At 44.9% G+C, this 140,854-nt stretch overlaps 2 protein-coding genes across 2 annotated transcripts; one reads left to right on the top strand and one right to left on the bottom strand.

The window, feature by feature from the left end:
* Positions 1-1,093: 1,093 nt before the first annotated feature.
* On the bottom strand, positions 1,094-38,932 carry GTF2H3 (general transcription factor IIH subunit 3). Its single transcript, XM_082251589.1, has 13 exons — positions 38,861-38,932; positions 33,960-34,039; positions 33,766-33,872; positions 31,037-31,197; positions 23,131-23,196; positions 10,965-10,994; positions 10,843-10,871; positions 10,673-10,747; positions 10,539-10,592; positions 7,791-7,859; positions 7,516-7,651; positions 1,463-1,499; positions 1,094-1,373 (listed from the first exon to the last, which is right to left on the bottom strand). Exons 1-13 carry the CDS (start codon positions 38,868-38,870, stop codon positions 1,304-1,306), a joined length of 924 nt encoding a protein of 307 aa, XP_082107715.1. The 5' UTR covers positions 38,871-38,932; the 3' UTR covers positions 1,094-1,303.
* Positions 38,933-38,970: 38 nt separating this feature from the next.
* On the top strand, positions 38,971-86,232 carry EIF2B1 (eukaryotic translation initiation factor 2B subunit alpha). The gene is made up of 9 exons (XM_082251536.1): positions 38,971-39,043; positions 41,342-41,443; positions 50,369-50,508; positions 51,453-51,569; positions 54,847-54,959; positions 55,509-55,577; positions 55,661-55,736; positions 81,238-81,363; positions 86,044-86,232. Exons 1-9 carry the CDS (start codon positions 39,031-39,033, stop codon positions 86,197-86,199), a joined length of 912 nt encoding a protein of 303 aa, XP_082107662.1. The 5' UTR covers positions 38,971-39,030; the 3' UTR covers positions 86,200-86,232.
* Positions 86,233-140,854: the final 54,622 nt, after the last annotated feature.

Consider the following 140,854-nt stretch of genomic DNA (forward strand, 5'->3'; position numbering starts at 1 on the left):
TGAAGTCTAACTTAAAGATCTGTACAGGGAAATCAGGACCTCCTTTCTCCTGGTGGTGATCCCCCTCCAGTAATGAATAAAGATCTATATAATGGAATCAGTACCTCCTTCTTCCTACTGGTGATCCTTCTAATGATGCATTCCAAAATTCTAGTCCCCTTTCTCACAGCCAGGCCACACACTGTTTGCTTATTCTGCAATATGTGAAATAAGTACCCCCCAAATATTTTTCATCTGTAGTTCTGGTCAACAATGTAACTCCAATATTGTACTCTATTAAGGAATTATCTTTCCCCAAGTGCATTATTTTGCATTTAAAAATGTTGAACTGCAGTTTCCACTGATTAACCAAACTTCCAGCAATGCCAAATCATGTTCCAGGTTACAGACAAATACAGGAATAATAACCATAATGAACACCTTTGTGTCATTACCAAAAAGACATACCTTACCCACCAACCATTCCGTTTTTTTTCACTTACGAAGAACCTAAATAGAACAGGACATATTACACCCCTAGTGGCTGATCCCTGTTCTGAATGAACCCTATGTTCTAAATGTGAAAAAATTTACAATGGACCTAAAACAGATATGTAATCTGATGAAGAGGTAATGTTGATTTATATCAAACCTAGGGACTGTAATTTGCTTGTTGAGAGTTTGTGGTTCAAGAGATCCATTTAATTGTATTCCTTATGTATTTAAAACCTCTGAATAACTGCTATTTTGTAGTGTTAACTATTTCACAACAAAACATTTTAAGAAAATAACAGCTGTACTTACTAGACTTACATTAATATCTGGTTTTTATTTTTACAAAACATATACATATAAATAGCTGCAGTAAATAAAAGTATCAAGAGCAATATTTTTCAGTTAGTTAATTATTTTCATATATAGGCAGAAGTCCTTTCTGCTATTTATGGTACGAGTGTTGTCAGTCTCTCAGAAGTGTTATTTCTCAGGATCTCGTCTATTAAAAAATTGTCTGTACTGCCAAAAGCAGCCAAACAAATTCAAGTTGTAATACTTTAATGCAGATAAAATGAAAAATTGCAGATTGTGGATAGTTGCTATGGCAACAAACAAGATTTTCTTGTGAATGGCAAAAATATCACATAATGCATGTGCACCTCCCATTGCAGATTTTCAGTTGCCACGTTGTCCTTCTGTCACTGGAATGAAAGCCTGTCAGCTGTATGATGCTTTTCTTCTAATTTATGATATGGTGTTAATTATTGATGATCACTGAGAAGTCTGTGTAAAACCTTGCAGGTCATCTGTATAGTAGCTGTTCCTGCCTCTAAAACATAGGTTTTAATTTCTTCTTTTTTGCCTTCATAACAGGAGGTAAAGAGATCTTAAATGCTGTCCTGTTCAGAGAGAAATTTATTAGTGTAAGAGACCAGAAATTGTTCATTTTGATATACTTTATATATGGGTAGACGTAAGTAATACTTACTCGCATGTGGTACAGATTGGACTAAAGTTGCAAAATACTAAAAAGAAACAATAAAGACTGTGGTCACTGGAAAATGTTCAACAGTGGATTATAAGATGGATGCATAAAAGTTCTCTACATCAACTTTATCTACAGTCAGCCATATGTTTAATAGTGCATTTTAAAAAAGCAGTAAACATAAGTTCAAGTTCTGAAACCTGATAAGTAGGAAAAAGATACTGTAAATGCAAGCAACATATCGGATGTTAATAGTTTTCAAGTAACATAAGCATCTCAAGATTTAATTTTTCATTTTGACCAGGGTGTTTCATGAGGGTAAATACAATAATCATCAATGCATAATATTATATATATATATATATATACATATACACACACACACAAAAGTTAGGTCCATATATATTTGGACACAGGCACAATTATAGTATTTTTTCAGATATTTACTAAAACATATTCAAGCTATAGTTATATAATGGGTATGAGCTGAAAGTGCACACTCTCAGGTTTAATTTGAGGGTATGTTTAATTTGGTCCTTCCAAATCAGAGGAAGGGTTTAGGAATTACAGGTCTTAAGAATAGCCATTCCTCCTTTTTCGAGGGACCAAAAGTAATCGGAAAATTGAATCAAAAGCGGTTTCATGGCCAGGTGTGAGCTACTCCATTATTTCTTCATCATTTGAGTAAAAGGTCTGGAGTTGATTCTAAGTGTGGTATTTGCATTTGGAATCTTTTGCTGTGAACCTACATCATGCGTTCAAAGGAGCTGTCCGTGCAAGTGAAACAGGCCGTTGTAAGGCTTCAAAAACTAAACAAATCCATCAGAGAGATAGCAGCAACAATAAAATTGGCCTAATCAACAGTTTGGTACATTCTGAGGAAAGAAAAATGCACTGGTGAACTCAGTGACATAAAAAGGCCTGGACATCCACGGAGGACAACAGTGGTGGATGATCGCAGGATCCTCTCTATGGTAAAGAAAAACCCATTCACAACATCCAGACAAGTGAAGGACACTCTCCAGGACGTGGGCGTATCATTGTCAATATCTACAATCAAGAGAAGACTTCACTAGAGCAAATACAGAAGGTTCACCACAAGGTGCAAGCCATTCATAAACCTAAAAGAACAGAAAAGCCAGATTAGACTTTGCCAAAAAACATCTAAAAAACCCAGACCAGTTCTGGAAAAGCATTCTTTGGATGGATGAAACTAAGAATTATGTGTACCAGAATGATGGGAAGCGAAAAGTGTGGAGAAGGCTTGGAACAGCGCATGATCCAAAGTACACAATGTCCTCTGTAAAACATGGGGGATGCTGTGTGATGGCATGGGCATGCATGGCTTCCAGTGGCACTGGGTCATTGGCGTTTAGTGATGATGTGACAGAAGACAGAAGCAGACGGATGAATTCTGGAGTGTTTAGAGATATACTGTCAACCCAGATTTAACCAAATGCATAAAAGTTGATTGGATGGCGCTGCACAGTAAAGATGGACAAAGATCCAAAACATACTGCAAAATCAACCCAGGAGCTTTTTAAGGAAAAGAAGTGTAATATTCTGCAATGGCCGAGTCAATCACCTGTTCTCAACCCAACTGAGCATGTATTTAACTTGCTGAAAGCAAAACTAAAGGCAGAAAGACCCACAAAGAAAAACTGAAGACAGCTGCAGTTAGAGCCTGGTAAAGCATCAAAAAGAGGAAAGTCAGTCTTTGGTAATGTCCATGGGGTCCAGACTTTAGGCAATCATTGCCAGTAAAAGATTCTCAACAAAATATTAAAAATTGACATTTTATCCATGATTATATTAATTTGTCCAATTACATTTGAGCCCCTGAAAATGGGTGGACTGTGTATAAAAATGGTTGCAGTTCCTACTATTTGTACTTGATATTTATGTTCAACTCCTTGAATTAAAGCTGAAAGTCTGCACTTCAAATCCATTGTTTCCTTTTAATTTTATTCTGAAAATTGTGCCAGGGTCCAAATATACACTGAACGCAACACTTGTTTTTGCCCCCATTTTATTGAGCTGAACTCAAAGATCTAAAACTTTTTTTATGTACACAAAAGGCTTTTCTCAAATATTGTTCAAAAATCTGGCTAAATCTGTGTTAGTGAGCACTTCTCCTTTGCTGAGATAATCCACCTACCTCCCAGGTGTGGCATAGCAAGATGCTCATTAGACAGCATGTTTATTGCATAGGCTGGCCACAATAAAGGACACTCTAAAATGTGCCATTTTATTGTATTGCAGGGGGGGGGGGGGGTCCGAAAATTAGTCAGTATCTGGTGTGACCACCATTTACCTCACACAGTGCAACACATCTCCTTTGCATAGAGTCAATCAGTTTGTCGATTCTGGCCTGTGGAATGTTGGTCCACACCTCTTCAATGACTGTGCGTATTGCTGGATATTGGCAGGACCTGGAAAGCGCTGTCGTATACGCCGATCCAGAGCATCCCAAAAATGCTCAATGGATGACATGTCCAGTAAGTATCCTGGCCATGCAAGAACTGGGATGTTTTCAGCTTCCAGGAATTGTGTACAGATCCTTGCAACATGGGGCCGTGCATTATCATTCTGCAACATGAGGTGATAATCATGGATGAAAGGCACAACAATGGGTCTCAGGATCTCGTCACAGTATCTCTGTGCATACAAAATGCCATCAATAAAATGCACCTGTGTTCATTGTCCATAACATACGCCTGCCCATACAATATCCTCACTGCCACCATGGGCCACTTTATCCACAATGTTGAAATCAGCAAACCGCTCACCCACAAGACGCCATACACGCTGTCTGCCATCTGCCCTGTACAGTGAAAACCGGGATTCATCAGTGAAGAGAACACCTCTCCAAAGTGCCAGACGCCATCATATGTGAGCATTTGCTCACTCAAGTCGGCTACGACGACAAACTGCAGTCAGGTCGAGACCCCAAAGAGGACGACGAGCATGCAGAGGAACTTTCTTGAGATGGTTTCTGACAGTTTGTGCAGAGATTCTTTGGTTATGCAAACCGATTGTTGCAGCAGCTGTCCAGGAGCTGGTCTCAGACGATCTTGATGGTGAAGATGCTGGATGTGGAGATCCTGGGCTGGTGTGGTTACACGTGGTCTGCGGTTGTGAGGCCGATTGGATGTACTGCCAAATTCTGAAATGCTTTTGCAGGCGGCTTATGGTAGAGAAATTAACATTCAATTCACGGGCAACAGCTCTGGTGGACATTCCTGCAGTCAGCATGCCAATTGCACGCTCCCTCAAAACTTGCGACATCTGTGGCATTGTGATGTGTGATAAAACTGCACATTTTAGAGTGGCCTTTTATTGTGGCCAGCCTAAGGCACACCTGTGCAATAATCATGATGTCTAATCGGCATCTTGATGTGCCACACCTGTGAGGTGGATGGATTATCTCGAAAAAGGGGAAGTGCTCTCTAACACAGATTTAGACAGATTTGTGAACAATATTTGAGAGAAATAGGCCATTTGTGTACATAGAAAAGTCATAGATCTTTGAGTTCAGCTCATGAAAAACGAGGGCAAAAACAAAAGTTCTGCGTTTATAGTTTTATTCAGTGTATATGGACATATATATATATATATATACACACACACACACGCATATACACAGGGCTCACAATTTCAAGTCCTTAGCTACTAGCCAGGCTTTAAGGGTTACACGCCACCAGTTGCCCCACCCAACCTCTACCCTGCCCCTAATTCCATCCCTAAACATGCCCTCACTCAAAGAAGTTGAGTGCAGGTGCTTAGCATCATATCCAGAGGTTGCCTTTGGGAAATAGACGTATGAGTACTGCCAGCATTGCTGCAGAGTTTGAAGGGGTGGGGGGGTCAGCCTGTCAGTGCTCCGACCATATGCCGCAACCCTGCATCAAATTGGTCTGCATGACCGTCGTCCCTGAAGGAAGCCTCTTCTAAAGATGATGCACAAGAAAGCCCGCAAACAGTTTGCTGAAGACAAGCAGACTAAGGACTTGGATTACTGGAACCATGTCCTGTGGTCTGATAAAATCAAGATAAACTTATTTGGTTCAGATGGTGTCAAGCATGTGTGGCAGCAACAAGGTGAGGAGTACAAAGACAAGTGTGTCTTGCCTACAGTCAAGCATGGTGGTGGAAGTATCATGGTCTGGGGCTGCATTAGTGCTGCTGGCACTGGGGAGCTACAGTTCATTGAGGGAACCATGAATGTCAACATGTACTGTGACATACTGAAGCAGAGCATGATCCCCTTCCCTTCTGAGACTGGACCGCAGGGCAGTATTCCAACATGATAAGAACCCCAAACACACATCTACTGTCTTGCTAAAGAAGCTAAGGGTAAAGGTGATGGACTGGCCAAGCATGTCTCCAGACCTAAACCCTATTGATCCTGCATCATAGAAGCCTATGAGGCTCCCCTAGCCGTCCTTTCCCATCTGCCGGCCTCTACGGCGGTGTTTCTGTTGACGTGGTGACGTCAGTTGCCACGCCCCCTCCAGCTCCCCAGGTTTGACTTGCGGCATTACGGCGGGTTGCCGTGGTAGCGGTTTTCTGCGCTGCACGCCCAGAGGGTCGGCCTATCCAATGGACCTGTGGGTGATGGCTTGTGCCACGCCCCTCCCAGCCTTTCACGCTTACTTCCGGCATCTCGTCTCGTTGCTGTGGTAACGGTTCTCCACACCTTATGTCCTGACAACAGAGCATATAGCAGGTTCTATTCCCAGGTGCAGGTCTCCCAGGATCCAATCAGAGCTGCATCCTGAAACCCCAACCACCTACTTTTTCCTTTATTAAGAGATTGTTTCCTCCTGGGGCAGGCATATCCCTTCTGAGCCCAGGAGTTGATCTGACATATCACAAGTGAAATGGTAAGAATATAATGGATTGCTTGTCTTTCATGGGGGGTTTTGCTGGTTAGATTGAGCCTGCACTCACTCCCTTTTATGGCTGTTACTGCATTGAGGATTAACTACCAGCCTCACTCCCTTGTGTCGCAATTGCGCTATTTGGAGTATTAATATATGCCTACAACCTGATATCCCCTCCATATTGCTAAAATGTATTATATAAAGCCTATGGGTTCTAGATTTCTAAATTGGGTGCCGCATATTCCCTTTCTAGGTTAGCGGCACACAAATGGGATTGCTATATCTTTCTTCTCCCATTTAGGAGTTACTGAGTCCTAAAAAACTTAAAAACCTAATTATATTTCATCAATTGTATTTTATATCTAGTATATACTCTTCATTGTAGCATATTCTCAGGCTCTATACATTAAATCCATATATGTATTGACTCCTCGCAGGCTTCTATGATGCAGGATCTGTTCCAGTGATCTTGCTTCTCTGGTCTGCATATTGGCCGACCTTGTGTGTCGGACTCCGGTTGACCCCTGGCCTATGGTGGTGGGTGCTTTCTTGGCTTCCCCCTTGGGGGACATGCAACAAGATCCACTAGATCATCATTTTTATCTTCGGTTGTGTGTTCCCTGCATACAGTGTATGAGGTCAGTCTTTATTTGATTGATCCACTATAATTGTTACTAAAAACCATGTATAAAGTGCTATTGTACTTATTGTCTTATATGTATACTCACAGAATATGTTATAATCACCTGTGCCCCTGAAGATGATTGAATTATCCTCCTGATATTTTAAAAGCGTCGGGCCTTACCAACCCCCCCCCCCCCCCCCCATCTCAAGGGGTTGGGTTTTATGTGATTATTGTCCCTTGGGACATTGCATTGTATGTACTTTCACTGTCACAACCATGGTTTCATTATGCAATATTTTGGATGTGCTATTACTATTTTTGTGTAAAATAAAATGTATTTTTTTTAGCAATTTGAGACTGTCTATAGATGTCACTACACCAGAGCCCTTAAAGTCCCACAGAGAGTTTTTCTCCTTGTTCCTTCCATTATTTTAAACCATGCCTACTCACAAAAGGTATTACAGTAAATGAATAATAAGCAATAAAGTGTAAAAAATTGATTGCAAGGGTGTTAATAGCTATGTTGGTTGACAAGCCATACTCACTAGATAAACAGACAGAACAAACATAGCCAATTTCAATCAGGTTCCGATGGCAGAAACATGCTGCACGGTAATCCACATGAACTGGAGGGGGCAGGTTTAGCTGAGTCCTTTGATCTGGATCTGGAAGGAAAACCCACTGTTCCACAGAGAATACAATGTTTATGTAAAGAACAGCAAAAATTAAAAAAAAAACATTCTGAATAAAAAAAATATCTACTATCTGCAACAGCCAGTTGTAAGCAATGGGCTACATTTTAAATATATACACATCTTACCAACAGGTACTGCAACAGTGAGTTAACTTGCGGTATCTTCAGATATATTCCCCCCGTTATGTCACAAGCCTGTGAATATGTAAAACAACATGCAAACATTCAGAATTTCTCAGTCAAAATGGGCTGTGAGAATTTTATCCTCATATAGAGCAAATATATCTCCCAACATCGAAAATGCTGAACCACTCACCTCAGTCCTTGTCTCCAAAGAATCTTATACTCTATCTACGATTAATGACCAACAGACTCATATGTGCTTATGACATTTTAATCACCAGTCATAGTAAAACTGTTATGGTTACGCCAAAGGCAATTATAAATATATATTATGTATATGTCCTATGCAACAAAAGGCTGCTTGTTATAGGTAAGGTATGGGGAATAAGAAAAGTAATAACAAGTGCTTTGGAACAGAAATTTCTAAGAGGTTAATAAAAGATGATTTTGAAAAATAGCGCTAGCAACAAGCTGAGTGGCTCATTTTGCATCAAAATCATCTTACTGTTAAAAAGTTAGCTGTAAAGAGAAATTCTGGTCACTTCAGATTAGGTTAGTGAATGTTAGAAGACTGCACAAATATCTTACGTTTTTAGTTCTTACACTAGCCAAGTGTTCCTCAAAGTGGTCAATATTAACCCCCAAGAGTCGACAGGACTATCCAAGGTGTGAATAAAATGTGTGGGGGGTCAAAAGAAGGCAAAGTAATTCTCTGGAGGTCAATAGATGATTCCTTATAGATATAAGGTTGACTGGAGTCAACTAATATCTTTAGAGGTCTCTGTAGAGCTCAATTATAGTCGCTAGTCCTGAAGGTGAGGTGGCTAGCGGAGAGGGTTACCAGGTTTGGATAGTCAGCCAACAGCGAGAGTGCCCTTGGGTATGTCTGTGATCTCCCACCCTGCGACTTGCAGAAAGGATATACATACATGTACTATTATGGCACAGGAATGCTGCACATGAAATGCAAAATAATAGTCTTTCTTTATTATAATAGCCAGAAGGGACAGGTTCTATTCTGACAAATTTTGCTTTAGGCAAATCTCTTTCTTTGTGCAAGTGCTGTGTCTAACTCAGATTTTATTGTGATTCCCTATTAACTCACTATTTCCACATACGGTATATATTTTTTCTTCCTCCTTTATAATTCAGTCACTTTTTTTTACAGTTTCCTTTCTCCTACATCTACTGGGCTGCACTATTTTTTTTTTTTTTACTTTTTACTCTCTCTCACATGTGGGCTTGATCTTCCCCTTGTCTTCCCATTTTTTCTTTGCTATACTGCAACATTATATACATATATATGGATACATTTTACTTGCTGCTATCACTACTATGTGATGCAGTCCTTTCTACTCTACATGAATTATACATTATATATTTTGTTCCAGCAAGGGATATGGTTTGTCAAGGGTTACCCTTATTCACACATCAGTTACACCTGCCCCTCATGTATGACCTGTTACAGCGTGTTTGGCCCGCTTCCTTCAGCTCCCGGGTCAGATGTTTGCTTTGTCCTCTTGTACACTGGATCAGCCAATTTGTAAGTATGTTTTTTCCCTACATAGGGCTCTCCACAAGTTTCCATTCTTTATTGGTCATTATTTTTCATATAATTAAAAACTGATAGTATGTATTTTTTATGTATTTTTTAAATATACTTGTACGCATCTACTCCTGAAGAGTGAGCGACTGACTCACGAAACGCGTCGAGTTAGAAAGATCCATCCAGTTCACCATTGAATGTTATTACTACTATGCGCTTGAATGTTATTACTACTATCCGCAAGCATGTATACAAACCATCATGTCCTTTATCATGTACTGTAATTATGTCTGTATTGACACATACATTTGCACATTTGTTCATGTTTTTTATACTTAAATACATTTGCTACTATATCTACCCCATTACAATTGACCATTTGTGTACACCTCATTTAAAGTCACAGGGCTATATCCTTTTTTCTTTGCATGTAAATTTAGGGATGGAGGTGTGTCACTGGCAGTACTAAACCTGTTTTTATAATTTTAACTCAGAATTGAACCTGTTCCTGATGGCTATTTTAATAAAGAATATCATTTTGCATCTTTCTGTGTGGCTTTCCTGTTGCTGGTAAAATTGATTGCTTCAGTGGAGACAAGCTGAGCCAGCGCCTAAGATGTGATTGTTTTGCCTGGAGTGGCGAGGGAAATGTTTGACACTTTAGCATTCCTGTCCACTTCCAGTACTGAGCATACTACCCCACCTCAAACTCTTTCAGAGAGCCAGTAAGTACACCCATAGTCACAGGGGTGGTGCCGAAGAACTGACTGCAGTGAATTTCCTAAAAATTCAATATGTACCCATAATGGCATCCACTGATAACAAGAGGAAGTGTCAACAGTATTCTCAAGAATATTATAATTATTCGCAGCACTTTTTTAAAGTAGTATTTATTGAGCTATATAATTTAACTATTAATGAACAATCTGAAACTTCATGAACGGGTTGATGAGCTGAAGAGTTTGGGGACCCCTGCTGTAGCCCACAAGTATGTTGTAACACAATGACCTCAGGCTTGAACAAGAAATTCCAAAGGGCCAGACAATTAGCAGACTGACAAAATTATGTCAAGGAACAGAAGACGAAAGTGTTATGAAGTTCTTCTGTCATGTAGTCACAGGCCCCAGCCCCACTGTCTGCTCTGAAAAGCTGTGACACCTGCTCTAACCACATAAAAAGAGGACACGTTTGAATTACTCCCCTACCTGCTGCAAGAGTCCCGAGTCTGTGTCCAATACACAAGCATCAATGAGAATATTCTAAAGGAAAAGGAAGAAGGCATTCATTTAATCAGCTTTATCCAAACAATTAGAGACTTATAATCACTAAGTAGAATTACCTGTTTTTGAGCAGCAAATATGACATTCATAAAGTTCATGTACTGTAGAGCACTATCTTCTGCTGCCTTAATGACCTACAATAAATGACCAAAAAACAGAAAGAACTGTCCTGTTAGAGGATGCTCTGGAAACCAGCAATAGACAAACTCGGTCAAGCCCATTTTCTCACCAGTATCCTGGATTTCACTTCTTGTCCAGCTGGGCATAATATAGGAGTAAACAGATATTAGACACTGAGAAGCTGTGGCAACCTTATATTAACTTAGAACAAATGTGTTTAAAAATATGTACCTTTAGTTTCTTTATTTATTCGGTTAATATCTGGACATTAATGATCAGGAAAAGGATTAGGAATTAGAAAAATAATAATACAAATCTAAATAAATGAGTATAGCATGACTGAAAATAAATGCAGAAAGCGTGCAACTAGTTTAGATAGGATGGGTTTACAAGCTCTATTTTCCTTTAATGCCTTTGCCCCCATTGAGGAGATTTTCCCTCTCTTTCTGTATACCAGAACAAGGCTGCCTTCACTAATTCATGTAGTTACCTCCTACATATATGTTCACGGGCTTTGAGCTTGTGGCTGTATGAGCTCTCGCTCACATTGGAGGCGGGTTTGAAATTGTGCGAGTTCAGCTGAATTCGCACGATTTCAAACCCGCATTTCATTGCGAGTTTGGGGGGCGATTTGAAAGACATCTGTCGTGGCTTATGCACAGATGTCTATTAAAATCGCCCCCAAAGTCACCAAAACTACTTTTGGAAATCGGTGAGGTGCCGCAAAGTCGGCTGCGCAGCGATTCGGACAGTGCCGTTGCCAGCAATAGGCTGTGATTTGACCGAGACTCCTCTGGGATCCTTATGTATTCATTGACTGGTGGATCTGACCTGCAGTTGACCTCTTTCTGACATGCATTTCACCTGCTTCAAGCAGGTTTTTGCATTCTTATTGACCTGTATGGAAATGCCAAACCCATCTAATGCAAACAAAAATCTATTGTCATAGGCTTAAAGCATAGGTCAAGACAAAAAAATTCATAAAATTGCACTACATCTCTGCAATATATGCACATTTCCCCATGCTTTATCCATTTAGGAACCCTTCAAGTCCAGAAAAGCTGAGTTAGACTTACCAGTAACTCCTTTTCTGAGAGTCTTCCAGGACAGCTCATGAGACCTAAGGCTCCTCCTACTAGAACAGGAAACACGTTAAACCCACCAGATAAAAGGCGGTCCTCCAATCCTACCCCTTCAGTATTTCTCGAGAACCGTAGGACGGTCTTGTAAAACATATACATAATACATCACCGGGTGGGAATCCAGCTGTTCTGGAAGACTCTCAGAGAAGGAGTTACCGGTAAGTCTAACTCAGCTTTTTTCAAGTCATCTTCCAGGACAGTCCATGAGACGATGAGCCAGAACTTACCAGTCTAGGGAGGGACTACTGCCTGAAGCACCTTTTCGACCAAACGCCTGCTCCTAGGAATAGAGGAGGTCCAGGCGATAATGTCTAACAAGGGTAGAAAAATTAGACCAGGTGGCTGCCTTACATATTTGTTTAGGTGAGGCGCCAGCCCTTTCAGCCCAGGACGCGGACAAGGCTCTTGTTGAATGCATGTTGACAAAGGGCGGAGTAACGTTCCTAACTCTGTAGGCCTCAGTATTTGCCTGCTTTATCCATCTGGCTATGGTGGTCATAGAGGCTCCATTACCTTTGTGTGTCTCAGAAAAAATAATAAATAAGGCTTTTGAATCCCTAATGGTCTTGGTAACCTCTAGGAATGCGAGAAGAACCCTTCTGACATCCAAAAAATGTAAATGCCTTTCTTTGTCATTTTTTGGAGAATTACAAAAGGTTGGTAGCACAATATCCTGTAATCTATGAAAGGAAGTGGCTAGCTTTGGCAAAAACCCTTTTAACACTACTCTATCATCAAAAATTGTGAGGAAAGGCTCCTTTTTTTTTTTTTTTTTTTTTTTAAAAGAAATATTTATTGAATTTTAAAACATTAACAAGGTATTCGAATAAGCCACAAAAACCAATGTTACATAGCAATGACCATAGAATCATACAACTGTGAAACTGTGGAAAGGGGCCCAAGGTGCCGGACCAATTGTACCAGGGTGGCAGCACCTAGGGGCCAGGATCAGGTTCAGGGTGGATAAGGGAAGGGGGGGGTTGGGGGGGAGGAGAAAACAAAAAGGGGGGGGGGTCGGGTGGGGAAGGCAGGAGAGGGTAACTGGGAAATGTGGGAGAGGAGGGGCAAGGAGAGGGGGGGGAAAGGGGGGGGTGTGAGGGAGGAAGGACCAGGTTAAGGACCTTCAAGGCACATCCTGTGGGGTTAAGGAACACTTGTCAGCCAGATAGGGGGGGGGTGGGGGGTAAGACGATAAAAGGGCACTTGCAAGCGGAATCGACATAAGGCTAGAAAGTCACGGGTGTATACCAGGAGGGAGAAGGGGGAGAGGGAACGTCAAAGTGGGGAGTTACTGTACTGTGTCATCCTTCAGGTGTCCATTGTGGGCCAGGAGAATTCCGGGTGAAACTGTGTGACGTATGGCTGCCATTTGCGCAGGAATTTGGATGGGTTGGACTTGAATACAGACACTTCCAAGCGCTCTTTGGTGAGTAGGTTGTCCAAATCTGATCGAACTTCCCCCACTGTAGGAGGGGAGGGGGAGATCCAATGCCTAAGGATTGTCCTGCGAGCAATCATGAGACACGTGGAGATCCAAGCTTTATGGGCTGTCAGAAGTGATGACTGAGGTTTAGACCGGGCGATGAGGACATTAGGTGGTCTATTATCCAGTAGGCCAAAGATGAGCGGGAAAGGGCTTTTAGTTGGTAGGAGGCCCATAACCCTAGTAATCATATGCTCTACTTCGTCCCAAAAAGATGAAACAGTTTGGCAGTTCCAGAGCCGGTGGAATAGCGTGGGGCGATGAGAGGAGCACCACGAGCATCCCTGTAAAGGCACATGGAGAGGTGAGGAGGAGAATGGAGAATAGGCATGGTGCAAAATTTTCAGTTGTTGTTCTCTCTAGAATTCGTTGGTGATGAAAGCACACGTGGAGTTGAAGCCTGCCAGTAGGAGCTGTTTGGAGCCCGAAATTTTAAGGTCCCAGGAAGATTTGGAGAAGTCCGCTCGGGCACCCAAAAGTTCGGCTTGAAGAGGGCGGTAGATGTTGGCGAGTTTTGGGTTATCCACAGAGAGGAGGGTGTCCAAAATAGAGGGCAGAAATCTTTTCGACCCATCCCTGCAGAGTGCCATGGCATGAGAGGTGAGTTGATGCAGATATAGAAAATGGTGTGCCGGTAGGTTGAACTGGCGCTGTATAGTAGTAAAAGGGAGAGGAGCTCCCGTCGAGGAATCAAACAGTTGAGCAAAAGTCTTCAATCCTATCCGAGCCCATGAAGAGTAAATCCGCTCCAAGCCCATGTCGTATAGAGAAGGGTTGCCCGCAATGGGAAGGTGGCTAGAGATGTGCTGAGGCAGGCCCAGTTTTTTCCTAATTTCCCTCCAAGCAACAAGAGTATCCCGAAAGAGGACGTTCTGCTTGAGACTCGGGGGGAGACTGCTAAGTTTGCTATGCAGGAGGCCCGACAATGAGAAGGGGCCCGGAATTTGAGACTCCAGTGAGTAATTTGAGAACCTGGAAGATCCATTTAGCCAATCCATACCCACTCTCAACAAGCAAGATAAATTATAAAGTCTGATGTCTGGTAGGTTGGCGCCCCCAAGCGGCTTGGGGGGGCACAATTTGGGGATGGAAATCCTAGACCTTTTGTTCTTCCACAAGAATTTCGTAAGGGATTTGTGCATAGTTTTAATATCAGCGTGCCGAATGAGTAGAGGCAGCGTTTGCATCAAATACAGCAGTTTGGGAAAAGTGACCATTTTAAAGAGATGACACCTGCCTAGGAGGGACAGGGGGAGGGAGACCCAATTTTCCAGTTCTTTGGATATTTTGGAGATCAGCGGCGTATAGTTCAGGTGGTACAGGGAGGAAGGAGATTTGCCTATCTGTATACCCAGATATTTTATGCTAGTCTTGGCAATAGTAAAGGGAGATGTTGATGTCCAATCTAAGGAGCGCGGGTGGCCGAGAGGAAGTATTTCACTCTTCGCATAGTTGATGCGCAAACCTGAGCAGAGTCTGAACCTGTCGAATATGTCCTTGACATGGTGCATGTCGCGGGCTGGATCCGCGGTAAAGAGCAGGATATCGTCTGCAAACAGGGTGGACTTTAGTTCCTCTCGGCCTATCCGTATGCCCGTCAGGGGAGATGTAAAGGAAAGATGTCTGGACAGGGGCTCTAAGGCTAAGTTGAAGAGGAGAGGGGATAGAGGACAGCCCTGTCTAGTACCCTTGTGCAGGGGAATGGGGTCCGATATAATATTGGAGGTGACTACGTTAGCAGTAGGGGAAGCATACATCGCCGAAATGAGGTGTAGAAAGGGACCCGAAAAGCCAAATTTAAGGAGGGCCAGACGGAGCCATTGGAAGTTGACATTATCAAATGCCTTCTCGGCATCCAATGTGATAATGGCAAAGTTGTTGGCGGGATCAGCTGTTGCTTGTGACAACACAGCCAGGACCTTGCGGATGTTGGCGGTAGCGGAGCGCCCCTTGGTGAAGCCTGCCTGGGATGGGTGGAGGAGAGATGGCATGATCACGGCCAGTCTGGAGGCAACAATTTTTGAGAGGAGTTTAGCATCAAGATTTATCAAGGATATGGGCCGGTAGGAACCAGGCTCCGTGGTGTCTTTGCCGGGCTTCGGGATGAGCTTGATGAAAGCCTGGGAACCCGTGGGCATGTATCTCCCTCCATCCATAATGTGTTGAAAGACTTTGGTTAGCGTGGGGGTGAGTAAGTCCTTGGATAATTTGTAAAATTCGGAAGTGTACCCGTCTGGCCCGGGGGCCTTGCCAGGAGCAAGAGACGCCACGGCCGAGGCAATGTCTGCATGTGTGATGGGGGCGTTCAATAGGGCCAATTGGTCCGCAGTGATCGTATGGAGGTGGACCTCATCAAGAAATTTATTAGCTTCCGTTACATTTATCGGATCAGGGCCGTAAAGTTTCGCATAAAACTGTTGCATGACAGAATTGACCCCTTTCGGGGTGTCAATCAGGCTGCCTGGCTGGTCCTTGAGGGAAGTAATGTGGGTAGGGGTGAAGGGTCCCCTGCACAAGCGGGCTAAAAGCTTACCTGACTTATTGCCATATTTGTGGTATTTTAAGTCCTGAAGGGATACATGGAATTGCTCGTGGGCCATAGCCCACTCGTCAAAGCGGTGCTTGGCCTCCTTCCACTGGGTCCTGTGGGCGGGAGAGTTTTGCTGGAGGAGATTGGAATGTGCCACTTGCAGAAGGGCGCTAGCGCTACGGTAATTTGCCTCCGCTTTCTTTTTGTACGCCAAGGCGAACGCTATGATCCTGCCCCTAAGGACAGCCTTGCCAGTCTCCCACAGCAAAATCGGGTCAGAGGAGTGAGACTCGTTGTCACGCAAAAAGTCATCCCAGGTGCGGGTCAGGATCGACAGGAGATCTACATTGTTGGCAAGGTAGGATGGGAATCGCCAGGGTTTACGAGTAGATACGGAGTCCGTAAGAGACAACTCTATCGACAAAGGGGAGTGGTCCGAAATAACCAAATCAGAGATCGTGGGTCTGTGTAGTGTAGGGAGTAGGGATGAATTGCAGAGAAAATAGTCTATGCGGGAGAATGTGCCATGGGGGGGGAATAAAAGGTGTATTCCCTGTCTGTGGGATGGGCCAACCGCCAAACATCGGTAAGTTGCAGCCTGCCAGCGAAAACCGACAGAGCAGATACTGTGGTGGAGGGGTGGGAAGCGGCAGCAGGCAACTTCAATGATCTGTCTACGGTACAGTCCATGACAGCATTGAAATCGCCCCCTACCAACAGGGGAAGGTGAATATAAGGAGCCAGCATGCCCGTGAGCGTGTTAAAGAAGGACTGCGTCTGAGGTGTGGGAGCATAGACATTTGATAGGATAACTTCCTTAGGGCCATGGGACAACTGTAGAATTTGGAGCCTCCCCTGATCATCGGTGAATAAGGAGGAACAGTCAAGTGTGAGGCGTTTGTGCACTAAAATCATAACACCTGCTTTCCCTTTGGATGCGGCCGAACCGAAGACTCGGCCCACCCAAAGTTTGCGCATGCGCTCGAAGTCAGCTGAGGAAAGGTGAGTTTACTGGAGCATAGCGATGTCAGTGTTAAGTCTTTTCAGCTGCCTGAGAATGGCCATATGTTTATTAGGAGAACGTAACCCCTTGACATTCCAAGAGACTATCCGGAGATCAAGGAGGGTCGAAGGGGGGGGATCCTGTAGTAAGGACTAAAAGAGTACTAAGTGGAAGTTGGGAAGGTCGGTGGCTGAAGCTATCAGTGCGAAGAAGGACAGGGGGGATATGCCAGGAGCAAGTGGAGATGGGTATGGATATGGTGCTAACCCGACCAAGAAGGTCATTAACCATAGAAAGCAAAAAACATTGAAGATCATGGTATAACAGCAAAACACATAGTGTAGGAAGTGTGGACTTCACTTTTTTCCACATAAAACTCACATTTCCAACAGCGTTACCGGCGTTCAAGCTGAGACCGCTCGCCATCGGAAGGGTGGTACAGTCGCTCACAGGAGGGAAGAATCTCGGAGGACATGCAATATACTAGCCGATTACCTATAGCGAGAGGGTCAGTACTCCGATAAGGCTGTGGGGGTGAAAAGGGTCATAAGCAGCGTCATAACAGGAGCAAAACAAGACAACATGTCACAGGAAATATCAAAATGCAGCAGGCATCCAAGAGGTGAATAACATAAGAGACAAGTTATTCGCCCTAGACGGCAAGCAATAAAGTAACCTGAGTATGGTGTCACTACGCCCCTGATAGCAAACTTAGCCTGAAAGAAGCCGTTGTTGGCGACCCTCAGCAAAGTCCGTCCTGTCGGCGGTTGTAGGAGACACGGGCTCTCTTGGACGAATCTCTCCTGGGGTTCATGGGATCCCTGGTCGAGGGGGAAAAGGAAGGTGCAGCAGGGGAGTCCATACTGATATGCAGGCGAGATTTGATATATTCAGCTGCCTCATCCGGATGGGAGAACGACAGGGCTTCTCCATGCTGGTCTGTAAAACGCAAAACTGCAGGGTATGCCAGTGTAAATTTGATACCTTTATGGAACAAGGCATTACAGGAAGGTTGGAAAGCTTTACGCCGGCTGGCAACTTCTTGCGAGTAGTCAGCAAACAATAAAAGCTTGTGGCTGTCCAGGACCAGCGATTTTGCATTCTTGAAGAACTTGAGGATAGCCAGTCTGTCAGAATAATTAAGGTAGCGTACAATGACAGGACGAGGTGTCTTGCGATCATTGGAGGGGGCTCCCAGATGGTGAGCCCGTTCAATCGTGCAGGGAGTGGCAATGCCAAGGATCTGTGGAATCTGCGTGGTACACACCTCCACGAGCATGCTGACATTGAAGGATTCAGGCAGCCCGATAATACGCAGGTTATTCCTTCGTGACCTATTCTCAAGGTCATCCAGCTTTTCAAGGATGTAGTGTTGTGTCTGAGCAAACTTGGCATCTTTAGTAAAAGATGATTGGAGTTCATCTTCTATATCAGAGATTCTGTGCTCCACCTCAGATAGGCGTTTGGCCTGTTCAGCAATGTCTTTTCTGAGTTGAGCCACCCCTGCCGCAACCGCCTTCTCCACAGCCTCTGCAATGGTGGGAGAGAGGATTGCAGCAACAGCCTGGGCCATCTTCTGATACTGTGCATCTTCCGGCGTAGCAGGCTGTATAGCCGACATGTGGGGAGAAGCCGCGCCATCCATGGGCTCAGCAGCGGCCATGATGCCTGCGGGGGAGGGCGCTCCCTGCTGCTGTGAGTCCTGGCGGGGCAACGTGGTGGATCCGGTCCCGTTGTGGACCACAAAGCGGTCCATCAGAACGGATATATGCAGCGGTACCTCGAGGGGTAATGTGGCCGGGATCCGAAGCTTCCGGAGCGGTGTGAAGGAGGCTTTGTATGCCGATTATGCCGGAGCCGCCGTCTCTCACTCCTGTTTCATGTGGCGCCGGAACCGGAAGTGGAAAGGCTCCTTAATTGAGAGGGCCTGCAATTCGCTGACCCTGCGAGCTGACGTAATTGCAACCAGAAACGCAGTTTTCAGTCTGAGTAATTTTACTGACAAATCCTTTAGGGACTCGAAAAGGAACAGTCACTAAGGCCTGAAGGACTAGAGATAGGTCCCAAGTATAACATGATCTGACAACAACTGGTTTGACCTGGAAATAGCCCTGAAAAACCTTGCTATAACAGGCTTTTACAAAAGGGAGTACTGGAGGAAACACTAATGGCCGCAGCCTGCACCTTTAAAGTACCAAGGGATAGACCCTTCTTGGCACCCTCCTGAAAAAATTCCAGAATTCCAGAATAGATGGAACATTGGGAGACAATCTTTGATTTTCAGACAACCAGGAGTTAAATTTCTTCCAAATCTTGGAGTATATAGCTCTTGTGACAGGCTTCTGAGAACTAACTAGGGTCTTAACAATTTTGTCTGAGAACCCTTAGGAGGTTAGTATCTGCTCTTCAGATACCAAGCTGTCAAGCTTAAGGATGCCACTTGATTATGAGATACCAGACATTTAACAGGTCCTGTCTCAAAGGGAGAGCCACTGGAGGTTATGAGGCTAGTGTCTGCAGGCATGAAAATTAAGGCCTTTTGGGCCAAGAGGGGGCTATCAGACTCAAATTGGTGTCTTCCAGGAGAAATTTCCTGAATTAGTCTGAGAGGAAAAGCATACCAGAGGCTGAATGACCAGGAATTCGCAAAATGTGTAGATCCCAGAGACTGGTCCCTTGGATTCAGGGAAAATAATCTCTCTGTTTTGCTGTTTGTTTGGGCTGCAAAAAGTCCACCTCTGGGAGATCCTACCTGGCGGTAATTTCCAGGTTAAGGGACCAATTGTCCCGACACACCTGGTAGCAGCTGAGGTAATCTGGCAAAAAATTCGAACTCCCTATCAGATGAAGTGCTGAAATGGAGGCTAGATTCTCCTCGGCCCAAGATAGAATATTTTGGGCTGTAAACTGCAACAGACTTTATGTTCCCCCGTTTGTTGAGGTACGCTACAGTTGCAATGTTGTTGGATCAAATCTTCAAATGGCGTCCTCTGACCTCTGCCTGAAAAACCTCTGATGCTCTCTGCACTGCCAGGAGCTCCCTTTGATTTGATGCTCTTGCTTCCCGCGGGGACTATTCTCCCTGCGCTATCTTGTTTTGAAGATGGGCTCCCCATCCAAAAGAACTTGCATCCGTGATTATTCTCTGTGATTTTTGAATGACCCATTCCAGCCCTTTGGCGAGGTGAAATGGCGACCTCCATTATCACAGGGTTTTCTTTACTTTGGAGGGAATTCGTACCTTCAATTCCAAATAACTTGGAGACCCGTCCCAGTTTCCTAGAAGGAATAACTGAAGAGGACGTTCGCGAAAACACACCCAAGGCACAGCTGGAAAGCAAGAGGTCATAACATCTCTGAGTGAGACCCACTGGTTGGTTTGCAAGGATACCATCATTTGAGCTGTTTTTAAAACCTTTCCCCCACCCCCAGAAGAAAAATATTTTGATCTAGTGAGGAAATCTCGTACCCGAGATATGTTACTCTTTGGGAAGGTTTCAGAGAAGACTTCTCTTTGTTGACTATCCAGCCTAGCAACTGAAGGAACTCCTGAACCATCTGGAAATCCCTCTCTAGTTTTTGACAGGAATCTGCTACTACTAGGAGGTCGTCCAGGTAGGGGATGATTAGAGTTGATTTTTGTCTAAACGGGGCCAACACTTCCGCCAGGACCTTTGTAAAGATGCGTGGGGCTGATGACAACCCGAAGGGCAGCGCTCTGATCCTATCTTTATTGCTAGTCGTAGAAACTGTTAGTATGCTGGATAAATAGGGATGTAATAGTAGGCATCCTTGAAGTCCAGCATTGCCATGAAGCATCCTGGGTAAAGCAGATTTCTTATGGAATATACTGATTCCATTCGAAAGTGCTTGTATCTGGTCGAATGGTTTCGAGAACGCAGGTTCAATATCAGTCGATAATTTCCCAAGGGTTTCTTTACCACAAAGATGTGGGAGTAAAAACCCCTGCCCTGCTCTGCCCTTGGAACCGGGATCTACCAGGTTTCCTATCTGGAGACTCAGGGCAGTTGCCTTTACTTGATCTCTGGGCAGACTGGTGATTAACAATCTTTCCGGCGCCCGGGAATCAAATTCCAGTCTGTGCCCCCTGGAGACCAGATCTAAAATAAAGGGCTTGAAGTGATCCCCTTCCACTGTGGGAGGAAGGCCCTTAATCTTCTTCCCACTCTGCAGAAGGAGTCAATGTAGTTTACCGGTGTTGAGAAGGGCTAAACAAGACCCCCTCCCCACCGCTGCCTTTTTTGGCCAGTCCACGGTTTCTTGGGTCTGGCCTACTTCTCACGCGGACCCTACTGTCTGCCCCCCTGCTCTCGAAAAAACTTCTGAGGAGTTTTTTCTTTTCTGGAAATTACTTCTTTTTGTCAGCAGTACGTTCCAGAGCTTCTTGTAATCTGGAGCCAAAGAGATAGTCGCCTGTAAGGGGAAGGCTACACAAGCGCACTTTGGAAGAAGAGTCTCCTGACCACGTTTTAAGCCAGAGACTTCTTCTGGCCGAATTAACCAACGTCGAGGTCTTAGCTGCCATCCTGACCGACTCAGCAGAGGAATCAGCCCAAAAACCTACTGCCCGGAAAAGAAGAGGGAAAGATTTAATAATCTGGTCCTTTGGTGTCTCCTTCAATTTCAAGTGTAACATAGACAGCTTTTAACAAATCATCCACATCCTCTAGTGACAATTTGTACCTAGAGCCCCTGGCGGATTCCCTATCCTTAGGTTCTTCCCCCGATCCTGATTCCTCCTGTGAGGAATGGGGAGATGCAGACTCCTGTTTGGATCCTTACGACCCGCACTCTGCAGCGGAGCTCCAGCCACGGGCCTATCAGAGGCTTTACTCTGAGTGGGAGTCTGCATTTTGTCAATAAAGTTTTTAAAGAACTAAAGGTAGAGGAGAGCTCATCTCTAACTAAAGTGAGCCTCTTTTGAAAGGAAACAGTTGGATCATCCTTTACTAAACTGTCTATGCATGAGTGGCAGACCACTTTACTCCACGATGAGCTCAGCTTTGTCCCACAAACTGCACACTTCTTTTTTAGGTGGTTGCCCTTGGACCTTGTCCAGAAGCTTTGTCTGTAAACAGAAACATAAAAAACTAGTTTGAGAATCAGACCACCCCAGTCTCCAAACACACCCAGTGTGGGAGAGAGAAAAAAGGTGCCCCTCACCAAGCCCCATACAACTATGCTGGAGAAGAGAAAGCCCCACAGGCTATTGCAAGAGGGAAGAGTCCTCAGGCTTACCTGAGAGGTGCTGGTGCCAGAGCCTGCATCCACTGCCTGGGAAGTTACTGCAGAGAAATCCATCCTGCCTCTCCTGGATGTAAGTGACACCAGCTGCCCAGCCATCTCCTGCCTGCACTTTAAGGAGACTGGAACCAGCGTCTCCGGCACCCGCTGATAACATCACCTGCGACCGGAAGGGACCTATGCCACTTCCATGGGCACGGGAGGAATGCAGAAGCTCCACCTCTTCTGCCCTAAATGCCAGAGCTGTGCCAGGAAATCCCCTTTTAAAAAACGGCCAGCGCTCTCCTTCCCCTGCACAGCCAGCGACACTGCCTGCAAGTATGCCGCCATTGGGATGGGACAGAGGTTCCCTCCTGACTTCCCGGATGCCACCAACTGTCTTGGTCTTCCCCAGGCACTGAGGATAGGAGAGAAGCAACCACCACTAACCTTAAGGTATGAGGTATTGCGCCTGGGCAGGAGAAGTCAGATAGAAGATTCTTTCCCAAGTCTCCAAAAGACAGACCATGAGACCCAAAGAACCAGGTTCCCGGAAACATGTTACCCCCTGTCCGGAGGAAATACTGGAGGGGTGGGACTGGAGGACCGCCTTTTATCTGGTGGGGTAAATGTGTTTCCTGTCCTGGTAGGAGGAGCCCTAGGTCTCACGGGCTGTCCTGGAAGACAACTTGAGAAAAATACCTGTTGATCTGCCAAAAATGCATTCTGTTACCAGGTCTTTTTGTGGACTAACAACACACAGCCACTCAGCTACTCCCACTCTCAGATCTCCACACATGAAGAGTAAAAATTATGCAGTCCCAGATAAGTGTCAACACCACTTGGTATAACCAACTGCATGACACCAATGAACTTTAAGTTATCTGTAGGGGTGGCATTCATATCTCCTCTGTAAGGGGGGATTCCTCCCACTGGTCATCAATGTAAATTACACGTTCTATTGACCCTCAATGAATTCATAATGAAAAGGATACAGCAAAGAGCTTTTGCTAAGGATCCTGCCAACATCGTATCTGTCCGCTGTCCTTTCATTTCAGTGCCTGCAAAGACGAATCAGATTTCAGACACAGGTTAGAACGATGCCTGTGAATATGTTTGGTGCTGCTGCCCTTCCAAATTACCTTCCTTTTCAAAGGACTATGTGGAGTGCCAGGAAAAAAACTGAATTTTTGTAAAATCTTACCATAAAATTCCTTTCTCTGAGTCCTCCGACAGTCGCCGCCCCCTCACAAGTCTTCACCAATGGGTATTGACCTTTGCTCCGTAGGAGTAGCTAGGCAACAAGAATTGTTAATACAAAGCTTTTAAAATAGACACACCCCTAGGGGCTGTCCCCTCAGTCAATACCTCCCTGCACCAGCATTCCCAACTCAGTTTGGTAGCATAGCAGTAAGAGTACACAAAAACCCCAAAAGAGGGGCGGGGGGCGGCGACTGGCGGAGGACTCAGAGAAAGGAATTTTACGGTAAGATTTTACAAAAATTCAGTTTTCTCTTACGTCCTCCGACAGTCGCAGCCCCCTCACAAGTCTTCACCAATGGGATGTCCCAAAGCAGTGTAGACATGAGGGGTGGAAGACGCAACCGTAGAAAGGCAACGCAGTACCCACATCAGAGAAAGGAACCTTACCACAGTAAGAGAACCAACTGGGCAACAGGAAAAAACGTGCTCAACAGGAGCAACAACCCAGGAAAAACAAGTAACCCAGGGGTAAAAACACCCCAACAACCAAGGGCCCATGAAAACAAGGGTCCCTAGGAAACTGCCGCACTGAGAACTTTACGGCCAAAGGAGGCATCAGCCGATGCCTGAACATCCACCTTATAGAATTTTGAGAAGGTGTGAACGGACGACCAAGTCGCTGCCTTACACACCTGGGCCACAGAAGCCTGATGCCGGAAAGCCCAAGACGTACTCAAAGACCTGGTAGAGTGCGCCTTCACAGGGAAGGGAGGAACCTTCCCCTTCAAGGCATAGGCTTGTTCAATGATCTGTCTGATCCATTTGGCGATGGTCGCAGCCGATGCCGCTATGCCATTCCGTTGGTCCCTCAGGAAGGACAAAGAGGGAATCCGACTTGCGAAAAGATTTAGTGGACGACAGGTAAACTCTGATCGCCCGGACAACAACCAAGGAATGTAAGGCAACCTCCTTCGGATGCTTAGGCTTCGCGCAGAGCGAAGGCAAGACAATGTCTTCATTTAGGTGAAATTCCGATATCCTTTTCGGAAGAAAAGATGGGTTAGGCCGCAGGACCACCTTATCCTTGTGGACCATCAGGTAGGGAGAATTGCAGGACAAAGCTGCCAGCTCCGACACCCTGCGAGCCGAAGTGATCGCCACCAAAAAGGCAACCTTCTTGGACAATAGAGACAACGAGATCTCCCTGATCTTTTCAAAGGGAGCCTGTTGCAACACGGACAGAACCAAGTTCAAGTCCCATGGAGGTAAAGGGTCCCTCCTAGGAGGGGCCAAGTGTCGCACCCCCTGAACAAAGGTGCTAACCAATGAATTAGACGCCACAGGGCGTTGAAAAAGAACGGCCAGCGCAGAAATCTGACCCTTAATCGTGGCCAACGCCAAACGCTGGTCCACCCCAGTTTGGAGGAAAGCCAACACTCTCGACACCGAGTACGAGCGAGGGGAATACCCCCTGGACTCACACCAGGCAAAGTATGCTTTCCAAGTATGGTAGTAAATTTTACCCGAAGAGGCTTTCCTAGCCTTGATCAAAGTGGGAATGACCTCAGGGGAGAGACCCCTATCCTTCAGGACCTGGCTTTCAACAGCCAGGCCGTTAAAGCCAGCGACTGTAAAGCAGGATGGAATATCGGCCCTTGAGACAGGAGATCTTCTCGAAGTGGCAGACGCCACGGAGCGTCGACCGCCAGATTTACGAGGTCTGCGTACCAGGACCGGCGAGGCCAGTCCGGCGCTACCAGAATCACCGTGTGCGGTTCCGAGGCTAACCTGCGAAGAAGCCTGGACAGCAGCTGAATCGGTGGAAAGGCATACATCCGACGATACTGATGCCAGGGCGCCACTAACGCGTCTGAGGCGTCTGCCCGAGGATCGCGCGTCCTTGCCACGAACCTTTCCACCTTGTTGTTCAGATGAGACGCGAACAGGTCCACATCTGGGGAACCCCACTTCGCGCACAGCATCTGGAAGACATCCGGGTGAAGGGACCATTCTCCTTGGTCCAGGGTCTGCCGCCTGCCAGTTCTCCACCCCCGGAATGTGAACTGCCGTTATCGCCGGGACGTGTGTCTTGGCCCAAGACAGAATGTCGGCTACTTCCCGAGCCGCTCGGGCACTCCTGGTGCCCCCTTGGTGGTTGATGTAAGCCACCGCGGTGGCATTGTCCGTCTGAACCCGAACCGGACGGCCCCGAAGCCGGTCCGTCCATCTCAGAAGGCAAAGCTTTATCGCTCTCAATTCCAGAATGTTGATCGGAAGGGAGGACTCCTCCCCGACCAATTTCCCTGGGCGGACAGAACGCCCAGAACACCACCCCAGCCCGAAAGGCTGGCATCCGTGGTGAGCACCGTCCACGACAATGGACGAAAAGACTTGCCCCCCGACACCGCCGGGGACTGGAGCCACCACAGAAGATCCCTTCTGGTGCCTTGGCTCAACGAGATCCGCAGATCCAGGGATTGCGGCCGCCCATCCCACTCGGTCAGAATCTCCGCCTGGAGACCCCGCGTGTGAAACTGGGCAAAGGGGATCGCCTCGAAAGACGAGACCATTAGACCTAGACATCTCATGCATGTCCAGAGAGACGAGTGCCGGTTGTCCCTGAGGGACCTGACCTCGTCCTGAAGAGTCCGAAGCTTGTCTTCTGGTAGGAAAACCTTCGCTTGGACAGAGTCCAGAATCATTCCCAGGTAGGGAAGGCGAACAGAAGGACACAGAGTCGACTTCGGAATGTTTAAGGTCCAACCGAACTCCTGCAGAGTCCGCATCGTTGTGGACAGGTCGGTCACCAGGCTCTGACTGGCGTTTGACCGTATCAGGATATCGTCCAGATACCCCAAGACAGCAATGCCCTGTGCTCGCAACAGGGCCAGAACCGGCGCCAGCACCTCGGTAAAACCCCGCGGAGCCGAAGCGAGACCGAAAGGTAACGCCACGAATTGGTAATGATCCTCCGCAATGGCGAATCGAAGGTACCTCTGGTGACCCTCGAAAATGGGGATGTGTAGGTACGCATTCTTCAGATCGATGGAGGCCATGAATTCCCCCGGACTCAGGGCAGCCACCACTGAGCGCAGGGATTCCATGCGAAACTTGCGAACCTGCACAAAGCGGTTCAGAGCTTTCAAGTCCAGAATCGGATGCACTTTGCCCTCCTTTCTGGGCACAGTGAACAGATTGGAGTAAAACCCCCGAAACCTGTCCCGATGAGGCACCGGGACCACCACCCCCTGGGCCCGCAGGTCCCGCACCGCCAGGTGCAAATCCTGCAAGCGCTCCGGAGACAGCTGAAGATTTGAGGGAAAAAATCTGCCCGCCGGCTGAGAGAGAAATTCGATCTTGTAACCAGATCGAACGATTTCCTGAACCCACCTGTCCCGAATGCGGGCCAGCCAAGGTTGTAGGAAACCGCGCAGACGTCCCCCCACCCCAGAAACGGGTGAGGGCGCCCCTTCAGGCGGAAGTGGTATGGGAAGTCGAACCGGACTGGCCGGACTTCTGCTTCCCTGCCCACGGCTTCTTCTGGGAGCCTTGGCCTTTGAAGGGCTTGCCCTTGGACTGTGACCGAAAGGCACGAAAGGACCCCTGAGAGGGCCTAGAGGAGGAATTCCGCTCTCCACGGAAAGACTTATGCTTGAAAGACTGGGGCAGGAGAGTACTCTTGCCCCCCGTAACCCCTTTTATCAGGGTATCCAAAGCCTCGCCAAAAAGGCGAGACCCCGCGTAGGGAAAATCCGCCAGCGTCTTGCGAGAGGATTGGTCGACCGACCAATTCTTCAGCCAAATCAGACGACGGTTCAGTAACGCCACGCTGGACAGGCGTGCAGCCAAGGGAGCTAAATTCAAGTCCGCATCACACAAGTACATGACACCCTGATGGATCTGGTCCACCATAGCCAACGTGGTAGGCGGAGCGGAATCAGCCGCCAAGGTGCGCCTGAGCATCTTGGTCCAATCAGCAACAGCCTATGCCGCCATAATGGAAGCAAAAATAGGCTTCAGCATAGAACCAGCCACCATATAGGCATGACGGGCAAGAGACTCTATTCTCCTGTCCGTAGGGTCCCGGAAAACCGGGGTATCCTCTGAGGGTACCGCAGTAGCCTTGTTCAGAACGGCCACCGCGTGATCCACCGGAGGCGCCACACACCAACGCTCGTCGGTGGCAGGCGCAAACGGATAAAGTAATTTAAACTTATTTGGCACAGTAAAAGGCTTCTTCAAATTGAGCCACTGTTCATTAACCGTATGGTGAAATTCAGCAGGGCAGGGAAAAACCTGTGTTGATTTGCGAGCCCTCTGTGTTCCGAAAGCAGACATCCTAGCAGGAGGAGTAGGCTCATCCTCCAGGTGCAAGGTGTCCTTTATGGAAGCAATCAGCTCATTCATGAGTGCAAGCTCTTCAGGCGAGCCAGGGGGAGAAACATCAACCCCCTCTACCTCAGGCTCTCCCTCAGACCCCACAAGGTCCAAAGATGAGCGGGACCCTGAGAAGGGTACGCCAGCCACAGCAGCCACATCGCCCTCTGAATCAGAGGAAATGGATAACCTGGCCCTTTTTGCGGATCGTTCAGCCAGCAGCATCTGCACCTGAGACACCAAGGAAGCCACTACAGTGGTCAGATCGGCCCCCTCGGGGGGTGCAGCAGTCCCCTGGGCCCCCACCAGGGCGGGGGGAAACTTGCTATCCTGAGAATCCATGCCCCAGTACAGAAAAGTATTAAAGGTACTGGCCCTTTAAAACTACGGCGAGCGCAGCCCACCGCACACTGCCGTATGCACTGACCCCGCAGGGATAGACAAATACTGAGTAAGGATGACAGGACAGAAAGGTAAAAACCTGGAGAGAGCACACCAGACCGCTGCCACCGATCGCTGTTCCCGGGGAAAGAGGAAGTGATGCAATGCTGACTGATTGATATAGCCTATGGAAGGCTCCAGCAAAATGGCCGCTCGGCAGAGGAAAAAAGGCTACAATAAAATAGCGTCGCCATGTTTATGAGTAGTATCGCCCGCCAAGATGGCGGCGAATGGCGCCAAAACACGGCGCTGCATAGAGACAGGGCCGGTCACAGTATACAGGCAAATAAAATGGCGGATCGCCGCACACACACGTCTGCAAACAAAACTGCACCCAGAGCATATTAAACAGCAGAGCAGAATGGCCCCCCCTCGCAGCCCACAGGCATGCAGCCACACAGGGAACTGACAGGGAGCCCGCAGTTACACAGACATGGAGGGTAATACACAGCCACAGACTAACACCCACACAGAAAAGGTCCCCACACAGAAGGTGCTTACCGTACCAGATGGCGTGGGGAGCCGTCTCCAGCGACAAACCGCTATCAGGGCAGACAGGGAGTGCCGCGGCCAGGACGCTTGTGGACCGCAGTCATGGTGTCCAGTGAGGTAGCCACCTCACAGGCAGCATCCCTGCAGCGAACAGGGATGGGTCGTTCAATGTGCCAGGGTAAAACCTAAGCTGAACGCTCGATAGCAGGCTGGGGATCCATCTGGCTATCAGCCCTGGGATGCAGGGCGGCCAGTCCGAGACCCAGCTCCGCATGATGATTCTTCATCAGAAGATCCCTAAACTAAGGCTGACAAAATAACAGCTAGCAAGGAAAAGAGAAAAATACTTGAAATAAAATCAAAGAAGGGTAGAAGGCTGAGACTGAGCCCCAGCACAGGATAGCCAGCTACTCCTAAGCTAGGCAAAGTCAAACTGAGTTGGGAATGCTGGTGCAGGGAGGTATTGACTGAGGGGACAGAGACCCCTAGGGGTGTGTCTATGTTAAAAGCTTTGTATTAACAATTCTTGTTGCCTAGCTACTCCTACGGAGAAAAGGTCAATACCCATTGGTGAAGACTTGTGAGGGGGCGGCGACTGTCGGAGGACGTAAGAGAAAAAACGTTTTCTTTTTTTTTTTTTTTTTTTTTTTTTTTTAGATACAACAAAGAAGGTTTAGAACCATTATTCATTACTACTATTCCAAGATGAATACTTCAACTTCACTATGGTCCAAGGAATAGAAGCGACTGGAAATCTTTCCTAGACGCAACAATAGGCAAAAAAATGTTGATAAAGTTTCCAAACTTTCCCCCTGTATAAAAAATCTAATGAAGGTCTATTTGTCCTAATTTTTTCAATGTCTAACCATTTGCCCCTAAATCAAGCAATATCCACTATTTGCCACATTGGAGAAGGCAATCTTACATATTCCACCACCTGTAGTAAACTTTTTAGAGTCCCTCAACATCTACGTGTTGCACATCAAATGCCTTAGTGTGTTACCCTGCCATTCATTTTTAATGGCACCCTAACACAGTAAGGCAATGCACATGGGTTGCCGCACGCCACAATGCTTGGTAAAGCATTACAAGTGTGATGCAATAGAAAAAAGGCGGAGATGTGTTTTTTACTTTTGTATGTTCAACTGCATTTACAGTCCATTCAAATGAATGGTCTACCCTAACACAAAGCATGTTAATGCAAGTGTGGTAATGCAACTCACCAGAACAGAAAGGTATGAATAGAGCCTATTTAGTCTATTGAATTTTAATTCCAAGTAAACCCCTTATCACATATCCTGCTATCATAGTAACAACATGACCTGACGTCAGTTCATTTTTGCTATGGCTCCTTTTTATCATCTTTGGCCCATTTCTCAGGTTTATTAAAGGATAAGTTCACCTTTTGTAACATCTTACATGGTACACCTATATTCAGGGTGTAACATGTTACATATGCACTGGCCCCCACTCTACCCTGTCTGATAGCTACTGGGCAATCTTCTCCGCCAGGCTAGCTGTCACAATCTAAAAAAGACATGGCCGTGCGGGGCACCGGCTGCACCATCCATTCACAATGTTCTGTGAATGGGAAAACTACAAGGTCTGACAGCCTTTGAGTTTAATTGCACAAAGTTTATTTGCTTGCTTGTATCGGAGGTAAACAAACAGTCTGCAGGACTATGGCATTACACCCATGACCTGCTGATAGTGGGTGCAATGCTTTACAGGTCCCCAACTAAAAAAAAAAAAAAAAATGCATATTTTTTTTTAACTGCAAAAAAATGTGCATTTATTATTTATTTTTTGTAAAGGTGAACTGCGGTAATCCTTTAAACATTTATGAAAAGCAAAATGCAAGCACTCACGCTTATTTAATATAGGCACTTATATAACGCCGACAATTTACACAGTGCTTTACACACATGTTGTATATTCATATCAGTCCCTGCCCACAAGAATCTTACAATCTAAGGTCCCCAACTACATTCATATACTAGGGCCAATGTTAGTCAGGAACCAATTAACCTACCAGCATGTCTATGGAGTGTGGGAAGAAAAAAAAAAAAAAAAAAATGGGGAAAAAAAACCCACACAGGCACAGGGAGAACATGCAAATTCCAGGCAGGTTGGCATTTGAACTAAAGACCCAAGTGCTGCCAGGCAGAAGTGCTAATTACGTAGCAACTGTGCCACTACACAGAGTATTCTGGTAAAATGTATGCTTTAAAACCCAGGGAAAACCTTGAAAAAAAATCCAGATTTTTTCCAGGGGATTGAAAGACTTAGAAATACAGGTTTTCCTCTTGATGAATTAGTAGTTATAGAGTACTAGACACTTTAATTTCAAAGCAATGTTTTAAGATATTTTCTTTTGGTACTTCTTACTTTTGGTCATAAGATCTCTGATATCTTCAGCGATCAGGTCATTAGCTGCTGTCAGTAATTCATATTTGCCATCCTTACTTCCAGATACATTTGATTCAAACATGGAGGACTCCCCAGACAAGTCACCACTCTTCCACTGTTTGCCTGGGAAAAGGAGGCGACTGTAAAATAAGGAGAAAAACTTTGTAAATAACACAACAGCACTTCCTAAGCCTTGTGTTTTCATGTCTTTTAATATCTTGGAGTTTACGAAAGAATATAAGTCTTCCCCCTGTCTCTGTGTACCAGTGCTCAAACCAAGCCAATTGCTGCTTAGATGCCAAGTACTTCATCATGGAAGAAAGGGGAAAAAGTCACAAGCTCCCCTTTACCTGGAAGTACCAGGCATCTCAAAGAGATCAGGGGGTGTTCTGCCTGGAAAAGAGGTAAAGTGACAGGTTTACATAAAGTGATATTAAACGCTCAGTGTCCTTAAGCACATTCAGCAGCTCATTTGACCACTTTCCCAATATGTAGCTTCATCTTTTCATCCTAGTCTATATTCCAGTTTAAGCTGGTGCAATGACTGCTGCCCCAGGTTTCCTGCATCAAGGTGGCTCTTTTCTCTTGTAGTATCCTATAGAACAGTGATGGCGAACCTTGGCACCCCAGATGATTTGGAACTACATTTCCAGTAATGCTCATGCACTCTTCAGTGTAGTTGAGCATCATGGGAAATGTAGTTCCAAAACATCTGGGGTGCTAAGGTTTGCCATCCCTTGCATGCAGTGACTAGAGTTGTATCTCCCTACAGTGTGTACAGTACATCAATAGAAAGCACACAGCCCTGAAGCTAGGATGGCATGGCATTCTCCTGCTCCCACCCCCTTTCTCCATGTCAACAGACAGATTTAGACTGCACTTTCCACCTTTAACTCTTTGCTTCAGGAAAGCAGCACCGAGAAAGCAGGTGCCAGTGGCAATGAAAGTTATAAACTGCAGATGCTAGGGTACGCATTTTAACAAATACTTTACTGGGGAAAGTTTATTTTTATTTGTTCAATGTGTTAAAATTAAAAAACACTGAGGATTTATTACTACTCTAATTAAAGTTGAATTCCAGCTACACACCTAACCCCCCCACCACTCAACACACCTATGCTAACTAACCTGTGTAAGAAAGATGTACAGTGGCTGTAAAAAATATATATGTATCCCTTGGAATTATTTGGTTTCCTGCAGTAATTTGCCATAAAATGTGATCGGTTTCTCATTGAAGTCACAACAATAGACAAACACAATGTGCTTAAGCTGATAACACACAAACAATTTCTAATTGAACACACCCATTAAACATTAACAGCGCTGGAGGGAAAAAAAGTAAGTGAACCCATAGACTAATTACTTCAACAAAAGATTATTGGGGTCAATAATTTGCACACTTGGAATCCAATTAATTTAATGAGCTTGGAGGTGTAGTTTAAAGTTTTGATTGATAAAAGACATTTAAACACTTTAAGATTGCTGTTCATAGAAAGTATCGCTGATGCCACCCGTGCCTTGCAAAAAGGGGCTCTCTGAAGACACACAGTATGATCAATAGTAGAAAGCGATACAAAGCAATCTCAAAGTGTTTAGGTATCCATCATTTGACATTTAGACAAATTGTCCACACATGGAGAGGGTTTAGTACTGTCGCTACTCTTCCTAGAAGTGAGCACCCAGCCAAGATGACTCTCAAGGCAAAACGCAGAATCCACTAAGAGGTAAAGAACAAAACACGAGAAACAGATAAAGGCTTGAAGTCATCACTGGACCGGGCAAACATCCCCGTTCATGAGTCTACCATTTGTAAGTCTTTGAACAGGCAAGGTTTCCTTGTCAGAACACTACAGAGGAAGCCGCTGCTCTCAAAATAAAAATTGCTGCGCGTCTGAAGTTTTTTTTTCAGCAGGAACGTGGGGGGAACGCAGCTCTGGCACCTCCAGCACTGAATATGTAATAGCAAGGGGTGTGGGGTGTGCTGGAAGGTCTATTGATGCTGGCTGTTGTGGCATCTAATGTCACTGGTGGGGATCTGTTTTTGTGCGAGGGTCTATTGTTGCTGGGAGGTCTTATGTTGCTGGTAGGGATCTACTGTTTAGGGAGAGGTCTTTTGTTGCTGGCTGCTGGAGGGTCTATTGATGCCGGCTACTGGGAGATCTGTTGTTGCTCCTGGGGGGGGGGCTCTAATGTTGCTGAGGTGGATCTTTTGTTTATGGGTGTGGTATTTTGTTGTAGGTGGTCCATTATTGCTGTGTGGGAGGTCGATTATTGTTGGGGGAGGGCCTTTTTTGTGTGAGGTCTATTGTTGCTGGGGTGGAGTCCATTGTTTTGTGGGGGGATCTATTGTTGTTTGGGGTCTATTGGTCCAGGCTGCAGTGGATCTATTTTTCTGATTTTCTTGTTATCAATAAGAGATTACATATGAATGATTTAACACTACAAAATTATATTTAGTTCTGTATTTTCTAAAAGGGGTGGTACAGGGAGGTGGGTAGCGGGTGGAACCAAGGGACATTGCTCAAAAGGTGGGTAGGGGTGGAGACAAGGGGTGACTCAGAAGGGGGGAGTCCCTGCACATATTCTCTGAGAAAAAGAGCCATGAACTGCAGTATTCTCTATTAACAAGCAGCCATTCATCATTCCGATATCTCTGAAGTGAAGACAGGTAAAATCTGAACATGTGTGATTAAATTAAACTTTCATACCTTTCTTGTAAATGACTGGCAATTACAGCAAGTTTGTTGTTACGACCCATAAATAAATGTGAATTGCCCATCACCATGACTGCATCCATGCATTTTGGAAGTGTTACCTATTGAACCAAAGATGTAAATGCTGGATTAGAATACTCGCAGGTTTAGATTTCAGGACTTCTTACCATAAATCCCAACATACTTACAGCTGACTGATTGAGTGTTTGCTTTCCCCACCATATAGGGTTCACATCCACCACAATTACTAAAAGATTAACGTCATCATCTATAAAGAATATGAACACAATGGTTAACATTTACACATGTAAAAAATAGATAATTAGTATAGTAATTATCAGTATAGTAATAGTCAGATCATTTCTTTTTAGCACAATTCATTCCTATTTAAAGCAGAACTCCAGGCAAAACACATATTCAACAGAATAGAGAAGAGGTAGAACCTCCGTATTAAATTATATAAATGCCCCCAATGTGGAAATTTCCCGTAACTTCCCCTGGTGTCACTGTGAGGACATACCTTTAAATGTGGACTGGAAATTGGGATTTACATTTAGGACATTTCCCATCACATCCGGTCATCTCACTGGAACACGTAGTGAGGAGAAATCACCCCATTGGGGACACTGACAGTAGTTAAAGGCTGACAGAAGCACTAATACTTCTTGGTTGTAAAACCAGAACAAATACACGGTAGTTCAGTTCAAACATCACATCCCAATTTTACCAAGCTTGCTGAAATTCTTGCTAAATGGTGCCATCTAGAGGATACTGAGAAGTAGGCTGTCCTCAAACAGCTACCATTTATTTCTTACAGAAGCCATTGCAAAGCATATATTTATTTGTATAAATATATAACCAGCTATTAGAAACTGCAAAAATTCTCATTCACTGGAAAAAAAAAACCATGAAAAAAACTTGTATTTAGCTGTACATCAAAGAAGATCGAGATAATACATCACGTGAGAATTCTTTAAAAATGTGAGACATTAAAGTGATTGTAAACTTTTTTTTACAAACATGTCATACTTACCTGTTCTGTGCCATGGTTTTGGCTCCTGGCTCCACCTCTTCAGTTAATGTCCCCATAAGAAGCTGCTTCATAAGGGGACACTTGTGCGGGTTCGATCTCAAGCTTTATCGCCTGCATCTATAGATGAAGACAGTGCAGCTTGTCCCTGCCCTGTCACAGGTGCTGCTATTAATCTGCCTTATGAGGAGGGAAAGAGCAGAGTGAGCCACTGCTCTCAGGCACAGAGCTGGATTGAGATCGGGCTCAAGTAAGTATAAGGCCCCTTTTTACACAGACGGACCGTTCAGATCCGCCTGTTTGTTTTTTTGGCGGATTTGAATGGTCACCCCATGCATGTCTATGGGGCATCGGATGTCAGCGGAGACATGTCCGCTGATATCCGATCCGATAAATCTGGACAGATGGAAACCCCATCCGATTACCTCATAGAGATGCATGGGGACCTGAGATTCACAGGGACGGTGGGCGCGATTGCAGCAAGTAAAAAAATATTGTTTTTTTTTTTTGTTCAGACTTGTCGCTATTTTTTTGTTTATAGCGCAAAAAATAAAAACCAATCAGAGGTGATTAAATACCACCAAAAGAAAGCTCTATTTGTGGGGAAAAAAAAGGACATTCATTTTATTTGGGTGCAGTGTCGCACGACCACGCAATTGTCAGTTGAAGTAACGCAGTGCCAGATCGCAAAAAATGGTGCGGTCAATAAGGGGGTAAAACTTTCCGATCCTCAAGTGGTTAATATTCCGTCTCTATCATTTAACATACACTTATGATAAAAAAATTATAGACCCTTCATTTCTGTTTAAGTTACAAAATCTGCAGGGATCAGATAATTATTTTCCCCACTGTATATCAAGTTTTAATTTTTAGTTTTAGATAGAGTAGAAAAGTCTTAGAACCCCCGCCTGATTTTTACTGCTATCCAAAACTCTATTACAGAGAATTCCCCTCAATTTCTGTCTCGGTGACAATGGTTTTACCAGACAGGAAAATAAGGAAATCTGCAACAGAGACACAGACAGAAACATGGTACAGTTCTAGCTTTCCTCTACTTTAAAGGTGTGTTTATTTAAAAAATTAATAAAAAAAAAAAACACAGAGCTATTTGTCCTGTAATACTAACAAAACTGTTGAATGTGGGAATCAGACAAATGCAGAATTATGGCCTTTAGTTGTTGCTGATGGTCATAGAAAATATGTATTTATTTCCTATTATTCACCAGCTCCATCTAGTGTCCATAGCGTGGTATTTTCCTGATGTATGCTATTCTTATGAATGAAGGACATCCAACATGAGAGAAAATAGCCTAGCAACATTTGATTTTGCCAGCATTTACATGAACGACACATACATGCAGTTTTGCAGGACAAAGGATTTTTTTTTATCATTCAATCTTTTTTATTGATTTTTCATAAAGTAATTACAATGTGTTGCAAAGGTCACAAAGTATAACATTGTTACACATAAAGCGAAATGATTCAGAATTATAACGTCACAAATAGTAGGCTGAAGTTTTTACAATTAAATCCATACAATATCTGGGTAATAGTCATAACTATTGACATATCTGTGTAGTATTTGAAAAAAGTGTTATTTTTCAAAATGTTCTCGGTTTTTCATATGACATAACCGTAGATTTGACATTTGTGATGTATAAAAAAGAACAAAAATAAACGATTTTGTGTTAAAGCGAAGTACCACCCAAAAGTGGAACTTCTGCTCATTTGCTTCCCTCCCTCCGGTGCCACATTTGGCACCTTTCAGGGGGGAGGGGGGGGGGGAACGGATACCTGTTTACCCGGTATCCTTTCCCACTTCTGGAAAAACAGCGCCGTCCCTCGGAAGTTTGGACCTCCTCCTTCCCCCACCGCCGAGCCAATCCGAATGCGCAGAGGGCTTGACGCATGCGCAGTAGGGACCCGCCGTGAAGCCGCAAGGCTTCACTGCCAGGTTCCCTTACCGACAATGGCAGCGGTAGAACCCAACAGCCGATTGAAACATTGGCTGCGGTGCCGACATCGCTGGACTCCAGGACAGGTAAGTGTCCTAATATTAAAAGTCAGCAGCTACAGTATGTATAGCTGCTGACTTTTAATTTTTGGAGGGGGAGGCTGGAACACCACTTTAAGTACAAAGCAGTGAATAGGTTATTAGTAGTTGAATTAAAATGGATTGTACAGAGAGTTCTTAAAGCAAAACGAAACCCTTCTAATCTTTTCAGCCAAGGAACCTGACATCTTAGCCTCGGTTTGATCTGCAACTGCCATGGTACTGCCTGTAACCTGCCTGCTCAGCGGGGATCGGCAGGATTGATCCCCCGCTGAGCAGCACGGAGTCCGCCGACGGAGGCGGACCGTGTGAAAAAGCCCTAACTGTTTTTTTTAAACTGTTAAATTGATGGGTTTAATTCTGCTTTAACTGCTTCCCTACCAGCCACAGTACATATACGTTGCGGCAGGTGGTATTACCGGGATCATGGCTGAGGCTACAACTATGATTCCAGGGTCATTTTTACAGCCAGCAATTCTCCTTCAGGTAAAAGTAATCCGAGAGGTTGGGCAGCCACTAGATTACTTTTAAAGGTGGCGTAAGGGTTTTTTTTTTTTAATTCATTAAAGTGTATTTTTTCCAAAAAAAAACTGCTGCACAAAAACAGTTTGACATAAAAAATTGCAATACTCGCCATTTTTTTGTCTGGGGACTCTGCTTAAAAAAATGATAATATTTGGGGATTCTAAGTCATTTTATGGCCAAAAAAAAAAAAGGAGATTTTATTTATACCCATGTGAGAAGTGTAAGAATTGGCCAGGTATTGAGGTGGTTAAAGGACATTGTGCAGGCCTTAAGGTGAGCATACACTACACAATCTGATTGTATAATCTCCTTGAGGCTGGGTTCACACTTGATTCACATGTGGCTCACAGCAGGGGTCCGGTGCATCCCTGTTAGGCCTGAATTTTTAGCTGAATTCGGATCTGGAATGGAGCCAAAGAAGTCCAGGACTCCTGTGCAATCCACTCTGCAGCCACCCCAGAGATGTGTGAACCGTCTCCAATGAGAGCCAGGCACACTCTCCCGTCATGTTAATTGGATGCTGGGAAACCTGCATCCAATTTGCATAAGTTTGAACCCAGCCTCAGATACTCTATCTGCTATGAAGTGCAAGGGCCTGCCTGATTTGATACAATTTGAATGTATTGTTTAGGTCTGTCCTCAGTGTACATAGTTTAGGTAAATCTGAAGCTCACCACACAAGTTATAATCGGGTTATACAATCTCTTTTGGATCTACCAACTATTATGTAGTGCAAGGGCCTGTCTGGATACAAATTGGATAATTTAGGCAGGTCCTCTCAGTTTTGGTAATTCTAAAGTTGATTGTACATAAATGATACAATCAAATTGTAACGTGTATATGGACCCCTAGGCTCATTATAATCTCATTGTAAGACATTTGTTAAATCTACCAACAAGTATTTAGTGCAAGAGCCTGCCGTGATAGGTTTGAATAGTTTAAGTATGTCCTCATATGACATCATTTAGGTCGATCTAAAGCGGATTGTGCAGACATTGTATGGTCACATTGTAACATACGTGCTGTGCCTTATGGGCCATACACACTATAAGATTTTCTGAAGACTTTTTCCTTTAGACTTACCAAAATCATATAATATGAGGTCAAACCTAAACACTTTCAATTTGTATGCAATCTGGCAGGCCCTTGCACTACATAGAAAAGGTAAATCTGAAGGAAATCTACCAACAAAAGTTGGATAGTGTGTATCCAGCTTTAGGGTTCAATGGAAACTTGGTGGTAGTGTGACATGACATGACTATGGTTGAATCTGCCAGAACATTGTCCTGTGTGTGGTCAGCAGTCCCTCCATGTTTACATCATTAGCACCAGAAATGTGCTGATCCTCCCAGACTGTCAGTGTGTGTTCTCCCCTGTGTGTGCAATGTGCACAGATCAGACCCCTTCCTCCTTCTATGTACATGTCAGCCCCCCCCCCCGTGTCATTACTAACATGTACCCTACACGATGATGACTCTCACCTGAAGCCATAATAAGTCACCACTGCCAAACAATAAGCATTGCATACTTCCGTCCCTCACTGATGACGTCAGAGGAAGCGGGCGAGCCATGCTGCTGTTAACCCTTTCTAGTGCCTGGTGCAGGGATAGCCTCCTCCCAGCTCTCTCTCTGAGGGAAACACACAGCCGTCATGAACGAGAACGGTAAGGGGAGTGTGCTGGAAGGGGGGACTCTTCCCTGTACCCCACATTTCTCCTGTCTGGAGGACTCCACATTGTCATTAGAGCTGACAGCTTTCTAGGAGTGTGACAGGAGATTTCAGTCACAACTCTACTACATAAGGGTCGTAGCAGGATGTGTGGTCAGACAGGGGGGACTGGAGCTTGAAGAAGTGGTGTAAAGTCAGATGGGATCATAATGTACAGCAGGTTCATGAGGGCACACAAATACAAATCAGATGATGGAAGCTGCACACACGTGGGGGAGGGGTTGATGCAGCTGTACATAGTAAGCTTCTAGCTTTGTCAGAGCCTAATGCCTCATACACATGATCTGATAATCGTACGAAAAAAATTGCTTTGGAATTGATCGCACGATAATGTGATCGTTAGTACACAGCTTTCCACAGCCGATCACCACATTTCGTCCAACAAAATCCAAAGGGACAAACACGAAAACTTTTGTTGTACGATAGCCTAGCGAACGGCAATCGTTTAATCAGTACAGTATGTGTCCGCTAAAAATCGATAGACAAAGACCGCGCATGAGTAGAAACTCAAAGATAACCCGGAAAAAGCCTGACTGGCATTGTTTTTGTTTACTGTTTACTAAGCTTTTCCAGAATCGTACGAAAAAATCATACGGTTAGTACGCATTGTTGAATTCGGTACTAGTATCATGCAATAAAATGCAAACGATAAGTTGTCTCATTGTTTGATCATGTGTACGAGGCATATTTCAACAGACGAAGTTAGAAGCTGATTGGTTACTATGCACAGCTGCACCGGTATCTGTGTGCACCAGTTTTAGTTAGGCTGGTCATCCATTATACAATTTCTTATTCAATTTTCTTTAGGCCCCTTTCACACATACGGGCCATTCGTCTGTATTTCATCCATCCCTTGACGGATGAAAAACGGACATCAATGCATTGGTATGGAAAAAAGGATGACAACGGATGATCATTCTTTTACATCCTCTTCCGTCAACATCTGCTTTTTTGAACGGATAAAAGCCTTGTTTTCATCCCTTTTAAAACAAATTGGATGAAAAAAATGGATGACAACAGATGTAAATCCGAAGGGACAAACAGGAAAATTTCTGTCTTACGATAGCCTAACGAACGACAATCATTTCATCAGTACAGTATGCGTCCGCTAAAAACCGATCGACAAAGACCGCGCATGATCAGAAACACTAAGATAGCACGGAAAAAGCCTGACTGCCATTGTTTTTGTTTTGCACCATCTGATACGTAGCTAATCAACCAGGAAGCTTTTCCAGAATTGTACAGAAAAAAAAATCCTACGTTTATATGCATTGTTGAATTCGATATTAGTATCGTGCAACAAAATGCGAACTATAAGTCGTCCGATTATCTGAACCTGTGTACGAGGCATTGATCTCCCCATAGACTTCTCACAGCAATGTCTCTGTGCCTCTATCAGGGTGATGTGGCTGCAAAGCATACTCTCTATATTAGTGGTCCCCAACCTTTTTGGCACAGGGACCGGTTTTATGGCAGCCAATTTTTCCAGGGACCAGGGGGAGTTTTGGTGGTCTGGAGATGGGATATTCATGGAGTTTGTCCTCTGCCCTCCTTCACACCAAAGCCCCCCTTTATATTAGTGTCCCCCTTTAAAGCAGTCCCACAGTGTACCCAGTTCCCTTTCACATCACAGCCCCCTTTTCACAGTGCAGTCTCCTTTACGTCACAGTACCCCTCTACATTAATGTAAGGGGGCTGTGAAGGGGAACTGGGTACACTATAGGACTGCTTTAAAAGGGGCACTGTGACATAAAGGGGACTGCACAGTAAAAAGGGCACTGTGACATAAAGGGGACTGCACTGTAAAAAGGGCACTGTGTCATAAAGGGGAGTGCACTGTAAAAGGGGGCACTGTGATATAAAGGGGACTGCACTGTAAAACGGGCGCTGTGACATAAAGGGGAGTGCACTGTAAAAGGGGGCACTGTGATATAAAGGTGACTGCACTGTAAAAGGGGCACTGTGATATAAAGGGGACTGCACTGTAAAAGGGGGCACTGTGATATAAAGGGGACTGCACTGTAAAGGGGAGGGGGCACTGTAACGATTACAGTGCCCCTAGCAATCACAGCCTCCTCCATCACAGTGCCCTGTGTCTACCCCCCTTGCTATAGGTGTAGATCATTTACCTACCTCCTGAAGCCTCACTGAAAAACTCCCAGAGGTCTCATGTGATGTAAATATATTTGTGTACTCATTTATTGTTTTCTAAGATTTTTGTTATTCCTTACAGAAGTAATTGAGTATTTTAAATGTCAGCTACGTGAAGACCCTAATGTTGCAACCGCTGTGGCTGCAATCAGAACTTTGCTGGAGTTTCTGAAGAAAGATAAAGGTATGACTGTGTCCTGCAGCAAATTACTATTGCTCTCTTTCCATTATAGAAGTGCCTAAATATTTTTTTAATCCAAAGGAGTTTTTATTAGTATTTTAATGGGCATAAAGTATCAACATCAATGCTGACAAAGAGATGCTCCTATGATGTACATTTTCAAGTAATAGATAAGATAAAGGGGTTGATTTATCAAAGGCAAGTAGGCTTTTCACATTGCAAGGGAACTGTGCCCAAAGCTTAGTAAATGTGGAGAAATGTCATTTTGCAAGAAATACCCAATCAAATGCAAGGGGAAATAAAAACAGCATTTTTTTTTCTTGCACATGATTGGATGAGCCAGCAGAGCTTCACTTCATTCATTAAGTTTTGGGGAAAATTCTCTTGCAAAGTGCAACTTCGATTGCAAAGTGTGCAGCCTCTTTGCCTTTAGCAGATCAGCCCTACAGTCTCCGCAATATAGCATACACAGAAGGATAATAGTGCTTTTATTAAAATTTGATAAATCCAGATATAATAATTTTGTGTATCGTAAATTCCGCCTCTTCCTTTAAGAATGTTGCAATTCCTCCCAAATACATAGTGATCCTCTTCTCTCTTTTTCATTCAGACCATGCCAAGCAAGGCCGTAGATCCGTGCTGGTGTAGTCAGTTTCAGTTCTCTTTGGAGATGCAGGATGCTGTGCCTGTATCTCCTATAGCAGTGATGGCGAACCTTTTTGAGCCCGAGTGCCCAAACTTCATCACAAAACCAACTTATTTTTTGCAAAGTACCTACAATGCAATTAAACTGCAGACACCCAGATGAGGATCGCACACTCCAAAAGGGATTGTAGTCAATTCGGCACTCACCGGACTCCGGCGTCCAGTGTCGGTGTGCCTGGCAGCAGCTTCTCCTTTTGTTGGTGCCTTTGATCTCCCTCCTCACTCTTGATCGTGTCCTCTCAGCACCGTCCTCTTGCTTCTCTTTGGCTGGTTCAACTCCAGGGGCTGTTGTGGCTTGGGCTCTCTCTTCCTCCTGAACCACCTCAGCCCCCTCTCACTTTTGTCTCCACACTCCTCTTACCCCTTGCTCTTCCTTCTCTCTCAGTCCTTTTTTTTTCTCAGGCTCCAGGCTGTCCCTCCTCTATTTTCTCAGGGCATGCTGGGGCTGTAGTTTTTCTTTAATTGATTAAAAAGGAGCCATGGTCTTCTGGGACTAAATGTCCCATGGTGCACTTGTCCTGGCTCCTCATTGGTCCCTGGCTTCAACCAATGGGGAGGCAGGAGGAATCAGAGTGGGTGGTGATCCCTGCAAGCACCGCATTGTCCCTGTTCCGCGCTGCTTGACAGAAGAAGGGGGACGAGTGGGGGAAATACACTTACAGCCTGCGCTCGCTTCTCCCCTTTTCACAGTGCAGGCAGTGGCAGGGGCTCTCGTGTGCCCACAGAGAGAGCTCTGCGTGCCAGCTGTGGCACACGTGCCATAGGTTCGCCATCACTGTCCTATAGTCATATTACCTGCCACATCCCCCCCCCCCCCTCCCTCTAGGACCTGTTGGCTTGATTGGATTGTACAAAGTCTCACTCTGTGGTAAATATTTAGAAAAACCCAAATCCTGCTCCTCCAATCAGGAATAGGCAATCAGGAATAGGCACTAGGCAGGAAAGAAAATGGGGCCTTTCCCTGCAGGCATAACCCCACACACTCTGCTTCAGATTGCAGTTTGTTTCTGCCTAGTTTTAGGAATAGGACCTAACTCCCTGCTGGGACTTCAGTCTTAGCTGTAAATAGGGAATTTTTATTATTTGGTGATTTTTTTATTTTCACTAGTTAGTTATTCCTGGAGAACTACAAGCAACAGCCGGCTGTGGTTTCGGACTGGATAATCTAGATCCTTAAGGTCTCCCAGCCCGGCCAGCAAGCATGAACAGCTTATATTCCAGAACTAGGCCTCGCCGCAACAGTGCCCCATCGGATGGGGACGAGCCTGCGAGTGAACCATCTCATGGGGACGGGATCAACCTGGAACGCCCTGAGTCGTGGCGTACTCCTTGGCTGACAGCACCCCCATCTCGGGTGGGAGGTGATCTGTTTGGGAGTGGCGCCCACCTGGTATCGTGGTATGGTGAGTAATTGTCCCCCTAAAACCTCTAGTGGTCTCAGGGCGGATGTGGGCCCTATCCTTGCAATGGTCTTACCCTCGGGGCTCCCTCGGTTCCCCTGGCCTCTCGGGAGGACTAGGCCCAAACACCTCGGTTTTTTCCCCTACCCTTTGCATTTTCCTGTGGTCCACGATCGCTGGACAGGCTAGCGGCATGGAACTTTAATTCTAGCAAAGACACAGGCTGTTCTTTCCTGTTCCTGTGCAGATTATTTTCACTTTCGTTTTTCACAGAGCATGCTGGCAACTCCTGAGGTAATGTTTTTCTGGGGTTCCCTGTGGGTTTTCCTTGTACACTCTAGTGTTAGATTGTATTAGCCTGGGGTTTGATAGCCTGCTGAGATATCGGTGAGATCGCGATTTGGCCACTCTTAAAGGGACAATGCACTTTTTTTCTTACCAGTGTAAAATGGAATCCCAGGATAAAATTTCACCTACAGACCCCTTGGGTGCTGCTGCGGAACCTTCTGGGTCACAGTCACAGCCCAATATGACAGAACTTTTACTAAGCCTGATGTCAAAAGTAGATTTTGTAATTACAAGTGTTGCCAGCCACAAACGCCACAAACGCCCTCTGCCTTCGCCTCCATCGGCAGTGTCTTCAGACTCTGAGGCAGATATGGCCGCCACAGACGCACTCCACCCTGCAGGGTTGGTGTCTTCACATTCTGTCGTTGAAGAGGACCTGTCCTCATCAGCCACAGCGTGGGAACGCGCCTCGTGGAAGCCCTTATAGTTTCAGTGCGGGAAACTTTAAAATTGGCTGATGAATCTACAGCATTGGGTATGCAGGTGTCTTTTCAAGAAATCCGCCCTTATACCTTCCTCGAGACTGGATTATCTGGGCCTGACTCTGGACTCTGCCTTGGCGAAGGTCTTTCTTCCACCGGACCGAAATTGCAGGAGGCGATTCGGATGCTGTTGGGAACCGATCTACCCTCTCTGAGAACCTGCATGTGGGTATTGGGTCAGATGGTATCAACCTTCGAGGTGGTTCCGTTGCTCAGTTCCATACAAAACCTTTGCAAAAGGAGATTCTTGTCAATTGGAACAAGGATCCAAAAGTCCTTGGACACTGTGATTTGGTTGAGCCACAACACACAGTCTGCTCTGTTGTAGTGGCTTTAGTCACCAGCATTATGCCAGGGCAAGTCCTTCCTTCCTGTTGTTTTGGATGGTGGTAACCACGGACGCCAGCCTGTCAGGCTGGAGCGGCGTGCTGGGGAAGCTCTGTGCCCAGGGAACCTGGACAGCAATGGAGTCCAAACTGTCAAATGTTTTGGAGCTCAGCGTGATAAAGCTTTGTCTGCGACAATGGACAACTTGCCTGCAAGATTGTCCATTTTGGATTCATTCGGACAATGCCACGGCTGTGGCTTGCATCAATCACCAAGGGGGCACCAAGAGTGTCTTGGCAGCCAAGGAGGTGGCCGAGATTCCAGCCTGGGCGGAACAATTTGTTCCAACTCTTTCTGCGGTGCACATCCCAGGGGTGAAAAACTGGCAAGCAGATTACCTGAGGAGTCAGGTGTTAGACCAAGGGTAGTGGTCCCTACACCCGGTGGTGTTTCATCTCCTGTGTGTTCGGTGGGGGGCGCCCGAGGTCGATCTGTTTGCTTCTTGTCTCAACAAGAAGCTGCAGAGGTTTGTATTCAGGTCTCGAGACACTGTTGGCTCCTTGGGGTCAGTATCAGCTGATTTACGCCTTCCCTCTGTTAACACTTCTGCCAAGGCTTCTGCACAGGGTAGAGGGGAAAAGAATTCTGGTCATTCTGGTGGCCCCAAACTGGTCTTGGTACGCAGACTTGGTAAGGTTGGTCGCGGATGCTCCTTGGAGACTTCCTCTCAGGGAAGATCTGCTGTCTCATGGTTTTGGGCACTATCAATGACCAAATGTCGGCTTTGGCTATATATTTCCAACGCCCGTTAGCCACGCATACCTTGATTCATGCTTTTCTTAAGGGAGTACGCCATGTGGCTCCCCTGAGATGGCTCCCGCTACCTCCGTGAGATCTCAATTTGGTATTATCTGTTCTTCAAAAGCCTATTTTTGAGAACATTTGGGAGATTTCTCTGCTTTCGTTGTCTCAGAAGGTGTCCTTTTTGGTGGCTATCACTTCTGCTTGCAGATTATCTGAAATTGTGGCGTTGCCGTTCACATTATCTGGTGGTCCACAGAGATAAAGTGGTACTTCGACCTAAGCAGTCTTTTCTTCCTAAGGTGGTTTCTGATTTTCATTTGAATGCAGACATTGTGTTGCTGACTCTGTCCCAAGCCTAAGAATTCTAATGACATTGCTTTGCATTTTTTGCATGTGGTTTGGGCGATCAGGGTTTACCTGGAGGCCACTGAGTCTTTTAGAAAATTAGACGCTCTTTTTGTCCTACCGGAGGGACCTCGTAAAGGATTGGTTGCATCTGCTGCGACCATGTCCATATGGATCAGGCAGATGGTGGTTCAGACTTATTCACTGAGGGGTGAGGTTCCTCCTTTCCCTGTGAAGGCGCGTTCTCCTAGGGCGCTGAGTGCCTCTTGGGCTTTTCGCCATCAGGCGTCTGTGAGACAAATTTGCAAGGCGGCAACTTGTTGTCCATGCATACTTTTACAAAGTTCTACAATGTAGATGTGTTGACACCTTCGGCTGCCTCTTTTTGGCCGCAAGGTTTTGCAGGCTGCTGTTTACAGCGAATCTTTTTTGTTCTCTTTGAGGATGTATGTTTTCTGGGTGAGCTCCAGTTTTTCCTGATTGAGCTCCTTTTTACCTGGTTGGCTAAGGTTAGCCTTTGGGCAGGGGTGGCGAACAAGTTCGACAAAAGGAGCCAAAATTTTAAACTGTGAGAGTCAGAGAGCCACACCACGCAGTGACATATCTGCAATAGAGAATAAGGCACACACCTTGAGGGGGAATAGGGGGATGCCAGTTAACCTACCAGGGATTACTCTGGAGCCAGCAAAAAAAAAAAAAAAAACCTATGCAACAGGGAGAACAAAAGGATAGTTGCTGCGGAGCCTCGGCGGGGAATATGCAGCTGAGGCGGGAGGGAGACACACGGCATGGCACAGGTGATGGAATAGGCATGGCACAGGTGATGGAATAGGCATGGCACAGGTGATGGAATAGGCATGGCACAAGTGATGGAATAGGCATGGCACAAGTGATGGAATAGGCATGGCACAAGTGATGGAACAGGCATGGCACAGGTGATGGAACAGGCATGGCACAGGTGATGGAACAGGCATGGCACAGGTGATGGAATAGGCATGGCACAAGTGATGGAATAGGCATGGCACAAGTGATGGAATAGGCATGGCACAAGTGATGGAACAGGCATGGCACAAGTGATGGAACAGGCATGGCACAGGTGATGGAACAGGCATGGCACAGGTGATGGAACAGGCATGGCACAGGTGATGGAATAGGCATGGCACAAGTGATGGAACAGGCATGGCACAGGTGATGGAATAGGCATGGCACAGGTGATGGAATAGGCATGGCACAGGTGATGGTACAGGCATGGCACAAGTGATGGAATAGGCATGGCACAGGTGATGGTACAGGCATGGCACAAGTGATGGTATAGGCATGGCACAGGTGATGGAAAAGCATTGCACAGGTGATGGTATAGGCATGGCACAGGTGATGGAATAGGCATGGCACAGGTGATGGAATAGGCATGGCACAGGTGATGGAATAGGCATGGCACAAGTGTTGGAATAGGCATGGCACAAGTGAGGGAATAGGCATGGCACAAGTGATGGTACAGGCATGGCACAGATGGTATAGGCATGGCACAGATGGTACAGGCATGGCACAGATGGTATGGCATGGCACAGATGGTACAGGCATGGCACAGATGGTACAGGCATGGCACAGATGGTACGGCATGGCACAGATGGTATGGCATGGCACAGATGGTACAGGCATGGCACAGATGGTATGGCATGGCACAGATGGTATGGCATGGGACAGATGGTATAATAATGGCACAGGTGATGGAATAGGCATGAGGAGGAGGAGGACTCACTTACCGGGCTGCTGACTGACTGGTTCCAGATGACCTCCTCACGCTGCGGCCTGGTCTGGATCCGGATGCGGTCTCTCTGCAGTGCCGACTCCCGCCGAGTCCTGGTCTCCGTCCGCTCCGGTCCTCCTGGTGACTCGCGACGTCTTCTTCTCTCCGCTGCTGCGCACACTGTGCTCGGGCGGGAAGGAAGGCGGAAGGCGGAAGATGATGTCCTACTGTGATTGGTCCAGGCTGGAGTCTGGACCAATCACAGCCCGGACATCATAAAAGTGGGAGTGTCCCGCTGAAGAGCGCCAATCGGCGCCCCTGCTGGTTTTTGACTCCACCCCCCCATACCCAGGACACAGTACGGCGCCCGCCAATGGGCGAAAATTTTACATTTTTTTTTTGAACAGTGGTTGAAAAACACTGCGCTAGACGAGCCACAGTATACCATAAGAGGCAAAGAGCCAAAGAGCCGCATTCAGTTCGGCCGGGAGCCGCATGCGGCTCGAGAGCCGCGTGTTCGCCACCCCTGCCTTTGGGGAATTACATTCTTCTTTGCGTTGTTCTCCCACCCCTCATGACAATACTGCTGTCTGAAGTTCGACAGACGCAGCATCCACCCCTCTACTTTTGCGTGTATGGGATTTTTGTCTTCTAAACACTGCTTGCAATGAATCTGCAATCTGAAGCAGAGTGTGTGGGGTTATACCTGCAGGGACAGCCCCTATGGGCATGGTAAAGTTTTTTTTCCTGCCTAGTGCCTATTCCTGATTGGAGGAGCATAACTCAATGGTAATGATGTTATGGAGCTGCGTCTGTCGATGAACTTCAGTGAAAAGGATTTTATGGTAAGTTCTTACAAAAATCCATTTTTTTTTCCGCAAAAAAATTGCGCAAATATGGTGTGACATAAAGTATTGCAACGATCTCCAGTTTTTATTCTCTAGGGTCTCTGCTAAAAAATATATATAATAATGTTTAGGGGGTTCTAAGTAATTTTCTAGCAAAAAATACTGATTTTAACTTGTAAACAAGTGTCATAAATATGCCTTGGTCTTAAGTGCTTAAAAAAACCAAAACACTATAGTTACCCAATTTTTCTTTATTTATTTTCTTTGTTTTATAATGTGAAAGATGATGATCTGCTGAGTAAATATGTCATGTCATGCTTTAAAATTGTGCATGCTTGTGGAATGGCGACCTACTACGTTACCTTAAAATCTCCGTAGGTGATGGAGGTCTTGCACTAGAATTATTGCTCTCGCTCTAACGATCGTGGCGATACCTCACATGTGTGGTTTGAACACTGTTTACATACGTGAGAGCTGCTTAAGTATGCATTCGCTTGCAAGCACGGAGGGACGGGGGCGCTTTTTTAAAATAATTTTTTAATAATTCGTTTTTTATAAGGATGACCGGTCCTCTTTATTGAGAGATCTTATTAATAAGAGAACCAAGATCTCTTATTTACCTTTTAAAAGCAAAAGAGAAAAACAAATTTAGCAAATTTTTACTTTTTTAATTTATTTGTTTTGGCCCGCAAACTGGAAGTGACATTAGACGTCTCTTCAGTCCTCCAAGGACACAGAGACTCCATCCTGGCCTCGCTTAACTTCCTTCCTAGCAAACGGCCACATCAGATCGTTCCCGGGCTTTAACAATGGCTCCGCCCTCCCACCGCTTTAAAAAGTGATCCTGTGGCGAATCCGCCCATGGGACCACTTTTATCTGACGCAGAACCGGCCATAGATAAAAATGATACTGGGTTATGGAAGCTAGCTATGGGCCGGTCGGCAACTGAATAAGTTTTTACTTATTTACTTAGTAAATCTACTAAGATTATTTCACATTCCACAACTACAGGCACCAAAAATTCAGGCCTATTATGTTCTGACTCCAAGATTTTGGCTCAAGTAAAGCAGTGGCTACAGAGGCCCTCAAGGGTGGATCTGGAGATGTCTAAAGGGCCAAACAATAGAAATTGTACTTAAGTTCCAGCTAGACAGCAGATATATATATCGTTTTAATTAAAGAAACCGATAAACATGCATTGTGGCAAGGTGCACTGCCAAAAATGATGCATTCACCAATTTAGGTGTGTTGGTAGCCCAACAAACAAAGTGCTTTTGTTTACATTTCAAATGAGCTGCCATGCATCTGGCTCGGATATGTGGCACTTTTGTTTACATTTCAACTGCACTGCCTCTGGCTCTTGGGCTCCATTCACACTACCGCGACTTGTCAGCCTGACAAGTCGCGGTCCGTTGCGGTCCATGCAGTGCTACAGGACCCGTTCTAATAGGAGCGACACAAGTCGCTCCGACTTAGAAAAAGGGTCCTGTACTACTTCGGGGCGACCTCGGAGCGACTTGCATAGACATTCATTATATGAAGTCCGTGCAAGTTGCGCAGAAGTCGCGGTGCACGCAACTTCACAGGTCGCCCCCCGAAGTCGTGCCGCTTCAGTGTGAACCGGCACTTAAATGTATCTGGTGCAGGGAGCAGAGGTTGTTGTTTAGCTGGTGCCTAACACTAGGCAGTCCGCATATTTGGTATCAAGGGTCTATTCTAGAGTAATAATCTGACAACATTTTATACTGGGTCTTGTGAGCTTTTAAACAGGGGATAGATAACCAGATATTATTACAGAGCAATAGTTACCAGTAATGCATCAAAATGCATGTTTCTGTAAACAGTAATAACAGCAATACAAATAAACATGACCATAAATAGTTTGCATTATTTAACACTGGATGATATTCAACTATTTCAGGGGAAACTATTCAAGGTCTGATTGGTAGTCTGAAAAATGCAATCGAAACCCTCTCTAAAGCAGATTCATCTGTCGCTGTTTCTTCTGGAGGAGAACTCTTCTTGAGGTTTATCACTCTCACTTCGGAGCTGGAGCATTCAGTAAGAGCCCACAACTGTGCACTAAACTTTGACTGATTGGTTTTGAAAGTTACTGCCCCAATAATTACATCCATTTACATCACGACTAGTTCTGTAAAGCTTGTTTTTTGTGTGTAGTAGTGGATGGAGTTAAGAGGTTTTCTTCTCAACTTTGCTCTACCTTTTGAGAAAGCTTAGATAAACCGGTGTGCTTAATGGAGACACACTGAAAGTTCCATGTTCTGCTAGGTCATAATTTATATCATACTAAAGTAACCAAGAGCTTACTATGGAGGCACTTGTGCATGCTCACTCCCAAGTCCCACTCTGCCCCCCACTCCCTCCTCACTGCCTGTAAAAGACAGCTGCTCTCAGCCAGTGAGTAGAGAGATGGCCAAGAGAGCTTCTGCTCTCATGCACACCACTGTATCGAGATCGGGCTCAGGTAAGTATAAGTGGGGGCCGGAGTGAAGCTGTTTCAACTGGGGGGGAGCACACGTAAGAGGTGTTTGTGTTTTTTTATTTATTTTTTTTTTATATTTTATTTAATTCAGAGAAAGAATTAAGGTAATAAACCTTCAGGCTTTAGAACCACTTTAATAGAATTATGTTTAACCCCTTCTTGCCCACTATCTGTATATAAATGTCCCCCTGCACAGAACATTCATGCTGGGGATACACTTTTTAAAATGTTCTCCCATTTGGGTGGCACTAATCGACACTTAGAGCAGCTGATGGCTCTCATTCCTAACTGTCATTGATTGCTGGGGCCCACATTAGGAACCAGTCACTGTGGTTCGCGATCATGTAATTACTATGTCAGCTTAAACCGGTACTTGCTAAAATGACATGATAATTTTCCTTCTGTCTTCTATGTATTGGCAATCTTTTGTGTCATACAAATTAATAAGTGGTAGATTGATACGATTTGCAATAAAATGAAGTTATACTTTTTCCCTCTTTAGACTTATGCTTTATGCAAACAAATGATGAGTGAGCGTGGGGAACTCTTCCTAAAGAGAATCTCTCTGTCCAGAGATAAAATCACCAAACTCTGCTGTCCATTCATAAAAGATGGAGCTGTAAGTACCATGACAGAGATGGAATACATAGTATTGAAAGCTTGTCTATTTTTGTGTAGGCATGACTACAAAAAAAAGAAGAAGGTGACCAAGCATATTGGAAAAACAAAAACAATATGCCTCCCATTTCTTAAGCCTCATACACACGATCAGATTATCAGGGCGAATTTTCGTCCGTTTTTTTGTTGCATGCTAGTTTCATATGGAAAGTGAAGAGGTTACTTTTCATAGGAAAATTTGCCTACGACAGAATTCAACTCTAGAAGTGATGTCATGTGTTGAATTGTTTTGTATGTATTCTTTCATTGCCGAGCATGCGTAGTCTTGCTCTTAAGATTTTTTTTCGGACGTAAACTGTACTAATTATACGAAAATCAGACGTTGTGTTCACGTACAACAAAAAATGTATAGCCTGCACATTCTGTTTTTGTTGTACGAAAATTCGTAATCGGCTTTCTAAAGCACCATACTAATGATCTAAAAATCGGCAGATCGTTCGTCAGACAAAATTTTACTACCGATTTTCTTATCGTGTGTACCGCCCAAATATCAGCAAAAGGAAAAGTGGGGGGTGGAAAATAAGGGCAAAAAGAGGCATAAACTATGGGGTTGATTTACTAAAACTGGAAAGTTCAAACTTTGGTGCATCTGTGCATGGTAGCCAATTAACTTCTAACTCCAGCTTGTTCAATTAAGCTTTGACACAAAACCTGGAAGCTGATGGGTTTCTATGCAGATCTGCACAAGATTTGCACTCTCCATCTTTAGTAAACCAACCCCCATGAGTCCAAGGGTTGAGCAAGTGGGTAAAGAGGAGAGTAATATGGGTTATTGGGTGGGCATAGGAGAAAAATTAAAATCCAGGAATGTAGCAGCTGAAACGGGCAATTTGAAATAGGCCAAGAAACATTTAAAACAGGCTATGTAGGGTGCTTGGGAAGACTAGGAATGAGAGTAATTGCCATCCGCATTGTGGTGGGTGAAGAAATCCTTTAAATTGTTGTGAGTTTTTGTACACAGTCCAGGACAACCAACTTTTACAAAATTGGTCAGCTTTGATCGGTTGTGCCATATGCATTATGTCATTAGGTATGTCCAACCACTCAATCAGAGCAAAAACCCATCTGCAGCAAGTATCTCAGTGGGAAGGATAAATAGATTTAAGTCTAGAAGGTGTCAAATACCACATCAATAATAATTTTAAGTTTATTGCTTGAACCTTTACATGACGAAGATTGAGTAAAGAGGCATTTTCTTTCTCACTCCTCTATAGTAATAGGGGATCCCAAATCTATTGTTCACTTATCTCCCCTTCCTGCTAATGACCCAGAAACTTGTAAAATGCCACTTCTGGGTCATGGTGTCACTTTCCCCAGCCAGTATAGCTGGGGAAGAAGCTAATGGAGCATGACCTGTGTTCCATTAGAGGGTAGGTGGGACATCAGGGGTCGTTAAGGATAACCTGTCACCAAAAAAAAATCCCTATGTGACGAAAAATAGTTTGAGTGAAAAATATGTTTAAAAAACATAAAAAATTAAGTTACACCCAACGCATATCCCATACCCCCCCCCCCCCCCCCCAAAAAAAGTATTTTTGAGCCACACCCCCACATACACACGTACAAACATAAATACATGCATAGGGGTATTAACACACAAAAACATCAATTATGATTCACCTATTACATATCACGGTGCACATTGTAGTGAGAGCAAAATTCTAGGCCATTTATTCATGGTTAACCCTAAACTGATGACCTTTAGGGGCTTTTAAGGTGTCCTCTATAGAAAATATAAGGTACTGAAGTGTATTGCCATTTCCCAGGCACACTCAGTTATAGTCCTTGATATGTTGGGTATCTATTTATTCAGCGCAACCTCATCTTTCATATTTTACTAAACAATTGAGTAATGTATTGCATTTTTGTGGCCAAAAATTTACTAAAGTGTATTTTTTTCTCAAATCTTGTGTTTCACGAACCATTGTGCTACAATCGTAAAACATAAAATTGACCACTCCTTTTATTCCCTAGAGCAGGGATCCTCAAACTGCAGCCCTCCAGCTGTTGCGGAACTACACATCCCTTGAGGCATTGTAAAACTCTGACATTCACAGACATGACTAGGCATGATGGAATTGTAGTTCCTGAACAACTGGAGGGCCAAAGTTTGAAGACCCCCTGCCCTAGAGTATCTGCTTTCAGAAAATCTATAATGGTTTTAACTAATCTTTAGACCTTAAATTATTTTTTTTAAAGTGCAAAAAGGAGGAGGGATAGAGTGTGGTTGGAATGGAAGAGGTGGATAAGAAAGGACAGGAAGGTAATCAAAGTGGAGCAAAAGGTTAATAAGCAGTAAAGGTTTGGTTCTAGAAGGGAAGTAAAGGGCTAACTGGATATGTATCCTGTTTGGTCTGTTTTCCCTTATGTGTCATGTTTGTGTGTGAATGTGCTAGGGGGAGGCTATATAAGATACTTTTTTAATGTGAATGGAAATAAAAAATTCAAAACGTCAAGAAAAAAAAAAAAAAAAAATTCAGGCCTAAAATGACTTTTTAGACGTGCAAAAACAGCTCTGGCAGTGAAAGGGTTAAAGGAAAGGTGTAATTTTTACAGGCCACAAATTAGGCTCTAATGATAGCAAGTGATGTACAATCATCGGGAAGGGGGTGGGGATATATCATCACAAAGTTTGTACCAAAGACTCCACTGGCAGTTGAAATCACACCCTCCCAATACCTGCAAAGCTTGGGACAGCACCACAAATGAAGAATCAGAGTGACATTCTGAAAGTGTACCTAAATGGTTTTGTTGCCACGCATGCGAGTAACCAAATAAGCCTTAGGGCCCAATCACACTTGTGCGACTTGTCATGCGACCTTGACATGAAGTCTCATCCCATTGTTTGCAATTGCACCTGTTCAGATTGGTGCTCAGTGATTTTGAAAAGGTGCCTACACTACTTTGGTGAGGTTTTACTTTTATTTTTTTCTGTTTTGATGCGACTTTGGTCCAGGGAATGGGAGGTCGGGTCAAAGTTGCACCAAAAGTCCCATCAAAGTCGGACTGGAAATCGTGTGCGTTGTGAAAGGAGTCTTATGATTCTTTTGTTTGTGTTAAACACCTGGTCAGCAACAGGCTTGCACTGTGATGAGGTAACAAGTTGTTTTGGTGCTCTGCCTCTACAAAAATTCACAGATTTATATTTGGCTACTGTTGACAGGTGACACTAGAATTTCCAGAATATATATATAATTTTAATGTTGTTCCTTTCCTAGAAAATTCTGACCCATGCGTACTCCAGGGTGGTCCTGAAGGTTTTGGAAGAAGCTGCTGCTGCCAACAAACGCTTCAGTGTTTATGTCACAGAATCACAGCCAGACCATTCAGGGTAATTTTATGCTTTATTTCTAACTTATGCAATGAACCTTGATGACAGATTAGAAAACATTTTGCCCAGATTTACATCTATGTGTTGAGATAACATGATGTAAATGGTGCGTTTCCACAATTCACGTTGACACATGGATCTATGAACCTTGCACTGCCATAGATTTTGATTGGCACATCGATGCACATAGACAGAGTGATCACTGTGGATTTCGGTTAGCACAACACTAACTTCTTTTCTCCACACAAGACAATATGTCAATAGCAGCTGCATTCTTATGTATCGATGAACAGACAGCAAGCACTAGGCTGCATATTCTCTTTTAATATTCTACTACAGTGAATCTCAGAAACCCTTCTAGGGCTTGGGGAAAATCCCAGGGGCAATAAAGCAAGAACCTAACTTGTTTGATGCTTCTCTATTGTCAGAAGAAACATGCGTTCTATAGCTCTGTAACAAGGCTCCATATTTCTACATTCAGCTGTCTACCCCTGGAATCTTACGTCCGTTTTATTAAAATTTTTGGTAATCAAAGTTTTCCTCTTGCAGAAGAATGATGGCAGATGCTCTGCATAATATTAATGTCCCAGTCACAGTGATTCTGGATGCTGCAGTTGGGTAAGTTTGTGACAGATCATAGATATAAATCTTTACAAATTGACACTCCTGAATTGAGCACTTACATATTATGTTTTTGCCAGTTACATCATGGAAAAGGTAGACCTGGTGATTGTAGGAGCTGAAGGAGTCGTGGAGAGTGGAGGAATTATTAATAAGGTAAGAAGATTTAATCTAGATTTGTCACACATTTCACATTTATGAAGTGTTAACTTTAAAGGGTTCTCCCTGGGGAAAGAAAATAGCAAATAAAAGAAAAAATTATATAGTGTATACAATTGCGGCACAAGTCATATTGTAATTTAATGATATTAAAAATTAAATTTCCTTTCCAATCTGCAACCGCTGTAATTTTCTGAAAATGCAATATGGCTACCTGAAGGTGTCCTGTGCACAAAATGTGTACAGGACACCCCCCCCCCCCCCAGAAACATCATTTCTCTTACGTCCTCCGACAGTCGCCGCCATCTTCATATTCGTCACAATGGGGTATTAGACTTTGCTCCGTAGGAGTAGCTAGGCAACAGAATATGTCAATATTAAAGCTTTTAACATATCCCCACCCCAGGGGGTGGTCCCCTCAGTCTATACCCTCCTGCTTCCTGTTTCCTGCTTCAGTTTCAATGTCTAGCTTGTCAGGAGTAGCTGGATGTCTCTATGCTGGGGCATTTTGTCTCAGCCTTCTCTCTTTTTTGATTTTATTTGAGTTTTTTTCTCTCTTTCTTTATTTAGCTGTTATTTTTACCAGCAATAGTTAGATCTTCGGATGAAGAGGATAAGTCTCGGGCTGACTCCCCTGGGCGCAGGTTGTGGGTCAGTGGCTTCTCAGCCCGCCATCGAGCGCTCAGTCAGGTACCGCTCCTGAGTTTTCTGAACGACCCATCCCTGTTCCGTGCAGGGATGCTAGGGTGAGGTGGCTACCTCACTGGACGCTGTGCGGTTTCTCAACCCACCTTCTGCTGCGTCCTGGATGCGACTCTCCCTGTCTCATGTACAGCGGCTTGTTCGCCTGTGCGGGTCCCCCACGCCATGTAAGAGGTAAGTGTATTCATGTGGGGACCTGTCTGTCTGGGGGGTGTCAGTCTGGGACTGTGTTACCTTGCCCTGTGTTCACACTATTGATGTTTCCCTATCTCTCACACTGCATGCTGTGGGCTGCAAGGAGGGGGGCTGTGCTGCACTTCTGTGTCAGTCTGAGTGTGTGAACGGCTGTGTGCTGTGGAACTTGATGCTATCATGTTTGGGGCACATTACAGCGCCGCTGCGGCGGTCCACCATGTTCTTTATAACTATGTGGTGTATTTTTATTCCACCTTCATGAGGTGGGGGAGCGGCGGTTTCGGCGCCAAACGGCGCCATTTTGGCTGTACTCGCTCCGGCCGCATGGTACACATGCATGGCGGCCATTTTCTTGTAGCCTCCCATAGGCTTTAATGGAGCGCCCTGAATATCAGCAATTCCTTTTCTACAGGAGCACCGATCTGGCCAGCAGCAGCAGCGGTCTCTCCAGGTTTTTTCCCTCTATTCTCTGTATCCTTGCCTGAGTATAACTTCTCCCTGTGGGGGTCCCTGGTGTGGGTGTGCTTGTGTGGCGGTGAGCTACGTTCGCAGCGCCTTATTTAAAGGGGCGGTCACCCATTTTATTTTACTCATTTTGGGGCATGGATTCTCAGGAAAGCAAATTTCCTGTCACATTGGTGGGAAGCCAGGGGACTGCGGTTTTCCCCCTCGGGGGGGGGATTTGGCTGCGATTGTGGCTAGCCTTGCGACTCAGGTGCAATTGCTGATGGCTGCTCAATCCTCAAAAAGGCCCAGAGTTTTCAATTTCCTCTGATTCAGAGGGTGTTGGTGATGGGGCTGCTGTTGCTGGGGTCTCCTTGTCGGGGTCCCGTTCCTCCCTGGACCTTGTAGGGTCAGAAATGGAGGCTGAGGTTGAGGGGGTTGATATTTCTCCCCCTGGCTCGTCTGAAGAGCTTGCACTCATGGATGAATTGGTTGCTTCTATCAAGCAAACACTGCGTTTACAGGGTGAACCTTGTCCTCCTGCTGCCTTGGCGGCTTATGGGACGCAGGAAAGACGCAAAACATCGCAGGTATTTCCCTGCACTGATGATTTTCAATGCGCTGTAAAGGAACATTGGCGTAATATACGCAAGCCTTTTGCTATACCAAGTAGGTTTAAGCTGCGCTATCCTTTTACGCCCGCTACTGATGGGCTTTGGTGTGTCCCACCTCCGGTGGATCACGCGATAGCGGTTCTGAATAAGCCCACTGCGATTCCTGCTGAGGATATCCCGGTGTTCCGGGATGCCACGGACAAACGGACGGAGTCCCTTGCCCGTCATGCCTATTCTATTATGGGTTCTATGCTGAAAGCTTTATTTGCTTCACTTATGGCGGCCCAGGCTGTCGCGAGCTGGACGCAGGTGCTTAATCGCGTCCTGGTGGCTGATTCTGCCCTCCAGGCGACTTTGGATATGGTGGATCAAATCCACCAGGGTGTCATGTATTTGTGTGATGCGGACCTGGATATGGTTCCGTTGGCTGCAAGTGTACATGGTGTGGCGGTATTGTCTCGCCGTGTTGGTCGGTGGACCAATCTTCGCGTAAGACCTTGGCTAATCTGCCCTATGATGGTTCTCGCCTTTTTTGGTGAGTCCCTAGATACGTTAATTAGGGGATCACGGGTGGTAAGAGCACGCTCTTACCCTAATCCCACAAGGCTAAGACGGCTCCTGGTAAGAATCCGTGGACTGGTAAGCAAAAGTCCGGCCAGTCCGGTTCAGCGGCCCACAACAGTCCGGCCTGAAGGGGCGCCCTCACCCGACTCTGGGGTGGGGGGACGCTTGCTCGGTTTCCTTCAGCCATGGCTGTCCCGGGTTCGGGACAGGTGGGTTCAGGAAATCGTTCGATCTGGCTACGAGATCGAGTTTCTCTATAGGCCGGAGCGCAGATTTTTTCCCTCAAATCTTTTTTTTAAATTCAATGTTTATTGGGAGAGGAAAAGGCATACATTGGAGTCAAGATCAACAATACAGGATCATATACATAGTTCTAGACACAACTCAGATCCAGAATGAGTGCTAGCAAACACATAATATACAACGTCAGAACAGGAGAGCAGTGGAAGAAGACATCACATCAAGGTGCCACGGAAGGCCAGGCCCCCAGAGAGGCCCCCCCACCGGCATCTCCTATATGGCCGGGATACGGAGGCGAGGAGGAACCACCCCAGCGGGCCCAACCCCCCCGCAGTCTATCAGGGAGGACCCAGGTATGAGTGCCCGTAAGAAGAGACCGATAAATAAAAGAAAAAGTGTAGCAAATCCTATGCTCCCGCCTCTCCCATTTCTTTTTACTGAGAAGGTGGGACAAACCCACAGGGTGAGAGGGAAGAAGGCAGTGACAGTAGAGGGGAGTAGTAGAAATAAAAAGGGGGGGAAAAGGAAGGGGGGGGGGACTGGGGGGAGGGAAGGATAAGGAGAGAGATGACCACCCAGTCCGCAGATATCAAGCTAGACCACCAAGTCCTTGTATTCTGCGGAAAAGCTGAATTCATGCCAGTAGTACCATCTTTTGAGGAACTTCTCCCTCGTGCCTCGTTCGGTAGCCACAAGATCTTCCATCTCATTGATACTGGCCACTTTCCGCAGCCACATAGCCACCGTGGGAGGCTGCGACTGCTTCCAGAGAAGAGGGATACAACTTTTAGCCGCCGTAAAGAGGAACGGCAAGATGGAGTTCCTGTAGGATGCTCGTGGGAAACTGTTGTGGTGAAGGAGGATGAGAGCAGGGTCTAAAGTAAGAGCATGGTCTGTGAACTTTTGGGCAATGCGCAAGACCTCCGCCCAAAAGGGCTGTAAACGGTTGCAGGACCAGAAAATGTGGAGAAGAGAGCCCACCTCCTCCCCACATCTCCAGCAGAGATCAGAACAAGAAGGGAATATTCTGTGTAACCTGGCCGGGGTGTAATACCACCTGGTCAACAATTTGTAGCCCGCTTCCTGATATTTGGAACAGGTGGACGTCTTATACGTAAAAAAGAAAATACGATCCACCTGGTGGTCGGAGAAGGAAAGGCCCAGGTCTCGCTCCCAGCGGGTGAGAAACAGGGGTCGGGCGGAGGGCTCAGGCCCCGTCAGAAGGCGATAGATCAAAGAGACGGTATGTCGCAATGGAGAGTCTGATGCACACAGTTCCTCGAAAGGCAGCAGGCGCCTGTCAAAGGAGGACGCAGGTGGGAGGGACTGTAAAAAGTGCGCCAGCTGCACTTTCTGCCAGAAAGACAGAGCGGCAAAAGACCTACTGGAAAATAGAGTCTGTCGCGGGACCCACCTCCCCTGGACGATGGAAGTGTCTGGCCTGATGGAATCCGCTAGACTTCAAGAGGCAGAAACCGTGATCTGTCTGGCCAGGGGAGAAGTTCTGGTTATCGAGCACCGGGAACAGAGGGGAAGGGAGCGAAGAAATCAAGCCCTCTCCGCAGATCTTATGACCAATTCTCAAGGTGGCCCCCACAGTCGGGTGATCCAACACATGTTTCGGTAGGTCCGATGCGCCCCACAAGAGGGATTCCGGAGGGGGATCCCCAGGACTCCGTTCAATCCTAATCCATTGTTTCAGGTGGCCATGAACGTGCCAGTCGACAATTCTGGTGAGGTGGCAGGCAGCGTAGTACACTGTCGCATCCGGGAAGGCCATGCCTCCACAGAGCTTGGGCATACAGAGAACCTGCAGTGCAAGGCGGGGAGGCACCCTCACCCAAAGGAACTTACGGAAGGTTTCGTTTATTTTGCGTAGGAAGGCTGGAGGGACAGCAACGGGGAGGGCTTGCAACACATAGAGCAGACGTGGCATGAAATTCATTTTGATAATGTTACACCTCCCAAACCACGAGAACATCCCCTTCTGCCACCCCTCCAGGTCCCTCCGTATACGGGAGAGGAGGGAAGTTGCAGTCAAAAATGCGGTCCGGACAGTTGGGGAGGAAGATCCCGAGATATTTTATATGGGAGGAGCTCCATTTAAATGGGAAGTCCATCCTAAGAAGGTTCGATAAGGTCGGAGGCATCGCCACTGACAGGGCCTCCGACTTCTGATGATTAATCTTATAAGACGATAGAGCTTCGTAGGTACGGAACTCCCTCATAAGATTGGGCAAGGATAGAAGAGGGTTAGTAAGGAAAAAGAGGAGATCATCGGCGTACGCCGCCACCTTTGGGGCAAGTAGTGGGGAGATGTCCAATCCAGTCACGTCAGCATTGGCCCTGATTGAACGCAAAAAGGGCTCTAGTGTCAATACAAAAATCAGGGGCGACAGGGGGCAGCCCTGCCGGGTCCCATTAGTGATCATAAACGGGCTGGAAAGCAGGCCGTTGATCTTAACACAAGCCGAGGGGCGGGAGTAGATCGCACGTATCCAGGACAACATACGCTGACCCAGTCCTATGTGCTCCATGGTTCCCATAAGGAAATCCCAGTTCACCCGGTCAAACGCCTTTTCGGCGTCCGTCGACAGAAGCAGCGTAGGGGTCTTTCGCACACACGCCAGATGTAACAAATCCAGGGCCTTCGTAGTGTTATCCCTGGCCTCCCTGGTCGGCACAAATCCCACCAAGTCGTCATGGATCAACTGCGGGAGCAGGGGGGCCAGGCGAGAGGCCAAAATTTTGGTAAACAGTTTTTGATCCACATTGAGGAGGGAGATGGGTCTATAGCTCTGGCAGAGGAGGGGATTTTTCCCTCAAATCTTCTACTGTCCCCGGAGCGTTTGCGGGATCTGCATCTAGCGGTGCAGGACCTGAGGGCTTAGGGAGTGGTGGTCCCGGTGCCTCATCCGGACAGGTTTCGGGGGTTCTATTCCAATCTGTTCACCGTGCCCGGGAAGGAGGGCAAGGTACGTCCGATTCTGGACTTAAAGGCGCTTAACCGCTTGTGCGGGTGCGCAAGTTCCGCATGGAATCTCTGCGGTCGGTGGTGGCTGCCCTGGGGCCGGGGGAGTTCATGGCTTCCATCGACTTGAAGGATGCGTATCTTCACATCCCGAATTTCGAGGGTCACCAGAGGTACCTTCGATTCGCCATAGCGGAGGATCACTACCAATTTGTGGCGTTGCCCTTTGGTCTCGCCTCGGCTCCACGGGTGTTCAACAAGGTGCGGGCACCGGTTTTGGCTTTGTTGAGAGCCCAGGGCGTCTCTGCCCTAGGGTATCTGGACGATATTCTGGTTCGGTCTGCGACCAGCCAGGGTCTGGAGAAGGCTCTGTCCGTTACGATGCAGTCTCTGCAGGAGTTTGGTTGGACGATAACTTTTCCAAAGTCAGCACTGTGCCCATCGGTTCGTCTCCCTTACCTGGGAATGGTTCTGGACTCTGTCCAGGCGAAGGTCTTCCTACCGGACGACAAACTCAGGACTCTTCAGGAAGGAAGTCAGGTCCCTCAGGGACGCTCCGTCCTCGTCCACTCGGACGTGCATGAGATGTCTGGGATTGATGGTCTCGGCTTTCGAGGCGATTCCCTTCGCCCAGTTTCACACGCGGGGTCTCCAAGCGGAGATCCTGTCCAGGTGGTACGGGTGACCGCGATCTCTGGATCCGGATTTCGTTGGGCCATCGCACCAGAAGGGTTCTTCTGTGGTGGCTCCTGTCCCCGCCGGTGTCAGGGGGCAAGTCTTTTCGTCCTCTCTCATGGACGGTGGTCACCACGGATGCCAGCCTGTCGGGCTGGGGTGGTGTTCTGGGCGTTCTGTCCGCCCAGGGAACTTGGTCGGAGGGGGAATCCTCCCTTCCGGTCAGCATTCTGGAATTGCGTACGATGATTCTCTGCCTTCAACGTTGGCCGGACAGGCTGCAGGGCTGTCCGGTTCGGGTGCAGACGGACATTGCCACGGCGGTGGCTTACGTCATTCGCCAAGGGGACACCAAGAGGGCCCGGGTGACTCGGGAAGTGGCCGACATTCTGTCTTGGGCCGAGACGCATGTCCCGGCGATATCGGCGGTTCACATTCCAGGGGTTGGAGAACTGGCGGGCGGATTATCTGATGCCGCCAGTCCCTGGACCAGGGGGAATGGCCCCTCCGTCCGGGTGTTCTCCAGATGTTGTGCGCGACGTGGGGTCTTCCGGAGGTGGACCTGTTCGCGTCTCGTCTGTACAGCAAGGTGTACAGGTTCGTGGCAAGGCCACGCGATCCTCGGGCAGACGCGTCAGACGCGTTGGTAGCTCCGTGGCATCAGTACCGACTGATGTATGCGTTTTCACCGTTTCAATTGCTGCCCAGGTTCCTTCGCAGGTTGGTCTCGGAACCAAAACACGGTGATTCTTGTGACACCGGACTGGCCTCGCCGGTCCTGGTACGCAGACCTCGTGCATTTGGCGGTCGACGCCCCGTGGCGTCTGCCTCTTCGGGAAGATCTCCGGTCTCAAGGGCTGATATTTCGGCCTGCCTTGCAGTCGCTGGCTTTGCCGGCCTGGCTGTTGAAACCGAGGCCCTGAGGGATAGGGGTCTCTCCCCTGAGGTCATTCACACTTTGATCGACGCGAGGAATTTTTTCCTCGGGGTAGGTCTTTTACCGTATTTCGGAGGCCTATTTTGCCTGGTGTGAGTTCAGGGGGTCTTCACCTCGCCCGTGGTCGGTGTCTGGGGTGTTGTCCTTCCTTCGAAAGGGTGTTGACAGCGTTTGGCGCTGGCTATGATCAAGGGTCAGGTGTCTGCGATGGCCGTTCTTTTTTCAACGTCCTATGGCATCTATCTCCTTGATTGGCACTTTTGTTCGGGGGCATCTGGTCCCTCCTAGGAGGGTGCCTCTGCCTCCTTGGGACTGGACTCTTGTTCTGTCCGTGTTACAACATGGTTCTTTTTTGAACGGATCGGGTAGATCTCGTTGTCTATGTTGTCCTAGAAGGTCACCTTTTTTGGTGGCGATCAATTCGGCTCGCAGAGTGTCGGAGCTGGCAGCCTGTCCTGCCATTGTCCGTATCTGGTCAATCACTTGGTTAAGGTGGTCTTGTGACCTAACCCTTCTTTTTTTCCGAAGAGGGTTTCGGAATTTCACCTCAATGAGGACATTGTCTTGCCTTCACCTTGCGCGAAGTCTAAACATTCGGAGGAGGTGGTGTTGCACTCCTTGGATGCGGTTCATGGCGATTAGGGTTTACCTAAAATCGTCTGAATCTTTTCACAAGTCGGATTCTTTGTTTGTCCTTCCGGGGGTCCTCGGAAGGGCGTGGCGGCGTCGGCTTCTGCCGTCGCCAATTGGTTCAGACAGGCCGTTGAACAGGCCTATGCTTTGCGGGGAAAAGTTTCCCTTATGCCTGTGAGGGCGCACTCTCTGAGTACGTCTTGGGCCTGTCGTCATGGGGCTTCTGTGGCCCAGGTGTGTAGGGCGGCGACTTGGTTGACCGTGCACACCTTCACTCTGTTCCACAGAGTGGATGTTCAAGCATCGGCAGATGCTTCCTTTGGCCGCAAGGTTCTTAGTGCGGCGGTCCCTTAGGGTCCCTGGTTTGGTCCTTTGGGCTGTTTGGGATTTCTTTGTATCCCTGGGTTATTTGTTTTTTTTTCCTGGGTTATTGCTCCCGTTGAGTAAATTTTTTCTCGTGTTGCCCAGCTGGTTTCCTTCCTTTGGTAAGGTTACTTTCTTGATGTGGAGACTGCGTTGCCTTTAGGCGCGGCTGCGTTTCCCACCCCTCATGTTTGCACTGCTTTGGGACGTCCCCATTGTGACGAATATGAAGATGGCGGCGACTGTCGGAGGACGTAAGAGAAAACGGAATTTTTGTAAAATCTTACCTGTAAAATTCCTTTCTCTGAGTCCTCCGACAGTCGCCGCCCCCGCCCCTCTTTTGGGGTTTAGGTACTCTACTGCTATTCCACTGAAACTGAAGCAGGAAACAGGAAGCAGGAGGGTATAGACTGAGGGGACCACCCCCTGGGGTGGGGATATGTTAAAAGCTTTAATATTGACATATTCTGTTGCCTAGCTACTCCTACGGAGCAAAGTCTAATACCCCATTGTGACGAATATGAAGATGGCGGCGACTGTCGGAGGACTCAGAGAAAGGAATTTTACAGGTAAGATTTTACAAAAATTCCGTTTTCCTGCTAGTGTGATTTGGCATTTCCCAAAAATCTAAGATGCAAGTCAGATTTCAAAAATTTCATTTTTGGTGAGAAACTCCCAATAGGGAATGCAGGCCCAGCAGCTTTCCTCATTAGGGCCCTGCAGCTGGTGCAGCTGATTGAGAATTATGGAACCACTCCCATTAGATTCACGTTCCTACATGGACACTGAGAAACACACAGGCATATCTGCAGATTAACAAAAGGTAGTAATCTGCAGCAAAGTTTGTTAAAATCCTTGCAAAGTACATGAATCACCCAAGAGGGAATGTTTTTCTCTTTTTTTTTTTTTTCCTCAACAAACTGGAGTTACGCTTTAGAGCAGAACTAAACGCTCTTAATCAATATTGACTATTTTTAATCCTGCTAGCATTAATAAATAGATAGGAAGGTATATTATATGTAACCTTCTTTTTTTTTTTTTTTTTTTATAGAGCAAAGAATGTTAAAACCCTTGTCAGATTTTTTGGCCATCTCTGTCTTATTGCAGAGATTTCTCTTAACTTCCTGTCCTATAGACAGGAAGTGAGAGGAAATCCCTGCAAATTATCCACTTCCATACCGAGCCTATTCTGGCACTCCTCACCTACATGTAAAAATCATAATTTTTTTGCTAGAAAATTACTCGGAACCCCTAAACATTTATATATGTTTTTATCAGAGACCCTAGGGAATAAAATGGCGGTTGTTGCAACGTTTTATTTCGCACTGTATTTGCAGTTTTTTTTTTTTTTTGGTTCATGAATTAAAAAAAAAATCAAAACACTAAAGTTGGGGGCGTGGCCTGGCGCAGCATGTGAGAGGACGTGTGTGAGAGGAGCTCCGCCGGACCGATATCCTTCACCGCTAATCCTGCAGCCCTTCGGGCACGATAATCCTTCCTTCACCTCCCGCACACCCGCGGCACTGACCTCCGCATGTCTCCGCCGAAGAAAGGCTCTGAAGCTGCGGCAAAACTGGCTGCATTCCGGAGGCTGGAGAAGGAGGCCCCGATCCAAGATGGCGCCGGCCCGTCGCTCGTGGTGGAGGAGCCTGAGAGCCCTGCTACATCCAAGGTTTTGGAAGCGATTGCCACTTGCCAGACCATGCTGACAACTAAAATCGAGGAGGTGAAGGTAGATATATCTTTGATGCGCCAGGATATGCAGAAGCTAAGGGACAGAGTTGGTGAGGCTGAACACAGAATTAGTGAGGTGGAAGACTCCCTCCCCCCATTGCAAAGCTCCTCAGACAGGCTGCAGCAACAAGTACACCTTATCCTCCAAAAACAAGATGACATGGAGAATAGGCTGCGCCGCTGTAACCTGCGGTTCATTGGCCTCCCGGAGGGCTCTGAAGGTGCTGACCCCTCATCATATTTGGAACAATTGCTCACTCAGACTTATGGCAGAGAATCCTTTTCACCCACTTTTGTTGTGGAACGTGCACATCGCCTCTCAGGGCGCCCCCCCCCCTCAGGGTGCACCCCCCCGCACGTTCATCGCTAAATTCCTGAACTATCGGGACCGAGATGCCATATTGCGCCTGGCCAGGGTTAAGGGGAACATTCCCTTTGGAAATCACAAAATAGCGATTTTCCCTGACTTTTCTGCTGAGGTCCAGAGGCGCCGCAAGAGCTTTTTGGAGGTCAAACGCAGACTGCGTATCAAGAATATCAAATACTCCATGTTGTATCCGGCCCGTCTTAGAGTGGAGGGCGAGGACCGAGCCCACTTCTTTGAGGATCCAGAAGCCGCCATCTCCTGGCTAGAAGGACTGGAAGCTAGAGCCTGACCACCTTGCCCTGGCGACTTCATGATACTTTCTCCCTGATGGCCTATACCTTAAGCTGCTGCAAGGGTGGGGGGGGTTTTGTAGATCCTGTGGAACTCAAGACTTTGCATCCCCCTTCCCCCCCCCCCCCTCCCCCCTCATTTTCCTGCACTATTGCTCCTGTGTTTGACCGGCGGAGCGCCCTAGCTCCACAGATGGAACTGCTTTCTCTGTTCTCTTCCTATGGACTTCCACCTGCCCATAGGCTTTGCTACCCAGCGATACACCTGTTGGTTTTCGCCCCCTACACCCGCTAAGGCGTGTGTTTGTGCCCAACTCCCCTGTTGCCCCCTGCGACTTCTGCTGGACCTGGGCCCCCGGGCCCCCTTGCTTATTCTAATTGTATTTTGCTGTATTTTTGCTGAATACCCTGGGGGTCCCTGGCCTCCTGATCTTGCTCTTTCCCAGTCGCATGTGGGCCTGTTCTGGTTGAGGCACTTGTTTGGGAACATGCCCGCACAAGTTGGGGTTGGTGCAGGGCAGGGAGGGGGGATTGGGGTGTTACCATTGTTTATGGTTTATATTTGGTACAATCTCTATACTGTTTCTGTTTTATGCACATTGACCTCAAGTAATAATTATTTGCTCTTTTGCTGCCGTTTATCACCACTGGTATATGACCGTGGACTTGTTGGTCCCGTGGCCTTGCTGCCTGAGATCCTGGGAGCCTCCGCTCCGCGCTCCGTATTACCCCTGCCATGGCCGCATTGAAATTGTTGACGTGGAATGTCAGGGGTATGCGCGATAAGATTAAACGAACGGCTGTCTTTAATGTCCTACGCCGTGTACGGGCTGATATTATAGTTCTGGTGGAGACACATTTGGAGGGCCGTGTACAACAGTCCCTCAAACGACCCTGGGTTGGTTGGGTGCAGCACTCTGCTTATAGCTCACACTCCAGGGGTGTGGCGCTACTGGTGGCCAAATCGGTACATTTCCAGCTCCTAGGATCTCAGGTCGACCCAATGGGTAGATATGTTTTTCTCAAAACGTCAGTCTATGGGGAATTGATGCTACTGATGGCTTTCTATGTGCCCCCCCCTTACTCTGCTGTGATTATTATGGAGGGACTGGCGTTTATGGCACAGAGCCCAGGGGCCCCGGTGATCTGGCTGGGTGACTTTAACAATGTGATGGACTCGGGTCTGGATAGGTCCGGTGGCGCCTCCCAGGCGCCGCCGGGGTCGTCCCCGACCAGGTTCTCCCGATTGTTGGAGAGCTTTGGTTTGGCCGACTCTTGGCGCAGCAAATACCCCGCTCAGCGTGCGTACTCCTGTTTTTCGGCTGCACACCATTCTATGTCACGCATTGATCTGATATTGCTGTCTCGAACCCTGCTCCCCAGGTTACTGACGGCAGGCTTCGCCCCACGGACTCTGTCTGATCACTGCCCTTATTGGATACTGTTGTCCTTGCCCTGCAATAGACCTCCCCCGGCCTGGCGCCTGAATCCCGCCTGGCTCCCCTTGGTGTCTGATGGGAACGACATCGAGGGGACCTGGACACAATTCTTCTCTGACAATGAGGGCACTGCCTCCCCGGCTGCGGTGTGGGAGGCGTTTAAACTGTTCGCCAGATCCACTATGATTTCCAAAATCAAGGCTGTTAGAGCGCGGGTTGCTGAGGAGATCTCCAGGGCAACGACAAATCTAATTGAAGCTGAACAGGCCTTTATGGGGGACCCGACTCCGGCACATGAATCTCAGTATAAATTGACCTCTAAAGTCCTTTCCCAACTTGACTATGAGAGGGCGAAATCTAAGATGTTTTTTCAGAAGCAGAATCTGTTTGCACATGGTGAGCGGGCGGGGAAACTCCTCGCATACTTAGTTCATTGTGAGGATAGGCCCCCGGTAGTTATTACTTTGAAGGATGACCTGGGTAATGAGATCGCTGATCCTGCTGCGGTGACACAGTGTTTCCGCTCATTTTTTAGTACTCTTTACACCTCTAGGGCTCCCGCTGACATGCATGACTTTTTGGACTCTATTGACTTTCCCACTTTGACACCCGACCAGTTGGCGACCCTCGAGGCACCCATCTCTGTGGAAGAGATTGCAGCAGCCGTGTCCAAGTTCCCTAGATCTAAGGCCCCCGGCCTAGACGGCCTCCCGATTGAATTTTTCTCCCAATATTCGGAACTCCTTTCTCCTAAATTATTGGCTTTGTTTCAATCTCTATTCAAAGATGCAACCCTACCCCCTTCTATGCGGGAGGCGCTAATTGTGCTCATTCCCAAGCCGGGCAAGGATGTACACGCCCCAGAGTCTTACCGTCCCATCTCTTTGCTCCCAGTAGACACTAAAATCCTTGCGAAAATTTTATCCCTCCGCCTTAACAAGGTGATCCTTTCACTCATACACTCGGACCAGGCCGGGTTCATGCCTGGGAGGAACACCTCATTTAACCTTCGCCGGTTATTCATGAATCTCCAGGCACAGCACGACGGAATGGGTGGCAGGGTGGTGGTCTCATTGGACACGGCTAAAGCATTTGACTCGGTAGAGTGGCCGTTTCTGTGGACCTGTCTGGACCGATACGGCTTTGGACCTAATTTTATTAAGTGGGTCAAACTTCTATATAGCGCCCCGGTAGCTAGGGTCCTGGCAAATGGCTGGCAGTCGACCGCCTTCCCTTTATCCCGTGGCACTCGACAGGGGTGCCCCCTCTCCCCCCTGCTGTATGCCCTGGCCGCGGAACCTCTGGCGATGGCCATTAGAGCACATCCCGGGATTCGAGGCCTACGTAAGGGACCGCTGGAGGAGAAGATCAGCATGTATGCAGATGACACTTTGTTATATTTGAAAGACTCTCGAGAATCCCTACTCACGGCCCTTTCTTTAATTGAACGATATGGACGTTTCTCCGGTTTTCAGATAAACTGGGATAAGTCACAAATTCTCCCGCTTGACGAGAGCCCGCAGGCAATTGCCCCCGCAAACCCGGCCCTACAATGTGTATCCCGCATTAAATACTTAGGGATTCAAGTGACAGCTAACTCAGCAGATTATGTCCCGGATAACGTTCAACCCCTGTTCCCTCTGCTTAAGGCTAAAATTCAAGTATGGTCCAAATTACCTCTGGGAGTGATGGGTAGAGTCAATTTAATTAAAATGATTCTCCTTCCCAAAATACTTTATGTTGTATGGCACTCTCCTATTTACCTGCCACTCAAGCTGTTTAAGCAGATGGAATCACTCCTCAAGACCTTTGTTTGGGGTGCTAACCGGCACAAGATCTCCTGGCGCAAACTCAAGAATCCTACAAATCTAGGGGGATTGGCCCTGCCGGATTTTAATCTGTACTATCTGGCAGCTCAGTTGTCCCAGTTCTTTCACATAGATAAAACGGATAGAGAACGCTTTTTGACCCTGCTCTGCCCTGGGTGGGCTCATCCCCTCGGGGACCCCCTCCTAGTTATCCTTAGGGGTGTCAGGGGCTCGCCGGAGCCCTTGTGCCCCAGATCTCTTCTATACCACTATTGTCGGATCTGGGAGGTGGTAGCGTCCAGGCTTCGGTGCCCTCCATTTCACACATTCACCCCTCTGTGGCATAATAGCGCATTACGCGAGTTCCTTTCCATCCCTGACCTGTCGATATGGAGCGGGAGGGGTATTCTTCTCCTTAGCCATATCTCCACGACCACTGGTCTGCGGTCTTACGAGGCCTTGCAGGATCAGTTTGCGATCCAGGGCCCCATGCACTACAGATACTTACAGCTCTCCCATGCCTATAGATCTCAATTCCCTGACGGCCCTCCTGAGCTAGAATCGGTTACCACCCTTGAGATTGTTAAAAGTACAGAACCCAGTCACCTTATTTCCATGTTCTACTCTGAACTTCACACACCTTCCTCGACCACTTTGGCTTTTGCACTTAAGACCCGCTGGGAGCGCAGTGTGGGGGCCATGGAGGATGAGGAATGGGAGGATGCCCTGGAGACGTGCCGCAGAGTGTCGCCAAAACTGTCGGATCGCCTAACTCAGACCTTTATAATACACCAGGCTTATCTCACCCCACTTAGACTGTCCAAATATCACCCAGACTTGGTCCCTTCTTGTCCTATGTGTGGAGACCCAGACGCCTCCTTCTTTCATCTCTTGTGGAGCTGTCCCCAATTACAGACTCTATGGCAACACGTAGTCACATTCCTGCATGACAAGATGGGGTCTCCTCTGCAACTCTCCCCTAAGGAGTGTCTCCTGGGGGTTTACCCAGATGGAGAGATGCCCAAATCCACTGTCATATTTCTTCAGGAAACTTTGTTTATAGTACGTAAACTGATAGCCAGGAGGTGGATGAGACCTACTCCTCCTACTCTAGGTTTGTGGATTAAGGAAGTTAATAGTGTCATCCCATTTCATAAACTTTTATATAAACATAGGGGGTGCCCTCGGAAGTTCAACAAGATTTGGGACAAATGGGTGCAATGCCCTGATACGGCTCAGTAATGCAGTGGGTAACTACTTTACGTTGACCGCCCCTGGTACACCAATATTTTCTGTTCGAGTGTTGGATCGACGGAGAGCCACTGACTACTGCTTTGTTTTCACTATGTCTGTTCTGTTTCTCGGTGATGATCATTTTGTATATTTGTATTTCTGTACCCCAATGTGTTATGAACCTGATTGCAGTTTCAATGCACGGTTTATTTTTGTATTGTACCAAAAATTTCAATAAACCTCACTGTTTTAAAAAAAAAAAAAACACTAAAGTTAGCCCAATTTTTTTGTTTAATGTGAAAGATAATATTATGCTGAGTAAATAGATTCCCAACCAGTCACGCTTTAAAATTGCGCACACTTGTGAAATGGCGGCAATCTTCAGTACCTAAATATCTCCATAGGGGACATTTTAAAATTTTTTACAGGTTACCAGTTTAGAGTTGCAGACAAGGTCTTGGGGTAGAATTGTTGCTCTCACTCTGACGTACGTGGCGATAACTCACATGTGTGGTTTGAACGCCCTTTACAGATGTGGGTGTGACACATATTATTTATTTTATTTTTTATTTTTACACTTTCCCTTTTTACATTTTTTTTTGTTGGGTCACTTTTATTCATATTCCAAGGAATGTAAACATCCCTTGTAATAAGAATAGAGCATGACAGGTCCTCTTTAAGCTGGAAAACGATATCGGTCTTTCCAGCTGAGTCCACAGCAGTATTCACAACTGCCAGGCTGTACATGATGTAATCATGTCACGCCCGGGCCTCCAAGAGTCATAGAGGCTGCAGGGACCATCTATTCCTCGGTATTCTCTTTGGTGAACTTCTTTCGCTGGCGGATTCCTTCTCCGGCTCACTGATCGCACAGTCGAGCCAGTAGAAGCACCGGAGGGGGGGGGGTGACATCCCCTCCCAATGCCTGTAAAAACGATCAAGCGGCTGAACTGCCGCTATGATTGTTCTTACAGTGCACGGAATCGCTGGCTGCAAAAGATGATATCTGAATGATGCCTGTAGCTGCAGGCATCATTCAGATATCTCTACTCAAAGTCCAGGATGTCGTATGGCGTCCTTGGGCAAGAAGTGGTGAAGGGAATTCCTTGGGGAACCCCAGATCACCGGAACTAGAGTCCCTATTGGAAGATTTCCCCTATTACTTTTCTTGGGAAAATCCAAAATTTGGGTTTTTCTTTCCCTTTCAATGAAAATGGTAAACAGGCCAAATAGAGAGGGTGAATATGCTTAACAGGGGCACGGACAGCAATAAAAACCGACAAGCATTTTAATCCCTCTACTATAACCAAAACTAAAAAAATTGTTTTGCCTTTAGCTATAATTTAAGTTGCTTCATGGTTTCTGGCCTAGACAAAAATAAAGTCATATGTCCCAGGACTCTTCTTGGCATTTTTTTTTTTATTTTCTCTTTAACCTGGGGCAGGGGCTTTCTCAGCTAAGCACATCAGCCTGCATGCTTGGCTTAAAGCGGTAGTATACTAATTTTAGGTAGTTTTCACAATATAAATCATATCTGTCCATATGACATCTCTAACCTTTTCTTTTGCCTGTCACTTCTGGCATCCTCTTGATATTTAGATCGTTCTTGTCATTGACGTCACCCGCGCATGCTCTGTTTACCCTGATTTTCCGGCAAGCTAATGATGCTGCCGGAATAATGCAGGGTCTATGCCGGGGCTGCGCATGTGCTGGATGTCAGCCCCGTGCTCACGCGAGACTCCGACCGTCCCCATGCAGAAAATTCTCCACTACCCCATGTGACTTGCTACGTCACAGGGGAGTGCTAGTGGAGAGAGAAGAAGATGCGTGGAGGCACTGCAGAGCGACAGTTAATGAACCCAAAACGAGGCTTGGTTTCGGCGGCTAGTTCGCATGCGCGGGATTTCCGAACACTACACCTAATGTGGGGGAAATACTGCAAAGCTCAGGAGATGGAAACCACAGCAAGGATGGCGGCTTTGAACAGGAGAAAATACAGACCCGAACTGAACAAATTACTAATGTAAGGAACATTTGTAATATATTATTTACATGCTATTTGAGTTCAAATGACATGTTACTGGCTTAGATTTGATTTGGAGATATCGAAGTGCTGAGTATACTACCGCTTTAAGGGAAGACAGATTCCAGGAAGTAAATGCTGTTTGAATCATCTGCACTTACTCAAGTTGGCCACAGAGAATAATGCCACAGGGTGTTCTTCAAAGTGATTTCTCAACAAAATAAAGCATGGACACATGGATGGACGAGGGAGTTTGCTTTGAATATTACCATAAATTAAAGTAGCATTTTTGGTTTGTGGTGTTCAGATACAGTTTAGTTTTCGCTTTAATGCTATTTAGCGCTATCCAAGAAAACACTGAAGCTCCATCAGACAGAATTTGCAGTAGCTTTAACTCTCTCTGATTATTCTTTTTGGCCATTTTGTAGTTAGCCACAGAGGTTTTTTTTTTTTTTTTTTTCTTTAGCTGGCTGCAATATTTTTGTATGCAGCTACAAACTGCTAGTGTGCCATAGTCCTCTGCAGTGTAACTGCTGACGCTGGTGACCCTGCAACATGCTTCAAAAAGTCAGCAACTGAACTACAACTTCATGGAATCCCTCTTACACAGATCTTTTAATTGACCAATTTTATTCCTCTCAAACAACAAAAATGCTAAAATAAATGATTCTGTAACTCCTACAAAATTGCTCTTAGAGATGTAAAATGCCTGGAAATTTTGAAACCATGAAAAAAGAAAAAAAATTCTTCCCCCCCCCCCCTTTTTTTTTTTTTGATAAAAAAATAGGACATTTGCAGGAAAAAATTGAGAAAAAGCGTGGACTAGTTTTACAAATTTGAAGTTATTTGGTAACACTGGGAACATAAAAAGCAGCAAGTAGGCAAGTGTTTATTCAGTAAATAAACTAAACATGATTTTTGAAAATTTATTTTTTTTATTACAAATGGAATAAGAAGGACTGTACAATATCTCACAAAAGTAAGTACACCCCTCACATTTTAGTAAATAGTTTATTATATATTTTCATGACAACACTGAAGAAATGACACTTTGCTATAATGTGAAGTAGTGAGTGTACAGCTTGTATAACAGTGTATATTTGCTGTCCCCTCAAAATAACTCAACACACAGCCATTAATGCCTAAACCACTGGCAACAAAAGTGAGTACACCCCTAGGTACAAAGAAGTCCAAATTGGACCCAAATTGTCAATATTTTGTGTGGCCACCATTATTTTCCAGCACGGCCTTAACCCTCTTGGGCATGGAGTTCACCAGAGCATCACAGGTTGCCACTGGAGTCCTCATCTACTCCTCAATGACAACATCACGGAGTTGGTGGATGTTGGAGACCTTGCAATCCTCCACCTTCCAGTTTGAAAATGCCCCACAGATGCTCAATAGGGTTTAGGTCTGGAGACATGCTTGGCCAGTCCACCACCCTTACCCTCACCTGCATTAGCAAGGCAGTGGTCATCTTGGAGTTGCATTTGGGGTCATTCTCCTGTTGGAATACTGCCCTGCGGCTTAGTCTCCGAAGGGAGGGGGATCATGCTCTGCTTCAGTATGTCACAGTACATGTTGGCATTCATGGTTCCCTCAATGAACTGTAGCTCCCCAGTACCGGCAGCACCTATGCAGCCCCAGATCATGACAATCCCACCACCATGCTTGACTGTAGGCAAGACACACACTTCTTTGTACTCCTCACCTGGTTACCGCCACACTCACTTGACACCATCTGAACCAAATAAGTTTAGCTAAGTCTTTCAGACCACAGGACATTGTTCAAGTAATCCATGTCCTTAGTCTGCTTGTCTTGAGCAAACTGTTTGCGGGTTTTCTTGTGCATCATATTTAGAAGAGGCTTCTAAATCCCTTCTGGGACGACAAGCAGACCAATTCAATGCAGTGTGCGGCATATGGTCTGAGCACTGACAGGCTGACCCCCCCCCCTTCAACCTCTGCAGCAATGCTGGCATCTCTCATACGTCTATTTCCCAAAGACAACCTCTGGATATGACGCTGAGCACGTGCACATCTTTGGTCGACCATGGCGAGGCTTGTTCTGAGTAGAACCTGTCCTGTTAAACCACTGTATGGTCTTGGCCATCATGCTGCATCAGTTTTAGGGTTTTGTCAAACTTCTTACCGCCTAGGCCATCTTTATGTAGAGCAACAATTCTTTTTTAGATCCTCCGAGAGTTCTTTGCCATGAGGTGCCATGTTGAACTTCCAGTGACCAGTATGAGAGAGTGAGAGCGATAACACCAAATTTAACACACCTGCTCCCCATTCACACCTGATACCTTGTAACACTAAAAAGTCATCGGGGAGGGAAAATGGCTAATTAGGCCTAATTTGGACATTTTCACTTAGGCGTGTGCTCACTTTTGTTGCCAGCAGTTTAGACATTAATGGCTGTGTGTTGAGTTATTTTGAGGGGACAGCACATTCACACTACCGCGACCAGAAAGTCGCCCCATGAAGGAGCGACTTTTTCCCGCGACTTTAGCGTGACTTTGAAGAGACTTAAATGATAGGCGACTTTGTCTGTGGGGAATGCCTGGGTAATCGTTTTCCTCTTCGTGGAAAGTCTGATCACAGTCGCTTGAAAATAGATAAGGATCCGACTTAGAGGCGACTCCCATTGAAGTCTATGTGCACAAGTCGGATAGAGGTCGCCTTTAAGTAGTACAGGAAGCTTTTCTGAAGTCGGAGCGACTTCAGTAGTGCATATTAAGACGGCTCTCATTCATTTTTACATTGAATTTGTAATGACAAGCGACTTGGGGCGACTTGAGGTCGCACAAGTGACAAGTCGCGTCCCAAGTCGGAGTAGTGTCAACCGGGTCTTATACAAGCTGTGTACACTCACTACTTTACATTGTAGCAATGTGTTATTTCTCCCGTGTTGTCACATGAAAAGATATAATATATTTACAAAAATGTAAGGTGTGTTCTCACTTTTGTGAGATACTGTATATGTTAACATTTCAACTATACATGGAAACGGGTAACAACCTCCCTTTTCTTTCATAATTAAAATCTTCCTGTCAATATGCATTTTCAGTTAATGAAAATGCTGATCCAAAAGCATATATTGATCTTACAAGAGCTTGATCAATGTTCTCCTGATTTTCAGGTGTAATTTTTTCTATAAATGAAGGGATTGTGTATTTTTGTGTGGCAGTGATTTGTAACACTTCCTAACTTGTGGTTGCTGCTGGTGAAGAAACACTTTGTGATGATCCAGCAGCAGCAAAAAGAGTGTTTCTGGAATGAGAACTCTGGAGGGAAAGGCTACTTGCACTTTTTATGGTCCTCGTTATTTCAGTAAAGCATTTGGTAATGTGTTTAGGGCACCAATGGTATGCAATGATGTGTTTTGTCATCCTTGTAGCATTGTGAAAAGAATTTTTTTTCTCACAATATTTGAAATTTGTAGCTTTGCCCCCAGCAGAAATTGCACTGTGGAAATGTTTGAAAACTCTAGATGTTGGTCTCACCATTTTACTTAGAGGAAGAAAAGAAAAAAACAGTTTACTGACCAGACTGTGGGTAAACTTTATGCTGTGATGGTGGAGAACATCATTGGGAATCATTTAAAGGGGTTGTAAATGCAGTGCTCACAATTACTGCCAGCCCTTCTGCTAGGACAAAATGTACTATACAGTGTTTGTGCTTTTTGTTTTTTTTTAATACTTCTTCTAAATACTTTTTTCACCTTGCCAAACACCGGTCACATGACCGCCCACTGCTTTTTCACTGATGTATGCACTACAGAGGTAGGGGCTGAGATCTCCCTCTGACGTGTGTGGGTGGTCATGTGACCGCAGATCAGCGAAGTGAAATAAGGCATTTAGAAGAAGGATTTTAAAAAAAGCACATTCACTGTATAGTACATTTTGTCGTAGCAGAGGGGTTGGCAGCAATTCTGAGCAGTAACTTTACTGTCGCTCAGAACAGCAATAGAAGGAGTGGGGCGGCCCACACACAGGAGCTGACAGGCAGGGGAGGTAGAGGGAAGAGAGTAGTGCTGTGGGCTGGCGAAGGCATGTAAACTGACAACTGTAATCAAGGCCCAGTAGGCATGATTACAGTGGTCATGACACACGGGGAAACACAGGAACAGGCAGGATCAGCCAGGTATTTTAAACATGCTTGAAAGGAACATGATCATTTTTTTTTGTTTTGTTTTTTGGGTTACAACCACTTTTTAAAGGTTTTGAAAATGCACAAATTTGTCAGACAAATTTACTCTTACCTGTCAATAAAGGCCTGAGAGGACAGAAACTATCATCTACTGTATCTCAACAATCAACGATTGTAGGAGGTACAAAATGGAGCCCACAAACAAACTAAACTGGAGCCTTTCCCCTGCAGTACCCCCTAGTGGCAGAAATGCCTATTTCTCTTGTATGAGAACTGCTTTGAGAAGTAAAGTGTTACTTGAACTGTATTTCAGGATGTGCTAGTCTTCAGCTGAAAGCACTTGCAATAATTTAAGATTTTACATTTTTCCGAAAACAAAAAATAGCTTTGGAAAAAAATTTTTTTTTTTTTTTATTTTTTTTTTTTTAACCCAATGTTTACGTTTCTTTTTCCCCAGGCCTTACCATCTCTACATGTGACATTGCCATCTCTCTTACTATGTACTTAGTAGAGGTGTGGCTGATAATCTCAGCTAAAACCAGCATTTCTTTAAACTACATGGGCAGTCCAGAGCTTATATGTGACCTGATAATGGCCTCTCCCAGCTGGGATTTGTTAGTTTTAGCCAGGGAAAAATGAACGTGGCTTTGAAGCTGCCAGAAAATTCAAAATTTTACTTTCTATAACAAAGCTAAAGCCTGCATTCCGCTATAATGGAAGCATTCTAAACCACCCCAGTAAGTGTTTGGTTATGCAAAATTGAGGAAATGTATAAGATGGAGGACTTTCTTGCCTCTTCCAACCATAGAGAAGAACAACTTTGCAAAACCTGGACTGATTATACCTTTTTTTCTATTTTTATAGCTATTCAGAAGATCTTGCCAAATGAGAGGGGCATGTCTCATATTTGGCATGTCTGCTGCGGCTAGTGTAAAACCATTGCGAGGGGGAAGACCTCAAATTGCATTCCTCCCCCTTTCCTCTCTTTTTTTTTTTTTTTTTAATGAACGGCAAATGCCTACCCTTTTTTTGCACCATAAAATACATTAAATTACCCCTTCCTTTTTTTTCTGTAGAGGTGAGGTTAGACCTGGTTGAAAATGTAATCACTGTTTTGTAATTATGTAGCGCTACCCCATAGGAGCTGCTGATTAGGATGGGTCCTCTGTTCTGTGCCTCAACCTTTTCCAAAAACCCCAGCCCCTCTAATACACTAGGTTGAGTGCATAAGCATACAGTATCACAGGAAATCACTGAAAGTAATACTTAATAGCTCTTCAAAGAAAACCGGCACCAAACCAGGTAGTAAAGGCAAACATAATAAATTGTCACCCAATATGATTGGTAACTAGGCAATCATTAAATGGATTAACAATGGTAACATAATTTAGCATTCAAAGTGATTACTAGTAAGGACTAGGCATAAGATTACATTTGATGTCCAGATCAGCATAAACTGTAACCAGGCCACCTCAACTGCAGCAGGGAACAGTGGTAACCTTTACTCTAACAAGGGCTTGAACTATACTGCCAGAGTGCATTCATGGCAGCGATGCTAGCCCTAGTCCAACTGGTTGTGGGAACAAAGGGCAGAATAATTACTATGGGGGAGGCAGTCCTTTTTAAGATGTTTTCTTGCCGGCTATCGTTGAGGCCCTTTTGGATCATTGATGCACTTAACAGTCTCAGTTAACCTGCATATAGGTATGCTATAGTCTCAACACAGCTGCAAGGTAGATGTTTTGCTGAAGTGGTAAAGATTTGGTATAATGCAGTATAGGGTTGGTATAAGTGCAGTCTAGGTTTGGAATAAGTACGGCAAAGAATGCACTATGGATTGGGTACATTTGGTGTCCTGCTCTCAGTGGCTCAGTCCCTGCTAGAAGTATCCAAAATGGGCGAAAAGCCCTCACACTAGTCCCTGGGATGCTGTGATGACCTCTTGCCGTAGAAGTGGGACCCCCATGGTCTCTCCCTAAAGGCCTCCAGTGATCAGCGGTGGGAAGCAGAGGGTGGGTGTATGCTGCAGTGATGTGGATGGTTCTTTACTTCCCCCGGGTGTCTTCACTCCCAGTCTCTGCTGGTATGGTCTCCCGATGGCAGGCGAATATTCAGACACCGGTGCTCTCTCTCTAACTCCCTTGTTGCCAAGAGGAACGACTTTCCCGAACAGTTTCAAAAAGATCATCTCTCCACTCTTCCTACAGCACAGTAAATTTTGGGATCTGTAGTGAAAGCAGTCTATAAGTCCTATTTTATGGCTGCTGCCTTTAAACTACAACTCTTATGACTCTCGGTGCTCTGCATAGAAGTCTATGGACTTGCTTGGCTTCAGCTCTCTGAAGAATGGTGCAGCATAACATCAGTATCTCCGTAGAGGGAGAGAAGAATAAAAGGTCTCTGTCTTCATATTGCTATAGCCCCTGGTTACCTCCGTAACCATGCTTTGGTATTGTCCAGATTCTGTGCACCTTTTTGTTGAGTTTTCACACTGTCTGATTTCCTCACCTGTTGTGCTTATTTTAACTTACTGTGTACTTTGTATTTTAAGCATTAGGAAAAAAAATGTTCACTTTCTAGCAAGATAGTAGTACCCTGGGGATGGGACTTCTGGGAACTCAAGAGTTTGCTGAGGTAGTGTGATTATTCTTCTTACAACATTGGGACTTCTAGAGGGAGACTTACTAAAAAAAAGGAGTGCACAGAATCTGGTGCAGCTGTTCATCTTGGCCAATCGGCTTCTAATTTCAGCTTCTTCAATTAAGGTATGACAATAAAACCTGAAATCTGATTGGTCTCTATGCAGAGATGCACCAGATTTTGCATGCTCCAGTTTTAGTAAATCTCCCCCAGAGTGTATTAAGCAGATCCACTCACTTAACCATCATTTAGCAAGTGTGTTGACAAAGCGTATCTCTATCTACAGAACAGAAGCGTGTGAGGAGGTGAGGTAATGTTTGTGAAAATATTATAATGTATATTGTTGACATGAGGGCTGTGTGTGTGTGTTTTTTTTTTTTTTTTTTTTTTTTTTCTTTCTTCATAAATCTGGAATGTGTTGTATTTGTTTTCGTATTTCCCATCAAAGGCTCTATACAATCTTCCCTCATCATTTTAAAGCTCATTTGAGGCTTCATCAAATATTACTATACAGGTGCATCTCATAAAATAGAATATCATCAAAAAGTTAATTTATTTCAGTAATTTAATTCAAGAAGAGAAACCCATATATATAGATGCATTACATACAGAGTGATATATTTTAAGCATTTCTTTTAATTTTGATGATTATGGACTAAAAGTGTACCAACACCAGCTGATGACATAGCTCCCCGAATCCTCACGGACTGTGGAAACCTGACACTGGACCTCATGCAACTTAGATTCTGTTGTTGTTATGTAATATTCTAATTTTCTGAGATTCTAAATTTTAGGTTTTCACTAGCTGTAAGCCATAATCATCAAAATTAAAATAAAGAAATGCTTGATCACTCTGCGTGTAACGCATCTATATAAAATATGAGTTTCACTTTTTGAGTTGAATTACTGAAATAAATTAACTTTTTGATATTCAGATTTTTTGAGATGCATCTGTAATGCAGCCAAGCTGCATAAACTGCATTAAGGTATACTTTTTACTTTTAGCATTCCCATTTGCTGCAGCAAGGGTGGGAATAGTACACACTCCTTGAGTAGCCCTTATTTATTCGAGCACTGGGAAGGGGTTGTGTTGAGACCCAAACCACAGTGCTTTGTTTTTGAGCAGTGCTCAGACACTCTATAATGATGCCATCACAGGGTATTTCAGCCCTTTTCTGCAACAAATATGACTGTTAAAAACAAAAGCAGCCCTATATTACTGTTTATGCTGCCAGACTGCGCTACAGTAATAATTGATGAAGCTTCAGTGAGGCTTTGAACTTACAGAATGTTACATTTTATGTTTTGCTCTCGTCTGCAGTATTCTGTAACTGACAAAATATGTTCTATTATTCATATACTGCTGAATAGAAAAGGGCCATATTTAAGTACTTCTAGATCAATAGTTGAATACTGTATTAAAAAAAATTGCTGCCAACTTTTACATAATTTCTATATATTTATCACACAGATTGGTACAAATCAGATGGCAGTGTGTGCAAAAGCTCAGAATAAACCATTCTATGTGGTAGCTGAAAGCTTCAAGTTTGTACGTTTGTTTCCTCTAAATCAGAGAGATGTCCCAGACAAATTTAAGGTAAGAGAATTTTTTTTTTCAGTAGGTAACGTGTCAGTCTCAAAAAAAATTACACTTTATAGGTAAAGTTTGGTGGACTTAGTCACCCTTTGTTGACTTAAAAAAATGATATATCTTAAATATTATATTTGTTGTCAAAAATACTATATATATATATATATATATATATATATATAATTGTTACAGATTAGATACAGATTACACTGCTAAAAATGCTGTAAATTATGCAAAGATTCTACAAAAATAAAAATTCAAAAAACACTTAAAATATCATGTGCCCACACTCAATATAATGTAAATATTTATACCAATCCCTGTATTTCAATGCATGCTCAAACCATATATGAATGCTGGCGCGAGTTCCCATGTATAAACAAAGGTTTTACCATAATAACCCACAAACACAGGTAGAGGTGGGGGTGTCCTGTGTAGTGTGCATTCTCAAAAAATAATCACTTGAAATCATTTTCAGACAGAATGCATCTAGTAGACATGTATGTAAAGAGAGGTGAAAATTCACTGCTCTTATGTAACAAAGTCTACCCATAGACAAAGCAACCGTCTATACTAAAAGGTTGAACAATTGCAAGTGTGATTCTACAATCGCTCAGCTCCGATAAATGACACACCACAACCTGCAGGGAAACAGTCTGCCAGATGTAAAAATGTTTAAACCGCATAATAGTATTCCAGAACTTCAGACTTTAATGCCCTTCCTGTATCCATCTAGAAGTGATTGCATTAAAAGGAGCATGCAAGTGTTGTACCTAAAAGTAACATCTACACTACTTTTTGTAAGGCCGGGTTCACACATATGCTGCCTCGGGTTTGTGCCTGTGGTCCGATGCGTCCCTGTTCACTGGTTAAGGGGCGAATTTGGTCCGAATTTTTGCCTGAATTCACACCTGAATCCGAGCCAAAGACACACAGGAACCTTTTTGAATGTGGACTGCGGCCAACCTAAACCTTTATGAACCGGCTTCATTGAGAACTGTTCGCACTCTAAAAGATAATAAAAGTACAGAGGGCGCAGCAGCCTAGCGCATTACCTTTGCAAAAATATATTTAAAAGAAATCTGGTACATCGTATTCCCAAACAAAAGCATTGTTCAAGCGTGATAAAAATATACGGTATATACACACAGTAATGCATATATATGTGTAAAACAGTCCACCAAAAGTCCTTGCAGCATATTCTACTCTTTGGAAGCAGTAGTGGGATGTAGATCTCCAAATGCTGCTGACGCGTTTCGAGGGTGACACCTCTTCCTCAGAGCCAAATTTGGAATGCAAGTAGCTAGTTTTATAGTCACATGGTCTCCGATACTGGCCTCATCCACAGAATGCAGGCCAAAAAAAACCCAATGACCCTATATGTATAAAAACATATAAAAATATAAATTTGCATACATATATACATACAGATCTACATATCTGTATACAGATGTGTTTATAATGTAAACATATAGATATGTAGATATGTATGTATGTACGTATGTATGTGTATATGTATATATGTGTGTGTGTGTGTGTATATATATATATATATATATATATATATAATATATATATATATGAGAGTTTATCTGGGTTCCCTGGCCTGTTTGGAGTGGCAGCACAGCCAAAACAGTGGCTAGACAAGGGGAATTAGGAACACCTATTCCTCCATGTAACCAACTGCTAGCAACTCTCAAGCGCAGGAGCATTTACTTCGTCTAGCTGTTCGCACTTGCCTGTTATGTGAATTGCATGCGGGGAAACCTGCATCCAATTTGCATATGTGTGAACCCAGCCTTACTGTTGGATGCGTCTCAGTTCAGTGTAAAGATAATGATAGATGCTTTAAAATCAGGCCTATCATGAAATCAAATGTGTTTCCATGTAATTTTCTAATTTCCTAATTTTCTGACCTTGCAACTTCCTTTTATCTATGAGCTGGGAAAAGTGCCCACTATAAAAGAAAAGTCATGTACTATCATACAAGTACAGATGGGTTCTTCATCCCTAAACTTTTTAAATGCTATAAAGCCATACATTCTGCACAGTTAGCCAACATTGCAAGTTCTGCTATTCTATTCTAATATTTTAAGATTCTTCTGTTGAGCATTTCCAAATTGCCTCCGTATTTTAGCACCACTTCTCAAATAACCTACAAATTTAGCCTTGTCAACTTGACAATAACTCTGTAACTAATTTGCTTGCCTAAAATAGTTTTTTGGGATTTTTTTAGGGAAGAAAAAAAAAATATATATATATTTATATTTAGTTAGTTAGTAAGAATCAACAGAAGAAAAAACGAATATGGTTCACTAGAGAGGTAAATCGGATAGTAAATGAAAAAAAAAAATAGCAGCATATAGAAGATTCAAGGAAACAGGAGTTGTAGCTGACAGAGTATAAAAACAGACAAAAGGAGGCCAAACACATTATTGGTGCTGCCAAAGCACAGAAAAAGGAGGAAATTGCTAAGACCTTTTTTAGGTACAATAGGGATTTGAAGGAAAAAATACAATGTGATCATTAAAATGAAAATTGGGCACAACAATATGTTGAGGTTGACCTGGATGTAGCAAACCATTTAAACAATTACTTCTGTTCAGTCTTCTCAGAAATAAATTGCACTTACAATACCAAGTTGGGGAATCATATTGGTTCTAGTAATGACTGCCTATTTTTAGGATTTCTGGAGACAGGTTGCAGAGAAACTGGCTTGGTAAAAGTTAAAAAAAAAAAGCAATGAGCCCTGATGGTATTCATCCCAGCGTTCTAAGAGAACTTCCAGATATAGTTGTTGGGACCATTAACGGATCATTTTTAATCAATCTCTTCTAACAGGAGATATTCCCCATGACTGGCCGACCGCTAATATTGTACTTTTCCACAAGGAGGGCAGCAAGGTAGAAGCTGGCAATTACAGGCCAGTGGGTTTAACATCAGTTGTAGTCAAGTTATTGGAATCACTCCTGAAAAGAAGGATTAGTGATCACTTAAAAATACACAACTTGCTGGACCAAAGCAGCATGGCTTTACTGGGGGCATATCATCACTAATCTGATTGAATGTTTTGACTATATTACCAATGTTTTGGACCAGGGTGGTGCTGTGAACATTGCATATCTTGATTTCAGCAAGGCATTTGATACAGTTCCACATAATTATCTAATACAAAAGTTGTACAAGCTAGGACTTAACCCTTTGATGGTTCCGTGGATAAGCAGTTGGCTAAAGGATAGATACCAGATTGTGGTTATAAATGGGGTTCACTCAGGATAGAGACCAGTCACTAGTGGTGTACCACAAGGCTCTATACTAGGTCCTGTTCTATTTACTCTGTAAGTGATCTAACTAAAGGTTTGCTGGACAAGGTATGTCTTTTTGCTGATGACACAAAATTGTGTAATAGGGTTTGATATCCCTGGTGATTTCTGTAACATGGGACATGATTTTGGCATTGCTGGAAGATTGGTCAAAGCAGTGGAGACTGCAGTTCAAAGTTTCTAAATATAAAATATTGCACCTAGGGAAAAATAATTCTCTGAGAGAGTAAATCATTAGGGATACAGTGGTGGCCAGCACTACAGAGGAAAAAGGTTTGGGGTACTTATTTCAGATGATTGCAAAATGAGCAAACAGTGTGACCAGGCACTGGGAAAAGCGAATAGAATTCTAGGATGCATCACTAGGAGGGTTTTCTCCAGCAGGAAGAAAGAGGTTCTGATTCCCCTATATAGATCTTTAGTGAGCCCTCATTTAGAATGCTGTGTCCAGTTCTGGAGACCTAACACAAAGATATTGAAAAAATAGAAAGAGTCCAGAGACGGGTAACAAAAATGGTGAAAGTTTTTGGGGGATAAAACATATTTTTGAGTGACTTCAGGAACATAATATGTACAGTCCTGGAGGAAAAAAGGGAAAGGGGAGACATAATTGAAACCTGTGAATAAGGCTCAGGAGGGCAGTTTTTTTTTTTTTTTAATATGAAATCAAAACCAAGAACATAGGGACATGACCTCTAACTGGGGAAAAGTTCCAAAATCTTAGAAAGTATTGTTTTCAGAAAAGGGTATTTGATGCTTGGAATAAACTACCAGCAGAGGTAGTGAGACAGTCGTCAATCAATGGCTTCAAACATGCTTGGGAGAAAAAGTTCCAAGGTTTAGACAATAAGGTTAACAAAAAAAAAAAAGTATGGGCAGACTCTGTGGACTACTCCCAGTTTTTTTATGCCATCACTTTTCTATGTTTCTATGTTAAGCACTCTACTAGGGACACATCCACTTATAAGGCCACACTAAACGTCGGATATTCTGCTACAGACATTTTAAACACAGTGGACACTGCCAGGAAATGCTAAACATGGAAGATTTAATTCCAGGAACATGCAGAGCACATAATGCATTAGGTAGGGAAATGCTGTCCACATTCAAAAACACTCTCTGGGGCAACTGAGCACATAGGATTCTCTTCTAAACACATGGCCATAGATGAAGTTCTCTGATAAATGGGGTAATCTGACAAATTCAGATATGCTTGTGATATGGCCAGATATGTTGTGTGTTTTTATTATAGAATGTTTTTGCTTATTTCTTGGTATAGGCCATAAAATCTGAAAATTAACTGGCATTTTAAGATGACAACCAATAAAAATCTACTAATATGTTGTGTGTTTTTTTTTTTTAGTACAAAGCAGATACGCAGCAGCAGAAAAAGGACCTCATGAAAGAGCATCCCTGGATAGACTATACCTCCCCTTCCCTAATTACACTGCTCTTCACAGACCTGGGAGTCCTGACTCCCTCTGCAATCAGTGACGAACTCATTAAACTATACTTATAATATTGTAATAAACATTTATAATCGGGAACAGAAGTTGTGTTTTAAAGTTTTATATATATATGGATATCCGTGCAAATCGTCAAGAAATAAAGTTGACCTCCATACCATTAGCCAAGTACAGTTGAAATACTTGGAATGTGAATAGTTTTACCTGCTAAAGCATTTGTTATTTTGTTTACCTAGTTTTATAATCAAGGCATCCTTGTCAGACAGCACGGCCTGGGCCTGGATTTCTCAACAGTTTATGCTTTCGCCAAGTCTAGAGCCTGTCCTAGGTTGTGAGTTAGGCTCGCGATGTGGGAACCCTGCGAATCCACTGCAGGTTCCCATATTGCACCCAACTCGCAGGCAGTTCACACTGCCATATGCGAACTGCTGGGAATGTCAATACAAAGTTAATGACATCCCCAGATCAGTTTTCATATCGCAGTGCGAATTGTCAATTCGGACAGGAATTGGATGTGAACACCCATGCGTTACGATTCTGGTGTGGACAAGAAAAGGGTCCTGCATGAGTTTGGTCTGAATGCGATGCAAATTCAGCCATACAATCTGTATGGCTGCATTTGCATCGCACAGACATTGCAGGTGATTTGCACAGCAGGGCGGTGTGAATCAAATGCGATGTCTGACATCGCTACACTATGAACCGGCCCTTAAGCTGCTCATAGATGGGTAAAATTTTGAATGAATGTTAGTAAAAAAATGTTCTAAGAAAGTTTGTGCATTTTTGTAATTATTAGTGGGTCAAATATATGTTTGCTTTCGACCACAATGATAAGAAAATTCGAAGGAACAAGATGGAAAATTTTTCTTGAACAAACACATTTTTAATAGTATACATGGTTTTCGTTCGGTCCATAAATTCCAAAAGTGAATGTTAGAAGAAAACATATTAAAATGTATTAAAAATTATTTAGAATGACAATCAAATATGCTTCCTAAGACTTTTCCTAAGAATGTACATTTGAAATTCTATCCATTTATGGCCAGCTTTAAGAGGAGCTCCCGCCACCTAAAAAAATAAATAAATAAATAAATAAAACTCAGCAGCTACAAAAAGTATAGCTGCTGACTTTTAAAAAACAGCCACTCACCTCTCCCATGGCCCATCGTTGAGCTCACCCCAGCCGTCTTCATCATCCATCCTCCCTCGGCAGTGCCGGCATCTTCCCTATGGGCACCTGGCTGTGACAGCTTGCAGCTTCACAGCGGGGTGCCCACTGCGCATCCTGCAAGTCGCATCCCGGATCGGTGGATGCAGTCTTCTGGGACCTGTCAGTGTTCCAGAAGACTGCAGGGGGGAGGGAGGAGAACTTCAGTTTCCGAGCACAGCGGAAGTAGGAGCAGGTACCTGTCAAAAATCAGGTACCTGTCTCCCCCCCCCCCCCCTTTAAAAGTGTCAATTGTGCAAGAGGAGCTGGGTACTTCCCCTGGAGTTCCGCTTTAAGAACAATCTCAAGAGGGAAAAGCTAAGGGAATTGAAGTGTTGAGGAGAGAGATGTCAAATATTGCTTAGTCCTTCTGTCTTTGAGTTTTGTCTTCATTTTTCTCTGTTTATACCAGCTGTGCCAGTCTTATCTGACCTTTACTTAATGTGGACCTTTCAGTAATTTTAAAAGTATGCATGAATAAATTCATGACACGTCAAAATAAAAGGCAACAATATAACATTTTGAAAAAACCTGTACCTTTTATAATTTAAGGCCCAACTCCAGGTAAACAAAAAAATATCCCTTGCAGTGGAGCTGTGCCCACACTGCAAGGGTTAAAGGATAAGTTAACCTTAAAAAAAAATGTACATGTAATTTTTTTTTTTTTTTTAGGAGCCTAGAAAGCATTGCACTAGCGATTAGCAGATCGCTGTTGCCATGCTGGTCTCCTGCAGACTGTCAAGCTGACAGTGTAAGCTAAGCTAAGCAGTGTGCGGCCGCGGTTCACAGCATCTGTTCACTAGTTCAGGTGCGATTCAGGTCCAAATTTTTGCCTGAATTCACACCTGAATCAGGCCCAAAGACGCAGAGGTCCCTTCTGTGATCCGGACCGCAGCCACCCCAGACCTGTGTGAACCGGATCCATTAAAAGCCGCTCACATTTGCCTGTCATGCAAATTGGGAAACCTGCATCCATCTCGCACATATGTGAACCTGGCCTCCATGAACTACCACAGTGCTCAAAAGGGCAGTGGTAGTTCATTGGGAACTACAAGCTGACAACCGCAAAGGCTGTTGATAGTTGTAGTCCATTCATTCACAGAATACTGTGAATAAATTACGTAGGCGGAGCCCCACACAACCGTGTTTTCTTTAGGTTGTGGCAGTTTGCTGCCAAAACGGGGATTCTGGGGGAGGCGATACATTTGTAACATGCTACAGCCTGAATGCGGATGTAGCTTGTTACAAAAGGTGAACTTCTTCTTTTATGTTTCAATATTTTTATTGAATTGTCAAAATGGTAGACAAGTGTACAGAACATTTTATAGCTGTCAATGCGTTGTATGTCTTTTAGAACATCTATTGCAGAGCTCACTGTAGAAACGCAACAACGTTTTATGTCTTTCGTTGGTGAATCTGTTCAAGGCAATCCTTAAGTGTTGGCCCAACCAGGACGTGTCGCCCAGCACCCCATTGGGAACAAACTGTATCCTGGGGCAGAGGACGACACGCCCAGTCCCTAGCCTTTATTTCAACAGTATTCATTAAAGTTTCCAACGATCCTTTTTCTGAACGGTTTGTCTTTATAACCTCCAACAGAGGGCGTTATATCATAATATATTTACTTAGGAAAAAAAGTAGTCCACAATAACAGAGAAATATTTGAAGCGCACCACAGAGTGGTCTCCTAAAGGGACCTGAAGTGCAAAGAAGCTGTAAAGGGCTGGAAGAAGAGTTGCAAAGTTTGAGCGCTGAGAAGCAAGTGGTCTAGTGTTTCTTCCTAAGTTGTAAAATAAGCTGCTAAGAGCTAGAGGAAGAGTTCCAAAAACCTCAAAGATTAAAGCGCAATAGACCTATTTGTGTGTAGGTCCTTGCATTGCAGCCATTGTTGGAGGCGAAACACTGGGGTTGGGACCTTATTTGAAAATGTATATATAAGTAATAATTTTAAAGATTAGGGCCACTTGAATGAACATTGCAAATACCATGAACTTATATTTAACTTGACTAGTTTTTTTAGGTTTTTGTCTTTTTGAATTGTTGATTGTTTTTTCTATTTTTTGGTATTTTAATGTATAATTTATCACTGTTTATTTTACTGTCTGGTGGTGAGAAGCATTTATTTTTACCAGTTTATGATAATACTAGGGTTGCACTTGCACATATGAGTATACGTATACTCTCGGGTGTATCTACAGTATGTGGATTTTTTACTGTTTGGGTGTTCACACAGCGCTGTCACTTAGGGGATGAGGAGAAAATACAAAAGCTAGTGGTGCCTTGTATGGGTAAAGCCTTTCTAAAACAAGGCAAAGAAGAAAGGTGCAACAAAACATAGCAATTAGTCCAAAATCCTGTTGTGACCATCATAATAAAGCTTTTTGGTTATGGATTACGCTGCATCATTAATCTTTCACAAGCCTTGTGCTGGCTCATTGTGCTGGTTACAGCTCTGTAGTAATCCCTAGATAAAAGCTGTGAAAACTCAGGTGGAATAGTCGCTGGTAATAGAAGAAGTTGCAGCTGGCTTTACCTTGATTTACGCCAATATTTGAATGCATACTTATTAACACTCATTTACACGTATGATATATTCCCCCAAAAGCAAAATTTCCTCATTCAGGGATGCCCATTGTAACGGAACCGGAACCCACACTGTACTTGTGGACTTCCGTCCTTATACATAGTTACATAGTAGTTGAGGTTGAATAAAAACAATAGTCCATCCAGTTCAACCTGTGTAGGTATGTGTGGCAGTAATCATCTCTCATACTCCTTAATGTTCTGATCCTTGAGATGTATGTCCAAGAGTCTTTTGAAAGTAGCCATACTTCCCGCAGTAACTACCTTTTGTGGTAGAGAATTCCACAATCCTGTACCCCTAACAGTAAAGAACCCCCTGCGTTGCCTGAGGTTAAAACGCTTCTCCTCATTGCATTGTATGGCCTCATGTCCTCATGCAATCCTTGCGACTGAATAGCTTTTTTTCTATGCTGAGATCACCATTGAGGTATTTGTAAATTGCTATAATGTCCCCTCTCAGGAGTCTCTTCTCCAGGGAGAATAAATCAAGCAATTGTAAACACTCTTCATAAATCCCCTAATTAGTTTAGTTGCCCTTCTCTGGACTCTCTCCAGCTCCAACACATCACTTCTGAGGACTGGCGACCAGAACTGGACAGAATACTCCAGATGCGGTCGGACCAGTGTTTCATAAAGTGGTAGGATTATAGTTTTATCTCTGGAATACATCCCCTTCCTTATGCATGCCAATATCCTGCCGGCCTTGGCAGCTGCCGCTTGACATTGCATGCTATTGCCAAGTCTATCCTCTACTAGGACTCCCAGATCTTTCTCCATTTTTGATTCCCCCAAAGGTTCCCCCCCTAAAGTGTATTGTGCTTTTATGTTTTTAGTCCCCAAGTGCAAAACCTTACACTTCTCCACATTAACTCTCATTTGCCATGTAGCTGCCCACACTGTTATTTTGTTCAGGTCATTCTGTAAGATATCTGCCTCATATTGTGAAGTTATTGCCCTGCCCAAATTTGTGTCATCTGCAAAAACTGAAATCGAGCTACTGATCCCGTCCTCAATGCTATTTATGAATAAATTTAAACAAGGTTGGTCCCAGGACTGAGCCTTGGGGAACCCCACTTACCACCCCAGACCAGTCAGACTATGCGTTATTTATTACCACCCTCTGGACACGCCCTTTTAAGCAGTTCCATATCCAAGAGCACCTCTACCCTGGGAGTCAAGACAACATTGCTGAGAGAGCTACAGACTGAATACTTTGTGAGAGAAAAAGGAGACCTGAGCCGCAAGTGTGAGAAAACACCAAAGCCTTAATTGATCCTTTGCTGGCGTACGCTAGCTAGGATCAACACCATCTGGTAAGTGTGCCATCTTACCATAACTTGTTGGCGGTGAAGTGGAGGGTCACATCATCACTACTGTATATGTGCATGCATCACCACCTAACCCAGCTCTATCAACCTACATAAAGGTCTTACCTTCTTTCTGCACTATTGTTTGTAATATATTTGCTTGCACATTTTTTCCTAGTATTAATAATGGACTTTAATCAATATTCACTTATGTAATAATATGTAAGCACTTTTTTCTTGTTGCTTCACATTGCACTTTATATATTGACATTTTTTCACATGTATTTATTATTCCTATGTTAGGAACTATTTGCACTTTATATCCACTTCATATTAACTGACTGTGAGCAGTCAGCTTCACTTCAAGTACTTTATGTTATATGGTAGCTATACCATAGCACTTTATATTTATTCACTTTTATTGTATTATTTTTGATACAGACATATACTATTAGTAGGACGTCAATGCCCTCTAACATTGGGTTTAGCGCAGTTTTCACATATTTTTCACATTTTATATTTACCAGTTGAGGTATCTTTTAAAACTAGCTGCTCACCCCCCCCCCCCCCATTATAAATTAGTACTAATTCCAGTGGCGCGAGTGGTGCATTAATATAACTGTATCAAATGCCTTGGCAAAATCCAGGTACACCACATCCACTGGTCTCTCCCTATCTAGTTCACAGCTCACCTCCTCGTAGAATGTTAACAGATTGGTTTGACAAGGACACCCTTTTGTAAACCCATGCTGATTACTGCTGAGGATGTTGTTGTCTTTAGCAAACTCTTGGATATAGTGCCTTATCATCCCCTCCAGAAGTTTACATACTATTGACGTCAGGCTGACCGGCCTATAATTTCCCGGGACATGCCTCTGCCCTTTTTTGAATATTGGTATCACGTTAGCTTTCCTCCAATCACCTGGTATATTTCCTGTCAAAATACTGTCAGCAAAGATTAGGAACAGTGGTCTAGATATAGCTTTACTAAGTTCTTTGAGTACTCTCGGATGTACGCCATCCGGGCCTGGTGATTTATTTGTGGTAATTTTATCCAGCCTTTCACTGATTTCGTTCTCTGTTAGCCATAGCGGCAAGTCCTATGAAGTACTTCTAACCATACAGTCGTGGTCAGTGTACCCCTCCTTTTGCTGTGTAAAGGCTCAGGAGAAAAACGCATTAAGCACGGTTGCCTCCCAGTCGTGAACATAGATATCAGATTTTCCAGCCGCCCCCATACAAAGCTAGCCGGCAACTTAGCTTGTACTGGAATCTTCTGTTTATTGAACAGTCACACAGAATTTATATACAGCATGGACCTCCCCCTCATGATTAGATTACCACACACAGGTCAGGGGTTGCCTGATTACATTATCATATCCAGATGAAATTGTATACAGAAATAGAATTAACCTAAACTAATTATCTAGCCATCTGGACAGAAACAATATGTAAGTTAATTAACATTTAACAATGGGACAGAAAGGCTTAACACAATCCACACCACATATCAATACACAATAGGAAGAACCTGTCTCTGACATTGAAGTTCAATACACAATATCATAATTGTAAACACAGAACCCATTTGAAGTAATCCAAACCATTATGTAACTGTCTTTCACTCCCAGTGACGGTAAGTACCATCACACCCATAAACACCTTTCTGGCAAAGTACCAAAGCGTCAGTGTCCACAAGAGTACAGCCACATACAACCATTCACTTATATGGCCAGATGTATGTGACACTTGCAACTCACTACAGCATGAAAAAAGACATTATTTTATGCAAGCATGTTTTATAATAGTAAATCCATAAAGTCTTCAAAGACCCATGCCTTACAAAAATGCAAGGGATAAAAGCTAGGAGTCACCGTTTTGCATTAAACAGACCTATACCGATCCAACCAATAAAAACATGGCTTAGACTCTACTCCACAATATATTCTGACAAACAAACTGCAAAAAACTATTTCGGGTCCATCACTCCCGTGCAAAGATTACAAAAATAAAATGTATTCAAAATAATGAAAAACATAGGGGAACTTTTGGAAGCAAAGTGGCCACCAATGAAATCTTGCAAAGGGTAATAAAATTAGGGACAGGAAATATTTTACTGCTAGTACTCTACATTAGCAATTCCCAACATTTTTGGCACCAGGGATCTGTTTTACAGCAGCCAATTTTCCCAGGAACTGGGGGGGGCTATTCAGAGTCTGTTCTCAGTTCCACTTCCCATCACGGCCCCCCTTTACAGTGCAGTCCCTTTTACATCACAGTGCCCCTTTACATTTATGTAGCGGGGGCTGTGATGTAAAGGGGACTGCTCTATAGGAGGGGCATTGTAATATAAAGGAGGCACTGTGATATGGGACTGCACTGTAATGATTACAGTGAAGTCCCCTTTATATCAAAGTGCCCCTGCAGTCTGCCCCCCCTTTTCTCTCTAACATGACACTTGCCCATTCTGATCTCTGCCTCCCCTGCACAGGACTCCTACCTTTGGCAGGGCAGAGGCAGGTCTGTGTGTCCTCTCCTGCCCGACTATGTCATCCTATCAGCAGGGCAGGGGCCCTGAGGAGCTCTCCCATAGGTGTGTGCAGCCTATTGCATTAGGGTGTGCACTCCAAGGCTCAAGCACATGGTACCGATCTTTCACTGTGTTCATTCAAAAAGGGAAGGGGCCAGTAAATTACATATTTACAGGCCCCTTCCCCCAAACATTCTAAAACATCCCCCTGTGTGTGCCCAAAGCAGCAGCTGGTGGGACAGAAGAGGAAGGACGCTGGCAGTGCTGCAGGGGGGAGCCAGGACAATAGGGGGATTCTGCACTGCATTGAGTGATTAGAGTGTGCCCAGGCACCCCTGGCACACCCTGTGCGCACGCCTAGGAGCTCTCCATTCCTATCTGCAGTTCCTCCCGCCCCCCTGCCCTGCTGATTGGATGACATCATCGGCCGGGTGGGTGAAGAAGCTGGGAGAGGACACACAGACATGGTGGCACAGCAGGAGGTGAGAGTGACCGCAGTCAGTGATAGCCCTGTGTGGACCGCGTTCGCTGCTCATCTTCTGCTGTGCGGCCTGGTCATCAACAGGCCATGGACTAGCACTGGTCTGTGGCTCTGGGGGTTGGGGAGCCCTGCTCTACATAATACCGAAGACACCTTCAGGCTCACATGGAGGCCCTGTGTCAGAGAAACCTTCAGCTGCAGACTGGTCGTCACATGACACGCACCACATGACTTACACATGACTTCCTGGCTGCCTATAAAAGCTGCCCAAGTGCTCACAGGAATTGCTGGTTTGGCTTTCAGCTTTCTGTACCTGAGTGATCATTTACCTGCTGTGACCCGGATTGACCCTGACCTACTCTGCTCTTCTCCTGGACCCGACCTTGGCTTGTTTTACGGAATTTGCTTTTGCTTACCTGTGTTTGACCCTCTGCCTGCGACCCGGATTTACCTTCAGTCTCCTGTGCCTTGACCTTCTGCTTGTGACCCAGTCTTGTCTCCTATGTCCAGTGCCTTGACCCTCAGCCTGTGACCTGGATTGTCTGCTTACCTGTGTTTGACCCTCAGCCTGCTCCAGACTTTCTACCTACTTCTGCTGGATCCTGATAAGTCTCTGCTCCAGTTCTACAGGACCTCCAGGCAAGCTCTACCCTGCCTGCTGGTAGCTTGTGCCTCTTTGTGCCATCCACCCTCTGTATCACCTCGAGAGGGGCGGAGTGCGCTTAGTCGCAACAGCAAACCGCTCTCGGCATCTCGGCCTCAGTGAGTACCTCTATTCTGATACCCTGCCAGTATTTTGTCTACACTTAGGCCTATTTAAAGCATACCTCCAGCTTTTGATACACTTTACATGAAGAAGTCCCCATTTTGGACGTAATGCATATAGGGGAGCAGAGCTTTGGGCGTGACATCATCCCATGGCCATCTTGCTACAGAGCCAAATGCCGGCATATGTGTTTGACATGTGTATTTAAGTTGGCACTGGCAGCAGTGCTTCTCTCTGTAAGTGTAATACTTATCTTTTATATATTAAAACTTTTAAACAGAGCGCATCTTGTGTGCTTCCCTTTCCTTTTCATATACATCTGGTGTTCCTGAGTGTCTGAGGACCTGTGTATCTGGGCGTGAGGAGAAAGGAGTGAGGACTTGCCAAACTTCAGTCAGAACCATTATCTCTGAGGGGATAATAGCCACAACTTATATGGTGGTGGAGATATGGAGAAATGTTATTTGGATAACAGTGGCACAGTGGTGTTTGCACTATTTATCAATTGGACCTAAAAGTTTGATTTTACACAATTTTAGAATGTGAACGTAATTTTTGTTGTACACTGTATAATTTGAGTTTTTTATGATACGGTAGATTTTGGTTGCTCTACACATTTTTTTTTTTTATTTTTTTATTGTAGCACCCTCCTAGTCAGGTGATAGGTAAGAGAGTGTAGTTTTGGCTCTCTCTGCTTACCAGAAGAGCAGCAGGTAAAACATATGTGCACTCTGCTTATCAGGGAGCAGGATTGGTAGTTAGGTCTACTCAGTGTGCCCAGTGTGTGATTCATCTGATCTCAGGGAGTGTCCCCAGCTGATCCAATGGGGAGGCACGTTAGATGCTGGAGGAAACCTGACCAATGACACACAGGCTTTTGGTACTATCCCAGGGGTTGACACAGACAGTGGTGCATTGTGGGACAGGGTATAAAAAGCCACGGGCACATGAGGTAGAGGTCTTTGGGTGGGAAGCCAGGTCCCAGAAGGAGGGTGGCGGCTGCCTCCTCTTCTGCAGCAGTTGATGGTGGTCACAGGCAGTTAGCCTGGTGTACCAGTGGTGCTAGGCTGAACCCAGAGGTCCAGGAGAGCTGACTACAGGAGTTGGGGCATTGGAGAATCTGGAAAAACAGTGTCGTGAGTACTGAGGAACTTGCCCATGGGGTCTGCCTAGGAAGGGGACCACTCCGAGTATAGAGTCAGTGGACGGGTGTCATCTAGCCCAGAAGGAAAGGGGGTACTAGGGGAGTTCCCTGAAGAGAAATACTATAGGAACACTTAACTCATCTTCATTCAAGTGGCAGGATGAAGTAGCGGCCTTGCCGCATTCTCAAGTTAGAAGTCCTCCGCATTGTGAATAGTTGACAGTTGAAGTATCCCACTCATCCCTTCTCCCATCCCAATTTAAATAAAACCACAAAAACAACATCCCCTGTACTGATCTTTGACTGAGCCAAGAACTTAAAGTGTCAAGTTTTCTAGAAACCAATGGGGGAAACACTAATGTTCCATGCGCAGAACCCTGGTTGACAAAAATAGTATTGGGGAGAGGGGCACTACAATGCAAAAAATAATTTTCAAATTATTAACATCTAACAATTTTCAGCCAGGAGCAGGTAGTTTTTTTAAGTGTCTATACAGTTTATAATCCAGTAATACACTGTTTCACCCTGCTCTGCACATGCTCAGTTGCTCTCTATTTTTAGCCATTGTGCCAAATTTGTAGAGGCAGATCTGCTGACAGCCTAAAGATTTACTGCGGTTCAGGGACTGTGGGCTTCAGCAAAATGGCAGCCTCCAGCAGGAAGAGACACGTAAGATGCTGGATTTACATTTATAGCACATGCTAATTTTGGTAGTGTAATTATTAATGTGTAATGTATGTTCCTTGCTAAAGAACATTCTTCTTATCAAGTTGTTATGGGTAAAGTTCCACTTTTAATAACATGCCTGTGGGTGCCGATATCCTACCTGTAAGGGTGCACATCTTTGTGATGTACAGAAAGCGCTGACATTAAAAAAGAAAAAAGTGTTTAACTTATTCTGTCGCAGGCTGGCTCGGCGATTTGCGGGAGCGCTCCATGGGGTGAACGCGCTCCCCCCTACTAGGCAGCAGGACCTGCGGCAGTGATTGTTGCCGGGCACCCGCTGAGAGAGATTGACGGTCTGCTGCTGTAAACACAGCAGAGCATTGTTCTCTCTGATCACAAGTCTCTCCCCCATACAGTTAGAAAACACTCCCCTAGGCTCCCACTTAGCCCTTTGGTCACCCCTGGGTTAACCCCTTCCCTGCCAGTGTCATTATTACAGTAACACTGCATATTTTTAGCACTTATTACTGTAGTAATGTCACTGCCCCCCCCCTCCATGTCAGTTAGGTGTCCAATCTGTCCGCCACAATGTCGTAGTCCCCCTAAAAATCGCGGGTTCGCCGCCATTACTAGTAAAAATGGCAGCAAAATTTTTAATTTTTTTTTTTGGGGAATATTATATAGCAGAAAGTGAAAAATATATATATTTTTTCAGAATTGTCCCTCTTTTTTTTTTGTTTATAGCGCAAAAAAATAAAAATCACACAGATGATCAAATACCACCAAAAGAAAGCTCTATTTGTGGGAAACATTTTTTTATTTAGGTACACGCTCTTCCCCCGAAAGGTGCCAAATGTGGAACCGGAGGAAGGGATCAGATAAGCAGAGGGTCCACTTTTGGGTGGAACTTCGCTTTAAAACTGCAGCTGCAGCCATGGTCCTGATACCTTTTTATTCAGCTGGTGGTCAGCTGTTTTGTAAGTAATCTGGGCAGCTTTATGCCCCGTACACACGTGCAGATTATCTGCAGACTTTTGTCTGCAGACTTGCCAAAACCATATAATATGAGGTCAAACCTAAACACTTTCAATTTGTATGCAATCCGGCAGGCCCTTGCACTACATAGAAAAGGTAAGTCTGCAGACAAAAGTCTGCAGATAATCTGCACGTGTGTACGGGGCATTACAGACATCTGATCACTTTTACAGTGCTGTGAGCAAACACCCCAGCTACATTACACTACATTACCAAGACAGACCCCTAATGTCTCTGTAAAGAGTACCTGTCTCCTGTCCAAAGCTGTTAGAAAGGGTGCTTTTTATGCCCGTTGTAATAGCAATAATGATGAAGTGTTTGCAAGGGTAGAAGTTTTCACCTTTTTGCTTTCTTTACACAAGGGCAAAATAACCTTCTAGGCAAAGGAGGCCCTTCCAAATACTTGCTTAAACCCAATCTCTATCCAGTGTTGTGCCAAGAGCAGTGGCTTTGTCTCCTCGCTGGACATGTAGGCAGCAGCCGGAGCCTCTGGCTCCTGCTGCTGTCAATCACAGCCTGTGAGGAGACAGTGGGGAGCAGGGCCAAGCCACTCTATGTGGCTCGGGATCGAGCCCTCACGAGTGCCCCGATAGCAAGCGGCCTACTATGGGGAGCACTTGACAGGGGCAGGGGCCAGGAGAGGAGAATTCAGCTGCTTTATGCAAAGCCACTGCACAAAGCAGGTAAGTATAACATGTTTGTTATATATATTTTTAAATTAGGTTTACAATGACTTTTTTTTGAAAAGTGCCAAAAATACATTTAAATAAAATAAAAATGATAAAGAAAGGAAAAATAAAAGCACCCCCTGTCCACTCGCAAATACAGTACAAAGAAGATATGTCTGTGCTAAAATTGAATTCGATTTACACGTATATATGTATCAGGTGCTGAAGGGGTGTAACCACATGAATACAAAAAAAATCTGAATCAACCTTCTACATACAGTGGGGGAAATTAATTTTCTCTATCGTTCATTGATGGATGCAGTCTCTGATCTTCATATCAGTAGGGTTATGCTGCCCCCTACAGGAGTAAGACACTAGGCAGAAAAAAAGTTCGGGCTACGCCTATGGGCAGTCCCAGGGGGTATACCCTCTCTCTTTCTGCATAGGATGTCAGTTTTAATCGGCCTAGTCAGGAGTAAGGACCTAGTTCCTTGCTGGGACCTCTGGTCCTGGCAAAGTTTTTTTCTAGATAATTTTTTTTTAGTTAGCTTTTCTCCGGATTTTTTCCTCTGAGATCTATGAGCAACTATGCTGGATCTGGGAGATGGGCTAGATGAATAGATCCAGTGGTCACCCCAGCCAGCCAACAAGCGCGCAGGCCTTAGCTCCGTGCTGGGCCGGCTGCGACATAGTCCCACTGGATGGGACTGGCCCCGCAAGTTAAATGTCCCACCAGGTCGCATACGACTAGGCCCAAGTCGCAGCGTTCCTATTTGGCCAACAACCCCCCCACTTCGGCGGAGAGGGGTTCTGTCAGGAGATGGCACCCGCCTGTTCCGGTATGGTGAGTAAATGTTCCACCCTCTTCCCCTGGCGGATTTTGGGGTGGACGCGGGCCCCTCCCTGGGACGGTCGGACCCTCACATTCCCGGGTTCCCCTCTGTCCTGTCACGCACCCCCTTCTACCTGCCCCCCATCACTGCTGGGGGCTATTGCGCCCACTATTGGGGGGCCTGGGACCACGTTTCAGGCGGGATGTGGGGGCGGGGGTGCACCGCCGGTGCCAGATGAAAGGTTGTGTGGTGGGAGGGGGGTCTCTGCCTGCTACTCCAGGGCCCACCTTCCAATGGATCCTGTTCTGGAGTCTAAAGGGGTCCGCACAGGGCTGCCATTTTCTTGTAGCCTCATGTGCTGAGGAGATCGGTAGCCATCTTGATACACCTGACACGGCCATTTTGTGGTGTCTTTCTCTAATAGGAATCAGATTGGGAGTTCCTGGAGGTGTTTTTTTTGTGGGTGAAGCCCCTCCCTATACTCTGGGCTGTTATTCAGATCCTCCCCTTTTGGATGGAGATTGCTGCTAACACGTGCTGTGCGGACGTTCTGGGCCTCCTGGTGCATCTTGGTACAGGGTGGTGAGTGTGGGGGTCTCTCTCTCTCTGCTGGAGGGGTCTCCAGTGTGCTTTGCCTGACCTCTGAGGGGCACTGTAGCACGGTGGGACGTTTTGTAAAAGAAAAAAAAAAAGAAAATTTTTGTGTCACATTTTCAACTTTTGCTGACGGGTTCCCCTGGTGCAACATGGACCCTACAGATCATGTGTCCCCATCTGACCCCCTCAGGGAGGCCGCAGGGCATTCCAGACCCCAGCTGTCCATGGATGCTCTTTTGGCGGTCCTGGAATAGTTTGTGTTCCAGGTGGAGGTGGTCTTTAAAGGGCGAGGTGCTAAGAAACGCCCTCCACCTACCCTTGCCTCATCTAAAGTCTCAGATTCTGAATCTGACTTAGTCACCGCAGAGGCGGTCTCCCTGCTGGGTCCGCTACCTCGCGCCCTGTCTCCTCTGACAATGAGGATAATGTTTCTATCTCCACTGCCGCGCAAGATAAGGCGCTGGTGGACGCACTGGTTCTATTTGTGCGTGAGACCCTAAAAATGGAGGACGCAGCTCCGACTGAAACGGAGGCGCAGGTTACGTTGGGCACTTACAAGCCATCCAGAGCAGCAAAGGTTTTTCCCTTGCCCACGTATTTTGAAACCATGCTCAAAAAAGAATGGAACCGCCCAAAGCATTCCCCTGGGGTACCTAAGCGGATTGCTAGACATTACCCTTCTGAGGATTCCCTTAAAAAGGAGTGGACTGTGTCACCAAACGGTGGACCCTCCAGTCTCAAGATTAAATAAAGCTACCATGATCCCGGTGGAGGATTCCCCGTCCTTTAAGGATCCGGCGGATAGGAAGGCGGAGTCTGTGGCCCGCAACGTGTACTCCCTGGCGGGGTCTGCACTAAGACCGGTGTTTACGGTTGCCCTTGTCTCGCAAACATTGATTGAATGGGCTACACCGTGACCTGGAGGGGAAACGTCTCCCTCCTGCCTTTGAGGAGCTGTTGGGCTGACTGTCGGTTTCGGTAGTGGTCCTCCTCCGGTGTATAGTGTCCCTGAAGTGCTGGTCTGTGGATCAGACTTCAAAGAAGGCCCTGACTGATCTGCCTTTTCAAGGCGATCACCTGTTTGGGGCTACTCTGGATGAAATTATCAAAGAACTCACGGGGGGTAAGAGTACCTCTCTCCCGCAGGCTAGCAAGGGTAAGGACCTTCGTCGCAGACAGGGTCCCTCCTTTTCAGCACACAAGGCTGTCCCGGATACAAGGAAAATGGGTTCAAGAGGTCATACGGTCCGGTTACAAGGTCGAGTTTCAATCCGTCCCGCCGGTAAGAATTTTCCCTTCCAACGTGCGACTGTCCCCGGATCGCTTACAAGCTCTCTTTGGGGCAGTTCAGGACCTGGTACAACAGAGAGTAATAGTTCCGGTTCCGTGTGCGGAACGTTTTCAGGGATTTTTATTCAAACCTGTTTATGGTTCCCAGGAAGGAAGGCAAGGTGCGTCCGATCCTGGACCTGAAGGCACTGAATTGCTTTGTGCGAGTTCAAAAATTAAAGATGGAATCAGTTCGCATGGTGGTGGCTTACCTACATCGGGGGGATTTCCTGGCCTCTATAGACATCAAAGATGCCTACCTTCACATCCCAATCTGTGCAGGACACCAACGGTTTTTGAGCTTTGCAGTAGGAGAGGATCACTATCAGTTTGTGGCATTACCCCTTGGTCTCGCCTCTGCTCCTCGGGGCTTCACAAAGGTGTTGGCTCTGGTCCTGGAGCTGTTACTACAGCGGGGATATCGGTCCTGGGTTACCTGGACGATCTGCTTCTCCGTGCGGAGTCTCCCACGGTGCTGGTGACAAATTTGGAGATCACCATGAGAACTCTGGAGGAGAGTTCGGGTGGATTCTGAACCTTTAGAAGTCGTCCCTGGTCCCTTCCATGAGACTGGACTATATGGGCCTGACTTTGGACTCGTCCTCAGCCAGGGTGTTTTTTCCCCCAGAAAAAACTTAAAATCTCCAGACTGCGATTCAGCTGTTGCTGTGCAGCAAATGGTTGTCCCTGCGGACTTGTATGAGAGTTCTGGGACTGCTGGTGTTGTCCTTCGAGACAGTCCCCTTCGCTCAATTCCACATGAGAATCCTCCAGAAGGAAATCCTTCTCAAATGAAACAAGAATCTAAATTCCCTGGACAATCAGATCCAGCTGAGCCAGGTGACTAGGGAGTCCCTGATCTGGTGGCTTCGGTCTCCGATGCTTAAGCAAGGGAAATCCTTCCTCCCTGTATATTGGACAATTGTCACCACGGATGTAAGTCTGTCTGGGTGGGGAGGGGTTCTCGGCAGGTTGTCTGCTCAAGGAGTCTGGTCCCTGGAGGAATCCAGGTTACCGATCAATGTTCTGGAGCTGAGAGCAATCCGGCTTTGCCTGGTTGACTGGACCGAGCACCTGCAGGGTTGTCCAGTGCACATTCAATCAGACAATGCCACGGCCATGGCTTATGTCAATCACCAGGGGGACACCAAAAGTGTCCTTGCGGCCCTGGAAGTGGCAGGCATCCATCAGTGGGCAGAACGCTTTGTTCCAGCTCTCTCCGCTGTTCCCATTTCAGGAGTGGAAAATTGGCAGGCAAATTACCTCAGCCATCAGGCCTTGGATCCGGGGGAATGATCCCACCATCCGGAGGTGTTCCAGCAGTTGTGCCTTTGTTGGGGCACTTCAGATGTAGATCTGTTGCTGTTTCGGGTCAACAGAAAAGTGCAGAGGTTTGAAGCCTGCTCCCAGGACCCTCTGGTAGACGTTGCAGATGCTGTGGTGGCCCCATGGGGTCAGTATCAGCTGATGTATGCCTTTCCTCCTCTCAAGTTTCTGCCAAGACTTCTTCGCAGGATCGACGCAGAAGGGATTCTGGTCATTCTTGTAGCTCCGGACTGGCCTCGCCGAGCTTGGTACGCCGACCTGGTCAGGCTAGTTGCAGACGCTCCTTGGAGACTTCCCCTCAGGGAGGATTTACTGTCTCAGGGGCCAATCTTCCATCCTGCTTAACGGTCGCTGGCTTTGATGGCCTGGCTGTTGAAAGCCAGGTGCTGAAGGACAGGGGATTGTCTGCTTCAGCTATTCCCACTCGCTTAAAGCAATAAAAGCGACTTCTAGGAAGATCTATCATTGTACGTGGAAGTCGTATATTGCGTGATGTGAGTCTCTAGGGGCTCCAAGACATAGTGTTACCCTATTTGTGTCCTAAGCCAAAACATCCTAAGGAATTTGCACTGCATACTCTAGTTGTGGTTCAGGCACGCAGGGTGTACTTGTAGACTACTGAGTCTTTTCGGAAGTCTGATTCGCTCTTTGTGCTCACAGATAGTCCAAAGAAAGGGCTGCCTGCGTCTGCTGCGACTATTTTCAGATGGATCAGACAGACAGTGGTGCTGGCTTATTCAATGAGGGTCAGGTTCCTCCTTTCCCTGTTAAGGCACATTCTACTCGGGAGCTTAGTTCTTCCTGGGCTTTTTGCCATCAGGCATCTGTGCTTCAGGTTTGCAAGGCGGCTAACTGGTCGTCTGTTCACACTTTCACAAAGTTTTACAAGGTGGATGTGCTGGCATCTGCAGATGCCTCATTTGGCCGCAAAGTTTTGCAGGCTGCTGTTTAATGTTTTTTTAAGGTGGGCCTCATCTTGTTGTTCTGATGAGTCCTATGTTGCCTGGTTGGATATGTTTAGCCTTGGGGACTCATTTTTCTGCTGTTCCCACCCCTCATGTTATGGCACTGCTTTGAGACGTCCCTACTGATATGAAGATCAGAAACTGTGTCCGTCAATGAATGATAGAGAAAACTGGATTTTTGAATTACCGTAAAATCCTTTTCTCTTAAGTTCATTGATGGGTGCAGTAACTGCCCCTCTATTTTGAGTTGGGTTGGTATTATTTCTCTGACACTGCTTTGATACAAAACTGACATTTTATGCAGGAAGAGAGGGTATACCCCCTGGGACTGCCCATAGGCGTAGCCAGAACTTTTTTTTTGCCTAGTGTTCTACTCCTGTAGGAGGCAGCAAAACCCTACTGATATTAAGATCAAAGACTGCGTCCGTCAATGAACTTCAGAGAAAAGGATTTTACGGTAAGTCAAAAATCCAGTTATTTGATCCACTGCAGATTTTGTAAGTTTGCCCACTTACAAAGAAATTAAGGATCTATAATTTTTATCATAGGTGTATTTTAAATATTAGAGACAGAATATCAACAAATCCAGAAAAAAAACACATAAAACAAATGCTATAATCTAAGTTGCAATTTAATGAGTAAAATAAGTATTTGATTCCCAAGCAAAACATGACTTAGTACTTGGTGGAGAAACCCTTGTTGGCAAGCACAGAGGTAAGACATTTCTTGTAGTTGGTGACCAGGTTTGCACACATCTCAGGAGGGATTTTGGTCCTCGCTTTTTTACAGATCTTCTCTAAATCCTTAAGGTTTGTTGGCTGTCTCTTGGCGACTCAAAGTTTCAGCTCCCTCCATAAATTTTCTGTAGGATTATGGTCTGGAGACAGACTAGTCCATGATCTTAATGTGCTTCTTCTTGAGCCTCTCCTTTGTTGCCTTGGCGGTATGTTTTGGGTCATTGTCATGCTTGAAGACCCATCCATGGCCCATCTTCTGTGTTTTGGCTGAGGAAAGAAGATTCTTGGAGGATGAAAAATGCTATGACCATAGGAACACCATCCCTACAGTCAAGCACAGAGGTGGAAACATGATGCTTGGGGGCTGTTTCTCTGCTAACTCGAAATGCAATATTCCCCACACACACATTCAAGATAACAGGCAGTTCAGCGATGATAGGTGCTTAAATGACCATAGGTTGGAAACAATGGATACTCAAAGTTTAGAAATGTCATCACAACACCAAGGATTCCTCGAAAGGGTCCAAAGCTTTATTCCGTGTGTGACAGGAGTCACTTTGGTTGGGGGGCCCGTGGAACACAGCTTACCTTAGAGAGGTTGGGAAATCCCTCTCTCAGCCCCCTAGGCCCCTTTTATATGTAAGTCACCTTTTATATGTAAGTCACCCTGTGTCTTTTAGGGACACAGGGTGACCAAGGAAATGATGGAAAGGTACATAATGGACACTGAGGATATGGTTTGGATTACTTAAAACGGGACAGTAATATTTATTACCATATGTCTCAAGAAACATGTGAAGACTGCTTCACACAGTCAGACTCATAGCAGATGCTAATATCATCATCAGCTCTACCACCTTTCTTCCAGCAGATGCTAATATCATCATCAGCTCTACCACCTTTCTTCCACACATTGTTGAATATGCTTATTTACTCACCTGTGGTTCTGTGTTTACACTTATGATAATGTGTATTGTACTTCAGGAGCTCGAGGGCGGCAGTCTGCTAGTTAATTGGCTCAGGTTGATTGAATCATTGTCATCTATTAGTTACTGGTGGAAAAGTAGAATATTGTTTGTGTTGGTTGTTCTTTAGATATGTTAATTATAGATACATGGGTAGGCGCGGGAGGCTGTGGTCACCTGGCGCTAATGTGAGCGGGCGTGCATAGGTCACCTGGGCTCCATTATCCTAAGTAGACACTACAGAGCATTGTGACTGAGAGACTGACTGCGGGGTAAGGTGAAGCAGAGTGGATGGCAGGAGATACCTGGAAAAGCAGCAAACTGCAAGCCGGTGATTGATTTAGGTGGAGAGTGTGGTGGGCAGCTTTGAATTTCCCCCTGGTGTTTGTCGGCGTGTTGGGGTGTCGGTGTGAAGCTCCAGCATCCCCCCTGCAAAGGCGCAGTGATTGCTCGCGTGGAGAAGGGCGCAGTAGCGCAGTACAGTGGCCGCTCGTGGATGAGCAGGATTCGGCTTCCTTCAGCTCATCTTGGAGCCTCTTGACTCTACTTGGTCCTTCTCGAATGTCACCGGCTTCTCTCATCCCTGGCAAGGTATTTGTGAGTAATAGACTGTATTAGACTGTTAAAGACATATCCTGAGCCTAATTTGAAAACTGCTCCTTTTTTTTGCTGACTCTGGTTTTCTGATAATAACTCTCTGTTAAGTGCCTTCCAAGCATTTATTTTAAGGAATAAGGGGGGTGGGCTCCCCCCCCCCCTTTTTTTTTTTTTTTTGTTGTTTTGGACCCCGGCAGATTGTTTCCTCTTCCTTTTATATCTAATTGGAAATGAGAGTAGGCATTATTACAAAGAAGAAAGGAGATACATCAGTTTTGCAGGGATCTGCTAGTTCGCAACCACAACAGACAGTAAAAGATAAAGACAAAGGCAAGGAAGCGGCGGCTAAGCTGGAGCGTTTTGCACATACTCCACCTCAAAATAACACGAAAGTACAACAAGCCAAGGCTTCTTTGCCACCCTCTGTAACCTCTAAGGGTCCAAGCCTAAATAACAAAACCTCTAAAATGGCCTCAGTACCCACTATTCCAATGGAGACGGAGCTATGCGATCTGTCTGTGACAGAAACATCAGTAGCATAGGAACCATCTTTAAGAGAGGTTTTAATGGAGGTTAATGGATGTAATTTGGCTCTATCAGAAATGTCAGACCAGTTAAAATGTATTAAAGAGGAAATGTCATTTGTCAGACATGATCTACAAAAAGTGCGTGAGCGCACTACGGAATTGGAGGCTAGAGTCAGTGGAATTGAAGACATAATAATGCCTATCAAACAGGAACTTGTGCTTTTGAAGGGAACGATTGAGAAACCAAATGATAAATTAGAGATAAATTGGAAAATCGATTAAGGAGAAATAATGTCCGTATAGTTGGACTACCAGAGAAAAGTGAAGGAAATAACATGAGAAATTTTCTGGAAAAATGGCTCCAGGAGGTTTTCGGAAAGGAAGATTTGTCTGCTTTGTTTCCTGTTGATAGAGCTCATAGTGTTCCATTGAGAACCCCCCAGTTTGGCAGGACACCAAGATCAGTGCTTATGAAGCTCCTTTTTTCAAGGATAGAGAAATTAAAGATGTAATGTTTAATGGGGTGAAAATTTTATTTTTTATGGACTTCTCTGCAGAGGTACAGAGGAGGAGGATGAAATTTGTACACATTAAGAAGTGACTGCGGCAGTTAAATGTGCAATATTCCATGTTATACCCAACACGACTGAGAGTGGTTGCAAGGGGTGTAATTCATTTTTTGACATACTTGCCACAGTCGCTTCTTGGTTGGAAAAAAACGAGCAGTCGTTATAATATTAGAAGATATGTATGAGCTAAGGGGTATGATTTGGGTTTTTTGCTTTTTTTTTTTTCCTCTCATTTTGTATATGGGAGCCCAGAATGCTATGGATCAAGTATCACATATTAATTTAGAGAGGTTTTGGTGTTTAGACACAGACAAAGTGTTTTATTGTAGTAAATAATTGTTTGAATTGATAGATCAGGGGATCACAATTACAGCCCCTAGAGGGGATTGGGAGGGAGAGGGGGGATGGAGAGGGTGTTCTGTTTTATAGAGGAAATAGGAGGAAAGTGGAGGTATTTATTTGTTATAGGAAAGTAAACACTTATGATCAGGATACACTGCAATTTGCATATTGGAGGATAAGGGCAGATATGATTTTCGATTTACAAACACAAGGTATAAAGATTAGAACTTATGGGTTTAGGAATAGGGCCTCTGCTCATACAGGGGGGTTCAGGATTAATATAATTATAATTTAAAAATTTTCCCTGTTGTTTTTTTTTTTTTTTTTCTTGTTTTTTTTAGTTGTAATGAATTAAAAGGTAATAAGGTAATATTTTGCTCATGGAACATGAGAGGACTGGGGAATTCATTAACCACTTAAGCCCCAGCCCTATTTCGGACACTTTTTGTTTACAAGTTAAAAGCAGTATTTTTTCCTAGAAAACTACTTAGAACCCCCAAACATTATGTATATTTTTTTAGCAAAGACTCTGAAGAATAAAATGTCGGTCATTGCAAAACTTTTTGTAAAGCGGTATTTGCGCAGCGGTCTTTAAAACGCCATTTTTTTGGAAAAAAATTGAAAAATCACATTTCACTGCATTTAAAAAATACTAAACAGTAAAGTTAGCCCATTTTTTTTGTATATTGTGAAAGATGATTTTACGCCGAGTAAATAGATACCCAACATGTTACGGTTTAAAATTGCGCCCCCCCGTGGGATGGCGATAAACTACGGTCAATAGAGATCTCAATCTGCGACGCTTTAAATTTATTTAACGGTTACCAGTTTAGAGGTAGAGTGTAGCTCTTTTTTTTTAATTATTGCGCACGCTCTGGCGATCGCGGCAATACCTCACATGTGGGGTTTGAACAGCGATTTCATTCGCGGCTCGACTTGCGTATACGTTTTTTTTTGTGCGCGAGCTAACGGTGACGGGGGCGGCGAAATTTTTTTTTTTTCCTATTTATTTTTTATTTTTTTTAAACTTTATTACAGGTTTTTAAAAAAAAAATAAAAATCTGATCACTTTTATTGCTGTCACAAGCAATGTAAACATCCCTTGTGACAGCAATATGTGTGACAGGTACACTTTATGGAGGGATCGAGGGTCTAAAAGACCCTAGACCCCTCCACGACACTTCCCTGTATGCAAAACGCCGAAAACGGCATTTTTGCATACAGCCGTTTTTTAAATTTGCCGCCTTTTGCAGCACAGTAAACCGGAAGTGACGTCATGGACGCCGCCTCCGGGTTACGTCATCGGAGCCCCGATCGATGCCGTTTCCGGCATTCATCGGGACTCCATCCAGCCGGCGGAGCCCCGGGCAAAGTCACGGAAGGCGGCGGGAGGGGGGGGGACGTCCCCTCCCGCCCCCTCCCGCCCCCCGGGTAACGATCGAGCGGCTCCCGAGCCGCATCGGTCGTTACCGACGGAAAGCCGACCGTCGGCTTCAAACCACGGTACCGGGATGATGCCTCTAACTAACTAGAGGCATCATCCCGGTATAAACCCGCAAAGTGTACCGACGTATCGGTACGTTGATATGCGGTAAGTGGTTAAAGAAAACAGCTGTGTTTAGGACTATCCCAAACCTTAAAGTATCTGTTTTTTTTTTCTGCAGGAGACACACCTGACCAAAGAAACAACAGAGCGTTTAAGATGTAAAGGATTGCCCTATCAGTATCATTCAGTGCATACTTCATACTTAAGTATTTTGATACATAGTTCGTTGCTATTCTCCTGTAGGCAAGTAAGAGTAGATAAGGAGGGTAGATATGTATTTATATATTGCACACTGGCAGGGATGCCATGTGTGCTTATGAATATATATATATATATATCCCTCCTCCTTTTAAAGTAGAGATTATTAAACATCTGTTTGAATTTATTATTGATAAATCAAAGATACCAATTTTGATTGTAGGTGACTTTAATATGGTAATGAATACCCAGTTGGAAAGGTTCCCTCTGGGAAAAAGAACTGAACAAAGCCCACATACACTACTGTATAGGATATTTAAAGAAACAGGGATGAGGGATATTTGGCGGGAACACTATCCTACCACTTTCGTGTCAGTCGGGAGTACATCTATCACTTTCTAAAATAGATATGGCAATAGGGAATGATATTCTTGTCCTGCTGGTAACAGAGATTAGATATGAGGCTAGAGGGTTGTCGGATCATTCTCCTTTAACTCTGGTGTTGGGGACGGGAGGAGGCAGGTTGAGGTAGAGTGGAGAGTGAACCCTTTTTGGTTACAATTGATTACCCCTAAAGAATATATGATAAATACACTTCAAGAGTTTTTGATCCATAATAAAGAATCAGCAACGCCAAATATAGTATGGGATACTCTTATGGCCCACTTAAGAAGGCTTATCATTCAGCAGATTTCTAAGAAGATGAGATCTTCTAAGGAGTGGGAGATGAATATAATGGGGAAAGTGGCTGAAATGGAAAAAGCATATATAGAAGACCCATCACCAGATAATTTAAGTAAATGGAGAAAAATACAACAATTATATTCCACATTAGCCCTGAAGAAAGCTGAGAATAAAAGGTTATTTTTAAAACAAACCCATTACGAGGGAGGAGAAAATACTGGACACATGCTGGCCCTTCTGGCAAGGTCCCAAAGTATTCCTATGGTCTCTAAAATGTCTATTAGGAACCGTCACGGAGGGGTGACCAGGTGTCCAGTAGAAATATTGAATATTTTCAAAGAATATTATTCGGATCTGTTTAGTACTAGAATAGGAGAGGTAGATGGTGAATTGAGAGACTTTATTCAAGATGTAACAATCCCAAGTCTATCAGGAGATGATAGGGAAATATTAGAAGCACCTATTTCCATTAAAGAATTATAAGAGTCGGTAATGGGGACATCTAGTCAAAATACACCAGGACCTGACAAACTACTAAGTGAGATTCATAAGGAGTATGGGGAGTGAATGCGGCCAGAGTTGCTGAGGGTATTAAATGGGGCATGGGAAAAAGATGAACTACCGCATACCATAACAGAGGCTACGATAATATTACTACCAAAGGAATCATACAGATCAATTTCCTTGCTTTGTGCGGATATCAAACCTTTAGCAAAGGCATTGGCTTCCTTGCTGAGTAGAGTAATCCACACCATAATACACCCTGATCAATGCGGTTTTATCCATGATAGATCAACTTAATTAAATATTAGGAGATTATTCTCAAATTTACAAATTTCATTCGGAGGAGCGGGGGTCGAGGCCAGAGCTGTCCCTCGACGCTGCCAAAGCATTCAACAGCGTTGAGTGGCAGTATTTGTGGGCAGTTTTATCAGCATTCGGTATTTGCCTGTCTTTTGTGAAATGGGTGAAGTTGTTATACTCTGGTCCAAGGGGCGAAAGTGAAGAAAAATGATAGATGTTCAGAATATTTTTCGATGTCTTGGGGGACAAGGCAGGGGTGTCCTTTGTCACCCCTGCTTTTTTCCCTGGCAATGGAACCTTTGGCTATAGCAATTAGAACAACAGGAAATATAAAGGGGTTTAGAAGAGGAATGGAGGAAGAAAAGATTTAATTATATGCAGATGACATCCTTCTGTTTCTGGGCGATGTGAATTGTTCAATAATCACAGTGATGGATGTCATAAAAAAGATTTGGGGGAATCTCAGGGCTATCCATCAACTGGGAGAAATCAGTTCTTCTCCCAGTGGATGAATTAGAGCAGGATTTGCCAGATAGTGCTAAGCATATTCAGGTGGTAGCTTCAGATACCTAGGAATAAACATGACTGTAAATCCCAGATTATACATAGTTAAAAATCTAGAACCATTAACGAGTGTATGGAGGGGAAAATGTGAAACATGGGGCCGCCTCCCCTTAACAGTAATGGGCTGTGGCCAGGGCCGGACTGGCCAACCGGGATACCGGGAAATTTCCCGGTGGGCCGCTGGCCCTGGGGCCGCTTTAACATGGGGCCGCTTTACCATATGGCCGCGGGGCCGCTATAACATTGGGCCGCGGCGCCGCTTTAAGCACTGGGGCCGCGTGATGATGGCCGCTGCAGCCCCGCCCCCGGCTGCGCTACAGATAGAGTGACGGTCCTGACGGACGGACGGTCCGTCCGATATTTACTCTTTCACGTCAGCCGCTGTGAGCGGCATGACGTCACGCAGCGGCTGCACGGCGGGGTGAATCAACTGACTCTGACTGCCTGTGCCTGCAAGACTCACATGGGCGCGCCGACGCCGATCCCTCCTCCCACACAAAACTTCTTGTGCCAGCCCAGCAGAAGCATGATGTGATTGCAGGTGAGCCTGAGAGTGTGCCTTACTGCTGTCCCCTTAGATGTCCATGTCAGCTCTCTCTGTATAATGTCCGCACAGCCTCTGACCTCTCCTGTATAATGTCTGCACAGCCTCTGGCCTCTCCTGTATAATGTCCGCACAGCCTCTGACCTCTCCTGTATAATGTCCGCACAGCCTCTGACCTGACCTGGGAGTCAAGTAATGATATTGTTAGATATAGCTCACGTGCACTATTAACTTGCACCCCATCTACATCTTTGGTGGAAGCGTTGGAAGCAGAATCCCTAGGGGGGGGGGGAGAGTCAATGCTCCCTAACAAAGTTAATGATTAATTACATAGTTACATAGTACATAGTTAGTCAGGTTGAAAAAAGACACAAGTCCATCTGGTTCAAAAAGAAAAACAAAAAAAAAAAAAAAAACAGTATTGAAAACCCAACCATACAATCCCATATACACAATCCTATACCCACAGTTGATCCAGAGGAAGGCAAAAAAACCCAGCAAAGCATGATCCAATTTGATACAGCCGGGGGAAAAAAATCCTTCCTGATCCCCCGAGAGGCAATCGGATAATCCCTGGATCAACTTTACCTAAAAAAAAAATTTAGTACCTACTTACTGTATTATTAAGTACACCCAGGAAAGAATCCAGACCTTTTTTAAAGCACAAAAACACGCTCTCTGCTGTCAGAAACACGTTTTTGCACATTACGGTCTCCCGGCTCCCCTCGCGGATGGTTCCTGTGGTGGGCAACCCGGATGGCGGTGGGTTCCGTGGCTTGACTGCCACGGGCTGTGTCCATCTGGTGGACTTTTTGGGCAGTGACGGTGGCCTCTCCGTGGGGGCATTATCGGGACCCGTGGACCCTCCACTAGACTTTTGGAGTGGTCTCCAGCTTCGGCATTTCCTGCGGGGGACCATCCGCCTCCCCGGTATCTCCCGTCCTCTGACCGCCCTGGAGCAGATCTGCCACAGTCGGGAACTGATGCAACACACCCTTTCTGTCGCTTATGCGGCATTGAACCACCCCCCCCCCCCGCTGATTTTTCCCCTCCTTTTCTTGCCCACTGGGAATCTGACCTCCGTACCACTTTCACGAAATCCCAAAGAGACAAGATCCTTCTCTTTGCGCATAAATCCTCTATCGCCACTAAGATCCAGGAAACGGGATACAAGGTTCTCACGCGTTGGTATAGGGTGCCGTCTTTCTTACACCGGTGTTTCCCTCTGGTATCGTATAACTACTGGCACTGTAATGACACCACAGGGACGATGTTTCATATTTTTTGGGAATGCCCGCTGGTCAAACCGTTTTGGCAAGCGGTGGCCAGCGTTATCAAACAGCTTAATAATGTGCAAGTGGCGGATGATCCTGCGGCGTGCTTACTGCACCTCACCCGACGGCCAGTTAAGAAATACAAGTCCTCTCTGACTATTCAGCTTTTAAATGCTGCCAAAGCCTGCTTACCCCTCTGTTGGAGGTCACCTGATACACCCCCGAGGTCTCTGTGGTTTTCCAAGGTCAAGGAGCTTCGGGACATGGAAGATTTGTCGGCTACCTTGTACTTCTTGTAATCAGGAAGAAACTTTTCGGGACAAATGGAGACCGTGGCACTACTTCACATGTACAGACGCTTATCGGTGGGAGCTCTCTGTCTCTGACTAGGGCTCTGGGGGTACGGGGAGGGGGGTACAGACCTGGGTATCGCCGGCCTCTTCAGCTTCCTTCCTGTTCCCTTCCTTCCCCCTTTCTTCTTTCTTTTACCTTTTAACCCAGCGTTTCCTGCTCCTTTTCTCTCCCATCTGTACCTACTCGCACTTTCTCCCCGATACTGGGATCTTCTATAGCTTTTATCCCTGCTATCTGTTCATTCCCTGACTGACTCCATGGTTTGGAGTTACTGTTTCCTGCTCCTGCCCTGTACAGGAGCCCGTACGTTGGTACTACCCTGGTACCCGACACCCATAAGTTTGTTACAAATTGAGGTTGTTTCCTTGTTATCCAATCTGCCATCCTTTGAAACATTTGGCATGTCTGTTCTCTTGCACATCCAAGGGGGGAGTGATCCCACCTTTCTGTTCCAGTGGACTATATTCTTTTTACAGCTATGGTAACCTTGGTGAAGAGCTGTTTATGATGCTGTTGTCAGATTGTACTGTTTCATCTTTACCTGCTGTGCCTTCACTCACTGTTTGTATTTCAACCTCTTACTAAATAAAGGAATTTAAAAAGCACAAAAACAATACGAGCAATGTTTCAATAGTTAGGATGTACAAACTTTACACCAATTTGGAATAATGTGAAGTTGCCTAAGCTGAAGAAGCTAGAAGGGAGTAGAAAGGCTGTCACAACTATATGTAACAGGGGTAATGAAACCAGCGGATAAGGGAGGTTCCATCGTGATACAAGCAAAAGATGCATACAATAATGAGATACTAAGACAACTGTCAGATACATGTACATACCGCAAACTGTTATCTAATCCCACCAAGTTGTACAAGAAAGATCTTGAGTTATTAATTTCTGAAGGAAAGAAGAGACTTCTCCTAAATGAAAAAGAGGCCAGATATTTGATACCTAATACCTGTAGAACACCAATCTTATATACATTGCCTAAAGTACATAAAAACAGCACAAATCCTCCAGGGAGACCTATTGTTAACAGCATGAATTCATTGGGAACCAGATTAGGGGAATATATTGACTGGTTCCTGCAACCAGTTGTACAGTCAACAAAAGCCTATCTGAAAGACACCAAAGACATGTTGGAGCAACTTGAACGATTACCTATAGATTCTGATACGGCAATATTAGTACTACTGCGGCAAAGTGGCTCGTTATGGTCTGACGACGTAGACCTACGTCGCCAGACTCCTCCCCCTGTAGGCGGCGCTCGCGCACCGCCGGAGGCGCGCTCCCGCTGTTTTCATTCACAGCGGGAGTCGGGCCAGGGGAGGAGCAGCGGCGATCGCCGCTGCTCTGCCCCAATCGTCGGGGAATCCAGTTTGGAGATCCGCCCGCCTGTGTAAACAGAGCGGGCGGATCTCCTAAGTGACAGGGAGTGACAGATCGGAGTGTTCAGCATAGCTGAACATCCGATCTGTCCCTCACTCACTCAGTCACCTCCCCCCCCACACGTTAGTAAGCACCAGGCATACATTAACCCCTCCCTCTCCAATAAAATTAACCCCTTCCCTGCAAGTGTCATTTTTACAGTAACAGTGCATATTTATAGCACTGATTACTGCAGTAATGTCACTGGTACCCCCAAAAGTGTCAAAAATGTCAGTCAAGGGTCCGATCTGTCCGCCGCAATGTCGCAGTCCCGCAAAAAAAATCGCAGATCGCCGCCATTACGCGTTAAAAAAAAAAAAACACCAAAAATGACAGAAATCTTTCCCATAGTTAGTAAACGCAATAACTTTTGCGCAAACCAATCAAAATACGCTTATTGCGATTTTTTTTTACCAAACATGGGTAGCAGAAAACAAATTGGCCAAAAATTTAAAAAAAAATTGGTTTTTACATCTTTTTTGGGGGGAATTTCATATAAAAAAGTAAAAAATATTGTTATTTTTTCAAAATAAACGCTCTTTTTTTGTTTATAGCGCAAAAAGTAAAAATCGCACAGGTGATCAAATACCACCAAAAGAAAGCTCTGTTTGTGGGAAAAAAAGGACGTAAATTTTGTTTGGGTACGGCGTTGCATGACTGCGCAATTGTCAGTTAAAGTCGCACAGCGCAGAATCGCAAAAAGTGGCCCAGACGTAAGACAGCAAAATGCTCTAGTGGTAAAGTGGTTAATCATGAAGAAGCCCTGCATGCCACCGAATGGGCACTACGAACCATGAGCAAGATTACACGGAAACAAAGAAGATTCCTATTGGAGTAGTAAGGCTGTCACAACTATATGTAACAGGGGTAATGAAACTTTTCAAGAACTAAAAGAAGAGTGTGGGATATCAAATAGAAATTTCTATCAATAGTTAAAGTTGAGAGTGAACAATTTAACCGGTTGCCGACCGCCGCACGACTATATACTGCGGCGGTCAGCCCCGGCCAGGCAGAGTGACGTAGCGGTACGTCACTAGCCTTCGCCGCTCTGGCGCGCGCGCGCGCGCACCCGCGGTCCCGCCGATGACTCAATTGGGTTCAGAACCGATCAGTCATCAGGTCCAGGCCAATCATTTTTGGTCTGGACCTGTTGATCGGTCCTGCCCAATCAGATCTTCCTCTAAGCCTGTGAAATGTAAACACAGGCTTAGAGGAGATGTGCCCTCCCCTCCCAACGGTCTTTTTGGATCCAGCGTGAGAGGAGAGCACATCTAATTGTAAGTACAGCACCAAGCACGTACATACACAGTTAGATAGGCACATTTCACCCCCGATCGCCCCCCCAATTAACCCCTACAGCACCTGACACAACACACACTATATACAGCATATAGCATATACCTATATACCTGTATAAGTGTGATTTGTGAACAGGTGTAGCCCTTGCGACCCCCCCTTTTCCACTCAAATTACCCCCCACCCCCCCCTAATAAAGATTTAACCCACTGATCCCCCCTGAACCCCCCCTGATCACCGCCGTTAACCCCTACACCCTCTGTCACATCAGCACTAATACAAACGCAATATACGGTGTTATTGTATTTTTGTATTAGTGTCATTGTGATCAGAATTAGCGCAGGCGACTAAGTTTCTGTCCCAAGAAGGTTTAGGGTCCCCGCCACCCGCCCAATAAAGATTTAAGCCCCTGACCCCCCCCTGATCACCCCTACACCCCCTGCCATAACACACACCGTATACAGTATATAGCATTTTGCTATATACCCGTATAAGTGTGATTTGTGGTCAGGTCTAGCGCTTGCGACCCCCCTTTTTCCACTTGAATTACCCGCCACCCCCCCCTAATAAAGATTTAAGCCCCTGATCCCACCTGATCCCCCCCTGATCACCGCTAGTCAGAGATGTATAGTAACGAAGTAGAACTACTTAAGTACTGTACTTAAGTACCGAAATGCGGTATCTGTACTTTCCTAAAGTAGAATTTTTTTCTCCTACTTCTACTTTTACTTCACTACATTTTTCCGATGATTTCGATACTTCTACTCCGATATTTTTTTTTTGTGCTGCATCGTTACTCGTTACTTTTAAAAAAATTACCACTGCCAGAACAGTAGATGGCAGGTTGCATAAAGCTCCAAAAAATGTGTATAATGTCATTCATTTGTAAATCAGCGCATACGAAAATAAAGGCAGTGTATAATAAAAGCTGCTATACCAAATCTTTCCAATAAAAAGAAAATATGAAACAAACAAAGGTGCTACAGCGGCAGCGCTTAAAGTGCATCAAGAAACAAACTACTAACAAACACAACTTGGCTGTGCGAATAAAGTGCCTGTGCAATCGATATAATATCATCGTTGCCCCCAGTGTGCCCTGCCCACACTTCGAGTCCACACAGTATCAAAAAAAACAACAGTGCTAAAGCCTAAATGCATTGAAAATAATTATTCCCACAATGTAGTAACAGTAAATTCAATTCATATAAAAATAAAATATGAAAATAAAATCACAATAAAATAAGTTATGAAATAATAAGTTAGGTGACTTAGGGTCAGGTCAGGTGCGTGCAACAAGTTGAAGTGTGTAAGATTAAAGATAAGATTGCTTTAGGTGATGAACTTCTTGGCGGCCCTGGCAGGATGACGGGGACACCCGCCATTTCTGGAGCTGAGCCACTGTGATTTCCCAACATGTGACAAAGTGACAGCCAGGAGATCTAGTGTAGTGCTCAGCTCAACAATACCGGTCCGCTTTTATATATAAAAATGAAATAAATATACATACTGACTCACAATTTAGTAGTAGTAGTAGTAGGTAGTAGCGTGTAGCAGGCAGCACAACTCAATTCAATCAATCCCACAGCTTCGCTCGCGCCGCGGCCCGCGGAATCACTGTCGTCATCATGATCATCAAGTTAAGAGACCGCACTGGAGGAGCCGTGCTGCCACTTCCCGCTTGAGGTCTCTCCGCCTCTAAACGTGATGTGTCACTCAGACTCCACCCCTTAGGGCCCTTACTGAGTCTGAGAGGAGTTGTGACGCGGGAGCAGGACTCGGAGCATTTTCTTTGGCATCTCTCTCATCTTCTTCTTCTATGAGGTGAGGTGAGTGAGGTGGACCGTGGAGAGACTGAGAGGGCCTAATCCTTGCCATCTGCCACCATGGCAATGTGCCATTTGAGAATCAAATATCAATATAAAATATATATATTATATTAATATACACACACACACGGGCACGGCCTGGGCCGGCCCGGGTCATGGGCGGCTGGGTGGCTTTTTTGAACCAAGATGACGGTGATGGCTATGATGATTATTTATCCGATCATCCATGGTCCATGGACTCACCTGGACCATAAGTGTGTTGTGTGTGTGGGTGAGGTGGACTGGTGCCTGTGCTTCCTGCGGCCTGCCTCTGCCTGTGCGGCTGTGCCCGCACTGCAGTGGCCACTGGCAGTGGCACAGGCACTTGACTTGAGCAAAGCAAATGAGCACTAGTGTGAAGGAGTCAGGACTCAGGACAGGTGGTGGAAGCATGTTCTGACAAGTTCTTATAATGAAAATAATATATATAGACAGGTTTTTGAACCAGTGCAGTGCCAGTGCTGCTCCTAAGGTGAGACTGAGAGAGGCTATCCAGTCCACCACTTTACTTGAGCAGATCACAGAAGAAAGGTGGAAGCATCTGACAGCAAGTGACAGCACTTCTTAGATTGCACACTGGAATTCAGTTATGGACTTTTCCTTATAAAGTTTAGTTTACACACTTAATCTTGCACCTAACTTATTCACAATCACAACTTATTTTATTGTGGTATTGTCATATAATATATTTTATATGAATTAAATTTACATTGTGGGAATAATTTGCACTGCATTTAGCACAGACATGTCACTTTATTTTTGATACTGTGGACGATTAATCTGATTTTGAATACAAGAAGAATATATATTATTATTATATAATTGCATTTGCAGGTACTTTATTAGCATTTTTAGCACAGCCACTTTGTTAGTAGTTTTTGATGCATTTTTCACTTTTTAAGCGTTGTAGGTTAAGGTTTGTGATTGTGAAGCTGGCCTGGCACATCATCATCCATCATCAAGCGAATCAAATCAATCCGCGGATTCCGTGATTAGACTGCGCATGCTCATTCTGCCTCAGCTGAAAAGATGGACGAACCAAAAACACCACCTTCCACCCCTGGCCCTTCAACTTCAAGTGATCTGCCTGGCTGTGAGAGTGAGGAAGCTCATGAAGGAGACCACCCCTGGCCCTACTTAGAGTCGATGTTCTCATATGTCGGTGTGAAAGACAAGTCATATAGAATGAGGTGCTTACTCTGCCGCCCGAAAGGTTGTGAAATACTGGCCTTCAAAAATTCACCGTCGAATTTGAAGAAACATATCAAGGTAAGTTACAATTTTTTACAAATATCAAAATCACACCAGCTTGAGCTATCAGCTGTAACTGTAAGCCCTTTAGCGTAGCGATTAGCGAGTTAGCGACATGCTTAACGTTAACGCGTTAACTAGCTGTCATAAATTTCATAAAGGCTATGACGCAGCGTTGAATCGTGTTTTTGACCCATCCAGTAAGATTTAATCTTACATTATGTTAAAAAAATCATACAAGTTTTTTTGGTCACATTAAAAAAGTTCATATATAAAGACACAAACAACAAGGCGTCTAAAAACAACACAGATAAATGAAGGAATGAAATACTTTCATCATGACTACCACAAAGGGACACACAGTGGAGTGCCTATGTGTAGATTTCTTGCCCTGTTGCTGCCTATTGGCATTGGCATTGCCCAACATGTTTCGCGGTATCTTCTCCGCTATCGCTATCCGCTTCGTAAGGGCCAAGGGGTCTTATCATGTTAACAGAGACTTTTTCCTCCTACGTCCTTCCTAAACAAACAGAGAGCTTGCATTCAAAGCAAAGATCTATCAAAGGAATATAGATAAGTTAGAAAAATAATATAAGAGAGCAATATATCAAAAAAGCCACTGACCAAAAAGAAGGTCAGAGCCGTTCAGCCTGGTAATGTAAAGTAAAGCATAGCATAACATCATTTATTTTATTTATACTGTCATCATTATAGCTTGATGGTCCTATGTATGTTGGACTGAAATGGACGGTACAGTAACTAAAGCATAATATTGGAAATGTGTTGCATTTAATGATTTAATAATTAAAACACCTATATTAAAGTGTATCAAACTTGTAATGTTAAGGGATCATAGGACCAGTCCAGGACCAGGAGAGAAAGAGAACTTTCCTCCAAAATAGAAAGATATGTTCATGATATATATTCATATTCAATTCATTTGCCTCTATTTGCAGTTGATCATCCCTTGTTAAACAAAACAGGTGCAAGCAGAAAAATATATGTTAAGTAACTAGTTATTAAGTTAAGTACTGTCTTGTGTCTTGTTTCCCCTTTCCATCATGGCTGCTATATGGTTACGTTACGCAGCGCTGGTGAGTGTGACTGGTCAGATGCGCCCATAACCATAATAACCCGGCCGGAATGGCTCTCCATTCCGAATTTCCGGGTGCTGATTGGCTGGGCGGGGGGTGTGGAGATGTCCATCATCTGCCTCCCCGCCTGCCGTCGTACAGACAGTCAGCTGCGCTAGCCATCTGCGCATGCGCATTATGGGTCCGGGTCCGGCCGCGTCACACGCCGATGGACGTGAGCGGCCGGACAGGACTCGGAGTCCTATAAAATGTCGGCAGATGCCTGTCAGCCAGCCTCGGCCACGACTACACAGACATTAGCACAGCAGGCTCCACGGACGGCCCAGGACGGGACGGAGGAGGTGGTTAAACTACTTGGTAAAAAATGCATTCGGGGTGACGGGGTCCACACTCTTGCTATCCTATCATGATGTCAGGCACTCTCTTTCTTGTGGCTCATTTAACTTTTATATGACTCTCTTTTCTTTGCAGTGAGCCCAGCATGGTAGTCTGACCATGTGGTCCCGTCCGGGCCGTCCGTGGCTTCCACAGTGTGTGTTTCTGTTTGTGACCTGCTGCTGGTCTTCCTTTTCTAATTGACCAGTTTTTTTTTGAGGCACCTCTCTTTGGCTCTTTACCATCCCTCCTTCCTTCCCTGCCCTGGTGAGTCTTTGTCTGCAGTGTGCTCACTGCTGAGCCTGAGTCTGACTGAGTGCTGCTGACTGGACTGTCTGCTGATATTATTATATAACAGTACTTTTTTACTGTGTGTGTAAAAATAATATATATATACATATATTTTTCTGCTTGCACCTGCTTTTGTTTAGCAAGGGATGCGAGGCAAACATAATGATCATGATGAACATATCTTTCTATTTATTTTTACAATATGGAGGAAAGTTCTCTCTCTCCTGGTCCTGGTCCTTATATCCCTTATTCCCTTTTAATTTTACAATTGTTTGATGTCTGCAGAGTGCAGACTGTGCAGCACTGCACATTTTAATATATATGTTTTGAATCGATTAAATGCATATTTAGTAACACTTTTCCAATATGCTTAGTTACTTTCTGACTGCCATTTGTCCATTTCTTACTCCAACATAGGACTCCCATGTCCGTCTAGGAGGCGTTTCCGCTCAGTTTTGGTGGTTGCCTCCCCCTCCTGCCCGGCCTGGACCATCTTCTTGGCTAAGTCGTCGTCGTGGGGCCACCTTCCTTCGCAGGAATGTCATCACCAGCTATGTATGTATAAATGTCATGTTATTGCTGCTATAAATAAATCTATCTATCAAAGAAATAGATAAGTTAGAAAAATAATATAAGAACAAATCAAAAAGCCACTGACCAAAAGAAGGTCAGAGAGGTAATGTAAAGGCGTCAAGCATAGCAGTGCTATGCATGCTTGATGCCTGACCTTCTTTTGGTGAGTGGCTTTTTGATATATTGTTGTTATATTATTTTTCTCTAACTTATCTATTTCTTTGATAGATTTATTTGAATGCATTATGCAACTAGCTCTCTCTTTAGATGTTTAGGAACTCTCTGTTAACATAAGACCCCTATACGAAGTGGACAAGATACCGCAAAACATGTTGGGCAAGAAATCTACACATTAGGCACTGTGTCCTTGTGGTATCATGAGAGTATTCCTTCATATGTGTTGTTTTTAGACACCTTGTTTGTGTCTTACTTACTCTTTCTGAACTTTCTTAATATATTGTTGTGAGTGAGAGTGACCAAATAAACTTATATGATTTTTTAACATAATGTAGCCTTAGTGTACCCAGAAAGTCCTCATGCCTCCTCCTCCCTTTTCCTTTCTACAATTGATTTTAGGACCTAGGTACTTCTTTATTGGGTATTTGTCATTATGACACCCCAATTAGTACTAGGATTTAACTTGGTGTACTGCAGTAATTTCAGGTTATTTATAAAATTATATATAAAATTATATATGACAATGTGTAGAAAAATTCCCTAAAAAATATTTTAGCCTAGTTTAGACTGGAGTGAGGTGAAAACAGGAAAAAAAGTGCAAAGTAAGTTGGCTAGCTGTTAATTTTATTCAATTATATGGTAGAAAATTAGACTATTAGTCAAAATAAACTTTTGGTGATGAAATCAAAGTGCTGAGTGCTGACTGACAACAAACAAAGCATCTCAAATTGTCTGCTCTGCATGCATCTCAAGTGGTCTTCTTCGCGCACTCATGTTTCTCATCATGAACCATGCTTGTTGTATCAAGTGTTAGGCCTACAGGGTTTTGCAGCAAGAATGCAGAGAAGTACTAAAGCAGAATCCATGAAGGATCTTTGCTTATGGGGGTTTCTTGCTTAGTTTTTTGTATATAGAATTATGGTGGATAAGTATAACTGACTTTAATTGAATTATTTTTGCTTTTTATTAATAGTGTGGGTTATACACTCACCTAGCTATGTTGCTCAGTCACGTAAAACTTTATAATTCTGTGAAGGTAAAACAATATATTTTTTGGTCTCTTTTCAGAGCAAGCATGACTGCCACTTGAATAGATACGAGGAACTCACATCTGCAAAGCGAAAGAAGAAGACACCGATTCCCTCCCCTTCCATCAAGCAGCCGACATTAATGGGTAGCTGGAGCACAATGCCTCAGAGATCCATTGACAAGGCAATCATGAAGTATGTTGTCCGAGGACTTCAGCCTTTCAACATTGTAGAGCAAGCAGCTTTCCGCGATTTTGTGTTAGACCTGGTACCAAATACCAAAATAATGACAAGAATCACACTCACATCTATGATTGATGATGCTGCCAAACAGATGAAGATCAAGATTATTGAGGCCATGCAAACTGTTGACCACATCGCGACAACCACTGACTGCTGGTCAGCCAGGCGGCGTAGTTTCATTGGGGTCACAGCTCACTGGCTGGACCCGGAAAGTTTAAAAAGGTGCTCAGTGGCCCTGGCCTGTAAAAGATTAAGAGGCTCTCACACTTTCGACCTTCTGGCAAATGCACTTAATGATATCCATGCTGAGTATGACATTCGAGGGAAGATAGTCAGAACAACCACGGACAATGGCTCCAACTTCATTAAAGCCTTCAAACTCTTCGGTGAAGATGGAAATGCTGGTGCTCTAGTTGAGGTGGAGGAGGAGGAGGAGGAAGAAGCAGACAAAGATGAGGAGGAGGTCGAGTTTGTCGATGTATCTTCACTTTTGGATGAGGATGATGGTTTTGAGTTCCAGCTCCCGAAGCACCAGCGGTGTGCATGCCACATTCTTAACCTAATAGCCACTGCCGATGCCAGCAAAGCAGTGTCCAATGAGGCGTACAAGAAATTATACTACTCAACATTTGCCAAGTGCAATGCACTTTGGAATAAGTGTTCAAGATCCTCAACAGCAGCTGAAATTGTGGAAGATGCTTGCTCCCTCCAGCTCGTGCGACCAAATGCAACAAGGTGGAACTCTGTCTTCATGGCTGTGGAGAGACTGCTCAGGATAGTGAAAGAAAAGGGAGAGGCAACAATGAGAGTTTTCTGCACAGATTTGAAGGTTCCAATGTAAGTTTAAAAATGGTTTATGGTACTCTTTCTGTTCAAACTCAATTCTGGTCCATATTGTCTACTTGTACAACATTTAATTGAATGGTTAACATTGAACGATGTACCAAATTCATTGCATGATAATCACCACATCCAATCATGTAGCAATGCTGTTTTTTGTTTCTTATTGTTTATATGTTCTTGTCTTCTTCATAGGTTTAATCCAGCTGAACTCGCATTCTTGTCTGAGTATTCTGCTGTCATGTCTCCAGTCGCCCAAGCAACTAACATTTTGCAAGCTGAAACCAATGTCCAGATGGGGTGGCTGCTCCCAACCGTCAAGCTCCTGAAAATCAAGCTGAACAGGATCAAGATGCCTCTGAAGTATTGCAAGCCACTTGTGGATGCCTTGCAGGTGGGCATTCAGAATCGCTTTGGCCCTATGATGGAAGACCCAGAGCTGGTGGCCGCTGCTATTCTGCTTCCAAAATTCAGGACAAATTGGACACAGGAGGAGGAGACAATCAAAATGGGTAAGATATATAGTGTAGTATGGGTGAATTATTGTGTATTTTTTGTGCAATCACAAATTTACATACCATACAGCAGTACAGCTCAAATATTGGGGGATTACTTTTAATTTTTTTTTTTTTATATGAAAACAAACACACATGAGCTTGTCCTGCATAGAAGATATTGCAAACATACCAGGGCATTATGATGTTAGAGTGAGAAATGATGTGGTAGTATGGGAGACTTCCTCTTTAGCATAGCGGTATCATGGCATTGGCAGCCAAGCCTTCCTGTCTAAGGTCTGCCACCAGGCTGTAAATGCTGCAAAAGGCTTTTTGTTTAAGGGAATTATTTGAATTATAAAGTCGCCACTATTATTTCCATTAAAATCATCTACCGACAATGTCATCATGTCAAATCTGTGTTTACTTTCATGGGTTGAAACTCTTATTATTGTATAAGTTCCACAATAATTCTATATAAATCAAACTTAAGCAAGAAACCCCATAACCAAAGATCCTTCATGTATTCTGCTTTAGTACTTCTCTGCAATTACTTGCAAAACCCCTTAGGCCTAACTTCATACAACCAACCATGCATCTCATTCATGAGGAGGAGTGCGCGAAGAGTAGACCACTTGATGCAGACAAGTTGAGATGCTTTGTTGTCAGCACTTTGATTTCATTATTTTGACTAATAGTCTAATTTTCTACCATATACAATTGAATAAAATGAACAGCTAGCTAAGCTAACACACTCTTATATTTCAGGAATGGAATATATCAAACGAAGTATTGAAGACCCCTCGTTGCACTGTACAGAGGTCAACAGGTCCAGCTCATCTGATGAAGACGACTTCTTTTCTGGCATGCAGGGTTCGAAGGCACAAGACAGTGCCAAACAGCTAGATGCGTACTTGTCATGTTCAGCAGATAACATGGACTTGCTCAAGTCTTTTCCAGCTGTGTGCAAGTTGTCTGTTAAGTTAAACACACCTCTTCCAGCATCAGCAGCCTGCGAGAGGCTTTTTAGTATTGCAGGATTAGTCTTTAGCCCTAGAAGAGCGAGACTGACTAGTTCCAATTTTGAAAACCAACTACTTTTGAGGATAAACCAAAGATTTCTAACTTAAACTGGTATGCATTAAGCAGTCATATAAATATATTTAAGAAGGGAATAAGCTGTGGAGAAAAAAAACACAAGCAGGGAAGAGAGGGTAGGGATGCTTTAAAGGGGCATATTTGATCTGCTTTTGTTTAAGCTCAATGTTTTGCTCTAATCACTTTTGTTGTTGCATAAGAAATACTTGAATGTGGCCTACTGGCCTTTGAGATCTTTTAGTTGCCCTAACAAGTTGAGGATGAAAAGAAAATGCGTAACTTCCAAAAATGACTGCTTTATGCACACTGCAGGGAATAAGCTGTGGAGAAATAAATGTGAATATTAAGGGTGCGCTGCTGGCTGCTGATGCTGATATGTAAAAAAGCTGCAACCAGGACAAAAATAAATGAATCTGTGATAAATTAAATATATGGTGCACTAAATCGTATATAAAGCAATATACAATATATTCCAATAATGGAACAGTGTATGAAATGAAAGTCCAAAATATTGTGAATCTTGAAATATGTGACAAAACAAGATGAATATATTTTCAAAGGTGCAGGAATCAAACAGGACCTATTCCAAATAGGTGCAGACTCCCACCACCTTGTGGATTTCCCCCTTACCCGGCAGATGAAGGTAAGTGCAAAATAATATCCAAAATAGATCCAGTGAAACAAAATTGCAAAACCTGTGCTCTTAACTTTCAGTGAAAAAAACAAAATCAGCCTCTTACCAGAAAAAATGTCTATGTACGCTTGTGACTCTCCTTGGTTGGGAGCAGGGCCGGCCTTTGGGGTGTGCGAGCTGTGCGGCCGCACAGGGCGCAATGGGCAAAAGGGGCGCCGTGCGGCCATCGCAGCTCGTACATGATCAGGCAGCACAGTGGGAGGTAAGCGGCGACCGCGGCATGGAGAGAGTTAACACAGGCCACGACCGCCGCTTACCTTCCACTGTGCGGCTGTGCCTGTGTCTTCTATAGCTGCAGGGCTGAGTGCCCGCCACTGACAGATCCCCTCCTCTCCAGGCCAGGGACGCCAGAGGAGAGATTGTCGGCTCCCCCTCCTCCCGCCCCTTCTCCTCCTCCTCCCGCCCCTTCTCGTGGTAAGCCTCCATACTAAGGTAAGTAAACTCTCTCCTGCATCAAATGTAAGGGGGGGCTCTGTGTGGGGGTCTCGGATGTAAAGGGGGCTTTGTGTGGGGGGGTCTTTGGTGTGGGGGGTCTCTGATGTAAGGGGGCTCTGTGTGGGGGGTCTCTGATGTAAGGGGGGCTCTGTGTGGGGGGTCTCTGATGTAAAGGGGGCTTTGTGTGGGGGGTCTCTGATGTGTGGGGGTCTCTGATGTAAGGGGGCTCTGTGTGGTGGGTCTCTGATGTGGGGGGTCTCTGATGTAAAGGGGGCTTTGTGTGGGGGGTCTCTGATGTAAGGGGGCGCTGTGTGGGGGGTCTTTGATGTAAGGGGGCTCTGTGTGGGGGCCTGGGGTCTCTGGTGTAAGGGGGCTCTGTGTGGGGGTCTCTGATGTAAGGAGGCTCTGTGTGGGGGTCTCTGATGTGTGGGGGTCTCTGATGTAAGGGGGCTCTGTGTGGGGGGTCTCTGATGTAAGGGGGACTCTGTGTGGTAGAGCTCTGATGTGGGGGGCTCTGATGTAAGGGGAGCTCTGTGGGGGGCTCTGATGTAAGGGTGGCTCTGTGGGGATGGTCTCTGATGTAAGGGGGCTCTGTATTGGGGTCTCTGATGTAAGGGGGGCTTTATGTGAGGGGTCTCTAAAGTAAGGGGGCTTTGTGTGGGCATGGTCTCTGATGTAAGGGGGCTCTGTGTTGGGGTCCCTGATGTGTGGGGGTCTCTGTAAGGGGGCTCTGTGTGGAGGGTCTCTGATGTAAGGGGGACTCTGTGTGGGAGGGCTCTGATGTGGGGGGCTCTGATGTAAGGGGAGCTCTGTGTGGAGGGGCTCTGATGTAAGGGGAGCTCTGTGGGGGGCTCTATGGGGGGCTCTGATGTAAGGGTGGCTCTGTGGGGATGGTCTCTGATGTAAGGGGGCTCTGTATTGGGGTCTCTGATGTAAGGGGGGCTTTATGTGAGGGGTCTCTAAAGTAAGGGGGCTTTGTGTGGGCATGGTCTCTGATGTAAGGGGGCTCTGTGTTGGGGTCCCTGATGTGTGGGGGTCTCTGTAAGGGGGCTCTGTGTGGAGGGTCTCTGATGTAAGGGGGACTCTGTGTGGGAGGGCTCTGATGTGGGGGGCTCTGATGTAAGGGGAGCTCTGTGTGGAGGGGCTCTGATGTAAGGGGAGCTCTGTGGGGGGCTCTATGGGGGGCTCTGATGTAAGGGTGGCTCTGTGGGGATGGTCTCTGATGTAAGGGGGCTCTGTATTGGGGTCTCTGATGTAAGGGGGGCTTTATGTGAGGGGTCTCTAAAGTAAGGGGGCTTTGTGTGGGCATGGTCTCTGATGTAAGGGGGCTCTGTGTTGGGGTCCCTGATGTGTGGGGGTCTCTGTAAGGGGGCTCTGTGTGGAGGGTCTCTGATGTAAGGGGGACTCTGTGTGGGAGGGCTCTGATGTGGGGGGCTCTGATGTAAGGGGAGCTCTGTGTGGAGGGGCTCTGATGTAAGGGGAGCTCTGTGGGGGGGCTCTATGGGGGGCTCTGATGTAAGGGTGGCTCTGTGGGGATGGTCTCTGATGTAAGGGGGTTCTGTATTGGGGTCTCTGATGTAAGGGGGGCTTTGTGTGAGGGGTCTCTAAAGTAAGGGGCTTTGTGTGGGGATGGTCTCTGATGTAAGGGGGCTCTGTGTTGGGGTCTCTGATGTAAAGGGGGCTCTTTGTGTGGGCTGGGGGGTCTCTGCTGTAAGGGTGATCTGTGTGGGGGGTCTCTGATGTAAGTGGGGCCTCTATGGGGGGTTTCTGAACTCTCTGTTGTAAGGGGGCTCCGTTGGGGGGTTTCTGTTGTAAGGGGGGCTCCGTTGGGGGGTCTCTGATGTAAGGGGGGTCTCTAATGTAAGGGGGGCCAAGTTTGTAGTGATCATAAAAAAGAAAAGTCAAATGAAGTGCAAGAAAAAATGTGCAGGGCGCTGGTGGGGGCGCCACAGGATCAGCTCGCACAGGCCGCTTGTCTTGAACACCTAAGGCCGGCCCTGGTTGGGAGGTTCACTTCTTTCTTTCCCATTAACAGCAGATATGAAATTATATTCATCTTTTGTCACATATGAATATGATATATATATTTGAAGATTCACAATATTTTGAACTTTTTATTGACTTAGATTTCATACACTCTTCCTTTATTTCATTATTGGAATATATTGTTGTATATCACATTGGTTTATATATGATTTTGTGCACCAATAAGCTGTGGAGAAAAAAAAAACAGGCAGGGAAGAGAAGGAGGGATGCTTTAAAAGGGGAAGGGAGGGACTTTATCTGTTTTTGTTTATAAAAAGTTACAGCCTAAGGAATTGTGATTGTCCTTTAGGTTAATCATTTGAATAAATCATTTGAAGTAATAAAAACAAATATTATGTTCAAACTTTTGACTTCTTTCTTTAATAACTACATAACACAGTACTTCTACTTCTACTTTCAGTACTTGAGTAGAATTTTTTTTTCAAAACTACTGGTACTTTTTACTTTTTCTACTTAAGTAGCAATTTTTTGGAAAAAACTACTTGCAATACTTAAGTAGAAAAAATGTTGAATACTTTTGTACTTCCACTTAAGTAACTTTTTCTGTGAGCACTTCCACTTCTACTTAAGTAACTTTTTGATCGAGTACTTGTACTTTTACTCAAGTAGAAATTTTGAGTACTTTATACAAGTCTGCCGCTAGTTAACCCCTACACCCTCTGTCACATCAGCACTAATACAAACGTAATATACTGTGTTTTTGTATTAGTGTCATTGTGATCAGAATTAGCGCAGGCGACTAAGTTTGTGTCCCAAGCAGGTTTAGGGTCCCCCCCACCCGCCCAATAAAGATTTAATCCCCTGATCCCCTCCTGATCACCCCTACACCCCCTGCCACAACGCACACTGTATACAGTATATAGCATTTTCTATATACCCGTATAAGTGTGACTTGTGACCAGGTTTAGCGCTTGCCACCGTTCCTTTTATCCTTAGGATACCCGCCAGTCCCTTCCAATAAAGATTTAAACCCCTGATCCCCCCCTGATCACATCCCGTTAACCCCTACACCCTCTGTCACATTAGCACTAATACACACATAATATACTGTTTTTACTGTATTTTTGTATTGGTGTCATTGTGACTTGAGGTTGCTCTAGCTAGCTAGTTTCTTTCCCAAAGGAGGTTTAGGGTCCCCGCCACCCCCCCCCCAGATCCCCGGCGCATAGTTTAGAAGTAACCCCTTGATCACCACACACGCACACACGCACCTACACTTCCATTTCTAGTATAGTGTTTGAACAGATCAATATCTGATCTGATCAGAGCTATACTAGCGCCCCCATAGTTTAGGGTTCCCAAAACGCGGTGTTTGCACGATCAGCACTGATTCCGGCCAGCACCTGCGTTTAACCCTTTCACCCAGGTAAGTGTAGTAATCAATAGATTACTGTCACTTACAAAAAACACAAGACACAAAACCGCTGTGTTAGCAGAGTCAGGCCTGATCCCTGCTAGCATTAGCAGTTTTTTTGGTAGCGCTTGAAATAGTCTTCGACAACCAGGTGCTTTTATTACCTGTGAGTCGCATCACTGTACGGGTAAATTTAGTTACCAAAATGTCTAAACGTTCGTACAGTGATGAAGCTATTTACAGTATAATGTCCATGTCAGGTGAGAGCGATGGGGAAGCCTCACCGGCAGAATCAGGGTCATTATACGAACCAGATGACAGCAGCGGCTCCCTGACAGACAGCTCCGACGACAGATGGGTCCCTGTTAGACCCAGGCGTACCCGACCCCATTCTGGTGTTGTTGAAATGCAGGAATCGCAGGGTGCTCGTATGGAGCAGAGTGTGGGTACTAGTGCCGCTCATCCTTCTGGCGACCTGGCAAGCGCCAGCGGCCTAGTACAACCTGGACCTAGTACAACCAGCACTGCAGTAAGACCTGGTGACGTGGCGAGTCCCCTAAGTGCAGTTGAAGCTGGTGCGGTGGCTAGCACAAGTAGTGGCCCGCAGCCACCGCGTATTCGAAGACAGGCCCGTAGAGCCCATAGTACCCTCCCTGATGCGCTGGCATATCCCAATTGGCAACCCACTGATTCTACAGCGCCAGTACTTCCCCCATTCACCGCCCAACCTGGAATCCACGTGGAGACAGCTGGTTTTACGCCCCTGAACTTTTTTGAGCTGTTCTTCACGGAAGATCTTTTCAGATCTATTGTGGATCAATCAAATTTATATGCTCAACAATTTATCGCCGCCAACCCAAATTCGCACCTTGCCAGACGATTCGGCTGGAATCCTATAACGGTTTCCGAATTTAAGATCTTTCTGGGCCTTTCCCTCCACATGGGCATAACTAAACAAAGTGAATTGCGGCTATATTGGTCCACTAGCCCAGCTCACCATATGCGCATGTACTCTGCCTCCATGTCCAGGGGGAGATACGAGCAAATTCTGCGATTTATGCATTTCAGCGACAATGAAATCTGTCGTCCTCGGGGAGACCCTGCATACGATCGGCTCCACAAAATTCGGCCCCTCATAGACCACTTCAATCAGCGGTTTGCAGCCTTGTTTACCCCCGAACAAGTTGTCTGCATTGACGAGTCCCTGATTAAATTTACTGGCCGTCTTGCTATCAAACAGTACCTCCCCAGCAAGCGTGCCAGATACGGGGTCAAGTTGTATAAGCTCTGTGACAGGGCCACAGGCTATACAGTTAATTTCCGTGTCTATGAGGGAAAAGATAGCACTGTGGAGCCCCCGAACTGCCCAGACTACATAGGGAGCAGCGGTAAGATTGTTTGGGACTTGGTGTCACCCTTATCCGGAAAGGGGTACCATTTGTACGTGGACAATTTTTACACAAGCGTGCCACTATTTAGTCACCTGCTTGATTTACAAATTGGCGCATGTGGCACCGTGCGACCTAATCGCCGGGGCTTCCCCCAACGGCTTGTTAATTCCCGTCTTAGTCGGGGGGCGAGAGCCTGCTTGAAAACGGACAAATTACTTGCGGTGAAGTGGAAGGATACACGGGATGTTTATGTTCTGTCCTCCCTTCACGCAGACACGACAGTCCAAATCCCTACGGCAACTGGCGTTATGGAGAAACCCCTCTGTGTCCACGAATATAACCTTAACATGGGAGGGGTGGACCTTAACGACCAGCTTTTGGCGCCGTATTTAGTTGCCCGTAAAGCCAGACGCTGGTACAAAAAAGTGTCTGTTTACCTTTTCCAATTGGCTATGCTGAACGCCTTTGTCCTATACAAGGCGTCAGGACGAACTGGACCCTTCCGGGAATTCCAGGAAGCGGTCATCCTTGCCTACCTGTACCCAGGAGGCATGCCTGCCCAACTTCCCCTTCCAGATGCAGTGAGCCGGCTGCATGAGAGGCATTTTCCTTATGCCCTCCCGAGTACCCCTACCCAAATACGACCCCAAAGACGATGTCGTGTCTGTAGCAGGCGCGGATTTAGGCGTGACACCCGTTATTATTGTCCCAAATGTCCTGACCATCCTGGTCTCTGCATCGGGGAATGTTTTGAGCGCTACCATACACTAGTGGAGTATTAGTGTAGGGTACAGCACGACACAGTGTAGGGCACATAAACACAGGGTCTCGAAGGATGTTGGATGTCCATCGACATTTTGAGAGACCCAAGCTGGAAGAGAAGATCGCAGAAGATCGCACTCCCTCCCAAATCAAGAAATAAAGGAACAGTTAGAAAGTAAAATAAAAGGATCCAAAAACTGTTGTGGTGTCAGTAATTTTATATGTCCTTCTACTCCTTCCTACTATACTTTTTTCAATGTCCTTTGTTTGTTTTTTCATTCTTTTGTGACCTGTTTCTCTTGCAGGTAATTGTCGGCTACCACGCATTGATTTTATATATTCTGACACAAACAGCGTTTGCGCTCAGCATATATGGATACCTTTGCTGATAGCAGCTGTGGTGATTTTCTGATTTCAGCACTGCAGTTAAAATCTTATTTTGGTATACGTGGATAGCGCCGTGTATACCCATCATTAAATTCAGTGGGTGGTTGTTTGGGCGGTTAATGATGAGAATCCAAAAACTTTTGTTGTGTCAGTCATTTTATATGTCCTACTCTTCCTAATGTACTTTTTTTAATGTACTTTGTTTGTTTTTTCATTCTTTTGTGACCTGTTTCTCTTGCAGGTCCCTCGTCGGCTACCACGCATTGATTTTATATATTCTGACACAAACAGTGTTTGCGCTCAGCATATATGGATACCTTTGCTGATAGCAGCTGTGGTGATTTTCTGATTTCAGCACTGCAGTTAAAATCCTATTTTGGTATACGTGGATAGTGTCGTGTATACCCATCATTAAATTCAGTGGGTGGTTGTTTGGGCGGTTAATGATGAGTAATACTACGCATTATTCCTGTGCTGATTTCTGATAGGTTCTCTTTTTTTCCGTTCAGCCCACAGGCTGCATGAAAAAAAAAAAACCTATATGCCAAACAAGGACCAGCAATGTACTGGTACGTTGCTGGACTTTGAGTGGTTGTACCAGGATGATGCCTGCAGATTTAGGCATCATCTTGGTATCGTTTTTTACAGCCAGCGGTCGGCTAACATGTAAAAGCAATCCTAGCAGGTAATTGGCCGCTAGACTGCTTTTACATGCAGTGGGAGGGGTCTCCCCCCCCCCCCACCGCCGCCTTCCGAAGCCTTCCGTGGTTTTTCTCGGGCTCTCCTGTCCCACCGGTTAACCCGAGAGTGCAGCCGGTGGTTCAGTTATCTAACCATAGAGCTAATTGAAGATTAGAATGGCTCCAATCATCTCTATGGCCTAAGATGCCGGAGGCTACGAGCATTTCATGACTTCTTTTTTGCCAGAAATAAACAGGGCCATTGGGAAATTGGGAAAGTATTTTATCACACCAATTTTGGCGTGGTCAGATACATTAAGGTCAGAGGAGAGATCTAGAGTATAAAAGACCCCAATTTTTTTAAAAAAGAGTACCTGTCACTACCGATTGCTATCATAGGGGATATCTAAATTCACTGTGATAACAATAAAAATGATTTAAAAAAAAAAAATTAAAGGAAAGGTGTCAAAATAACATAAAAAAGCAAAAAAAAAAAAAAAAAAAAAAATTGAGCCCCCCCCCTTTCCCCCCGTGCTTGCACGCAATGGCACACGCAAGCGTTGGTCTAGTGTCATATGTAAACCGCAATTTCAGCATGCATGTGAGGTATCGCCGCGATCGCCAGATCGAGTGCAGTAATTTTTGCAGTAGACCTCCTCTGTAAGTCTAAAGTGGTAACCTGTAGAGACTTTTAAAGTTTTTAAAAATGTACGTACGTTGTTGCCGCTGCGCAGGCGTGCGCAATTTTTAAAGCATGTCATGTCAGGTGTCTATGAACTCGGCATAAGATCATCTTTTAAATTTTACCAAAAAAATTGGAATTATATAGTGTATTTGTGAAATAAATTAAAAAAAATGTATTTTTTTCGCAAAAATTGCGTTTGGAAAATCTGTGCGCAAATACCGTGTGACAAAAAAATTTGCAACATCCCCCATTTTATTCTATAGGGCCTCTGCTTTAAAGAAATATATAATGTTTGGGGGTTCAAAGTAATTTTCTAGTAAAAAAAAAATATTTTTTCATGTAAACAAAAAGGCACAGAAAAGGCTTGGTTTTCAAGTGGTTAGAAGAGTGGGTGATGTGTGGATAAGATTGAGCATAAAATGCCGGGACAGTTCAAACACCCCCCAAATGACCCCTTTTTGAAAAGTAGACACCCAAAGCTATTTGCTGAGAGGCATGGTGAGTCCATGGAATATTTTATATTTTGCTACAAGTGTCGGGAAAATTATTATTTCTTTTTTTTTTGTTGTTTTTTTACAGAAAGTTGTCACTAAATGATATATTGCTCACACATGCCATGTGTATATGTGAAATGACACCCCAAAATACATTCTGCTGCTTCTCCTGAGTACAGGGATACCCCATGTGTGAGACTTTTTGGCAGCGTAGCTGTGTACGCGCCCCCGAAAACCAATCCACATCTTCAGGTTTTCTAATGGCGTAAATTGCTGATTTTACCCCTGACTACCTGTCACAGTTTCAGAGGCCCTGAAATTTCAAGATAGCACAAAACCCCCCCAAATGACCCCATTTTGCAAAGTAGACACTCCAAGCTATTGGCTGAGAAGCATGGTGAGTCCATGGAATAGTTTATATTTTGCCACAAGTTTCGGGAAAATAATTTTTTTTTTTTTTTTAACACAAAGTTGTCAGTAAATGATATAATGCTCACGCATGCCATGGGTATATGTGAAATGACACCCCAAAATACATTCTGCTGCTTCTCCTGAGTACAGGGATACCCCATGTGTGAGACTTTTTTGCAGTCTAGCCGAGTACAGGACCCCGAAAACCAACCTCCACTTTCAGGCTTTCCAAGGGCGTAAATTGTTGATTTCACTCCTGACTACCTATCACAGTTTCGGAGGCCCTAAAATTCCAAGATAGCACAAAACCCCCCCAAATGACCCAATTTTGCAAAGTAGACACTCCAATCTATTTGCTGAGAGGCATGGTGAGTATTTTGCAGCTCTCATTTTTTTTGGAAAATGAAGAAAAAACAGGAAAATGCATTTTTTTTCCTCTTTTTTCAATTTCCAAAACTTTGTGACAAAAAGTGAGATCTGCAAAACACTCAACATGCCTCTCTGCAAATAGCTCAGGGTGTCTACTTTCCAAAATGGGGTCATTTGGGGGGGTTTTGTGCTATCTTGGAATTTTAGGGCCTCCGAAACTGTGATAGGTAGTCAGGAGTGAAATCAACAATTTACGCCCTTGGAAAGCCTGAAAGTGGAGGTTGGTTTTCGGGGTCCTGTACTCGGCTAGACTGCAAAAAAGTCTCACACATGGGGTATCCCTGTACTCAGGAGAAGCAGCAGAATGTATTTTGGGGTGTCATTTCACATATACCCATGGCATGTGTGAGCAATATATCATTTACTGACAGCTTTGTGTAAAAAAAAAAAAAATATATATATATATATATATATTTCCCGGAACTTGTGGCAAAATATAAAATATTCCATGGACTCACCATGCCTCTCAGCAAACAGCTTGGGGTGTCTACTTTCCAAAATGGGGTCATTTGGGGGGGTTTTGTGCTATCTTGGAATTTTAGGGCCTCCGAAACTGTGATAGGTAGTCAGGAGTGAAATCAACAATTTACGCCTTTGGAAAGCCTGAAAGTGGAGGTTGGTTTTCGGGGTCCTGTACTCGGCTAGACTGCAAAAAAGTCTCACACATGGGGTATCCCTGTACTCAGGAGAAGCAGCAGAATGTATTTTGGGGTGTCATTTCACATATACCCATGGCATGTGTGAGCAATATATCATTTACTGACAGCTTTGTGTAAAAAAAAAAAAAAAATATATATATATATATATTTCCCGGAACTTGTGGCAAAATATAAAATATTCCATGGACTCACCATGCCTCTCAGCAAATAGCTTGGGGTGTCTACTTTCCAAAATGGGGTCATTTGGGGGGGTTTTGTGCTATCTTGGAATTTTAGGGCCTCCGAAACTGCGACAGGTAGTGCAGAGGTGACATGAACAATTTACGCCATTAGAAAACCTGAGAGTGTTGATTGGTTTTCGCGGTCCTGTACACAGCTAGGCTCCCAAAAAGTCTCACACATGGGGCATCCCCATACTCAGGAGAAGCGGCAGAATGTATTTTGGGGTGTCATTCCACATATACCCATGTCATGTGTGAGAAATTTATCTTTTAGTGACAACGTTGTGTAAAAAAAAAAAATTAAAAAAAAAAATTGTAATTTTCCCGAAACTTGTGGCAAAATATAAAATATTCCATGGACTCACCATGCCTCTCAGCAAACAGCTTGGGGTGTCTACTTTCCAAAATGGGGTCATTTGGGGGGGTTTTGTGGCATCTTGACATTTCAGGGCCTCCTAAACCGTTATAGGTAGTGAGAAAATGCAATGAAAAATGTACGCCCTTTGAAATTCTGATGGTGGTGATTTGTTTTCCGGCTCCCGTACACAGCTACGCTCCCAAAAAGTCTCACATATGTGGTATCCCTGTACTCAGGAGAAGCAGCAGAATATATTTTGGGGTGTAATTACACATATACCCATGGCATGTGTGAGCAATATATCATTTCAATGACAACTTTGTGTAAAAAAAAAAAAAAAAATTTTTTTAGTCATTTTTCAAACACCTGTGACAAAAAAATAAAATATTCAATGAGCTCAACATGCCTCTCAGAACATTCCTTAGGATGTCTACTTTCCAAAAAGTGGTAGTTTGGGGGGGTTTTGTACTGCCCCGCCATTTTAGCACTTCATGAAATGAGATAGGCAGTCAGAAATTAAAGCTTCGTAAATTTCAGTATTTACACCATAGTTTGTAGACGCTATAACTTTTGCGCAAACCAATAAAAATACGCTCATTGATTTTTTTTTTGTCAAAGACATGTAGCTAAATATATTTTGGCCAAAAAAAATGACATAAATTGAGTATATTGGATATTTTTTAAAAGACAAAGTTGAAAATGTCATTTTTTTGCAAAATTTTCGCTCTTTTTTTATTAATATCGCAAAAAATAAAAAGCGCAGAGGTGATCAAATGCCACCAAAAGAAAGCTCTGTTTGTGGGAAAAAAAGGACGTAAATTTCGTTTAGGTACAGCATTGCATGACCGAGCAATTATCAGTTAAAGTCACGAAGTGCCAAGTTGAAAAAAGGGGTCTGGTCCTTTAGCAGCCAAATCCTCCGGGGCTTAAGTGGTTAAAGAGGGGGTGAAATGGTGTGAGGTTCCCTTATTAGAAAATCTGGTAGAGGTTGCCTCCCGCAAGGTGCTGATTTCGGAGCTACAGTATCTCACAAAAGTGAGTACACCCCTCACATTTTTGTTAATATTTTATTATATCTTTTCATGAGACAACACTAAAGAAATTATAATTTGCTAAAATGTAAAGTAGTGAGTGTACAGCTTGTATAACAGTGTCAATTTGCTGTCCCCTCAAAATAACTCAACACACAGCCATTAATGTCTAAACCGCTGGCAACAAAAGTGAGTACACCCCTAAGTCAAAATGTTCAATTGGACCCAATTAGCCATTTTCCCTCCCCAATGTCATGTGACTCGTTAGTGTTACATGGTCTCAGGTGTGAATAGGAAGCAGGTGTGTTAAATTTGGTGTTATCACTCTCACTCTCTCATACTAGTCACTGGAAGTTCAACGTGGCACCTCATGGCAAAGAACTCTCTGAGGATCTGGAAAGAATTGTTGCTCTACATCAGTGTTTCTCAACTCCTGTCCTCAGGGCACACGAACAGGCCAGATTTTAAGTATTACCTTGGGGAGATGCAGACTAGAATACTGCAATCACTAAGCAGCAAATGATATCACCTCTGATGTATTTTAGTTTTCTTGAAAACCTGGCCTGTTAGTGTGCCCTGAGGACTGGAGTTGAGAACCACTGCTCTACATAAAGATGGCCTAGGCCAGTGATGGCGAATCTTAGCACCCCAGATGTTTTGGAACTACATTTCCCATGATGCTCATGCACTCTGCAGTGTAGTTGAGCATTATGGGAAATGTTGTTTCAAAACATCTAGGGTGCCATGGTTCGCCATCACTGGCCTAGGCTTTACGAAGATTGCCTTGACCCTGAAACACAGCTGCAGCACGGTGGCCAAGACCATACAACGGTTTAACAGAAAAAGGTTCCACTAAGAACAAGCCTCGTTATGGTCGACCAAAGAGGTTGAGTGCACATGCTCAGCAACATGTCCAGAGGTTGTCTTTAGGAAATAGACGTTTGAGTGCTGCTAGCATTGCTGCAGAGGTTGAAGGGGTGGGGGGTCAGCCTGTCAATGCTCAGGCCATACGCCGCACACTGCATCAAATTGGTCTGCATGGCTGTCGTCCCAGAAGGAAGCCTCTTCTAAAGATTATGCACAAGAAAGCCTGCAAACAGTTTGCTGAAGACAAGCAGACTAAGGAGATGAACCATGTCCTGTGGTCTGATGAGACCAAGATAAACTTACTTGGTTCAGATTGTATCAAGCATTTGTGGTAGCAACCAGTTGAGAAGTACAAAGATAATTGTGTCTTGCCTACAGTCAAGCATGGTGGTGGGAGTGTCATGGTCTGGGGCTGCATGAGTGCTGCCACCACTTGAGAACTACAGTTCATTGAGGGACCATGTCACAGGGCAGTATTCCAACACGATAACTCCAAACACACCTCCAAGAGGACCACTGCCTTGCTACATAAGCTGAGGGTAAAGGTGATGGACTGGCCCAGCATGTCTCCAGACCAAAATCCTATTGAGCATCTGTGGGGCATCTTCAAACAAAGTGGAAGAGCGCAAGGTCTCTAACAACCACCAGCTTCGTGATGTCCTCATGGAGGAGTGGAAGAGGACTCCAGTGGCAACCTGTGAAGCTCTGGTTAACCCCATGCCCAAGAGGGTTAAGGCAGTGCTGGAAAATAATGGTGGCCACACAAACTATTGACACTTTGAACCTAATTTGGACATCTTGACGAAGAGGTGTACTCACTTTTATTGTCAGCAGTGTAGACATTAATGGCTGTGTGTTGAGTTATTTTGAGGGGACAGCAAATTTACACTGTTATACAAGCTGTACACTCACTACTTTACATTATAGCAAAGTGTCATTTCTTCAGTGTTGTCACAAGAAAAAATATAATAAAATATTTACAAAAATGGGAGGGGTGTAATCACTTTTGTAAGATACTGTATATAAAAAAATGGATTTTTGACTTATAGCCTTCAGTTTTGTTGCAAGCAGTGTTTTAGAAGACCACAACCCCATTCCACTCATAAATAGAGGGACGGGTCAAGTCAAAAATCCAGTTTTCTCTATCATTCATTGACAGACGCAGCTTCATATCTTTTTGACCATTGGGACATCCAAAAGCAGTATTTGCATGAGGGGTGGGAAAAACAACGCAAAAAAGAACGTAATTTCCCAAGGCTAAACGTAGACAACCAGGTAACAAAGCTCAACCGGGAATAACTAGAGCTCACCGAGAAAAAACATACACCCTCAAAGAGAAAAAGATTTCTCTTTTAGACAGGAGCCTGCAAAACCTTGCGGCCAAAAGAGGCATCCAAAGATGCCAATACATCTACTTTGTAGAATTTTGTAAACGTGTGCACTGATGACCAAGTCGCCACCTTGCAAACTTGCATTATTGACGCCTGATAGTAAAAAGCCCAGGAAGCGCTCAGTGCCCTAGTAGAGTGTGCCTTCACAGGGAAAGGAGGAACCTGACCCTTCAGCGAATATGGCTGAACTGCCGTCTGTCTGATCCCTCTAGATATGGTCGCAGCAGGCGCAGCCAATCTTTTACGAGATCCTTTGGTAAGGACAAATAGAGCATCTGATTTTCCGAACGACTCAGTAGCCACCAGGTAGACTCTAATTGCTCGCACCACATCCAAAAAATGCAATGCAATTTTCTTGGAATGCTTGGGCTTAGGACAAAGTGAAGGCAGCACAGTGTCTTCATTCAAATGAAGATCAGAAACCACCTTAGGAAGAAAAGACTGATTAGGTCGGAGTACCACTTTATATCTGTGGATCACCAGATAGGGTGAACGGCAGGACAACGTCGCCAATTTAGATACTCTGCAGGCAGAAGTAATAGCCACCAAAAGGGCAACCTTCTGAGACAAGGTAAGTAGAGGAATCTCCCTAATGTTCTCAAACTGAGGTTTTTGAAGAACAGATAGTACCAAATTTAGATCCCACTGAGGTAGCGGGGGATCGGCTCAAGGGAGCCATGTGGCGAACCCCCTGAATAAAAGTGCGAATCACAGCATGCGTAGCTAAAGGGCGTTGGAAAAACACAGCCAAAGCCGATACTTGGCCTTTGATACTGCCCAAAGCCAACCGCTGTTCTACACCTTTTTGAAGAAAAACCAAAACCCTAGCCACCAAGAACAAGCGAGGGTGCACCTTCAAAGATTTCCACGTACGAGAGATCTTCCTGGAAGTAGACTTCAGGGCCTTCAGCAGTATAGGAATCACTGAATCAGAAAGACCTCTATCCTTCAATACCTGGCTTTCAAGAGCCACACCATTAAAGTCAGCGACAGTAAAGCAGGATGGAAGATCAGTCCTTGAGACAGCAGATCTTCCCTGAGAGGGAGTCTCCAGGGAACATCGGCGACCAACCTTATCAGGTCTGAGTACCAAGACCGGGAGGCCAGTCTGGGGCCAACAGAATCCCTTTCACTTCTATCCTGTGAAGAAGTCTTGGTAGAAGTTTGAGTGGAGGGAATGCATAAATCAGTCGATACCGACTCCAAGGTGCCACCAGCGTG

The sequence above is a fragment of the Pelophylax lessonae genome, assembly GCF_965119305.1.
Source record: "Pelophylax lessonae genome assembly, chromosome: 1".
In the NCBI taxonomy this organism is placed as follows: Eukaryota; Metazoa; Chordata; class Amphibia; order Anura; family Ranidae; genus Pelophylax; species Pelophylax lessonae.

What these genes read in the sequence shown, in the direction of transcription:
- GTF2H3 (XM_082251589.1), bottom strand. An exon ending in AAGTGAAATCCAGGATACTG is followed by an intron (nt 10,748 to 10,842) that starts GTGAGAAAATGG and finishes CATTTATTGTAG; the next exon opens with GTCATTAAGGCAGCAGAAGA. An exon ending in ACTCGGGACTCTTGCAGCAG is followed by an intron (nt 7,860 to 10,538) that starts GTAGGGGAGTAA and finishes ACATATTCACAG; the next exon opens with GCTTGTGACATAACGGGGGG.
- EIF2B1 (XM_082251536.1), top strand. An exon ending in ATTCTGGATGCTGCAGTTGG is followed by an intron (nt 55,578 to 55,660) that starts GTAAGTTTGTGA and finishes TGTTTTTGCCAG; the next exon opens with TTACATCATGGAAAAGGTAG. An exon ending in GTGGAGGAATTATTAATAAG is followed by an intron (nt 55,737 to 81,237) that starts GTAAGAAGATTT and finishes TTTATCACACAG; the next exon opens with ATTGGTACAAATCAGATGGC.